At 38.2% G+C, this 144179-nt stretch overlaps 2 protein-coding genes across 10 annotated transcripts; one reads left to right on the forward strand and one right to left on the reverse strand.

Moving 5' to 3' along the window:
* The first annotated feature begins 30579 nt into the window (after positions 1-30579).
* On the forward strand, positions 30580-100868 carry EPB41L2 (erythrocyte membrane protein band 4.1 like 2). 9 transcript variants are annotated; one of them, XM_075707805.1, is made up of 21 exons: positions 30580-31053; positions 32439-32651; positions 51796-51900; positions 59119-59161; positions 67052-67127; positions 68608-68826; positions 69279-69366; positions 70974-71126; positions 72306-72403; positions 76551-76723; positions 80140-80321; positions 84816-84878; positions 87707-87853; positions 89247-89351; positions 92173-92319; positions 93402-93455; positions 93664-94224; positions 96104-96226; positions 96751-96849; positions 97906-97986; positions 100761-100868. In XM_075707805.1, the coding sequence occupies exons 1-21, from the start codon at positions 30583-30585 to the stop codon at positions 100866-100868; spliced, it is 3309 nt and encodes a 1102-aa protein (XP_075563920.1). In that variant the 5' UTR covers positions 30580-30582. The 9 variants fall into 9 exon arrangements, with proteins under 9 accessions (XP_075563920.1, XP_075563917.1, XP_075563918.1 ...); XM_075707802.1 differs by lacking the exons at positions 89247-89351; positions 92173-92319; positions 93402-93455 and having other exon boundaries at positions 30583-31053; XM_075707803.1 differs by lacking the exons at positions 87707-87853; positions 89247-89351; positions 92173-92319; positions 93402-93455 and having other exon boundaries at positions 30583-31053.
* Positions 100869-106146: 5278 nt separating this feature from the next.
* Positions 106147-114739, reverse strand: SMLR1 (small leucine rich protein 1). Its single transcript, XM_075707710.1, has 3 exons — positions 114607-114739; positions 110954-111014; positions 106147-106207 (listed from the first exon to the last, which is right to left on the reverse strand). Exons 1-3 carry the CDS (start codon positions 114737-114739, stop codon positions 106147-106149), a joined length of 255 nt encoding a protein of 84 aa, XP_075563825.1.
* Between the last annotated feature and the right edge of the window lie 29440 nt (positions 114740-144179).

A 144179-nucleotide genomic window follows, 5' to 3' on the forward strand; every position in this document is an offset into this window, starting at 1 on the left:
TGGAACCAATGGTCTCCAATATAATTGTATCTGGAAGATCTATAAACCGTTGTTTGAGTGCACCAGCCCCCAGAATTACAAATGGCATTGCCTACACAGGCGTTCGAGAAACATTATACACAGTCTTTTCTTGCTTATCAAATGCAAAGCTGATCATTATTTCCAATTTGTAAGTATATGGCTAAATCTTTTTCTCTGGGGCCAGACAGTGTTGTGTACTTCAGTCCTCAGTCAGTGGTCAGATCTGTATTGATAACTGTGCCATTTGACATGACAGTGGTGTTTAGTACTTTTTAATGCATTTTTTTCTACAAACTCCAAATTGTTAATAGAAATAGGTTTAATAAGGCTTAATAAGTAGCTACAGTGTTATGTTAACACAATTTGAGTATTTTATGTAAACTACTACTTCTAAATAATTTGAATAGAAAACAGTTCTGAAATTTTATGGGAACATTCCATGTACAAATACATTTTATCATCATTCTGTGGAATGAATATGAAGAGTACCAAATTGTGGAATTGCATATGTCTTTCCAACTTACGTCTTCAAGCACATTTTATTGTATTTAAAACTTGCTTTAAAATGTGTAAAGCTTGCATCTTTAACATTGAAGGGAATATACTAGATCTTAAGTTAATTCTTTGGAGACAAATGTGTAAGGAATATTTTGAATAACTTGTTTGACTGTAAACTGCTTTTATGGAGCAGTTAAGTACATATTCTGGTTTTGGTTAAAATGTGGTGATTTTTTTTGTGTGCGTGTTTTTAAGAAAGATATATTTTTTTAAAGCCAGTCAGTTTTCTCAAATACTAAGGAGGTATTTAGGTTTTGAATATCATCTTAACATAAAATGGAAACTTATCTACTGACATTCTTTTTAACTTCATGTAAGCTGTGTATTGTGGTATATTTTTGTGGCATGTAAATTCCTTATCTATATATTTAGTTGTGTGAAATGTCTGACAATAACAAATTGTTGGTGCTCTTAGCTCAATTTTATCACATCTCTGTTAGTCTGTGGTTTGATCTCAAATGTAGCTTTTTAAGTCTGCAACAAGAAAAGCTGAAGCTACAAAGAGAAAAAACTTTGGTTACTGCGCATATAGAAGCTACTCTCGGTAATTCAAAAGAACTGGATTAACACAACAATGTATTTGTCTTTCTTCAAGGGAGCATTGAAGCGCTGCCAATGAAAAAAGACTGCTGAAATGACTGTAGAGTCTTCCATAGCTTCAGTTACATCTACCGCATGCAAAGTGTTTCGTATCTTATTAGAATCAAGGTATTGAACATGACTTAGTCATGAAGATAGAGGGTTGGGTTTTTATCTAGTGTGAAGCCTGAAAATTGAATTCATAACATCACTAATATATGCTGCTTCCTGATGATATTCATGACTAGATTTCTCTGTGCAGAGATTCTAAAAGTGGATTCCCAAAGCCAGTACCACAGCTTGTAAAGCTTGATCTTTACCTCTAGATATCTCTCTTAAGTCAAGGATCCTGAATCTCACTTCTGAGGACTTGGTATTTCATAAGAGATTGTAGCCATAGACAAGACAAAAAAATAGACTACTATTAATACTTGCCTTAACAATATCATATAGTTAATTCATTAAGTTGGTATTAATTAGCAGAAAAGAGTTATTGTTTTTATGGTCTTAAGACAATAGAGACTTAATCTGCAAAATCAACAGACAGAAAGGTTTGATTACTTGTTATAATTCCTTTGGCAGCAGTTTTCATTTAGGAAACTGCTGCCACTGTACACACTTGCCCTGTATCCCCCCTTTCCCTTACCATATAAGAGACTGCTCCTTCAATTTTCTCCATGTGTCCTATGAAGACAGAGATATTGTCCCTTGTTTATTTTAGTTAGCTGTTTAGGTGGCTTCTCCCTAAACCAGGTATGTGAAATAATTCATTTTAGACATCAGCTGGGGAGATGCACCTTAAACCAAAATCATAACGAGTAATTGTAGCCTTATTAGATGGTACCTAATGTCCTTCCAGGTATGGAGCTGGTGTTCATTCAATTTGTCAAAATAAACTTGGTTAGGAATGGGCACACTTGATGTGCACTGTAATGAAAAGTTGAATGAAAGAGCATTGTAATTTTTTTTTGGGGGGGGGATATCAGATGGTGTAAGTTTTAACTGGATGGATACCATTGTTTAAAAAATGTTGCTACCTTTACCTACCAGTGCAATCATACACCTGTTTGGTGTTCTTGAATGAAAGTAACAATGCTTCTTACTTTAATAAGACACAAAAATAACTCTTTGAAATTACTACTGAAAATACTTTATGCCTATGGCAGAATTCTGACTAAACTGCAAAGCTTTTAATGACTGACAGATTGTGGAGAATAGTTTTTAAGCACTTAAGAATGAGCCTATGGCTGAGAAGTCCTGGCAAGTTACAGGTACTGCAAATACCAAGAGCAATATTGAAGGGAAAATGCAGATGTCATACAATAGTTCTTAAAATTTATATAGCTGAGTCTGTGCAAAATGCAGGTAGCTGATGGCAGCAGTTCAGTTAAGTGTAGCTGTAAACAGAGGGACAGCTGTAAAGGGATGAAGAATTTATAGTATAGCTTTGTAGAGTAATTGCAAGCTTAATGCAGAAGAATGTCTCCTGAGGCACTTCAGGAGGTTCCAGTGAAATAACTCACTGTAATAATTTAGCTGTAGCTGGAAACAAACTCATTTATTTTTGTTTTGTCTCAGTAGTAGTGTTAGCCTGATTTCCTCCTCTACCCACCCTCACCCCCTGAAAAATGAAGTTCAACTGAAATTCTTGGTTTAAATTAAACCCCTGTGAGAGCTGATAGGAATGATTACACAACAATTTGTCAAACAGCTGCTTTTTTTAACAAAAGTTAATGTTGGGGGCAAAGTAATAGTTTTAATGTTTTTGGAAGGAGAACGTATAGACCAAGGTTGCCTTTGTTACATGCTTTGCTTAGCTGTCTTTTGTCACGGAATTGATATGTAGGGTGGGGGGCTGATAAAGGCAGCAAAACCTTAGCCTGAAACATAAGAATGACATTCTCTGGGTGGGAGGCTCTGTGCTTTGCATGCTTTGGCACAAGATCTACTTGAATGGCTCAGGGTGCTGACACTCAGCAAGGTCTGCAGCCCACTCCTCTACCAGTGCATCTTCCCCCATTCTGTACTGCCACTTCCTAGCTCTGTTGTGAGAGGCAGAGGCAAGCAAGAGTGAAGCTTGATTCGTGCAGTATCCTTACCTCTGTTTCTGTTCTCCTGGGTGAAACTGGGCAGAGTTCTGGGAAGCTGTCAAAGGTTGGAAATTTGGACCGAGAGGAACCAGGAGCATGGTATGAGGGCAGTGGGACTGGAGTCACTGTGCAGCGAGGCTGGGGAGGTCATTTGGGCTCCTAAACTATGAGAGGAAGGATGGAAGTGGAGCTAGTGCTGCTGCTGCAGCCAAAATTAATTGGACTGGAAAAAGTTAGTCTTGTCCATACTGCTAAGAAGCCTTGAATTTGTGCTGCTCTGTCCCTAAACTTTCAAATGGATTAAATGGTTAATGGGCTTACTCAGTTACATGACTGGTACCTTTTAAAATAATAGACAAATCTTGAAAAACTAAATATCAGCTACGTTTAAAATTCTTTGATTTGCTTTTGAAAATGCATTCACAATAAGTGATATCGTGCATCTTGTCTCATAGCTCACTTTTCCTTAAAATGTTTCCCTTTAATTCTTTGGCATATCAAGATGCTAGAAATAGGAGAAAAGGTTGAAGGAATCTTGAAAAGCTTTAGTGTTTCAATAATGTTTAGAAAACTTAAAGCTAAGGTAATTTGAGAAATGTGGTGCTTGACCTATGATACTGCTCTAGCTTGCTGTTGGAATCGGATGAACTAGCCAAACCAGTAAATCCACTGTGTAGAAAACAGTATTCTGGAAAAAGACCTCCTTCAACAAATACTTTATAAATCAAATAAATATGTTAACTAGCATGAAAGTCTTTCGTTTCTTGAAAAAGTCAATGCAGAATAACTACTTTAATACTGGAGTAAAGATGTTTGTGTCATGACAATAGAAAACTTTTTGCTACTAAAAATTCCACTAGTCAAATTTGCTTCTTCCTAATATTTCTGTAGGTACTGAATGTTCACCTTTAAAACAGTTTTCTACTTTTTCTATAGTACAACCATTTGAAGAGAATTTATCATTAGTATTTATTGTGCCTGTTGTATAGGCCTGTGTGTATAGGCCAATTGCATGAGGCTTGCTGAGGCCAGTTGCATGAGGTTCAACAAGGCCAAGTGCCAGGTCCCGCGCTTGGGTCACAACAATCCCGTGCAATGCTAGAGCCCTGGGGAAGAGTGGCTGGAAAGCTGCCTGGCAGAAAAGGACCTGGGGGTGTTGGTCAACAGCTGGCTGAACATGAGCCAGCAGTGTGCCCAGGTGGCCAAGGCAGCCAACAGCATCCTGGCTTGTATCAGGAATAGTGTGGCCAGCAGGAGCAGGGAAGTGATTGTCCCCCTGTACTTGGCACTGGTGAGGCTGCACCTTGAATACTGGTCTTTTTGGACCTAAATGATTCTGTGATTACTTGGATGTCAGTCTTGGGGTTGCCCTGACAATGAGTTCCGAAATTGCATCCACTGCAACTTTTAATGTATGTAGCACCTTGGAAAGATATTTCTCAGTGTCAGCAATAGAGTATACCTCAAACTGGAACTGATTATATACTTATACCCTATTCCAAAGGCAGCCTCAGGTTAGAGATATTGAAAAGTCAGTCACTGCAAAGTAAGGTGTTACATGTTCCAGGATAAAATAGGTTTTCCTTGAAAATTTTATTTCTGTTGAATAATTTTCTCATTGTCCTGTGGAGTCTGATGCAAACAGTTGCATTGTGTCACTCTATTAGAATTTTGAAAAGTAGATAAGGAGAATCTATCTTATTTTCAACATGGGTCTAGTCACTTCCTTATTTAATTTCCTTATAGTAAGTATTCCTTTAATTATTTTGAAAATTTCAGAACTACCCATCATTTTAAATAGACATTGAAACAGATCTGGTTTAACAGTCAGTAGGAACCAGAATTGTTCATAGTTGTCTAGGGCCATCCTAAAGTAGCACTGCTGTTGAAGTGACAGTAAACTTCTGTGCCCTGTGAGTTCACACAAAAATTTTTGTGTGACTTAGAATCCAGGAGTTGCACATTCCTTCTCAGAAGGAGAGGGAAGCATCAGCAGTAGCTGCTGGGGGGGAGTACTGAGTGCAGTGAATCCCCATGGACCCGCTGTGCCATTACTGAGTCTCAGGATGATGCTGTGATGTTCCTGTGACTAGTGGGGATTCAGGTGACCATGTTTGCCCCTGTGATAGCCTGATATTGATAATTAACTCAGAAGGGGAGCCACTTCTGGCTGCCAGAAGGTACATTTGCTGTAGTTGCAGACTGGCTGGGACCACATTGTTGCTCAAGGGGTAAAGTGGAGTTCATTAGTCAGGCTTTTATAAGTCTTATATAAACATGTCTTATGGTTAAGTCCACAGAGACATTTCTGAAAAACAACATTACATTTCAGATTTAATTCTGAAACTAAAGACTTCTGCAGAAGTGACAACTGGCACTTCCTGGGAGTTTATAGATAATCTATATTAAATATCTGTATAAGGTGTATATAGTGAGGGACACAGTCTGGCTGCCATCAGTGCTTTCTGATAGGAAACAACCTGTAGGTCAGAGATGTAGCAGGGGTGCAAAGTTAAAAAGTAAACAACCAAACAAACAAACCCTACCTTTTTTGAAGAGAAGCCTGATAGCCTGATTTTGTGGATGAGATTGCTGGCATGGATTTTTGTGTTGCTTTGTCTTGTTCAGAATTTACATCTATTAATTGTGAAGTGTCAGAATCACATTTTTCAATGCATAAGTCCCAAACATGAGTGTTTCTGAATTAGAGATTCTAACCATGGCAAAGACTTGGTGTATTTGCTAGTGTTTGCTTATTGAGGCGCTAGAGTCTCACCTAATTGGGTAGTAAATTCCAGCTTTTGTTCTCGGCCTTTTCTGAGTGCTCGGCAGACTTTAAAACTGAACGCTGTGTGAAAAATTGCTTCTCATTGACTGCTTTGGAAAACGCAACAATAGTACCCTTTGGAGCCTGAAAAGGTTTCCTGTAAAGTATTGCCTTAAATTAAAGTTACTTCAGTTCCTTCAGGTAATTGTGGTGCTGCTCTATTACTTTACAGTTTTGACACCTAAAAGTTGAATGGTATAGTGATTTGTAGTTTAGTGAGAAAGTAAGCAGGAGTTTTGCTATATTGGTATTTTTTTTGCTTATAAAGAAATAACTCAAAGTATATAATTTTCAGTCAACTGGAAAAAGTCATATTTCAGGGTATCAAACACTTCTGGAGGTTAAATCTCTTTAAATGGGGTAATAGGCATGATGCTCTTGATACCAGTTTTGATGTGTATGTATACTTTCTTAGACATCACTGATACACTGTGGATTTCTTATGGAAGTCACTAACTTTCATTGTGAAAGTAGTTGCATTCAAAGCAGGTTTTTTCCTAGCAGTCAAAAATTCACTTGAAGACAAGAAATACCTAAGCATCTGCCCGAGTACGTTGGCTCTATTAATTAACTGGGGTACATTGTATTAAGTGATTGAGTGTCTGTGTGGAAGATTAATTATACTCTGACTCACAGTCAAATCTTATTGCAATAACCAAGAAACTTCCTCTGATTTGTCTGGGAATCTTTTCTGGCAAAGTTAGAGAAATACCTAATCTCTGTACATTGTGAGAATTGCATTGCTGTTTTGGTCAGGTACATTGCGGAACGCAGCATAATGCAAACCAGAGAGTGTTCCAAATTGTCAGCTTCTGCAGTTCTTCTGCAGTTTTTCTCCAGACAAAGATGTGGGGTTTTGGCAGGATGTACAGTGATGTCTGCCATGTCTCCCACGTAGGTTACCCTGTAGCATCATACTGCTGCCAAAAGGATGGGTGGATGAGGCTTCTGTAGTTTGCCAAGGACCTTCAATGGCTGAGTGCTCACAGTGATGCTTCTTTAGTTGGGTTTCTTTTTAAACTTAGTGGTAGACCACTTCTAGATTTATCTGTATATCCTGACTGAAAATGTTAACACTGAAAATTTGGGCTTTTTTTTACCACTATGTTTTTAATTATATCCTCTTTTTAAAATGGAGGAGATGAGAGAACTTTAAGGAGCAGGGTATTGCACAGGTGTTCTGCATATGGCACAAAAAAAGGCAGGATTCAATGAGTTACTCTATATGAATTTTTTTTTCAACCATTCAATTTCAACAATTTACCAGTTGAAAATTCTTACAAAGCTTTAGGTTTTATAATAATCTGGATTATCTTCTGACCAATCTTTGTTAAAATAGAAATTTATATGACGTTTCACATAGGAGGATATTTCCTGAGGAATCCTTGGCTGGTTGAGAGAGATAAGACTATAGTATACATATATGTGTGTGCAAACACTTAAAAAAAAAAAAAAAGCGTGTATGCATGTATTTCTTGTGTGTGTGTAGCTTCTGTGGAACTCGCTCTGTTAGTAACTACTAATACATAATGGTGATTCCTGGATTAGCAGTGCCTGGATCTCTTAGTGCTATCCCATAGCTATTACTGATATTACTTGCATGACTTCATGAACCTGACTGTGTGAGTAGGGCTTGTTAAACGTATCCAGGTGTATCAGTCTGACTGCTATTTTGCAACTCCTGGTTGTTGCCCAGCCTGATAGCTCCCAAGCCTTAGTGTACCCTCTGCAGCTCCAAACAACTCCCACACTTCCAATGGCAGCTATGCTTTTGGTCTCGGCATGAACAGCTATGCTGCTTATATTAGAGGGCCTGTCAGCTGCTGTGATGATATCAAGATGACATTTTCTTCCATGAGCACCTAATTTGAATGTGATACTATTACTGTAATTCAATATTAAAATTTGAAGTTGTAATTAGCCCACTGTCTGTGTGAGCATGTGTTGAAGTAAACACTAGAACTATCGCTTGAAGGCTTTCCTTTGTTTCTCCTGTGAAAATAGTATACAGGCTGTGAGGTTTCTAGATTTAGCCTATGGATCATCAGAGGAAAGCAACTTGTTCAGAAACTTTCCAGCAGCTCTGTAATGGTTCTCTCGTGGCTAATACATGTGACTATGTTGCTCGTAAATTGACCATGCCTGAGTGCACTGATGATAAAATAAACGAGTGGATTATTTTTCACAATAGGCTGTTATGACTGACAGTGATTAAATTATGAGAGATTGTAGAACACATTCTTTGAGTTGGCTACAAAGAGAGTTGTCTGTTCAAAGCAGCAGAGAAAGTACACTGCATTTCTGTGTTTCTGTTCTGAAAGAGGAAAATGGTGCATAAAGGAGATGCTGAGCACTGTGACAGCAATGTAAGTCGACAAAGTCCTAGTTTCAGTTTCGGTGAGTGTTAGGATGTTTGAATTGTTAGCTATTAAAGACTTGGAATAGGTCCACTGGGTTATCAAGAATTGAAAGTAAACACATCACCTGTCTGCAAGTGCCATTGAAAGGTTGGTTTGGTTTGTTCATCTTACTACTTTTTAGGGAAAGTGGCCCCAAAATCTATTCCTCTGTTGTATGCAAAACCACTTATTTTTAACATAGTGAGTGAGAAATTTATACCCATTCATTTTTTATCAGAATTTCTCATTTGAGTTGTTTAAAATTTCTTTCCATTGTACTGTTACTGTATAGTTCAGGTTTCCTCATCTAATGATAGGGGAACTCTGAAAGCTGTTGTAGCTTTTGCATTACAACAAACAAATGAATGTAGTGTGTGTGTGTGTGTTTATAACACGATTTTTGTTCATGGTAATGTCACTTTTATTCAGAAGTAATGTGAAACAGAATATTCTGTAAGTCAAACATATTTAGAGACTTCATTAAGAATTAACATTAATCACCTTAAATGTCTATATTGATTTTTTTTCTTTTCTTTGCACAGACAGAATTTGTATTTTATTTTGGGTACTACAATATATGATCCGCTAATTAATATTGATTGTTGTTGTGGTGACTAGTGGAAAAATAACACGACAGTTACCACTCATCCTTTATTTATAGGCTTTTATTCTCTTTTCCCATGAAACTTAGGGAAATGGGGCAAATGGAGTTCTGCACAAAGAGGGAAAATATTGTAGTCTGTTAGTACAGAGTATTGCATGAGCTAGGGAGTAGACATCCAAGTTGGTTGATATGGTTTACCTAGAGTAATATTACTGGCCCAAATGTGACTTAGTTGTCTGCTCAGTGAGCATTTGTAAATAATTTTCTCCTACTACCATGTCTATTTTTTTTTAACCTGGAAGATGGGGAGAAACAGAACAGTGCTTTCATGCATTTCTATGCAAAAATGATGCAGGTATCGACTAAAACATGAAAAGGACTCTTTTCATGGGGAATCACTCTTCCAGTGTATTTTCTATCAGAATGAACTAGCATGTGTTATGTACAACTTGCTTTCTAACAGGTCTTTATCTGCTGTTTTGTAGATGCTGTTTAAGTGTCAGGCTTAATGTGTTTAGTGAACTTCCTATATTACTTTTTTCCTGTCCTGGATCTTGTGCAGACTGACGCAAGATGTCCCTCCTAAAATGACTTTTCCAATTTACGGGTGTGTATATTCAGTTCAGACTTCACCAAATGATGTGCGTCATAAAGTACACAATACAAAACCACAGTGCTGGGTGCTGCTTGGGGTGAGCCAGCTAGCACAGCTTGGGGTGGCACAGCACTCCACACGCTGCCTTGTGCTGTGTGTCAGCCTCTGTCCCCTCCTGACACCTGACTTGTCAGCTCCTGCAGCAAAAATGAAGCAAGAGGTGGGCGATGCTGTCCAGCTCCTTGCCTTTCCTCTTTCTCATGTGCCTTAGAATGAGAGTGTGTGTGTGTGTGGCACTCCAGCGAAGTGCTGGAGCAGAGCTGTGTTGTGTGGAGAGGGGCTGCCAGCCTTGTGAAGGGTTGTGGCTCAGGGTGCTGAGGTGGCGTGAATGAAGGAAGGGAGTAGAGCAAGGAGAAAGGAACGCTCACCTTTTTTTGTCTAAAAAGTTTAATGTTATTGATAGATCTGGTGGTTTTGAAATATATTTTGATACGACTGTTGGGAAGGATGTAAATTGTATTGCACGTTGCTACTAAACAGAGACTAATCTGAGCCCTAGAACAGCTAGGCTGTTGAATCTTTCAGCTGTAACTATTTAATCTGCAAAAAAACCCAAGAAGTCTTAACGGTAGTGAGAGGTTGAGAAAATACCAGCTTAAAATAAAGGGTTGTTGGTGTTCAGTCTAAGTTCACCCTATAGTTACACAGTTCCAATACAAAGGGAGTCACTCGTTTGTGAAGTCTTCTGGTAAGATGGAACTGCCATATGCGCTTGCTTGTGGACAGAATTGTTCCTGTTTTACTCCTGTGCCATTCAGCTGCAGAATTTGTATGAAAAGTTTCCTGGGAGGTTTCATGATCCTGATGTAGCAAAACACACTGGATTTTCATGTGGGATTTGCATGAAGGGCACAACCTGGGAAATGAGTTAAAAGTTCTATTGAAACTCTACCCTGCTCACTGAGACACTTTCAGAATGGAGAATCTGGTTCAGTAATGGTCTGGTTGTTATTTTTCCTTTCACATTTCACCCACTAAGAGTATATGCATGATTTACAGTATGAAAAGAAGTCCCTGTATTTATGGAAAAATCTGCATTGCTGCTCAATTTATTAAACTTATCTAAGATCTGAATAGGATAATGCATATTAGAGCTATGTTCTGTTAAAGTTTGGGTTAGAAAAATATGGAGACTTGATGTGTCCTGTAGGGATCAGAACTCACTGTATCTTTTTTAGCATACGAAATTTCCTACTGGTGATATCTAGGTTAAAGCTAGGGAGGGTGTGTTATCCATATAGCAGTCATGCTTCTTGTTCATGCTTTTTGTTCATACTGGAAGCAGATCTGTTGGCTCACTAAGGGCATCCGTTGCTCAAGATTTGAGTCAAAATACTCTTATTTCTGTCTAGAGTTAGTCTCATTGCCTGTCTGCTGATTACATATCTGTAATTTCACAATGTTAAGGAATATAGTTGTGTAAGGGGAAAGAAGTTTGACAGAGTTTCTTTCCAGTGGCCATGTCTACGCTATTTTTGGATGTTTTTAGAATGTGTTTATTCTACAGTCAAAAATGTGACTGCAGCTGCTATTGATGTAGCTAGGTAAATTGGCTGAAATACCAAAAATGCTGCAATTTGGGCTACTGGACCCAAAATGTAACAGTTGTATCTGAGTTTTACAGTTCTTCCTTTATAACCATTGTTAGTTTCTGAAGTAGTTTGGGTTTATACAGGCACGTACTTGCTTCTTTGAGACACTATGAGAACATATATTTTCTAGAGATACATGATTTTAAAAAGGGAAATTTTGGATAGGAAGATCCTTGGGTTTAATTTATTTTCAGCAGTACCATTTTTTTGAGATACGGTTAGGTCAACAAAGAAGTATGTAAAGTATTGGTGCTGTTCATTAGGTGCTAATCTAAATACATGTGCTGATGTATATGTTTAGAATTGTGATACAGCATCTTCTGTCTAAACTATATACAGCTTCAGTTGGGGAACTAAATGCTTGTTAAGGTTTGAAATGAATATAGATACTTGGGCGCAAAACTTAAATTCAGAAGAGGAATAGCTCAAACTCCTATTGAATACATCTGTACTAATAAACCAACCCATGTCAAGCCTCTACCAAGCCTCGTAGAATCTATCATACCCCATCTTCTTACCCTTCAAAATAGGGTGACAGGTTGTTAGTGCAGTGCCAGAACTGTAAAGGACCAATGGAATTATCTGATAAGTGTGCAGGAGACTAGGGAGTAGGAGTGGGGGAAAGACCTTGCTGCTTTGTATACTGTAAGTGACCCTATAGTAAAACACAATTAGCACTTTCAGTGTTGACAACTTTTAAAAGCATGCTGAAAAGTGGAGAGAAGCAAACTGATTTTAAAGCTCTTACATAATAGTTTTTAAGGATTTGACCTGTGAGTTTGTCAAAACTAGTTTGCCAACAAGAGATTGAGGTGAGATGATTAATATAGAAGTATGTTAACAAGGGAAAAATAGTGAGGGTCTATGAGCTGCCTATTTCCTGAAAGGGAACATTGTCTTCAGAGTTGTGTTAGAAGCTGGGCCTGACACACTTAAAATAGTGACTGGCTTTTTAATTTTTAGCAAGCATGATTAGTTTTGAAATCGGATTTGAGGATAGTGATGCATTTGTATGCACCAAATCTCTTATCAGACTAGGTATCTCTGCAAAATTTTATCTCACTGATGTAGTTTTAGTGTTCTATGCTGTGTTTTGAAAACAAATTTCAACTTCATTCTAAATAGTATGATGCATTAATCACAAATAAAAAAATGATGACATCATAAAGTGAAGTTAAGAATACAAAAAGTGTATACTAAGTTAAATAACTTGAATGCATGGGTACTTGTTTGCTTATCACAACAGCAATGCCAAATGTAATATTAGGCTTGTATTCTGCTGAAATAAATCAATTTTAACAACTACTGAACAAAGAGATGGATGTTTCTTGAGGAAAAAAAAACATGAAAACATCTATGTGCATACACACATAGTTTGATAGAGCATTACTGCCAACCAGCTGAAATCAGGGGATGTATTTTTTTAAGATAGTTTTTTCTTCAAATTAGTACAACCTGTGTGTTTAGTTGATCCTGAGAAATAATGCCCTTTCACAAGCTGTGCTGACCTTAGAGGTAACAAGTTTTTCACCCCCTTATTGATGGACTTGATCAATGAATACTGGCTACAGAGCAGTTGGTTTAAAAGCAGGATGTATAATATATTGGGATACTTATTCTAGTTGTTTAAGAAATAACTACAATAAATTCTGTTTTAGTCCATAAAGTAGTCAGCTGTAGCTCTATTTAGAATGTAAATTAAAGTTCGCATCTAACCTTGAGGTTTTTGTTGCTTCACCATACGTAGAACTTCATGGTGCCTGGTTATCCTTTTCAGAAAAAAAAAACCAAAAACATTTTATTCCTGAAAGATTGGATTGAATACTTTAGAAGGGCTTCACAGATGTCTCAAATAATAACTCTGAACACTTTTAGAAAGTGTCTTTAGGGAATCTTATGGTCACTTCCTTAATGAACTTGGAGATTTTAATGTTTTAAAACCAGCTGTCAGATTTGTTTGAGCACCTGTGACTAAAACAACCTAAAAGAATTTTTAAAACAGTGATACAAACAGAGCTATTTCTTTACAAAATTACCTATTTTTTCCTAGACAGCTTTTATAAATATTAGCTTTTTTCCCATTAACTTAATTTTTAGATGTTAAGGGCTTTTCTTGGATCACTCTCAACAAAGTGCTGAGAACTAGAAGAAGAAAAACTTGCTCCAGTACAGCTTCTTAAAATTTGTTTGCATTCCTCTTATTCTTGCTGTGTTTCCTGAAGGGATTAAACACTAAGAAGAAATACTGCACAGCTTCCAAGAGACTTGAGTATTCTTTCTTTTTCTGCAGGCCCGTAATGCTAGGAATTAGTGAAGACAAATGGCATCTCTCCATCTTACAGTTTTTTCTTTCGATAATTGATTTCTTTTGTTCCTGCTGGGTTTATTTTCATTTACTAAAGGATATACTAAGGATTAGTTAGAGCCAATTCTTAAGATAGTGTCATGGTCAAAATTGAGAATAAAAAGAATGTGATATTTCTACCACCTCTGCATGAGGTCTGCAAACAGTAAAACCTGCTCTGAATTGAGTAATGCAGAATATATATTTTTCCGGAAACTTTTTCTATTAATTCTTCAAATTGGAAAATTTACTCCTTAAATAAATGCAGTCCTTGATTAGAGCGAAGATGAGGGATATTCTTTGTCTGCTGGGCATGCGCAGATTGCAGCTCTCCATGTATCTTAACTTGTAGAGAGATTAACGTAGCCGGTGCAGCACAGCATGCTGCTTAAACCCGGCTCAGATTGAGCAGTCATAAAATGGATTGGTGACTTAGGCTATTCATCCTAGCCATGACAGTTTAAAGGAGGTCACTGACAACGTCAACAGAGCGTACAATCCTTTTCTTCTAGATAGGCTTTACCTTGGGTTTTTTGTCAGGCAGATTCTTTCAGAAGTATTAAGGCCTTCCACTTTCATCTCCATTAATCAGGGGCTGTTCTGGAAGAGATTCCCTATGAAAGGAGCTCTGGTGTTGGTTTTCGATGCCTGCGTAATATCTTCAGTTAGGGAAGGTGGAGGTCTTCATAGACTATGGTTCAAGAACATAATCAATCCACATTTTTCAGAACAAGATACTTTGGGAGATTAGAGCAGAGCAGAAAAATCTAGTGATCTATACCACTCTCAGATTTGATTATCTCTCGTGTTTTAAGAGGATTTCTGTCATCTCCCCAATTATTGCAGATGTTGAGAACGCTAACTGGAACATATGTTATGATGCACAGAAAAGGAAAAACTGAATTCCCTTTGTTTCAGCCTCCCAGTACATCTTTGTGATATATTGGCTATACTGGTTTCCAGCTGCTTTGGGCAGAAATAAATCCCCAATTCTAGGTAGTAGTATAGTTCTGATTAAAAAATTAGCTGCAGAAATGCATTCTCTATTTCTGAAGCTGTTTCTTTCATACTAAATACTTGTCTGTGGCATAATTTGTTATTAGTGGAACAGCTTTTAAGTACTACATTTGAATTTTTGTTTGGTTTTGATCAGATAGCAAATAAAGTCTTTCATATAATTTTGCGAGCAGCTTATTTTGCTTGTTCTTGTGTGGATGTGATTTGAAAGAAAAATCCAGCTTGCATATTGAGTTGCTTATGTTCTTTTTGTTCAGGTGAGGTGCTAAACTGTCTGGATGTAAGCCAGGCTTTTGACATAGTTTGGCACCCTGGCTTTCTAGCAATGGTGACGGAATTAAGAGTGGAAGGCATAGGACTTAATTGGTAATCGGGAAGATTCTAAAAAAAGTAAATAAGATTAAGTGAAGGTACAAGGGGGGAGGGAGAAGAAAAGAGGATGAAAGAGATGTTTATACATGAAACTAGTATGAAGCAAGAAGGGTGTCTGTATGTTGTAAATAGTGAAGCCCACACATCACAGCTTAAAACAGCCTCGTTGCTGTGTCTTGGGAATTTTAGGGAATCTGTTTCCCATTACAGGATTATGGAACATTGTGCTCAACCTTAATTCTTTTTTCCCTATTTCCATCTAAATGTCTCTTCATTGTATGGTGCTGTATATAGATACATATTTAAAAGGCTTATCTATGCATCTTAACATGGGCTAACACAAACTGGTAATGCGTTTTCAGAATGAGAATTATATAAATAACTTTTCAACACTTTTGAAATCTTTTTGGATAGCTTAGCATGCTTTACATATCATGTGAAGTACGGTATGATATTTTGGTTCATATAACCTTTGTGGGATGAAAAATTATTTTGTCTTTTCAACAATTTGAAACTCTTATTTGGAAGTCATACCAAGCATGCTATATTACTTATCTGTATATCTCAAAAGGAATGCCTTAAGCTACATTTCTCTGTTACTCTTTTTCAGTAAGCTTACCAAAATCTCTACAATTTTTATCTCAAGTGTTGAAGTATATTTTGTAGATATGTACAGTCTAAAATCCATTCTCCTTTGTTAAAGATGACCATGCAACATTGTTTTAATTGGCATAAGAAATGTATGAGAAATGCCCCAATTTTTCTTTGTGGAAAAAAAGACTGCATATTTATTTTGCTTGAAGTATTGAATTGTTTCTGTGTAAATGTGGTCATGGTGATTACTGAAGTTGCAGGAAATCACTTGATGAGAGCAATACCTCATAAAAGGAATCTGCCAACACAAAACTACTTCTTCACCTGATGTGGATGAGAATTTTGTGTTCATTTGTGTATAACTGTGGTGAATTCTAATTCTGTTGAATTGGAATGTATAGTTAGTGGTGTCTGTGTTCTCCGGACTCAGATCTGACCTTGGATTTTTTAGTGATGTCATACAAGCATGAATTAGCTTGGAATGTTCAACAGGAAAAAGTTACATCGCTTAACAAGAACAAACTTTTAGCTGTGTAATAGTTATTTCAGTGGAAATTGAGCTGGGAATACTTCTGTTCCAGGTTATAAATTTAAAAGCAAAAAAGCTAATTTCATAACTTTTTGTAGTTTTTGTAACTCCCACGTAACCCAGTATTGACACTGTAATACAATTTGTCTTCATGCCTAGAGGATCTAATAATGTAAACTGATTGAAAAGACTTGTCTCCACTTTTTCTTTTCTATATGAAGTTTGGAAGTATTGCTGTTGTCTAAGCAAAACTAAACTTCTCTTGTCAACTGTCACCCTTATATTTTTGGAGAGAAGTGAACTCTGGGTTTCAACTGAAAATAAAGGAAAGACTATGATGTTGTGTCCTTACATGGAACATCTAGAAGTACTTGATGTCTGTAATAGAGGAGGCCTTGAGCTATTTCTGGTTTGGTTCTACTGCTGTCCTAGTGAGCATGTCTTGTGTGCCACTTTCTTCTCATAGTGCCCAAGTTTCTCTATCTGTAAAATTATTTTCTGCCAAAATCGGAAATCTTTTTATAGATTAGCTAATTTTTTAACTACCACAAAACATGTAGCTCATGTCTTCAGATAGGTATTTTAGATAGGTGTTTGATCTTTGAGCTCTTCAACAAAAAGTAAATGGGATACAATTCATGATGTGTTTTAAAACCAGAAAGAAGCTTATTATGTAGGAACTGGTGAGCCAAAGTTGTAGTTAAATTGTTAAAATATTGTGCCTCAAATCTTGGTATTGAATGGGACAGAAACACTTATGGATGTGTAGATACGCCTGAAAAACAGAAGCGAACTAATGAGAATTCTGGCACTTTAGGGAATTGGGTATACAGTAACTGAGTTTTTCCAGGAAGTCCAACTTTTCACTTAATCCATTAGACAATCCAAAGCAAGCATTCACTGCTTAAAAATAAATACATAAATAATTACAAGTGCAAAGGAAGGAGCACTCTGTTCCTCTATTGTAAGACTTAAACAGGTCTTGAAGCTTGTCATGAAATTAGTGTACAAAAATGAAGCAGCTACTGGAAAAATCTTAGAAGTATTGCCTCCTGTGAGGCATTTGCTTGCATAGGAAAGATTTTAGGCTCTTGAAAAGAAATTCTTCTGCAGAAACAGCATGTCATAAGGGCAGTGGGTTTAAGGGTTTTGCTTTTCACGTTCCTATAGGTGTGCATTTGCCCTTTCTTGCACAATTCTTTCGTGGTTAAATGACTTTACTGGGCAGGATTTTATATGTGAGGGTGAAACAATAGTTGCTGGATCTCCTGTGGCCTAGCACTTCAAGGACCAAGGCTTGGAGATCTTATGTTCTGTCCGGTAGCCTCTACAAGTTAACTTAGCCCATACCGGCATTCTGGTGTCTTCCCACCCTGCCCCCCTCTCTGGCCTCACTGCAGTTTTTTGGCTATTACACAAATCATGACCTTTTTTCCTGTTTTGTCTTCAATGTCTGTTTCCTCCTTCCCTCCCCCATCCCGTTTTTTACTCCTGACTTTCTCTTCAGTGGTGTCCTTACTTTCTGTCACTTCTAGCTTGTATTTCCCAAATATTTTGTTCAGTCCTTCCCTTCTACTGTGTTTCTGTATCCACACTTTGAATTTATTGAACATTAATTTGCATGTTGTCCATACTGTTTCCCAAAACTCAAGTCTATCATATGGATGCGTTTCTCCCATCCTAACAGAGACACAGATGTATGTATTTTTTAAGTGCTAGAAGTTTGCAGTCTTTTATTTGTTGGGGATCACATGTTTAGGCAGACTTTTTAGAGCAGCACAGCCCAGACTTTAGCTGGGCCAGAGCTCCATTTCTTGGTCTCTGACATCTCACTTTGGGAACTATTGTTCAAGTGATCTTGATTTCTGAGAGAACATGATGTAATTTTAAACAAGAGTCTGAGTCTCTTTCTGTTAGTCTATGCTTCCTGTGACTTCCACACAGGAATATGCTCTTGCAAAAAAAGAACAGTTGTTAAGCAGTATACTATGGTCAAGAAAAATCTGAAATGAGTGTGGTCTGTTTATATTTTTATACCAATTTTCCCTTTCTCGTTGCTTTATATTTCAAAGCACTTCAGAGGTGAATCCAGAGTTAAGAAAAACCTAGGATGGGGGAAATACATGACTGTGAGCTCAAACATGGTCTGGGATCTAAGTTTAAATGCAAGAGAAGCATACCTATAGAGAACAGCAGTACACTTGAGGGTAAATATGCTTTCAAGCATTTGTTCAGTCAGTACCTAAACTGATGAGCCCCAAAAGAGGCAAAGAAACCCCAAAACCCATGCAGGTTGGATGTTTCATTCAAACAAGTAAGTCTTTTTGGCACGGAGTTAATAATGTTGTACTATATGTGTTTGTGTAATAAAACTGTTGGATGATAAATTGCTGTCAACTTGGATTTGCGTTTGCCTAGGACTGTTTCAAAGCTTTGAAACCTCTCTGGATATGAGAGCTGAAAATGTGGCCCAAGAAGGCAGAATAAAGCCTCTACTTAATTTGGCCTGAAAGCTCACTGTATAATAACACGCCATCCCTATTTGGACGTGGTCATTGAAAGGTTTTTCTGCAATGGGTGAGGCTGCTTTGGTAAACTGCAGTTTGTGATGTATATTTATATGGGAATGTCATTGCAGTCGTGGTTTGGCAAGTCACCGTCTGTTTTTCCTTGTCTACTGGACAGTTCTAAATACTCCTCCCCACCCGGTTCTTGGTGTTCACAAACAAATTATTCTTTTAAATCTTTCTTATCTGTCGTCTTTCCCTAACTGTCCAAAGAAAACTTTGTTTAAATAGTTACTCCCTTGGGACTTTCATGCATATCCTGTTATCTGTTTTATATTACAATCTTTCATGCTGGGAATGTCCTTCCAAAAAGCACAAAATAGCTAAAGCACTTAGATGACTAACAAACATGTTAAGTGCTGAAGTCCAGGCACAAACCCAGCATCATTACCATAAAATTCTCTTTTGCCTGCCGTGTGCCCGCCCCGCCCGCCCCCCCCCCAGATTATTAGACTTGTTTCTGACCTCTAGGGCATCATTTTGCTTTGTCTAGCCCAGAGATGTTGCAGTGGTCCAAATGCTGTTAGTGGTGAAACCATTGCCATGAAAAACAGGAAACTTTTAGGAAGCTGCTGCTATTCTCACTCTTCTAATCAAATACCAGCATTCAGAAGAGCCTATGGGAGCCATGAAGTTTTGGTTGGCAATTTTATTTGCTCAGCTAAGAGGCATCTCTCCTTCACTGCTTTTTGTTGCTTGGGATTGGCAATGTTATGCTCCCACAGGAGCAGTAGATGCATACTTTCCTGAAGAGCAGTATTATCTGTAGTTTCAATACTTTGTTATGTATTTGAGTAAACATAACTATGTAGGAAAATGTTTGCAGTGTCCTGCTTTATGTATATCATTTTAGGTGCATCATAAGTATTTGGGGCAGGGGGGGAACACTGAGCAAATTGCTTCTGCTCTTTCAAGGGAATACTTCTGTTCCAGTAGCACATGAAAGACTCAGCTAGCTTGTGCTAGCTGTGAACATTAAAATGCCAAGACAAGACATCTCGAGTGGCTAACCTCTGAGGTTTCGGGAATGTGGGATAGCTGGCAGGGAATATGGGACAGCATTTATTCATTGCAGCAGCAGTTGAGAATTATAACGTTTTTAACTATTCTATTTTTCATTTGTTTGTTTTTCATAAACTATACTATACAATTAATAGTCTGGATTGTTTTTACTTGCATGTGTGTCAAGATTTTTGCAGGTACTTCAACATTGATTTGCATACTTGTAGCAACATACCTGGCAAAGAGACAGCTGCAACTTACCTGCAGAAATCCAGAACTACTTCACTGTATAGCTGGAAATTTTGCACTTATTTGGAATTTGGATTAAGCTTGTTTAAGATTAATTGCCAGGGATGCCATTTAACCAAGTGTTTGAAACTGACTTCATTATCAGTAGGAAGCAGTGGCAGTATCAATTTTTGTGTTTTAACTTGCATCCTGATTCAGGAAAATTGATGTTAAAAAAAAAAAAGTAGTAAGGGAAGATTCTATACCTGTCACCTGTATAAAATAATTTATAATTTTAATGTCACTTTTTCCAAGTTTTTGTTTCCCTCAGTATTGTGCAAACATCAACCAGTATTGTTAAACTGGCTTGCCAAAGAGAACTGTTCTCTCTATAGTTCTTGTATTTAATAGCAAAAATGCTCAAGTGCACTTTAAAGTTGAAATACAGAACTGATGTTGCTGCCAAAAAAGGTACTTCTGTGGCTATGTTTACACCCTGAAGCTTTGTAAACAACGTTTGTCTATTGAACTCTATTGTTGTACATGACAGAGCAAACTGTCTTAATGTGTTTGTCAGTTGGTTTCTGGCCATTGTTCCTAAGCTGGATTAGCTGAAATAAAAAGCTAACAGGCATTTTGAGTGTGATCTCAGTAGTGTCTGCATCTGTGTGGCATTCAGCCTCAACATACTGGTGAAACAAAGTTAATGGTTATATCTGCTTATGAAAATTACTTGCAAATGTGTTCTGCTCGTTAGGGGTCTGTGACTAGTGTTCTACCAAAAGCACAGATTAGTTGCTTCTCATTTCTTTTTCCTGACCTTGAATCCTGGTATTGCAGTTATTTCCCTCTTTTGCATGCTGTTGTACATTTCCTAAACATGTGAGATGGTAATAATTCTTTATATGACTTCCACTGAAGAGGAAATGGATACTTGTCAAAACAATGATGTGCGTCTGGGATTCCAGCATCCAGCAGCTTTATTACATTGAGGCCTCTCAATTTGTAGGAAAAAAAATTCTTAGGTACTAGTGCATTATTTTTCAACCTGAGTTGGAAAGTGCTTTGATTAACCATGTTATTGTAAGTGCCTTGGAAGCATACTTTATGCAAGAGTAAACTTAATATTGTAAGTATAAAAAGAAACTGGTTTTAATCTTGCTAATACATTATAAACAGAAAGAGTAAAAGTTGGAAATGAAAGATTTGTTGTGGCATCTAGAAATCATTCACCTCCAAATCGGAACAAGCTAAATAATTTACAGAACCCAAACAGATACCCCATTCAACCCCCTTCCCCGCCCCCCCCCCCCCCCCCCCCCAACTTCTTTAATAAGAGTTTGGAAAAAATGAAATGTTTGCCTGTGCTTCAGTGGAATTGTGGCACTGTTATAGAAACAGCCATTTGGTGAGGTGGGATGGGGTGGAAGGAAGGGAATGGAGATTGGAGGGACAACATTGCTCAGAACAAATGATTGCTCACTGCTGTTTTTAATCTCTACAATTGTGGTTATCATGAGGGTTTAATGTGAACAGTCAAAACCCACTGTAAACTTGCAATGTTGATTTTAAAGATAGGGCAGAGATTTTTCTCAAACTGTGTTGTTCTTAGTTTGTTGGACAGATAACAGGAAAACAGAGCTGTCTCTTGACCCATGTTCATTTTCTGGCTGCTGGAATGAATTTGGAACTAAATCTCTGTTTTCCACTGAGCATGCCCTTCTCTAGCAGTGTCAGGGCTTGGGTGGGGTCACACTTGTTCAATACAGCTTTTCAAAAAGACTGTTGGATCCTCATCAGCTTACAACATTTTTTCAGTGCTGGGGAACAGCACAAGTAGCTTGATAAACCGATTATATGTGTGCATGTGTACTCTGGCAAAGAGAGATTTCTTGACTTGAATTAAATTGCTCTTTGAGATTTTTTTTTTTCCCCCTTGATGTATCAGAGTATTTGTAGATTGACTATACAGAAGGAACAGATTGCTGTTATCTCTGGATATGGTATAGATACCACTGAGAGAGCTGCAGGATGCGTATTTGTTTAAATGTAATCTCAAATTTTGATGCGGGCACTGCAACTTGGCTACACGTAGCACTTGAAAGGTATTTATGTTCTGATTTTGTTGAAAGTTTTGGGGGTTTTTTGGTGATGAGCTTTACATGTTGTATGGGTGTTGTTATACAAACAATGCAGTTCTCTATGCATTTCACTTAATTTGAGAAACAGCATTTTCTAACATTTTCTATGTTTTATTATACATTTTTAGGCTGCTACTTAGTGTCAGGAGACAAATTTTCACAAAATAGTGTTTAAAAAGAATTCTCACTTGTTTTCATGTCTAGTAGTATTATCTTTCCTTTCTGGGGAGTTGTACCCCTGCAACTGAATTATCCTTTAAAACTAACCCTTTTAGGTTGTATATGGATTGCAGTAACTAATTTATTCACCAGACAAAATAGAGATGACCTGCAGCAGGTGTTTTATGAAAAGTTCGGAGCCTTTGAGTGATAGAGAATAGATATGTGTTGTTGTGCTGCTTTAATGGGAAGAAGATTTCAAGAAATAGTCATGTTCCTGGATTCTATTTTGACTTTACAAAGAGTTGAGGTAATTTCCCTAGAGTTACTTTACAGAAATTTGTCAGCATAATAGACTATTTTCACAATAAAACTATATAGACTGCAGATACTCACTTTGCAATTTTAGACAGAAATCACTTTCTCTGTCTCATTTGCTGTCTATGTCCTTGATTTCTTTTTTGTCTTCACAGCGATCTTCAGAATTATTCTAATACTTGTCTTATATTAGTGTTTCAGAAGTATCTTTTAAGTTCACACCATCCTATGTAGGGACTTACCAGTGTTTTTCTGGTGAGTCCTGTGTATTCTGTGTATTGCAAGGAATAATGACACATTTGCAGTAATTTCCTAGCACTACAAAAACTAGTTCTAGTGACTTGCTGATACTTCAAATTTATATAAGGACAAAAATGTTTTCCTAGTAATGCAGGTAGACTACTGTATTTGAGAGGGAAACATTGTATGCTTGCAAATATTCAGCTGTATGATGGCATGGATGTGAACATGAAGGCTAAAAAAAAACCCCAAACCTGTTATTTTGAAAAGTGACTTCACTATATAGGTAAAAGGATGCTTGTGAGTATAGTTGCCAATAACTCTGGGGCTGCTAGCCACCATGATGTGCCTGGAATTCTCTGGAAACTGGATTTGATACACAGGATCATTTTTGGAAGACACCGCTTTTTGCTATTTCTGCTCTTGGAGGTAAGCTTAGAGTGTGTATGTATATACTATATAGACATATATATATCATGTCTATATACTTAGACACACAGATGTTCATGTGCACATGTAAATTTTATTTTTATTGTCATGGAGCAGTAATTCACTGTCTGACTCTGAAGTTATTTTTATTAAAACATATTAATACTTCTATGAAAACATTCAATTACTTGTTGTAACTTGGGAACTACACTTGGAATTGGAATAGTGTTGCCGTTTAAAGTTTGACCTTTGAAATGTGCTACTGATTTTTAGAACTATTATGGCACCATCTGCTGACCAATGTACAGACTGGCAATGATAGTTTGCTCACCTGGTTCCCTCCTTGCAAATAAACTTTCGGTTTAGGAGGCAGCTGGGACAGAATCATAAGGAGAAAGGGTGGGTTTTAGTTGGCTTATGTTTGGGATAAATATTTTAAGCATGAGATATTATTACAATGGCAAACATCCGAATCGTAACACAGCTTTAGTTGTCTAGTCACCTAGATTATTGCATAAGGCTCTTCCATGAACTGTGAAGCTTTAAAAGAAATAGTTTTGGGGGGTGTTTGGCTATATGTGGCATAGGATTGTGCTGGGTATTTTGTTTATCAATGTGTTACCTTTGAAGCCTACAAAGAAGAGCCATGACAGCATGAGATCGGTTCAGGCCCCAGCTCCAGTGGTCTTGTCACAGCGTAGGGAACCGATGGACTCTGACAGGCTTCTGCCCTGTGGCTACTGTTGAGGCTCACAAAAAAGCAGAGTTTGCAGTCTGTCTCTTCAGCCTCTGCGGTTAACCTTGATTTTTGTGCACAGTGATCATCAGGGAAGGAGCAAACCAAAACGGTCCTCCTTGTCCCATTCAGTGTGTAAATACTTATGTTCGGGTTCAATTGCTAGAGATCATCTTAACAATTTGAAAATAGGTGATTAGATTTCGTACATACAAAACATGTTTTCCTGTGGGTCTTCTGTTGTAACTTTTAAAAACATTCTGTAGTTTGCTAAACTGTTGATCTTTGACTTTAGTCTCATTTTTATTTTTCAGGAATGTGCTTAAAAATTAACTTAATCCAAATTACTAGATTCAATAGTCAAAGTATGTCTGTTTGTATGTATATACAGTACTGTGTATGTATAAATACAGAGAAGGATGTAACTTCCTATGGGAGAACTGGGGCTTTTTTGAGCTGATGTCTGACTGCAGATCAGTATTTTCTTGGAAGCCATACAATGTAAATGTTGCAGATTGATGTAACTAAGCCCACTTTAGGGATGTTTATGCTTCCTTAAGGATCTCAAAGTTGAAAACTGTATTCTTCAGTTGTTAATTTATTCCTTTGTGTTCAGAGAGCTCCCTGTCTTTGCAACTATAGTAATCCACCTAAATAATGACTAAAAGGAGAAATCGGATTTACTTTTTGCTTTGTGTTCTAATAGAATGTGTACAGGTTATATTGGCACCTTCAGCAAAATGATGCAGCACAGTGGTGTGCTGCACAGAACCATGCAATGCCATGAGTCATCTTGTTTACATACTGATGATAAAATACAAGTTTGAAAATTTTACAGAAATGTAAAAGACAGGTTTTTTGTCAGTACATTCAGCCTCATTTGGAGTATAAATTATTGTACTGCATAAATAGGTTATTTTCTATGCTTTTGAAAAATCTTCTGGGGGTAGTACCATGTTCCTTAGGTATTACCTTTTGGTTAAACTAGACTCTCTGTAACATTTGAATGACTGTGCCAGCTAGGATTTTACTGCTTCATGGCTTTTATGTCAACAAACTTTATGTATTGAAACCAGCAAGCATATTGTTTAAATGACCTGTCCTAACCAACTGTGAAATGCAGAGCAGTCTTCTGTGCTTCAAATCAATAATATGACAAGAAATAAAACACTTTATTTGGCAGGGGGTTTTTTTGTTTTAAAGTAGTTGAAGTACACATGACCTTGTTTCAGGTTTTCATGTATATTTTTCAGATGTTCTTTGCTCTCTTTTTTGTTCTTTTATGTCTATCCCATGTGAGCTGTAATATTGGAAGTGCAAGTGTGCAATTAGTTAACTTTTATGAAGATAATGATTTTTAAAATTAATAATATGGTGATCCAGAAAACTGCACAACTTGCGCAGACACTCACGTTGGCTTTTTTTAGCGCACTGAGTTGTAATTTATTTCAGTAGAAGTTAGATTAATTTTTTTTTTTGCTTCTACGACATGATGGTGTCTTCGCGAATCCTGGTAGACTGGTGGAAATATAACTATCAAAGCAATTTTGATTTCTTGAGTGTGCTATGAATTTCAGTGACAAACTGAAAAAGAAAAAAACAAGTTTAGGACTGTCTTTTCCTACTATGTAGTCAGAAAATGAGCAAAATAAGATCCAGAAATATATAGAAAAGGTTTTGGATTTGTTCATCTGTGCTGATGAATAAGAAATACTGTAATGGAAACAGTGACTTAAGATGCAGATTATCAACTGCAGTGAAAAGAAGCTTTCTATGGTTTTAGTTCAATGTTGTCTGTAACTTTTCAGGATACTCAGCTGTGATCTTTGAGCCATTCTTGGTTTTTTTGTGGGTTGTGGGGTTTTCTGGGATTTTTGGTGTCTTTTTTTTTTTTTTTTAAATAAACTTCATGTTATACTCTCTGGTTTATCTACGGTGGCAGGAATCCCTCTGGTCAGACAACCACATTTCAAGAATTTTTACTAGGAATGGGAAGAAAGGTATCAACCAGCTGACAAATCTGTACATTTGAGAGGAGAGTGGTAAGGAAAGAACATAGTGTTCTGCCCTGCTTTCCGGTGTGAACTCTGGCCAGCATTAGTTTCGCCTCAGCAGAATAACAAGGGAGAGGAAGGGATGAGTGAAGAGGGGAGAGAATAGCTGTTGTCTTCAGTTGCTTCCTGGCCAGCACCATTGCTTAGGGAAGTTGGTAGAGTTGTGATTAGGGCAGGACATCTGCTCCCCATAAAAGTGGGACCTGTTCTAACAAAGCTAATTCTTCTTCAGAAGTTGTGAGGTTGTTTCCAGTACTTTTTGCCCTACCACTCCCACCTTGGTCCTTCTAGTTTGGGTAGACATTCAATCTCCATGAGCCAAGTTTTCAGGAGGATTACAAAAGATACAGATGTTATCACTAGTAGTTTAATGTGCGTGGGTTTAATGCCAGTTGCAAAATCTGCGAAGATTTTTTTTTTCCCATCTTTGCTCAGACCTTTATAATCCTTCCATTTGAGCATCTCCCTATGGTTCCTTCTCTGTTGTCCACTCTTGCTGCAAGATTCTTGCTCTCATTTTCCTTTCAAAATGAAATATGGATTTAATGTTACCTTTCAATACGAAAGAGGCGAGGTAAGGAGAACCCAATCCTATCCTGCTGCAGTTGTTACAGAGCTTAAAAAAAATTAAAGGGGCAAAAATACTTAGTGTGCTTATGCTATGTAGCAAGAACAAGTGAGCATTCACAATGCTTCCTTGGAGACAGGAGGGGAAGAAAATATACAGCTGAAGTTTAGAACTGTAAATTTTCAGCCTAACATGGTTCAGATCTTCCCAGTCTCGCTTCTGAGACAAATGTTGTCTGCTGCTTCTTTCTATTTTCTTTCTGACACATTGTTGGCTGTTAAGACACAGGGCTGGATGGGATCTTGCAAGGTCTTCCCTCTTGCATCAAGAAAGTCATTTCTGGATAACCTTGTTACTTGATTTGCTTGACTGTAGTGAAGGTAACATCGGAGACCTTACAACCTGTACCAGTAGGCTCCGATTGCAGAACTCCGATGTTTTGTCCCCCACTACCTCTGTTTTTCCTACAAAATTGGAGGATTTGACACAGTATTGAAATAGTGAGTACAAGGGAAAGGAGTGCAGGGAAGGGCAGGTAGATCTGATTTTCTGTTTCTCAAGGGATGCCCAATTCTTGTGCTAAAACGAAATTCTAGAAAAACAAAATATCAAGCTCGTGTGCTAGAGAAGATAGGTATTTTGGGGAAGACTATCCATTACACTCTTGGTCAGTGCCCTTGTTCAGTAAATTCATCCATTTCTAACAACTCATTCAGTGACTGATGGGAGTATAAAGAAATCTACAGGATTAGTGAAGAGGTGTGGTTTGTTTTGTAGGTTTTTCCTCTCTTCCCCCCCAGAAAAGCACTGAAGTTACAAGCTTATAGGAAATTGAGCTCATGAAAGAAATCACCTCCTGCTGTGGGCATCAAATGAAGGCATTAAATGAATGTGGACAGATCTATTCAGACAGGGGCTGTAGCAAGTTTCCTTTGCTTCTGCAGTATAAAGCCAAGTTCTCCTTTTAAATATAACCAGTTATGAAAAAGCTGGACACTTGGAGACGCAGAACCTTTCTTGTTTCACACTGAGTGAGTTTGTACCACCCACTGCTATCCTGTCTAAATTTAATCAGTTAATATGTGTAACTTGGTATCCTCAGTTCATTTTATTGTTAGAGCAGTATCATCAGAACATGTTTCTGATCATCAGGGTGATTTATTTTGCTCAGTTCTGAGGAATTTTCTGGAGGTGCCTCCTGTTTGACTGTATAAGCAAACTATGATTTTTAATTTTGAGAATGATAGAGAATTAATTTTTATTGGTGTGTACATGTATTACATGCATTTCTCATATTTTGAAAAGTAAAAAAAATGCATGCAGGAAATATAGTGATTTTCCTTTTCCTGTAGCTTCTTTGAAGATTTGGTTAGCAAGTTCTCTAGAATTTTGTTAGCTACTTCCTGAGAAGAAATTGGTTCGTTCTTAGAGATGCATGAGAAAAAAAATCAGCACCATGTCTGCTTAATACAGTCAAAAGGGAGGTTTCACTATTAAGCAGAGTGGATTGCTGTTCTCTGATCAGCAGAAGTTTGTGGATTTTTCTTTTGGAGAAAGTTGATTTTGGTTTTCTATATAATATGATCATTTTGGTAATAAACTTTTACATTATTATTACTAAGATTGATACCTGCCATTAGAAAAGAACAGCAGCAATTCTGTGTAAGATATGAAGGTGATAGCAAAACGTAATTTTGACTAGTAGCAGCTTTAAAACTAGCATACTAATATGTGACTTAAAATAGCAAATTCTTTAATCTCAACAGCTAGTCGAATGGAAACCTTTCAGAGGCCTGTTGCCTCTGAGATAGAGTATTAATATTTACATAAGTACTATTTATCTCAACAAACTTTAACAGTATTAAAACCTGAAAGGTTTTTTAAAAAGCGAAGGAAATGGCTACATAACTGTAATATTTAGGCTTGAAATGTATTCAGAAGTCTCTAGTACAGCAAAGATACTAACTTTTCTAATTTGCCCATTGGTGAATGTTTTGGTTTAGAGAGTGAAGTTTAGAGTAACAAACAAAGAAACACCCACAACATGTAGTTACTTTTGGTCTCAAGATGCTTGCTTAATACGAATTTGCTTAATATGAATATGATAGTTCAAGGCTCCTATGTCTAAGCTTCTTCTAAGATAACTGTCAGATTTGTTTCCTTTGGCTCAATATTGTCCATCTCTTCTGCCAGAAGGGCTTCTCTTGTATATTTGGGCCTTTATTAGTCCCTTCCTTCTCTTTCTCCTTGGGAATGGCTTAGTTTAACTTTTTCTGGCTACTTAAGAATGTGCTTTGGAAACCAAGAGGCAAAGTGTTGCTGCTGCCTTGTGATCTTAAACTAGTTTCCAACTGGCTTCAAGTGCAGTTTGAAGTGTTGTGCCAGTTAACTGCATCAAGCCTGAACTAGGTTACCTTCTCCTTGACTCTTTTTTGGGCAGTGATGGGAGCAGCAGGACTCCTGAACTAATAGCCTCCTGACTTTAATGGCAGGCATTGATGGCAATCAATTTTAATGGAGAAGGCACAATGTTTTAAAGTTATAAATGTGATTGTAACTAACCTGCTAATCTTCAGGCCAGACAGACTATCAGTTTAAAACTAATTGTTTGAAGAAGGTTGTAAATAAATATCAGTTACTTCGAATGGGATCTAACCATTTTAAACTTTGTTGGAACCTGGTGTGCTTGTTTTTGTTGGCTCATGTCAATAAATTGGCAAAAAAAATTATATTACATTTTCAAAGTAATGCAGCCAAATCCAGTGCCACACAGCTAACAATTTGTTTATTCTAGTTAATGTTTTTCCAAGAAATACCAATAAAGTTAAGATTAAAGACTATTACTGCATATCCTGTTATAGTATTATGATTTCTCTTTAATTTCAATGAAGGAAGAGCAGGCAGAAGTGAGAGTATAAGATATGTATGTTTTTATGTTGGTTGGTATGAACTCGTGATTAAGAACCCAATATTTAAAAAAAAAAAAGCTTCCTAGTGTTATTAGTAATTTCAACAGTATCACTGACTTACAATTTCTGATTTTTTTTAATACTCAGTATCGTGCTCACCATCCTTTCTTCCTATTCTTTGGCAAATGTGCTCTTTCACTTTTTCACTTTCTTCCATCCCCACCACTGTCTCACTGTGGACTGAGATAAGAGAATTGTGAAAATACACCCTTAACTTCAAATCTGTTGCATTTAACTATAAACTAAAACTTAAATACTAAAGTTGTGACTTCCTATCTAAAATCAATGTCTGCTTCTGGTACTGTCAACTGTGAGCCTACTGGTTGTTTCTTTGCTGAAAAGGTATGGATGATAAGGAGGATGGAAGAGTTATATAAGGTCTAAGAGTATAGATATTTTAATTGAGCCTTTTTTAAGGCAAGGATGGCTTTTCTTAATGTAAAAAGGAACAGCTAGAAGCATGCACTCTTTCTTCATTCAGAAAGGCTTTCTGTATAAAACTTGTGTTATATTGGTAAGTGTCACTGAATAGTAAGGGGGTTGTATCTACCAGTTTAACTAGAGAAGGCAGATGCTCTTCTGAAATTTGAGCTTCTGTGTCAACCAAGGAGTCCAGTAGAAGGAGAACTGACATTACTCATGAAATAATCTTGGCTGATAACATTAGGAGTAGCTTGTAATAAAACAAATGCATTTCAGTGAGCACGCTAAGTTTTTATCAAGGAGAAAGAACCTATTGGTAGATCTATCTTGCTAGAGTAGTATTTTTTTAAAATCTTTATCTGCAGAGCACTAAGTTTTAGCCTACTGGTTTTACTTGTGAGCTGAGAATTTGAAAAGAAGTATTTCTTCAACCCTGATAAGTTTAACTTAGAAACTCTTGTAGATTATTACTACAAATTACATAAATAATGTGAAAGTCAATAAAAGTAGTGATGCTATGTAACAAAACTATTTTTATTGTTGCTTCTTTTAGTGTGAGTTGTGACAATGACAACTGAAGTTGGCTCAGAGACTGAGGTAAAGAAAGATTCTGAGCAGCTGGGACCAGACAAAGCCAAGGACAAGCCTGAAGAAGCATCAGAGACTCCAGATAATCAAAAGTCCAGGGAAACATCCTCTGAAGAAGCTCAAGATCCTTCCTCTGTTCCAGCACCAACTAGCCAAAGTAGTCCGAGTAGCCAGAAGAAGGAAAAAGCTTCACCTGAAAGCAAGGGTATTTCTCGTTTCCTTCCCCCCTGGCTTAAGAAACAAAAATCTTACACCTTGGCAGAGCCCAAAGATGAGACCAAGAAAAGGACCACAGGGGAAGAACAAGTAGTTGAAGAAAGTGAAAGCCAGACAGCAGAGGGGGTGGCTCATCCAAAAAAGAGCATAGAAGAAGCAGCGGCTGAAAATCAGCATAATGCTAAAGCAGACAACAAAGAAGAAAAACACTCTGTTAGTAGTGCTGAAACACAGGTACATGTGGGAAGGCTAATGGATGATATGGAGTAATTTTAATGAGACCTGATTCATGATTTGTGTAATTCATGTAATGCTTTGTTAGGATCATATCGGGGAAAAAAATGACAGCTACTATCTGGCCTTTTGTGCTGTTGGGTTGTTACAGTTATGAGTAGTATAGCTGGTTTTAAAGGATCCTGCTCTGTGGTAGATACTTTTTTTACTCCAGTCATTCTAGATGTCCAATATTAGTGTAACTTCACACTTCAGCATAGTTCAAAGGAACATTTGAACTGTATCATTGTAGTAGAAATGAGCAAGGATAAGAGAAGCTTCTTAAGTCAGCTTTGTCTCTGAAGCCATATTCTCTGCATGAATACCTCCTTAGTGAGTTAACCACAACAAATAACAAATGGATTATCTGAGTCCTTATGATCTCAGGTTTTGTTGTTCTTTACCTAGTGGCCATGAGCATGGTTTCTGTCCTTTACTGATTCATTCTGGGAGGCTGGTGCTGAGTTCCAAGCCAAACACCACCTTCTGCAGTGCTCCAGAGTCTTGCTTTTTGAAAAGTTGCATGTCAGTTCTTAACACTGTAACCTCACATTCTAGGGTGGCAAAGATGATTAAGGGTGTAGAGAATCTTTTGTATGAGGAGGGGCTGAGAGAGCTGGTATTGTTCAGCATGGAGAAGAGAAGGGTCAAGGGGAATCTTATAAATGTGTATAAATACCTGAAGGGAGGGAATGAAAATGAGCCAGTCTTCTCAGTGGTATGCAGTTAAATGACAAAAGGCAATAGGCTCAAATTAAGAACATGAAATTCCATCTGAAATCACAAAAAAAAAAAAGAAAAAAGAAAAAAAATCTTTTTTTACTGTGCTGGTGGGTCAAACACTGGAACAGGTTGCCCAGAGAGGTTGTGGAGTCTTCATCTGTGAAGATATTCAAAACCCAACTGCGATACGGTCCTGGGCAAACTGCTGTAGGTGGCCCTAGTGGCTTAGACTAGATGATCTCAAGAGGTCCTTTCCAACCTCAACCATTCTGTGGTTCTGTGTAACTTGACTTTCATAAACACTGTTTTTCAGTTTTGTATAAATCCCAGAGCTTCTTGTTAATTTTTTTTTAATGTTTTATTGGCTTTTTTCCTAACAGAAAAGAAATTTATCTCATTTCAAGGAAAGTAAAAAAAAAAAAAAAAGTATCTTCTGTGGTCTGAGAGCAAGAATATCTGCTCCCCAAACACCGACCTTAATGCTTACACTGGTTACTGTGCTTCTAGTATGTGCATAACTTTAATGAAAGCTTAATGTCTTATTAGTAGCTTGTAAAATAAATGAACAAGTTAAATATCCACCTTCCTGAGTTTCAGTCATTGTTTAACTGTATTTTATATAGCCTGCCAAAGAAGATGGTAAAGAGACAGAAGTAGAGAAAGTTGCAGAGGAAAAGGAAGAAAAACAAGAAGAAAAAGAAAAAAGGGAGACAAAAGAAGTGCAGACAGCTGAAATCAAAACAGAAAACATTCCTCGGAAGTCTCCCAAGAAAATTAAAACTGTGCAGTGTAAAGTGATGCTTCTGGATGGCACGGAATACAGCTGTGAATTAGAGGTAAGGCATCAAGTTTCTGTATAAAGAGCTCTTTTTCTATAGAGAAAAAGAAAATTTTCTTTCATTGCACTGAGAGTTTAACAAATACATTTTTGTATATTTAATGAGCTCCTTACAATGTTACATTCACATTGCTATCATTAGGGGCCAGTTAACATTTCATTTTAAAATTCCATCTTTAAGACCTTATCAGTTTATCCTTAAAAATGCACTCTGAGGTACACTAGGAAACAAGATAAAATGCAATATACAAACTTCCAATGGTGATCGTTTGACAGCTCAAATGGAATTTTTTTTTTTCAGAATAAGGTTTTCCTGAAGGTCGTGTCACATGTACTAATGAAGTTGTCTTGAATGCTTTTTCTTTTTGTTAAAGTTATCTCAGCTGGAGAACTAAAGTTTAAAAAAGTTTGCTTCAAAGAAAAACTCTGTTACAGGTATAAAATACATATTTGTATTTAAAGTTATGTTCTAATTCCAAATTTTCATGGCTGCATGGATTCCTTGTTTACAACTGTAAATCGCTGGGTTAGATACTGTGTATATTTGTCTCTTAAATCTGACATAAGCTCACTAACAGAAAGAGGGATTGTGAGTTAAAAGGAAAATAGCTTCTTGGGTTTTATGGCTTTAAATATCCTTTGAACATATATATACACACACTCTCTTTCAGTCTGACCATAATGTCCAAGTTCTAAATCAAATAGTAGTTGTTTAATATTTTAGATCAAGATTAAATTATGAAACATGTAATTGCATGAAAGGAGGAAAAAAGTTGCATTCCAAATCTTATTTCAGTGAAATAACCTTTGGTTTGATTTATTATGACAATTTCTATATGAGTAAGGTAGTAAGTAGGTCTTATCAGCAGATTACTTCAGGCTAGTACTGTCTCCTAAAAGATGCCAGTCACTTCAGTACAAAGGTGTGAGAGGCTGTTCTCTATTAGAAAGTTCAATTGTGATCACCTTTGTCAGCAGAAAATGCAACACCTACTATTATAAACTGCATGACTTCTTCAGGCATACTTTCTGAAGGGTTGGGAATTGTTTTAACTAGAAACTCTGTATTTCATGATGAATAGCCCAGAAATAAGCTCATTTATTTAATACTAGGTTATGGTCCTCCCTTGGGAAGAAGACAGTGTTCCTTGTAGGACAGTTTATATTTGGAAACCATACTTCCAGCCAGTCAGTTGTAAGACACATTAAAATTTGCTTAGTTCTGTTTTTTAATTCCAATAAGTGTTCATAGTACCTGAAGACTTTAGCTTTGTATCTCAAAGGTTGTGTCAGTGATGTTTTAGAAAGTTCTTCCAGCTAGTAGCACTAAAGGCAGGTTCTAATAATGAGGCTTAGTTCCCTTGCACAGCTGTATTCCAATCCTAAAAAACTCTCTGCTCTTCAGCAGTTGCTTTTGTAGGACAGAAGCTCTAAGCTGTTCTTGGGTTCAATTATTTGTAAACTTCTGGGAAAAAGAGGAATCCGGTGAATCAAACAGCTGGTGAAGTCTGGGTTTTCTGATGCTTCACTTCTACTTGTTGCTTCCAGTCATAGCCATTTCTCTTTTTGTGAAATTTGTCTCATTGCAGTTTGTTCTAGTCATATGAGATGGGTGTAAGGTTATGAGAAGTTTCTATGGCCATATAAGCTGCTAGTTTAGAATATCGTACTTTTCATTTATGGGTGGTTCAGTAAGCTAAAGATGTGACCAAGCAACGTGATATGATTCAGTGTATTCTGCAAAATGGTACCTAATATGACACCCACAGCAAGTAGACTTTTAAGTGTTAGAACCACAATGCGTTGGTAGTTATGTGGAGAGTTAATATTTGTTACAGAAGGTGGTAGGTATCCTCACTAAAGTCAACTCTTCCTTTACATTTCTGTCTTAATGCTTTGCACTAGAATATCCATTTGTTTGGAATGGGGGAAAAAAACCGTGTTCTGGACTACGCTTGTGAACATAGCTGTTACATTTTTGCATGATGTTGTAACTGATTAGCTGTGATGACTAGACTGAGTATCAGAGTTATGAAGAGTGGTTAAAACTTGTGCCTTTTCTAAAACCAGACCTCTAGATATATCTTTCAGATTGATCTAAGGACAGAACAGTGGCGATGTCATGGCATTTCCTAGACCCAGCTGATTCTTTGGAAATATTCCCCTTTTTGTCTGATGAAAATTGTTCAATTTTTGGCGTAGTACACACAAGTCATGCAGTAGAGCAGGCGTCTGCTTGAAGCCTTTTGTCTTCTCTTGTGCCGCTTCATTTTCCAGTGTCTGTCAGTCAGTCCCTACACTGTTTGCTTGTGGATTTCATTAGGCTTACTAGTAGTTTAATTGCTTATTGTGTACAAGTCCTTTTGTGCACTGTAATATAATACTGGATGGATACTGCTCATCTGTCCTTTGAGATCTTGCGAAACTAATACATAGAGAAGACTAAAAAAAGCTACCTGTTTTTAAGACTTCCAGAAGCTTCATCAGAACTTAAGTCTTATTTCATGCATTAGACCAGCTTTCTTCAAACCTGTTCTCTAATAAAACTCTACCTATCAGCTAAGAAATTCTTAATGGTTGTTTATTAATATGAAATACTCCTTGGGAATGTTTTGCTGTGGTTTGCTGGAATTTTTAGTGTTTGTGTTTTATGGTTTTTAGTAATAGAAGCTTTCTGAAGCCTCTATTTACTAAATAATTCAAATTCTTGATGTTAAAACCAAACAACTTCAGTCTATGTTTCTTAATGTACAATATTTTAGCCCGACAGGGATCTCTCCCTGATAGTGTCAAATGGAGACCACTGTAAATTAAGTCAACTGTAAAAAAAACAATAGTGAAGGCTTTGTTAACATTAGTTAAGTCTACTTATTTTTATGCTGTGTTTACAGAAGAAAAAACTTATCAGAAATTATCAGAATAAACAAAACATGACCATGAAAAATGTGCTACAGAATAATTGCTCTCCAGAACACATTGTGTAGGGCTGTGCATGCTTATGGTGTAAAGGTGTAGGAATTTTCTAACCTAAAAGTTCTTGAAAAGTATTTTTATTTATTTATGTTTTATTTATATGTTCTTATTAATATATATGGAGAAAGATCTATAGAAATTATATATAAAACAAAAATTGACATAGATGATGTAGTAACCGTCCATTGTCTTCCCAGGCTTTTTCCCCATCCAGAAATGAGACTTAAATGAAGTTGTGGCTTACCACAGATTTTAAAAGATAACCACTTTACATTTACAACAAAAATTCTGTTCTGCAGTATTTTAAGTCTATTGTGATTCAGTTAAGCTAGTTGGCAAGAAATATGTTTTCTGATTTATTACAAATGTTTGCTGTAAGAACAGAAGCAAAAATTAATTAAGGAGGGGGACAAAGTGGAATAGAAACAATCTGTTTTTATATGTTCATTTGAATCATTTATAGGACATGAGCAGTGCTGACTATAATTTTATAAATGAATTCATGTTCTTAAATACATGTAGAACTTTTAATGCTCTACTACTGTACCAAAATGTTAAAAGTCTCAGAAAGCTGCTTCAACTAACAACTGAAACTTCAGTTTGTGCTCTCTGCAGTGGATCCTAGTAGATCAATTTCTGATACTGATCTTTTCTTTAGTCTTCCTTTAATATTTAGTGTTTCAGTAAATGTTGGTTTATTTCTGCTTTACAAAGTAACAGAAATGATACAAGATTTAAAAAGCAAATTAGCAGAAACTCTGCAGTCTAAGCACAAAGCGCAAAGCCCAGTTTACTTTGGCTGTCTTTCTAGTAAATCACATTTTAGTTTGGAGCAATTTCCATGGTTGAGACATTCCCTATGCCTCTTCCAGTTTTTACTATGCACCGTAGACCAACTGGAAAGCAGTTTTGCAGAGAAAGAACTGGGGGGTGGGAGGATGGGGTGTGTGGGGTGGGTGTCCTAATAGACAAGGTGATCATGGGCCAGCAATGGGCCCTTGCAGCAAAGGCGGCCAACAGCTTCCTGGCCTGCAGCAGGAAGAATGTTGGCAGCAGGTTGAGGGAGATGGTCCTTCCCCTCTGCTCAATACCTGCAGTGCTGGGTCCAGTTATCGGCTGCCCAGTACAAGAGAGACTTGGACATACTGGAGAGAGTCCAGCAAAGGACTGCAACGCTGATTAAAGGCTTTAAGCATCTGATGTATGAGGAGGGACTGACAGAGGTGGAACTGTTCAGCCTGGAGAGGAGGAGGCTCAGGGAGGTTTTAGCACTGTGTACAAATACCTGACTGGGGGATGAGTAAAGATGGAGCCAGGCTCTTCTCAGTGGTGCCCAATGATAGAATGAGAAGAAATGAACACAAACTGAAATACAGGGAATTCCACTGAAACATGAATGTGAAGGTGTATCAGTTGAGGGTGATCAAACACCATAAGAGATTGCCTAGATAGGCTGTGGAGACACCACCCTTTGAAACAGTGAAAATCTGACTAGACAAGGCCTTGACCTGTTGTGAACAGGGGTGTTAGACTAGATAGCCTCCAGAGGTCCCTTCAAACCTCAACTAATGTACATAATTATAGCTAAATTTCACCATTGTAGGAGTATAATTCAGGAATGACTCTAAACATGTTAGCTGTGTTAATAATTTAATTTAGACTATATAGTGCACATTACACACATACTTTGTCAGTTAAAAACTGATGATAGCATGAATGGTATTAACACACAATTATTATTAAAGAAATAAAACCAATGGCGTAGCTGTAAATCCGTGGAGTTGACTAATAATGTAACAATTGCAGTGCTTATATGCAAACTGCCCCAAAAACCATTGCACTGGATGTGTGGTTGACACTGCAAGGAGCTATCTAATGTGCTAGCCCAGTAACCCTTCCACCCATACCTAGTCTTGGTGAATTGAAGCTCTGTTATGTTGGAGGGTTAGCACCTACTACCTGTTGTGGTGTGGCATATCATTGAGGTGAAACGACGATTGTGACTTAGGCACTTTGAAATATGAATCCTCATGTGAGCAATAACTAACCGTGCTCTACAATTTTCACTTTAAAAAGATACCATTGAAATAATTTGGAGTTTACTGAAAAGGTGGTGTTGCTGAAAAAGTGCAAATGGAGAAACAACATAATTTAGTGTAAAACATTTTTTCATATCTTTAAGTTTGACTATGAAGGGAAACTCCTTTTTTTTTTCTTTTTTATGTTTTAGGTTCTCAAAAATTAAGTTTTGTATGTGGTCAGCAAGATGGTCACTTCTCACTTTTTTTTCACTTGCAGGAAAAAGCAGTTCCATAAAATCTCATCTGTTTATCACTGTTGTCCAAATGCCTGTTCTTCCGTAGCTTTTTTGAAGAAAGGCAATAAATCGCTAAATAATGAAGAACTTCCCTAGGCTTGTTCCACACTTGTACTATTGGAAGACTGCACTTTGAGACTCTATACTGTCTGGGAGTACAGATGAGTTCAGACATATTATCCCTAGTAGTCCCTGTTAAACAGCTTGTAAAGTAGCAGCTCTCTTCTGTTACTGCTCATTGAATTCCATGATCTAGGCCAGTTGTTTAGTCTGACACCTATCTTTTTTTATTTCCCTCTATTTTCCTTTATTTTAAAAAGTAATCTTAGTATAGATTTGGGTGCTAGATATCTTCCTGTGTCTTAGTTCTGACAGGTTTTTTTACTCTAACTTCCATTCTTTTTTCTGTCCATCTTGTTTTTCTTTTTTCCTGAAAGAACAGAATATCCACTGACAATAGTCTGTGGGCTTAGGAAGAAATGCAATTTCAGTAGACCAGAAACTGTTCTCTAGGCTGCTATCCACATGGTACTAAAATTTCTATCCTGCTTATATTCCCTTTTGCTTTGTGAGCTTAATTTAGTTTAGACATATTTGTGGCTACATTTCTTCAGCTCCAGTGCTTTAAAACACTTCGACGTACTTAGTTTTTTATAACACGAATTTTGAGGTTTGGATATTGAAATAATTAAACCTTGTTTCATATAATATCTTATACAAAAAATACCACACCACGCCCCCCTGCCCTTGAAGCTGGTTTTGTTCTTTATTTTGCAAAGTGACGTGTTTGGTGCAAAATAAATTAGATTAATTTCTCAAACAAAGTTGACCTGGATATAAAAGTTTTTTTTCAAACTTAAAAAAAAAATTGATTTTTCAATTCAATAAGATGCTAGTGAGCTTTCGTAGAATAGATAAAAGAATTGGATTGGAAAAGGGGTTACAGTTTTTGGTTAAGGTTGGTGTTTAACAAAAGAAGTTCGTCTGGAATTAGGTTTTAAAAGTGTAGTATTATCTCTGAGATTTAGGCTCAGCAGCAAAAGCTCTACAGAGGTTGGTCTGGACCAGGCTCTCCATGCTTCACTAAACATTTTTAGAAATTCATTATTTATCAAGTGGCAATTGGGTACCCTAACTTGCTGAAAATTGAATTCAGCTATATTCTTAAATGCTTGAATTCTGCAATGCAAAGCTGAGATAGGTAGAGGGATTAATTTAAGTGAATAGGTGAAGTCCTGTAATTGTGACATGACTGAAGTGAATTTGTGTATGTTGAGAGATCTGTTTTCTGTCCTGGTTACCACAGATTGTTTTTTGTAATAATAATCCAGATATTGCTGCTCTTGTCTTGGCAGTTGAGAGCTGTGTAATGACATGTGTGGCAGTGCTTTTGTTTTTAACTGAGAGAGTGAGGGAAGAGAATTTTCAAGGCAAGATTGAGAAAATTATAATCTTTAGCAAATGTTTGTTGGTTACATGAAGCAGGCTTTTGAGTGAAAGGTACTCATATCTAATCCTTGATGTTTTCATGACTGAACTCAAATGTTACCATTTTATCTTTCAGTGCCTCTTAGTCTATTAAGTGTTCTGTAGCACCTGTGTTCAAAAATATCAAAAATGGTATTTAAGTATGTGTTCTATCAACATACTTCAGCTCAAAGAGGGCAGAGTTAAGTGGCTTCACAAATAGCCTTCCCTTAACACAGTTTTTACTGTTTGCCAGAAGTTGCAGTGTAACTAAATGTTGTGCTCTTGAGTGGACACAAGTTGCTGCAAGGTCCACTCACGTCATGTTCTTGGTCTGTTTAATTAAGATTTGCCTTTCAGAATAATTATTTATCTTTTGAAGTACCAAATTTGATCACTCAAACTCCCACAGTTTCTTTGTCATTCCTTAGTGCAGCCAGTGACTACTTAATCCAGCTGAAACGGTTTTGCTCTCCTTTCTTGATTTTTCTTTCTTACAAAAGGTGTCAACATGAGAGTCCTTGGAGAAAAAAGAATCAGGACCAATATAAGTTTGTATTGCATTCAGAGTTAAGGATTTTTTTTTTAAAGCCTTACCATCCCACTGAATAGGTTGTCTGTTCATGTATTTTTCTGGTGTATTTGAACAGGCGATATCATAGGTTTTTTTCACAAGTGCTTAATTTATTTTGGAACAATGAGAAGAATGAAAAATATGAGTTGTTCCCAAAGACTGTCTGAGGAGAAGCTATGTTCTCAGCTTAATGATGGGCATTGCTTGTCCTGTGTCATCCTCTGGCAGGGGTGGGGGGGAAGTTGTATTTTAGATTTAGATTCTTTCAGATTCTTTGCAGGGGGGAAAAAAAAAAAAGTCCAAACCTTACATTATTTTTCTTTTTTTCCTTTGAGACAAGCAGTAGTGATCATTCATATTGTTTGAGGAAATACACTTCTCGGATCAAAGTTTATGCATTTCACCAGGTCTATGGCTTTATCTGATTTCTACACAGCCTTCTTCGGTTATTTTGTACATGTACCCAAGTTCCTTCCTTCTCTGTGCACCTGGTACGTCTGGAAGAGGAAGTAATGGGACTCTGAAGAGTGCACATAATAGATGTGATAAGTGGGGGAGGATGGAAAATAAATTTCCTGCCAACTCCAGGTCCAGTTTACGCACAAAACTACTCCAAGCCTCTTTTTGGTGGTACCAGAGACTTGGAAGTTGTCTGAATACATTCCGCATCATTTTTTAAGATTTCTGTTACGGAGTTTCCTGATACCATCACTTGGTGAGAGTAATGAAGAAGCCCAGGAACTCTTTGGAAGTTCTGTCTTCAGCCTTGCATCTTGGAGGGCTCTGTCATGATCAGCTGTGTTGCATGCTATGTGAGCCTTCCTTATGCCTCTGGTAACACACTTCTTGGTGGCTGGTGTTACTTATTCCAATTTTCTGGATTATTACCTATAAATAATGGTGAATTCCAAAAGTTCTCCTTCAGAGATGATGTTTGATATTGAAGTGTTTGACATTTTGAGTGGTTGAGACTGACATGTGTCTAAGTTATTTTTCTTTGAGTACTTCTTAACTTGCTTTATGCACACAATATTGAATTATATGCAGCAGAAATGGTATTTCCATTGCCACTGTTTGCATGTGGCATCATAGGTAATCGTTTCTGAAAAGCTGACAGTTCTTCACTGAGGAAAATTCTGGCTGCTGGTCTATCCACAGATTAAGAAAGTTGACTTTTTTGAATGGCCTGATTTAGCTGCTTTAGGGTAAGAGTTCTGCACTTTAATATTAAAAGACAAAACCATGTTTTAACACACAGTAGTGTTAAATTTGGGGAGAAAAATAGAGGTTTATCTGCAGATGATTCACATGAATCTTTTTTTCCCAAGCATCTTCCTCCCCCACACCAGCACAATCAGTCAAGGGCTGGAATAAGAGGCATACAGTTTGCTGAGGTGAAAATGCAGTATATCTGTGACAGTAACCAGCAGACAGGGACAGTAAGTAGACTGTGCTGTCTTGCTAGCTCTTCTGTTCTTTGACTGGGGCTTTTTGTTGTTGTTTTCGTAGCTGAGCAACAACTGCGAAGATGTTCTGGGATTTGGTTTGATCATGGAGTTTCACAGGTGCATTGTGAAATACCAATGTAAAACTTGCTCCTGTTTATACAGGAAAAATGGGAGTACTCTAGGGCTTCATTGCTATCCCCTGTAAGCAAGGGTTAATGCTACATTATCGTCAACTGAAAAGGGCAGGGGTAGAAGCAGGTTTTGCATAAGCGAATGGCATATCATGTAACTCTACTGCCTCTGCCTTGCAATCTTCAGAAAGGAGTTGAATTTTGGGAGCAAATATTTATGAGGAACTCTTAATCTACGTACTATCTTAAAAAAAAAAAAAAAAAGAAAAGGTAAACCAGCACAAATTGCAATGCAATTATAAACTTGGTTATATCAGTACAAAACTTGTGTGGATGTGCACTTTGTTCTAACTGGAATTATTTTAGTTTATTTCGAATGGATTAGGCACATGTGCAAACTTAGTCTGTATTATATGAATAAACTGGGATTTATTACAATTTAAAGTCTAGTTAAAATTAAATTGATGTAACTTTTGCATAACGACATTTTCTCGGAATCTATATTGAGTCAAAGCACTCTTTAGAGAGAAAAAAAAAAGTATATTTATTTGTGACATGCAGCATGCATTGAGAGATATTTTGGAGTTAAAAATTTTCTCTGACAAAATGTTTCTGAAAGCTAATTCTGTGTGTGTCTTCTCTCTGTCATGTGTGTCATTTGTTGGTGAGTGCCACAGAATAGAAACTGGAGATGCTCAGTTAGAAAAAAATAGCTTTAACATGTTGAGATACAAGGTTATATATGAAATTGTTTGTGGGGGGAAAAGAACGGTTCATTCATGGCAAATCAGCATGTTTTTACTGTGATATAGAGACATCTTTGCAAATGACTATAATTTGATGCTGTTCTTTTGTAGTTCAGAATTTATTGTCAAATGTTGCTGTAGGGTACGTGCAGGTACACTTGTACCCTTCTTCTTTGTTTGCCACTTATATGTTTTGTATATTGATAATTACGTTGAGTTCTTTTTTGCAGCCACCTAGTGTTGTTTGACAATGGAATTATTTCTTCTGGCTTGTTTTTGCATGTCTTTCCTGTTGCCCAGGGCATGCCTGACATGGTTGATGTTTGGCTTTGAACATAAAGCACATCTCAGATACTTCTCTTTTTTGTGGGTTACTTCATAAATTAATTTATCTCCTCTGAGAGTGAACTGTTTGTTCTTTTGCCCTTAAAATTCTTTATTTTGCCTTAATAGGTCTTCTGACTGGTGTCAACTTGCCAGTTTGAACTTTTAAGTCAATAATTGTTTTCCTACAGAACTGTTTAAACAGTTATTTCAGCTGCTTTTGTGGTGCTTTCCTTCATTTTTTTTCTCATCTATCTTTGTACTTCTATTACTTTTGCTTCTGTGGATGCAAATTTGAAGGACCTGGTTTATAGTCTTTTTCTTGAGTACAGCTTCTCCAGATATGCTTGTCTGAATGCTAGTGTAGATACAACATTTAAGGTGCTCCACCATTGCCCAGAAAAGTCCATTACCTGTCAGCATAATGAAGCTAAGCCTTGTACCAGGTGAAACCTATTGCTCAGTTCATTGTAATTTGCAATTCTTACTGCAGTGTTTTGTAGTTTTTGATTACACACACACACCCCCATGATGAACTGTAGCCAATTCTACCACCAGCATGTCTGCATTAGTATCTTGGATAGTTGATAAAATATGTCTCTCTGGTCTGTAAATGATTACTCTGTATCTTGGCTAATTGCTCTGAGGAATTCAAAACTTTAAGTGGGAGTAGTGTTATAAATTTGGATACCAGCCACTCTTCAAACTTGCTTTATTTTGGGTTTGGGGAACCTAGAAAGTTTCACAAGGAAGCAAAATAACCTCCATTGAAATGTTGTATTTAAGCCCTTTAACTTTTAGTCGAAAAGGTATAAAGTTTAAGTCCACAGGTTCCATATTAACAAAATAGATTGATTTTCTGTGTTCTGTAGCTTTAAAGTAAAAATGTCCAAAGCTCTTTATCTCTAGGAAACTCCTGAAATATATCATGAAATAATATTGTATGAAAGTGTTATACTAAGGAAGATGAGTTTTGTGTACATAATATGTGCATACATAGAGCATGAGCAATTAATTTATTTTAACCTTAAAACTATTGTAACTCTTAGAGATAATGTCCACATAGGCTCAGACTCTTTAGAGTAATGTGTGAATGCCTGGAGAGGAGGAAAGAGGAAGAAACTATTGTTTGAATAGTTCTGAAGGAGCATGACTTAACAGTTCACAGCCTGGGAAAGTTAGGAACTTTCAGTTACCTTTTATTGCTTTCTTTGTAAAGAATTTAGTTCACTTACAGGGATAACATGTAAGTGTATCAGACAGACTTGTCAACGTATGTGAGGATGAAAGATGTTGAGTGGTATTTGCCAAAAATTGTAAACGGCTGAATCTCTGTGCTTACTTGAAATGACAGAGCCATGTTAAAGGATAAAATAACTTAGGTCAATGGCTCAATAGTGTAATATTTGTGAGATGTAATGGCAGGTGAATTCTAATACCTTGAGTGAGAAGACTGTTGGAATGTTTGAGATGTAATTTCTAGAAGCAATTTTTCATTTTTTTTAGCACAATGCGAATGACATAATTGTGACCTATCCCTTTCCTGATAATTGACATCTGTGGGAACAGGTGTAAGTTATTAATCTTTTAGGGTGACCTATGTGTGCCTCTTGCTTTCATGGGCAGGGATATCAACTTGCCTTTTTTTCCCCTCTTGTTCTGTGGTTTCTTAGGTAGTTGAGAGGAAATTTCATCATTAAATTTGGGATCTGTGACAAAGACTTGTTCAGACTTTCTGCTTTAAATATAATCTGGGTTTTAGTAGAGGATAACACAATTTAAACAATCAAAAAGTGCTAACTGCATAATGATTATTAGTTAGAAACAAATGAAGATCCTATGGGGTTTGTTTACTGCATTCAGTCAGTGGTCTAATTATTTCTAACAAAAGGCATTTAAAGGATGCCAGCATTGACCGTATTTTATGCACGTATGAACAAGTGGACTATATTGGAGCTGACATAGGTTCTTTGGTTACTTACAGTTTTCTAATACAAAGTAAAAATATATTTGCTTAATGTACAATTAAGATCAGTTTTTAACCCTGAGTTAAGAAAAGTCTGAATGAAATTGATATGGAACAGGTATTTAATTGTAGTTGAGTTTTGATTTGCAAATCTTTATTTCCTGACTGCTCAGATGTGTAGACTAGTGTTTAAACAGACCACTTATGTCATACTTTGAATAAATCTCTTTTATTTAGAAAAAGAAAAATAGGAATGACATGAAATTTGATGCATTTTTAAAATACTGGTCCAGATTCAACAGACACCACTGAAAGTAATATTTGTGTGAAGTCATCTCAAAGCCAAAAGACGCTGTCTACATCTCTGCAAAGTTCATGCAGAGGGAACCAAAACCCTTTCTTTCACCTCTGGCATCACCACAACCAAATGAATGTAGATGGTATAAATGGCCTTATTTACATAGTCTGAATGTGCATACCAATTTTGGCACCAACATACAAAATTACAAGAATAGTACCTTCCTTGCTCTTTTAGTACTCAAAATACTAAATCATGAAGGAAAGAGAGATTTGCCTGGGGTTTTAGATAAGATCTGAACATCTTACCACAAATTTAAGTAGGCAAATAACTCTCAGAAAGGTTAAAGTCACAAGTGAGTTCTGAAAGTTTTACCCCGTGTGTGATGCGAGTTTTGTATCCCGTATAAACGTAGTCAACTACACAGCTTGGTTTCAGTAGGAAAAGGGGATGTCACAGCGGTAGCAGCACTGGGCTGTTTTTCCAGTTTGGAAGAGTCATCGTTTGCTTTGCTGTGCTAGGTGTGAAAATGACCAACCTCATACTAGTGTAACTTCTGCTTACTTGTTTTTTAAAGCCTGTGTTAATTTCCATGGTGGTCTGTTGGCACTGTCCATCCCAAGCTATGGCTCTGGTTACACTTTGGCTCTCCTCCAGGCTGCCAAAATCACCCCACTTACACCCCCGGAAAAGGGTTTGTGTCTAGCCAGATCAAGTCCCTGGTCCTTCTCACTGGGTGGCAGTGATGGAGGTAAGCTCTGCCTCAGAGAGGGGACAGCTAATAAGGGCAGTCTCTGGGCTGCAGGGTTGGTTTCTGCCACGGCCTGAGAGAAGAGCAACAGGATGAGGCTTGTCCTTGGGAGCTGAGTGGCAGAGGATGCATTGGGGATGCCTGGCAGCTGTGCCCAGTGCATGGCCACCAAGACCAGGGATAGCCTCCAGGGCACAGGGACTGCCTTGGAGTTAGCACCCCAAAGGCCTTCCTCCAAAGGATGCAGGGGTGGTGGGGGGGGCTGTGGGGGGCCCTGTCATCCCTATGTCACAGTGCCACCACCCAGCAAAGCAGCAGTCACAGTGCCCTGGGGCAGGAAAAAGGGGTCATCCTCCTATGTCCCGCTGCCAGCCTGCCTGGCTTTGCTGTTGGGACAGAGCTTGGCCCAGGGGCAGCCCAAAGACATCCAAGAGGAAGTCCTTGAGGAACTGCTGGAATTACTTGGAGGAGGGGGCTAAGGGAGGAAGACTGGAGGCTGGACAAGGCTGCTGGAGTTTCTTTGCTGCAAGGCCAGCTCCCTGCAGGGCCATGTTCAAAGCTCATCTGATGGACTGAAATCCTGCCTCAGCCTTTGGGTAACAGACACCAGCTCCTCAGGAGATGAGAAGAACCGGCAACACCTAGAAGTGCCTGAGGTGATCAGGCCTTTTCAGCTGGATAGCAGTAGCAAGACCAAGGGAATGCCTTCTTGAGGAGCACTGCAGAGCCAGGGGCAGCAGCCATAAGAAATGGGATGCGGAGATGTTGCAAGGGGTCCCAGTGCTTTGGAGCACCCGCTGGTGTCCTGCCAGGCATGGGAAGGATTCTTGCCCCCAAGGTCAATCAGGCTGGGGGCATTTTGCCGCTCTTGAAAGCCCCTGAAATGGCTCCAGGTTGAGGGAGAACAGGGATTGAGTATCTCCTGGGAGGCATGACTAGCCTGTGGGATGAGGAGGCAGGTCTTGCTCATGTGCTCAGGGAATAGCTGATCACCAGTGCTGGAGTCAGGAAGGAATTTTCCCTGAGGGCAGACTGTCGCTGGTCCCTGGGGGATTTTTGCCTTCCTCTGCAGCATTAAGCAAGACCACTTGTCAGGGCTCCTCTGGTCCATTTTAGCTAGGTTACTGCCTACTTTTCAAGCACCACAAAGATGGCCTCTTGTGCCCTACAGCTGAGGGGAGCAAGGCTTTTTTCCCCCCTTAGGGTGGGCAATGGTACTTGGGTTTTTTTTGCCTTCCTCTGCAGGATTGAGCACAGCCCCTTGCCAGGGCTACTTTGGGCCATTTTGGCTAGGTTCTTGCCTGCTGCTCTTGCACCTCCAAGTTGCCATTTGTGCCCTAGCTCTCTCTGGCTCTCTTTGCCATTGCAAGTTTGTAGTGGGAGTGAGCTCTGGTATTCCCTTGGTTCCATTTCCCCAGGTGTTCTTGCTCATGCAAAACAGTCTGTGTGTGGAAGGGCTCCAGTCTTGCTGCACCATCAGGAGCTGCCATGTTTCAGCTCTCCCTGCATACAATACAAGCGTGGGGCAGGCATGAGAGTGCTTTTCATGTATCACTAGCCAAGAAGCACAGCAGAGCAATTTTTTGCAGCCAAAAACTATGCTTGTCATCCATATGTGTCATACTTTTGAAAATAGCCCAGGGTACCACACACCTCTTATTCTTTTGTGTGCGATCAGTACCGATTCTCATTCTTCAGGTTCTTGTTCCTCAGGAAACAGGGACTGCTTGGCATTTACTCCTGCTTCTATATTCTGTGACTTGCCTTTGCCAGACTGCAAGGGATGGTTTTTTTCAAGCTAAACAAAAAGGCATCAGCCTGCAGAAAAATAAAATCCTGTTTCCACTTGTAACCTTTGTGGGATGTGTCCTTGAAAGTGTTTTTGGAGCTGGCGCTTCAGGCAAATAAGTCTCCTTGTTGTTCAACTCATGGTGAGCACAGGGAATAGAATAGTTATGCTGTGTTATGCATATAGTCATACACGACAAGCTGTGACCTATGTCTGAGGGGTCCACCCAGGAAAGCAGCTCTCTGCAGCGTAGGTCCCAGGCCCATCTAGGAGGCAGGGTCAGAGACAGGCACATCTACACCATCACTCAAGCAGGGACTGTAGGCCTAGGGGAGGCCACTCCCAGCCATTGAGGCCTATGAGCACCCTCAGGACCCTGGCAGAAGTAGACTTGCACTGCTCGTGTGCTCTCCCTTAGACATTTACGGTTGGCCGCTTTGGTGACCAAGTATTGGGCTAGATGGACCTTTGCTCTGATGGAGTTCTGTTGTTCTCAGGCTCTTTTGTTTTATGTTTTTCCAAGGGACTTGTGTCGGGTATTTCTAAAAATGACTACAAGGAGGACAAAAAAAAAATTCATGGGGAGATAACAGGTATTGCTTACCTCAAAAAGGCTTGCAGCCATTTAGTTCAGGAGCATGTCCTGCTTCAGAGGGCTTGATCTTTGAGCCTTGCTAGTGTCAGATGTGTGAGTTTTTGCCATCCTGTGGGAAACCCAGCTAAACTGGATGAACACAGAAGACTTTCAAAAACCGTATTTCACACATGCTTTTTTCAAATTTGTGCAGATTGTGAAAGGATTTCAAGAAGATCCATGGTTCTCACCCCCATCACAAGGTACATGCCTCCTTTCCACAAAGGGACAGAGCCAATGCCTAGGTTGGGACATGATTACCCATTCAATCCCTTCTGCTAGTGCAGGGCTGGGAAGAAATGTCATCAGAGACTTCCTCAGCATGTACTGCTAGGGAAAGGAGGAGGTAGGAAGAAGAATAGAATATTTTTCAATTGGAAGAGACCTACAATGGTCATCTAGTCCAACTGCCTGACCAATTCAGGGCTGACCAAAAGTTAAAACATAGTATTAAGGGCATTGTCCAAATGCATAACTTGGGAGCAATACAGAATACTGCTGTTCTGAGTACTGTCATGTTTTAAACTACTGGCTCTGTGAGCCTGTCCGCGCTTCTCAGCCTCTTTGTATAGCTAGGCTGAATATGCCTCCCTTCTTGTGGGGGCTGAGTATGGGCTTAGGCTTTTACTGCCATTTCGGCATTAGAATCTGGAACATGGAGATTTCCTTGTTTTTAGTGCTAATGTTTGCTGTGCTATATACACACACATATGTGTGTATATACCTATGCATAAATGCATACCTATATATACATATATAAGTTTAGTGATTATCATTTTACACATTGGTTGTGACTGTCACTTGACACCTCAACCAACTGATACAAAAAGAAATAGAATCCAGTTTAAGGAGTAACATTAAACTGTGCAAACCACAATGCTGCCTTCTTGGAGTCCCCTGCTCTTCTGTTAAACAGTTTCTAACTTCTGAAATGACTGGATCACAACAGTTGTCTTCTCTGTGTAACTTCAGCTCTTGTTTAGAGACACTCTCCTCGGAGCATAGGGTTTTTCAGAAAAATTATATGTTATTGTATAATTTAAACTGTGTGGTAATGCCTGTCCCCAAAGGGATTACAAAGAAATTGCACTTGAAAAGTTTGGTTTTGCAAATTAAATGCTTTTGCAGATTTTTAAAACTATACCACAATATTAAATATAATATTAAAATTATATCACAATATTAAAAAAAAAAAGAACTAGGAGTCTTTTAATTTTACAAGTAGGATTTTATAATGAGAACCGGTGCTGATACTGAGAGGCTTCTTATACTTTTGGATCCACAACAGAGGTCTATAAATGTCAATTTCTGATGCTATAACTTTTTTGTATTGTGCTGCTGCCTAGAATGTAGATTAACATAACTTGGCCTTCATGGCATGGTGGTGTTTCTCCTTATGTGGAAGAGCTATAAACTTACAAAAAGATTGTATCCAAGTTCTGTGTTGACTGTGTTTTCCTAAGAAGAAACTGTGCAATATTTTACTGTTAACACTTGCAATGTATTTCCTGTAAATTTGCTGCTTTATGTTTCTATATGTCAAAGACTTGATAGTAACTGTGGTTTTTAGTTTATGAACTTTAATAAAGCTACATAATCAGCAACTGAATCCAGATGTAGGCTTAATGATAGCATGTATTATTTCTGCGCTAATCTGTAGCTTTCCTTTACTGAAATACATACATATAGCTGGAACTTGCCTTTGCAAGGTGTGATTGCTGATGTGCATGATGATTTAGGAAGAAAAATTCTCACATGCATCTAAGCAGGCTAAGATTCTTCAAACCCTCTCTTGCTTATACTTTTCCTGCTTTCCATTTACTCTTCTCTATATTGCTGATTTGTTTATTAAGCTGAAGGTGAAGCTGTCAAGAAAACTAAGTGGTTACTTCAGACTCTTAGGGAAAATAGTTATCTGTCTTTCTGAAGAGTAAAATTTTTGAAAGTACCAAAAAGACTTCAGATTCCCAGCTCCCCATTTCAAAAGTGACTAACTTCTAAGTTCCACTGCATCTCTGTGGTGCTTGTGCTACTAACTGTGCTCATTTTAGAAGTTGTTTGTTTGCAAATTTTCTGATCTTCGGGACTGTACTGTCTGCTGAACACTGTGATCTTGAATAAATAAAGCTTTGGATTCTTGGAGAATAAAACAACAATGCCTTCACTATTTGCTCAGTGCATACCTTCTTTTCTCCCCCCGCCCTCCCCTCCCAGCCTCAGCGTTTTGTGCGGTGGAGCTGAGCTGCAGGCGCGCGCCGAGCTGGGGCACAGTGCGAGCGCTCGGCCACTCTCTGCGGGGGACAATGGCTGCAGTGTCGCCAGGGCCTACACGGGGGCTGTGGATGGCGTTTCTGTGGAATTGCAGTGGTGCATGGCATCTACTGAAATCTGTAGGATAAGCAAATGCAAAAAATTCCTTTAAGCTGCCAGGCCTCTGTAAATGCCATGTTGTGGCCTCATTGATAAATGCCACAAATAGCAGAACAGTCATGAAGGAGTTGGTTCAAACCGGGAGACTGCATGCCATTCATGTTCAAATTTTAACTGTGGAAAGAAGTTCTCATCTTCCCCGCCCCCGAGTATGTGTTGTGAGCCGTCTGCTCTAAAACTTTGTCTCCTATCAGCCGCCATCTCCAGCACAACAAATCTTTTCCCTAAAACCTGGCACACAGAAGTAGGGCCTGGGCCTGCTCTTCGTTACCAGCACTAGGGAGATATGGGATGCCCTTGTTCATGTTCTCAGTTGCAGGTACAAGAAGAACAGATTAAACTTCAGGACTAATTGCCATTTGCTTAAGCTGTAGTAATACTGAGCTATAGCAAGCAGCCTTTTTAAGAGTGTGCTAAAATGATGATCAGTCTTTGATTACTATTATAAAGTAGCAGACTACAATATTGAAACTAACCTCAAAAATTTGATCTTAATTTTTTTTTCTTTGTTGCTGACTTCCACAAATATTATTTTTAGGAAGAATAAACTTCTTTAAGACTGGTATCTAATGGATTTATTGGGTACTGAGAGAGTTCATAAATCTACAGATAGAAGGCAGCCCTATTTTCTTGTTTTCTGCCCCTCAAAACCTCTGCAGTATAGACAGCAAGACACATTGCCTATGTTCTGCTTACACTTGTATGCTACTTCTGCTGGTCTGATCACCAGCTTTTAGTGGTCTGCTTGTTCTTTTTGTCTCTTGAAGACGATAACGGGCTTTATTTTTCTTGGAGTTCATATCACGTGATTCATGAAAGTCATTGAGATGCATGCCCAAATGCTACAAATGCAGAAGTTAACAGAAATTAACACTGTAAGAAGTAGATTAATTTTTAGAAGATAATAATATAGAAAAAGTTGGCTCACATGAAGAAGTCTTCTGTTATTTTAAAAATAAAGATCCAGGAAAACTAAGAACTATTTAGTGACGCTTAATGGAGCAAAATCTTTAAATCAGTTTAGGTACTGAATTTTCCATGTGCATTCAAGTCAATTTTTTCGATGAATTGAAAAAAATTGAAATGTCTTTATTTTTGTCAGTGATATGCATAGCTTACAAAATATGGTGAACAGCGTATTATAAGAAAGCTACAGCTTTGTAACCTATTTTATTGATATTTTAAATTTTCCTGACTGATACCATTGAATAACAGTACCTGTAATTAAGAATTTTACTACTGATAGTATTTTTCTTATTTTTTCTTATTTTTTTCTTTTGGTTTCTTTTTTCAGAAAAGAGCAAAAGGCCAAGTGCTGTTTGACAAAGTGTGTGAACATCTCAAATTACTGGAAAAGGACTATTTTGGGCTGTTGTTTTATGAGAATTCAGAACAGAAGGTAAGCCTATATAAGGGGTTTGTTTATTTGTTGTTCTACATTGCTACTGACTTCAATAGTTTCATGAGGTATATTGTATTCAATGCATACCACTACAAACATTTGAGTAAACTGTTGCAAAATGTCAGTTCTAGTCTGCTGTAAACATAAAACATGTGCAAGATACTGATGTGTATGTTGATACCTAACAAGGTGCCTATTTATTATTTAGAGTGGGGGAAATATTTAAATTATCTGCATTTTTGAGAAAACTAATTGAGTAATTGCTAGGCTTTATAGTAAAACAGTATGCTATCCTGCAAGTGAAGATAGGAAATTTTAACTAATAACTTTGCCTTAACAGTCTGACAACTCCCCAAATTTCTGAAAACTTTAATTATTTGCTTTTTTTTTTTTAAAAACAAGCAAAGAAAACTTTGGATGATAAAAAATAATAATAAAAAAATAATCTGCTATGTGACTTTCCAATAATTTAGCTGCCTTTTCTCATGTGTTTTTAATAGTGCTTTGAACAGGAACATGAAAGAAATCTTGCACCTAAGTCTGTAACTATTAGGCCTTTGAATTCCTTTTTTATTAATTTTAAGCTTAAAGAAAATATTGGCATTTGTAAAGATGAGACTGGAGCTAGTCTATCACCAGTATTGGATGCTAATTTTACAAATTAATGGTGTTTTGATATGACTACATTCAAAAGGATTTCTTAGATACCATTTGGTAACTTATTTTCAGTCATCTTTTGCATTTGCTTACATGATGGATGGTCGAGCGCATCTAGATTGCTGAGCCGAAAAAAATCTTAAATCAGTCGGTGGCATGCATTCCACTGATTACCGAAAGCCAATTTAGCTTTTCCCAGGCATCTGATCATTTACAGTTAGTTATGGGCCAGCTGTTGCTCCGTCCATGAACTAAAGATATACCTGCAGTCGCCTTTTCCCTCTTAAAGAAAGAGACTAATAATTACAAATTGAAGTGGAAGAAATTTTATTTTTTTTAATCTCTGTATTTGTAGCGGGAAACGTCATTATATGGGTACTATACTTAGTCTAGAAGCTTTTGCTTATTTGCTTTGCTGTCATCTTTCTCATTCCGCTATTGTGTTTGAAATGAAGTCTAATTTAGTGGTCTGAATAAATCTGAATTTCTGACAACTTCCATTCAAATACAGTTGTTTTCTAGAGTTATTTGCTTTGCTGCAAGGCTTTCTGTGCAGCATTGAGCAAAATATTAAATCCCTTTGTATTAAAGATCCCCATATATAAACTGGTCTTGATGTATTTTTACTTGGATACTTTATTTTTATTCTTGATTTGTAGACCATTTATAGAAATGATAACTTCTTTGGTGTAACAATGTAGAGCATCTTAGTTGATCCTCTTGAGTAATATCATAATCTTAATTATTATTTGTTAGTATCACATGTTGTCCCTTTATTTGTGCTACTCACTATTGAAAATCTATACTGTACACACACAGCACGATAACATAAAACAACAGTCTGATCTCTGGCAAGAGAGGAAAGGTCTAATAGCAGACCTGAGATCCTTGAACTATACCAGGAAATAGCCCACTTGAGTAGATCCTAGGAGGTGGAATAGGGCACCTTTGGCTTTTGAAAGTAGAGCAGGAACATCTGGATTGGTGTAGAGTTATGTCTTTTTTTTTTTGCCTTGGGGTTTTTTTTTTTTTTAATGTGCTTCTAGTTGGACTAAGAGATTTCTTGGTATTGCTCCATCATGTGAATGGAGGAAGAGTACCGCACCTTAAAAGGAGCACATCTGGTTTTCCATATGTCTTTATCCTTGGAGATACTAAAAACTTGACTGGATATGAGCCTGGGCAACCTGATCTAATTCCAAGCTGGCTGTGCTCTGAATCACAGTTGGACCAGTTATCTCCAGAGGTCCCTTTCAGCTTGAATGAGTCCTTGAGCTCCCTATCCATTGACTATGGAAGTGCTACTGTAGCAACAACACCCATAAATGAGGTATTTACATAAATATATAAATGAGAAACATATGGGGTCCCTGTGGTTCTATTATTTATATGCCCAGGCTAAGTCTAGCACTCTATTCAAAAGAAGAGTAGACTACTTGTCACACAAATTATGGACAGCAGCAGGCTTTTATTTAAAAACTTCTGGAGAAATCTGGTCCAATTTGTTACGAAGACTAAAGAAACACAATTGTTGGATTTTGTCTTCTTCATACAAGTAAGGTTGTAGTGTTATTTGGAGAAACTTAAAAAGGAGTCTTTCCTAGCAGATCTGCATTTCCTACCTCCTACTTTCTATTGCAGGATTAAGCTTAATTTATCGTGAACTGCAGGAACTACAAGATTTTGAATGCCAGTGAGTAACAGTGAAGGAGGGGTTTATTTTAGGTATTTCCTGGTTGGATAGCCCATATGCTTTAGATTGTATCCAAAGTGCCATTATATGGATGGTACTATGCCTCTGGTGCAGCCCTAAGTTGCGATTACCAGGTGAGTGGGAATACCCAGGTTTTCAAAGAAGAATTTGAAAACATGGGCTTTGGCATGAACTAGTCACTTGGCTAAGTGCTTGCAGTCTTTTGTGGGTTGGACAGTCTGTACTATAACATGCACATTTATATAGGCTTGCTTATTTTTACTGCTATTGTCACTCAAAGTTACCTAATTCAAAAGCTACTGCTTTTATACAACACTGTTTGGAAGTTCTTACACCACGTATGGTATAAGCATAGCATGATAACGTGAAGGGTAGCTACTGCAGTGTCTTAATATGGCAAAACTACTGGTTGTGTGCTAAGAAAGTTCTCTCTCCCCAGCTGCCATTTCTTTCGTGCTGGTAAGTTTGAAATTGTATAGCTACACAGAATATGCTCAGTAAGACTGTAGCACTCACTTTTGTTATTAAAGGGATCTTTTTTAATACATGGGTGAAGACTGTTTAAATTGTTTTCAGTATGTTAAATATTTGTGGTATGTTTTTAATGAATGCTTCTGTCTTAGGACTTTTAAGTGTCTCAGCTCTTTTTTCATTCTTTTTAAAAAAGAAAAAAACATTTAATATTTTATGTTTTGATTTAATTAATAGGTGGAGTGGGGGGGGTTGATTAGTTGTGTTCAGCAATAGCTGCCAAAGAAAGTTTGGGGACTTGGAACTTTTACTGGTTTTAGGGCATTCTTTTTTGTTCACCTCTGTAGTAAGTTTGAATTCTTTTTTCATCTCAGTACCAGTTCTTTCTGATGCATTTTTTTCTCCTGTTATGACTGTTGCCTCTTCAGATTAAAATGCCACAAATCTCTGACCTCCAGGCCAGTCAGTACTAAATGCTGAATGATGTGTTTTTCTCATTCTTGTGCACTCATCACAGCCACCCATTTATGAGCCAGCTGTTGAACTCGACGGCAGCTGTGGGGTGTGGAAACTGAATGCCAGGCACTCTTTTCAATTAGAGCTGCTCCCTAATGCACCATTGGGGTACCATTGGAGGAGGAGTCCCATTAACTTTTCTCTATGGGTGTTCTGTGCAGCTGGGAGAGATGTTATGTCTTCAAATCAGACTGATTTTTGTTAGCTTTAATACACATTTTAAAACTATTTAGGTCAAATTACTCATTAATGATTCCTTTCATTGTTTTGCAAATGTTAAATTTATTGGTCTAAAGTTTAGTTAGTGATTTCATTGCATTACACGCTCAAAAGTTCATGAATGCTCCATTCACACTGTAATTAGTCTGCAGAAGCATTAGAAAAGCTTCTGCTCTTATGTTCTGGGCACCAGCTGGAAATGCTGCTTTTCTGGATTTGTACAAAATACTTTTGTACTGGTAGAGAACATTTTGTTGTTCTTTGACAATTCATTACTTTGTCTTATCTATAACCTTAACATTCACAAATTAAACAAATAGATTTCTGCCTACTGGAGCACAGTAGTGTGTATACACTTTGTCTTTTGTTTTGGAAGACAGACCTGTCTATTCTGCATTAAGAGGTCTATTTCAGGGTAGATTCTTTCAATAGTGTTTGTTTTGTCCATAACAAAAGGCACAGATGCAAAAAACCCCACCCCTGTAATTATGCATATAAATGGAATATAAGCATCTGATTTTATTTGACAGAACAGTAGGATCATAGATGCACAGAATCGTTTAGGTTGGAAAAGACCTACCATTAACCTAACACTACCAAGTCCACCACTGAACCAATTAAGGGTAAAGTAGTAACTAATTTCATGTTTCCTGGCTTGGTGGCTGGATTATTTTTCAATGAAAGTAAAACTAGAATAGAATAATGAACATTGGAAAGGACCTTTAAGATCAGCAGTCCAACCGTCAACCCAACACCACCATGCCCACTAAACCATGTCCCGAAGTGCCACGTCTACACATTTTTTGAACACCTCCAGGGATGGTGACTCCACCACCTCTCTGGGCAGCCTGTTCCAATGCTTGACCACTCTTTCAGAAAATAAATTTCTCCTAATATCCAATCTAAACCTCCTCTGACACAACTTGAGGCCATTTCCTCTTGTCTTATCGCTAGTTACTTGGGAGAAGAGACCAACACTCACCTCACTACAGCCTCCTCTCAGGTAGTTGTAGAGAGCGATAAGGTCACCCCTCAGCCTCCTCTTCTCCAGGCTAAACAACCCCAGTTCCCTCAGCTGCTCCTCATAAGGCCTGTGCTCCAGACCCTTCACCAGCCTTGTTGCCCTTCTCTGGACACGCTCCAGCACCTCAATGTCTTTCTTGTACTGAGGGGTCCAAAACTGGACGCAGGGGGACAATCACTTCCCTGCTCCTGCTGGCCACGCTATTCCTGACACAAGCCAGGATGCTGCTGGCCTTCCTGGCCACCTGGGCACACTGCTGGCTCATGTTCAGCCGGCTGTCGACCAACACCCCCAGGTCCTTTTCCACTGGGCAGCTTTCCAGCCACTCTTCCCCAAGTAATGAAAGTTGGTGGCAAAGTCTGCTTCCAGTAAGCTTACTCCAGGTTTGGAAAATCAGAAAATGAACTGCATAACTTCTGTAAAGACAGAATTATTATTCTCATTTTGCAGCATATTCTGTATTGTATGTTCTTTTCTCCTACTTTATAGCGATAAAAGATAAAGCACTGAAAGTAAAGTATACTCAGGAATCCTTGTTTTCTGCTGTAGTTATGCCATCCTATATTCTATACTTACTTACTTTATTTATACTATACTTTATCTAAAATTTAAGCATTTAAGCTACTTAAGTTTATCTTTGGAATTGGAAGAATATGGCTGTGTATCATTTCAGAATGGAATTTGTGCCAAAACTGAAAACCTAGGGTGATAACAGTAGCTGAAGTGAGTCTCAGCTAAAATTATTCGAAGAATTCTGTTGTCTTCCAAGGCCTTTCCATGTCAAGGGTCTTCCAACAGGTAGCAGTTCTTCTGACTTAAGCAGAATATACGCTATGCAGACTTTTTGGAGGAGTGTTTTATATCTCTTCTTTTGTAACAATGTGCATCCCTGGAAGAATTATAGTAGCTATGAAATGTAGAGGTTGCAGACTTAAAGCAAGGAGTGTGAATTTTTTTTTTTTAAATTACATCTGTAAAAATTATAAAAAGGGTTTTTTGCATTTAATTTGTAAACAGTATTTGTCTAATATATACATTCTGCATTTGTGATGAAATCAACTTGGACCAAGGTCATTTACAACAGGGAACTTAGTATTTTGGGTCATATTCATAGAAGCCACGTCCTTTATCAGCAGAGGTGATCTACATTAAGGATTTGCACTAGTGCAAAAACATGTAGTTCCACATTCTCCTAATCCATACAGACCCATAAAATTGTAGCCTAGCATGTTTTGTATCCTTGAAATAAGTTTGACTTCAGGTGGAAAAGCCTGTAATAAAGGCTGAGGGATACAGTCTTGGAAAACAACTGTTGCATCTGGAGTTTGGTACCATAGACTGAAAGGTGAGTCACGTTATACCCAGTATCCACTGCTCGGCTAGGTTAGGCAAGAAACATTGGTAGAGAGATGCCTTTAGCAACACTTGTGCTGTCACTGAGGTCCCCTCTGACTTTAAAGCTGCTAATATGTGTAGTGGTTTGTGGAAATGCAGATGTTGTCCTTGACCTTACAAGTCATTTGCTGCTTCTTCCCTACTCTGCTCATCTCTGTCTTTGAAATGTGCTAAGTCCTGCTGGCAGGCTGGTTGTGTGCATGTGTGTTTGTTCCATGTGTATGCTTTTGTGTATGTGTGTCTGGCCATGAAATAAATGTTCAAACGCTGAATAAAGTAAATTCTCAGTAACTACAATTAAAAGGCTTATGTTTCTAGTCTGTCACTCAATCTATTTTCTAACATCTATGGGTAACATTAGTAAACAGGATTGTCTGAGTTACTGATGAATATACGTTACTGATTTCTTAGTCTCACTTCGCAAAGTTAGATTTTTGGATGATCGGTCACAAAAAAGTCTCTTTGCACATATCAGTAGTAACTGAAATGCTGTGAGCTGTTTAATGGGCTGCACGGATGATATAAAAATATTTGGATAGAACACATATAATAGTGAGGCATCTAAATATGAAAAACTTTATTTGCATTGCCTAAAATAGAGCTGAGTGTCTAGATTTGAACCTTGCCAGTGTATCAGTGTTAACATAAGACATGTTCATAGAGAACTTTGTCTTGGGGGAGGTCAGAAAAAAAGCATGAAATTTGATTAGTTTTTTCCAAGCACCTTTGAATGTTATCAGAACAAAAAAGTACACGCCTTAAGACAAACAGTGGGAATAATAAGCCTCTGGAGTTCAAGAGAAATATCGTCTTAAGTAACTCTGTATGGGTGTGTAAGCACGGACGTGTAGAGATTACATAGGCATTCCTGAAAAGTCTGCTTATGTCAATAGAAGGAGTATGAGAGAAAATTGCTATTTGTCAAATGTAATTTGCTAGATCACCTCCACTGTAAGACTACCCACTTTTTAACATTACAGGGCATAAACGCTCTAAAGCAGTAAGACAACCATGAGGGGAGTGGCGTTACAAAGTTTCATTTATGTGCATGGGTGGGGAGACTTGCTCGCAAATCACAAGTTCAAGCTTAGAATTCTCTGGGTTATTTTAAAATAGAACAGGTGTCTGAACAACAAAAAAATTAACTGTACTGTATGAAATTAGCTCACCATCTTCAGTATGAAGTGATTTTAAATGCTGGTTGTGTGTTTTTTTTCAGAACTGGCTAGATTCTTCGAAGGAAATTAAGAGACAAATTCGAAGTAAGTACTTCTGTATTCAGATGTTATGCTCCTTTTATTTCCTCACAGAAATATTCTTCATAAACTTCGTAGCCTGGATGTTGGCTAAATTGTATACTTCCAGCATTAAAATAATTTACATCTGGTAATGACATATTCAGCCTTAGAACAGAAAGAAAAACTTCTATTTCTGTGCACTGTCCAAGAAGGAGAGAAAGAATCACTCGGCTTTGTGCTGTAGAAGTTAATCGTTATACTGGCTGCTGCCCCAAAATTTTCCTGTATTGTATGTGACTAGTACTTGATCTTTTTTGCATCCTGAAACAGTAATGTTTTTCAACCTTGTGCTGGTATTTGGGTTATGGGATGGAGAATGTCACCTTGCAAAGATGGTCATGGTTGTTGCTCTACAGACTTTCTAACTTCAAAGACTCACCAGAATAATATGAAACTATAAAAAGAGAATCAATATGTCTTACAGAAAATGTATATTCTTCAATACTGATCAGTTCAGCATTGCCTTTTTTGATGTATCCATCATTTCCAGAATGGAAATGGGATAGAGAGCATAACCTTGGAACGTCTTGCTACAATGCTTTTCAGACTGAATTAGTGTGAAAAGTCTTTCTATTTCCTATCCTCAATACACAATGAGTAATTTATTTTACTCTGCATAAAACTCTGTCAAAACTCTTCACTAGCTAGGTAGCTTTTGTAGTAGATAGGGGAGTGAATGGAGAGTAAATTTAGGAGATACTCTTCCTGAGTCTATGTGTCACAAAATAAGTAGCCACTAAGAAGTGCTAGACAGCCCTTGCCCTTACTGAAATTCTTCTCATTGCTTTACTCATTTGTAGCTGATGCAAGTTTTTTTGTTGTTGTGTTGTGTTTGATGGAAACCTTCTTGGGGTAGTGCCTGATAAGAAATATAAGTGGGGAGGAGATGAAGATGATGATAATAAGATTGAGATATCTATACTTCCAACACAACTGACTTCAAACTTTTTTGGGGAATGTGATCCAGTGGGAGCACTTGTAATTAAGAACGGAGTGTGTTATTTACAATGATAAACAGGTGGTTTCTTTAATATTGTTAACTTCCTGCTTTAACACAACAGTCACATTTTTCCAGAAATCATAGTGGTGTTAATTCTGTTTTCTTTAGACCTGTCCTAGTTGATGAAATCCCTTACTAGGAAGGTGTGGTTTGTATTTTCAGTAAAGAAATGAAAGTTACAGAAGCTTCCTTGGAAACTGTTTTTTTGATCTAACATGCTCATGTGTAAGCAAACTAGACCTATTCAAGTGGTGAATGTACTAATATACTCATGCAAGTAGAGGCCATCCTTTTAATTAAGGAAGAGTTACTGGTCTTGTAACTTCTTATTCTGCAGGTCTTCAGTAAAAACCTATTAGTTGTTCAAATACTTGTGCTAAAGGCTAATTTGTTTGCTTTTAATATTTGACAGAAGATTGAGGATGTTGATACTTTTTGTTACTGTCTTGTGTAGTGATCTGTATGCTATATAGCCTACAAGTAAGTATCTTGAATCTGAGGTGTAAGAACCAACCTGAAAAATTTTTGGATGCACTACACAACATTTTTTTAATACTGTATAGTATGTACTACAAAATTATTTTAAGGGAATGTGATTTTTCATACAGCATGAAGACCTACATTTTATATTGGAGATCAAGTCCAGTTTCTTGAATTAGGCATCATGACTAGAATTTTTTCTCTGGTCTGTAGCACTTCAGAGTTGATAGGCATAGTGTATAAGGCAAACAACCAAATAAGAACACCATTTTAAGGATTTTAAAATGAAACTTGCTTACACCGATTTGCAAATAATTAGTATACTGTCAGTTGTGTTCCTCAGAACCAGTGTATTAAAGTTTCCAGATACTGGAATGTACTGCAAAGACAAATTTTATCCCCCAGCTACATGAGTATCAAGTAATGAGGCTTTTCTTTGTTTCAGGCTTAGTTCTAAATATACTTGTCTTTGAATCAAAAATGGAAATCTTATGTACAAAAATACTCAATTATAATAAGTTTAAGGTACCTGTAAAACCTACTAGTCCATTTGAACATTTGAAATTAAGAAACTAATTTATTTTTCTCTTGTACAGCACAAACTGAAGCACTAGCATGCTAAATAAGCGTATCTGGACAAATACATTGATCTGAACACACAAAGGTGACAAATTTGGAAGTGGAGTTCAGCACATCAGTTTGCAACTTCATGTTTATAACAATCTCTGTCTCTCTCTTACATGTGAGCAATACCAATACTCTTCACGTTGGGCATGTATGTACCACCTGTGACTGGGGAAGACTAAATAAGAATCCTGTAGTCTCCCCCAAGTCGTGTTCTGCATCAGGCTGCCTCTTGCCAAGTCACGGTCCTCAGGCCTTGTATGTGATCTCTTACTTGTTCAGGTTGGCCTTTGGCTGGGCAATTATGTTGGATCTCAGCAATTACTGATGTTACTTCGGCTAATGAACGTGATCCACAAATTACTGGCTCTCCTCAGGGCTACAAAGGTGGCAAAAAGCTTGTTCACTTTCAGCCAGTGTGATCTCTTCAGGAAATTTAATTCTCTACTTTTTTTAATGCATGTAATTGGATATCCACTGGCATGTGTTAAAACCTCTAATTAATTCAATCAGGGACAGGTGGGTAATTACATTTCTGTCACCACATTCTTGAAAATTGCTGCATCTAAAGTGGATTCAGGCTTTTGCAAAATTAAGAACTTCAGCTTGAATATTGTGATGATACAAGCAGTAGCAGCTGACCTTGGCATAGTCAAATCCCAGACTTCACAGAGGGTGTGGTGGTTCACTCTTATATAAAATTTAATTTGAGAATTTATCTGTGTGAGATGTTGTACATGCAGTCAGTACAGAACACATGATATTCAACTCAATTTTGTCTATAGGCATTTGCATAACTCTCCTTCTCAGTGTAACAATGAAATCAGTAAACTACATAAACCTGGTTTCATCATAGTGTATTGCAATTGAAGATCAATCTTTTGTCTGCAATGTAAATGTTTACAGTTATGGGTAAAGATTAGAGATGTGAATGTATAAATCATCTGTTTTGGGAAGCCTAATTATTTCCTTTATTGTTTGTGTAATTGAAGTATATGAAAATGGGTTATTGACCTGATTATCTTTCTCTTCACACAAATTTTGAAACTATTTTTGGGATATATCCTGGTTTTAGTGTGGATGTAATTCACTCTCTTCCACATGGAAATTGGATTTGTATGCTGTGCGGAATAGTTTTAATCTAAGTTAATGTTATGTCAATTAAATCTCTTTCTAGTCTGCAGCACGATTAGTATTTTTAATTGCAAAAAAATACTTCCATATTGCATATCTTGTGTTGTGTATCTTACAAGAAATGGAGAGGATTTGGATATTCTGAAGGCAGAATAGACTGGGGGGGGGGGGGGTGCATTCTCACCTGATAAAGGATACATTTAACTGGTTTTGCTCTTGAAGTTAACTGTAAAATTGTCTTACTGTCTTTTGTCAAGAGAATACTTATTTAGCCAGAAAGATTCTAGAAACTCATCACTCTACCCAGGATATGACTAATCTGATCTAATTTAGGTTAACTGTATCCACTAAGGTAAATGCACTTGGTTTTTGGAGGAACAAGTGCACACTCACTTTCAGGAGGTGAGTGAGTGCATTCTGAAATAGGTGTCTGAGAGGGAAACCAAACCAAATGCCCCTTTTCTTCCATTGGCTATGAAGGGAGTCAGTGGTGTCTTATGTATATAATTACATCTCAGCAGTCTAGGGTTGAAAGAAACTGTGTCCACTAGCATCAAAAGAGATAATGGATACGGTGATAGAAAAGTTGTTTTCTTTTTATTTCAGTGATTAACTGAAGGACTGAAGGCAGAAAACTTGCATGTTAATTCAGTTTAATTATTGAGGGGGGTGGGGGAATCCTCTGTAATTCTATGGAAGTGGATTAGAACAGATGAAATAGTACAATAGGTAAGGCAGCTGGTGACAAATCTGTGGCTATAAGTTTAAACCTTTCTCTTTAATCATGCTGAAGACTGTTCTTAACATCCTTTTGTTAATGGGCGTGACTCATTCAGATTGGGGAACTTAAAATCAGCCAAATGCAATACTGGCCTAGTCTTTGAGACATACTTAGCCAACAGTTAAGGTAGTTCTGGGAATCTCATGAAGTTGAAGTGGATTTTTTTACATTCTTGGTTCTATGGTATATTCTGCAACACAGCCTGAACAACTGCTCAGGAAAGAGGATGATACAGAAGACTAATGATAGAGTTAAATGGCTATATTTTCAAATTACACAGTAGACCAAATGGTGATAAATTCATAAATACAATTCTGTGAGAAAAATATAACACGAATTTACGATTTTTCAGCACAGTGTTCTAAAATATTTAAGAAATCTAAAGTTTGTATTTGAAGTGCTAAGGGAAGTTAGAATTAATTAAGGAAAAGGCTTGCATTTTAAATGTACAGCTCTGGCTGTCTGATTTTGATGCTAACAAAATGTATGGTTATGCTTAGGCATCAAAATATGGGGGTCACTTTATGCAGGGTCACTTTATTTTATATCCATCTATTTTATGTAAATAACCATATATTTGTAAAAGTTGTAGCTAATTTTGATCTAAGAAGAACTAAGTACCTGTGCCAAGGGAAGAGCTGTCCTGCAGAAGTGCTTCTGTATGCCTACTAATTATAAAGAATGATTTTGCAGTTTGGAGATGTCTCAGTTTGTGAGCTGAATCTTGTCAGTCCAACCAGGTCTGTCTGTTCTCTGCTTTTTATGCATTTTTGAAAATGTGGACTGGATATAGATCTTCCTTATTTCTTTGATTTTCTTGACGGCAATTTCAGAAAAATTATAGAAGTAATTTTCTTAATTTTATGGGGCATTTTTACATCTGTCTGTGAGTAGTGTATCTGTCCTACTTACACAGTACCCTAAAAATCTTAGCTGAGACACAACAGATACCATGCGTAAAGGCCAGAAAAAGCCTTTACTGGAAAAAAACCCTCACTGATTTCCCAGTTTAAATGGGATGAATCATGTTAATTGTATGCTGCTAGCTGGTTGGTTATATTGCATTCTTTTTCTCTAAGAATGTGCCTAAAGTTGCCACAGAAGCATTTTTGAGGTAACAAGCTGGCTAGAAAAGTTTTTGACATTTCTATAGCCTATATTATTACACATCAAAACAGAGAGCCTTATCAGGGACAGAATGCTAAATATCATTTTAAATATCAGATTTATTTATTTTTTTGTCTTGGCCACCAATTCAAAGTGCCAATAATAGTGTGCATTATTGTGTGAAGACAATTATGTTTGTATGCCTTGGTTATGCAGCTATAAACAGTATGCTGTAGTGAGGAGTATAAATATAGACTGTGCACATTGTAATATACTTGCTAGTCTATATTCAGGGGATAAATGTGCTTTCAGTAATCAGGCAAAATATAAGGTCACCAACTGTATTTAGTACAAAGTCAACTACAACATTTTTTCAACGGATTAGCTATGGAATTAGTATGAGTAGACATCTGAAATTTTTCACATAGTCTATACATTCAGAGGATTTACGCTCTTTTTAGCTTTTTGTGGAGAATATAGATTTTTTTTTTAAAATTATTTTTTTCTTCTTCAAATGGTGTCTAGGTCTCCTGGCTACGGTGCTTTCTGAAAGCTAACTCTAGAAATGCTGACAAGGAAGAGAAATATATTAGGCAGGAATTCATCTGCGACTAGTTTAACTGCAATTTTAGACCAGGAAACATTTCTTCATTCCAGGAAAACCCGAAGACTGGTTTTGTACCTGTGTGGAAGGACACATCCTTCGTCCATCTCTCCCCATCCCACAGACCTGTTAACATGACAACTCTCCCTGAAAACTTTTTGCATAGATATTTTGGCCCAATTGCTTCTCCTCATCCGTTTGGCTTACTCAGTATCAGCACCTTTTCATTAAATGATGCTAATTCCCTGGGATATAAATGATGGAATTGGGCTAATCTATTCCAGCTTTAATTCTGTTTGTCATACTATATGTATTAATTAGTGTTAGTCAATTTTTTAAAGGTATTTTTGTCTTAAGTCTGTCTTGCACTGGATTGCAGTAGATGATGCAATGAGGCGTATTTTACCCAATTCAGTACTATATGCACATCTGATAAATTAGGCTTTCTCATTTAAGGAGTCCTGCCTTATTTTGTAAGCAAAGTTATCATTGTTCTAACAAATAATTGATAACTTGGAATATTAAGATATGCTAAAACTCTGAGCTCCCAAAAGGAAATAGTGACTTAGCAGCCAGGTGGAGAATAAGGTTCACACTTAAGCAGAAATTGAAGTGCTCCAATGAATAGTCATGTCTGAAAAACTGAAATAATTTTTGAAATGTTGAAAGACATTAGAAATTTTGACACAAAGCACCTCTTCAACTTTAACAGCTGTGAAATTTTAAACCAAGATTTTTTAAAGAACCTTAAACAAAAATGTCAGCACTCTTTTCTAGCACTATGTTGGAAATGCCATTTCAGCCTTTTTTTTGTTGTTGTTAAAATACACATTTTTCAAAGCATGATTATCTGTGTAGGACAGATTTTTAAAATTGTTTACTGTCCAAAATTCATCATTAACAAGCTTTATGAAATGGTTACGATTTTTTACCAAAGACTATTTTTGCTAGGTCTTTCACCAAAATATTATTTGCCTCAGGAGAAAAGGGGTGAGAGAAAGACAAAAATGGCTACTTAATTGTTTCAATAATATTTTGATTTCTTTTCTTATCTTTCTTCATAATTTTTAGCAGGTCTACATTGTTGTGTTATTTTCTTTGTTTGGCAAGTTACGATAAAGCTCAACTGCATTTGCTTGCAAGCAGCATGCAAAAACAAACTATTAAATTCTTTTCCTAGACTCCTATTTTGGGATTTTCTATTACATATGAATGTCTGCATTGTAATTAATAAAATGTGTTTGAATTAGGAAAGTTCTACATTTTGTCAAGTTATTAGTACTTTCCAATGAACCTATTCCTCTTGCACATAGTGTTACAATACTGGTAGAGTAACATTCTGAGAATGTATTTTAATTATTGATGAGTGACTTCAGCTTTCAAATCTTAAAAATTTATTTAAAGCTAGAGCTATGACTAAAGGCAACATTTTATGCTTTGTCAAATTATTAAACTGGTTTTAAGCACGCTTCTGCTTTAAAAATGTATGTGGTGTTAACAATTCTAACACATGAGAATTTAAACTTAAAATATCATTGCTATTATAGTTTCTAAAGGTATTGTTTCTCAAAAAATATTTTAAAGGGGGAATGGCTAATACTTTTTATCTTCAATGCATTCCATATGAATACAAATAATTTACTTACAATCTTTCTGTTGTATACAACGCAGACCTCATTTTGACATCTGATGTTCATATTTATTGTAGTATCTCAAACCAACAGTCAGTTTAAACAGGAGGAGACTGTTAGCCTTGGAGGAGTTGGGAATAAACAGAAATTCAGTGCAAATGTCTCTGAACACAGGATATCTTAAAAGTGTTAATATATTATGGTAGTCTTCAAATTAAAAACATCTTCTGATATTTACGTAACTTACTGTAAAACATTCTTTAAAAATAATTTTGAACATGCTAATCTTTCACTGTATGTGTATATGAGTTACTACCTGATAATGAAAATAATATATGCTTCTTACTAATACACTGTAAAAAGAGGGAAAAAACTTTATTCAAGATTTCAGTGATCTAAGATTTATATGACTGCCTAGCATTTTTCAGTAAGGTTCTTTCTTTGCTTGCTTCAACTTGTTTGAGAGTAACAATCAGACATTTCCCATGTTTAGGTTTACCTTGGATATTCACCTTTAATGTGAAGTTTTATCCCCCTGATCCTTCACAGTTGACTGAAGACATCACTAGGTATGCATAGTTCCTAATGTTAAACTTAAAAATTACTGTTAGTCTAATTTGAAGGCCATATAGAATTTCTTCTTCAGTTTCTGGATGCTGTAACAGGTTTGGCTATTACTGTGCAACACTATAGATGTTCTTACACCAATTGCTTTTTGGAACAAGGTTGAAAAGGCAAAGTGAAAACTTCAGCAAGAAACTTGAGAAAGAATAATTTAACAATAAGTGGGGATATGATTTGGGCAGGAGGTAAGTTGTGAATGATCATATCTGAAAGAAGCCAGTGGTTGTCAGGCTGCTGCTTTATTATATAGCAAATGAGGGTGTGGGGGTATTGATATTAAGAGCAAAGCTCAGGGGATCCAACGTACTTCAGTAATAATCTAGGCTAGGTTGGTGAAAACATAGTTTTATACATATGCATTAAACAAAACCATAAAACATAATAAAACCTGAAAATAATTCTCTTCCAAAGTGTTTAGATAAAAAAATACTTAGAATGCAGTGGATACTAGGCACCTAAAAAGTAGCATTGCAAGACTAACATAACCAGTGGGTCGAGTGCAGGGTTTGGAGTTAGCTGACTCTGCTGAGGCATGGTATATGTTACCACACATCTCATTGGATCAGTCTTCTGCACAAAATAAGATAGCCATGCAAGTGTGTAGCTGATGTATTACTACAAATAGTCGAAGACATTTAGTACACAGTGTATTTAAAAGAAGCCGTCTGTGTTTTCTTTGAAAATTTTCAGTGAGTTGGTTGGCTTCTCAATTGCAACTGATAAAAGCATTTTTATGGTTATAGCTTAAAGCTAAATTCCTTACAATTTAAGCTTCACTTGTAAAACTTGTTTTTAATTTAGATTAAAAATCTGTGCTAGGGTAGGATGTCTACTGATTATTAACTTGTTAAATTTGGTAGAAGACTGTATTCAGTACCTGAAATATTAAATTCTAATACATACATGGTTTAAGGAAGGCAATTATGGGTTCAGTACTAAATCGGATTTCTTTTGTGTATTATATGACTTCATTAGCTCATGAACTTCAAGGGATATAAAAGTTAAGAGTTTTAAAGCCAAAGGAAAATGTCAAAGGAAATGCATGGGTGTTTATTTGTAAACCTTAGATACCTGCAGGCTACAATGTGAAATGAAGGAGTTCCTAAGTCAGCTTTTGTTACAAACTAGATACAGTTTTTCATTGATTTATATTGGAAGTCAGAATTTTTCCTGCTCTTCACATTATTTATGAAAATAATATTGACTCTTAAAAATGGAAGTGAAATTTACTGTTTGGCAATAATGCTCAAATAATGTAAGGTGTAACAAATTATTAATGCATTGACTGGTTTTAAAATACGCTTATATGATTAAATGAATCCCGATAAATTCGGCCATATCGCTCATAAACTTGCCATTCATAACACTTTGCCTGTTGTTGTTTTATTTGTTTGTTTGTTTTTTCCTCTTTCCTTTGTCTTGCAGATATTTCTTGTGCCTACAGCTTCGTCAGGATATTGCTTCTGGTCGACTGCCATGTTCTTTTGTGACACACGCCCTCCTTGGTTCATATACACTGCAGGCTGAGCTGGGTGATCATGACCCAGAGGAGCACCGCAGTGACTATATCAGTGAATTCCAATTTGCACCCAATCAAACTCAAGAAATGGAAGAGAAGGTAGCTGAGCTACACAAAACACACAGGTGTGTCAGATACAGTGGGATTAAATGAAATCATCATGCTTTGTCATGTTTATGTCAAGTCTTTTAAGAGTATATGCAAAACTGCTACGCTGAAGTTATGGTTACTTTGGAAATCTTTTGCTGTGTAACTAGAACATCTTTCATGTGTTTAAAAATTTCAGTTTGAAAATAGTAGCTTCACTAAGATCTCAGAAGAGAACTTTTGGAGAAAATATTTTTATCTGAGCATATGAATTAGTTTAAGCAACATAGAGCTAGAATCTTTTGAAATAGTGGAAATCTCTACTAAAGGACTATAATATGCTCTGAAAGAACACTTTCCCTTTAGGGCAAAAATGCTATTGATGCCTTACAAACTGAGGTTCTTCCATGTGTCTGAATTCCAGGTTTCCACTCAGTTTTGGTTCTCAGTTCTTTTGTCAATAAACTCAAGGCTTATTCAATGGTTTCAGGGGCTTGACTCCAGCTCAGGCGGATTCCCAGTTCCTAGAAAATGCTAAGAGACTCTCCATGTATGGAGTGGATTTACATCATGCCAAGGTATTGGGGATTGGGTTGGTTTTGTTTTCTTTTGGGATACACATGCTTAATATTAAAGGACATAATATATATAGATTATTTTAAAAAATTTCATACCCTCAGTTCTTAGGTATAAGCCTCTAACCTCTTGGTCACAATAATTACTCAGTTTACAGCTCTAACATCCTTAGAATTTATTTTAAATCTAAGTTTATTTAATGCATAGATGTATGTGCAGCTTGGAAATAATATTTTATTCATAAGAGCAGCTAAATACATTTTAAATGTCAGATTTTTGATGCCAAGGAGGCATGGGGCCATAAAGTAAAGCCTAAAAGAACACGTAATTGTTTTTGTAATACCATGCGAGTTAAAAACAGTGGGGGGAGGTCTTGGGGGAGGGTGGTTTTTGGTGCTTTTTCCACTCCTCTGGATAGGTCAAATCAAATTTGCATTTCTAGAGGGATTTTTTTACTTAAAAAACTAACAAACCAACTAAACAACTCCGTCCCGCTGCCTCGCACAAATCCAGAGTCTCAAGTCATCAGGGAATTGAATGCATTGTAAAGTATATCAGTCCTATATTTAAAAAAGAAAACCAAGACTTATAAGTACTGGAGAAACAGTGTTTAATTCTGTTTTATATGGAAATAATGTGCACTTGTTTTTGCAATTTTCCATAGACTTTTTCATGTGTTCTGTTAGAAGCACTTGAAAGAAATACACTTAAATTTTTATTCACATACATTAACTATGTCTGCAACATTTATTCATTTTTAATAAAAGTGCAGCATGGCAGTTCACTTGGTCTGTAGTGTTTTAAGGAACTTAGCTTTTTAGGGTTTTATTGGAGTTTTCTTTTGCTGTAGTGAAGTAACTGCATTAGAACTGCTGTTGGCAAGGATCCACTTGCAGCTGTTAGTCATGCCAGTGAAGCAACTTTTTAATGACAGTGTTGGCATTTGATGTAGTTGATTTGTTGTTGGGGACAACATGAGATTCTGCTGTATTGTGTACTGGTACAGTTCATTGAAGCCTTATCAGTAAGTGATCAGTTTTGTAGCCTGTAAAACTTGCATCAGACACTGTCAGTGGAACAGAATGCTCAGAAACCCAGCCCACCAGCACTTTGAAATCATTGTGTTGACATTTTCGGCTATCAGCTATGCATTACTTTCTACATCTCTGCAGGAATAGTAAGTGACTGTAAAAGATCACCATGATCACCAACTTGTTCAGACTTCCACTGGCTGTTTTAAGTTAGAAAGGCCTGTTTTTAATTTTTCTTCTTTTAATATTTGTTGAAATTATGGATAGCACACCCACCATACCTTTCCTTGCATGTAAGTTGTTTACTTAGTCCCTATTGCCAGAATATTGTAGAATTTCCCAGAACTGTGGCATATGCAATGGCATGAGTGCCAAAGCCATTACATAGAGTCCAAAGATTTTCCTATAAAATTAATATACTTGGCTATTTCTGCTTTAAAAATCTCATTGTCAGGGTCTTTCAGATTTGAATATGAAACAAGTCCCAGTTGCATTATTCTCTCAAGGTATGCCAGCGATAATTAGTTGTTTGGAGTGTTATTAAACTGATTTTTATGGAATTGTTTCATACGTCATAGGATTCTGAAGGTGTGGATATCATGCTGGGTGTATGTGCTAATGGACTGCTCATTTACAAAGATAGACTCCGGATCAACCGCTTTGCTTGGCCAAAAATTCTGAAGATTTCCTATAAGCGAAGTAATTTCTACATCAAAGTCAGGCCAGCAGAAGTAAGTAGTACCTTTCTGTCTTGTTTCTTTTGTGAGATCATTTCTATCCAGCAACAAGGTAACATCCTCATTTTTTCTCCCATAAGCCTCACAGGCTTATGTTGGATTTGAGCAGAACTTAACAGGGTTTTGTTTTTCTCTTCAAACTATACCAATTGTATTAAACACTTGCCTTGATTAGTAAATGCAAACCAAGAAGAAAATCTGTTTTCTTTTCCTGATAGATGCCATCCTGTAACTTTTTTTTACAAGGAAAGCCAGTTACACTGGCCATGTTCTTACTGTCTATACAAACTTGCAGTCCTGGGGGAGAGCCAGCCTCTCTTCTTCTTTGGGTATAATTGTTGACTAAATGTCAGTGCGTCTAGTTGTATGGGTGTAACCAAAGGCTTGAGTTGTCCCGTAGGACGTTATAAATCTTTCTGTTAGCTGCTGTGGAAATAGAGAATTCAACTTTCTTTTCAGATACCATTATAAGTTTGTGGGAGTTCCTGAAGGAGGGTGAGGTTATGTTTTGAACACATTGTAACTGGAGATTTTGCAAAAAACCAAAATCTTGAACACTGTAATACTTTTTTAAATTATACTCTAAAATGTTTAAGGTAGCTTTTACTGTGTGAATAAATAAAACAAAAGAGAAGTCTGAATACCAACAGTAGAATACGAACACTGTAGTTTTGTAAATTTTGGAACACAGATGTATTGTTCTTGCACTCACTGATGGTGCATAGATGTAATACTTTTGCTAAGAAACTATTATATAGTGAAACAGATCAGGTAAGCTTAACACTGCAGTATGGATTTCAGACTTTTATTAAATCCAAGAAAAGTGTGCAGCACAACCCGCAGTACAATTACTTCATGCAGTTTAAAAATAAATACATTGGGCAGCTAGTCAGAAAATGAGCAAGGAATGCTAAAGTATTATTGGATTTCTCAAAAGACTCATTAGTACAACTAGGAAGTGATAATATCATTATTACCCATCATGACTAGCCTGCCAAATATAATTTTATTAAAAGGCTGGAAATTCTGATTTTTTTTTTTTTTTAAAAATCTTATGAAGTCTTATGAGAGCAGAATTACAGCTTGTTACAGTAATAGAACTATCTGAACTCTGCCTGCTAGTTAATAGCCAGCTTAAGGAAATGGGTTAATTTATTTGTGGGTTCTTTCCAGCTGGAACAGTTTGAGAGCACTATTGGGTTCAAACTGCCAAACCATCGGGCTGCTAAAAGGTTATGGAAGGTTTGTGTGGAGCACCATACTTTCTTCAGGTAAATGGTAATTCTCTGCTTCCCCCGCTTTTCCAGGTATGCTCATACCTTTCTTTGAAAGGATATGAGGAAAATAGAGATTTCCCCCCTTTTTGCCCCTCTAATTTCTCAGTCCAGTAACACCTCTTAGACAGAAGACACCCTACCAGTAATTGACCCCAAATTACCAATTCTGAAAGTCTCAAATACAATTAACTGTTTTATTTAAACTTTGAGTGCTAACAGTATGGAACTAAACTAGTGGTCATATGTAAGACTTGCTGAGAGATAACTCTTCAGAGCGACCATCTAGAAAGCCACTATACTATACTATATATAAACTATAAACTATATAGTTTCTATGATTCTATACCCCTTCACAAGAAGCTCTCAGGGCTTGATAGTAATCTTCATTCAATTCACTTTTTAGAATATTCTGCTGAGTGTAAATGCTTACAGCTGAATTTTTGCTTATTTGTAAACTGGGCTGAGTTCACAGTCATTCTTTAAAGAACAGAGAATCACTTGAAAAACAGACTACTATTTGTTTATATAATAATCCATAACTTTCTTTGCATTTTTTCCCTAGTAACTGATAAACATAAAATTCTGAATTGGTCATTGAAACTGTGGTCTATTTGTAAATGAGTACTTTAACAATAGGCCACAGAGTTGTTTCTCTTTCTGCTTCCTTCATTGAAAAGGAATTTGAAAAATCTTCATTTGACTTTTGTAATAGCACAAACTCCATGAGGGATTGCATGTACCCCATGCAGCCTAGGAGTCACAGATTTATGTTCAATCTGTTATGCATTGAATAGGCATTGAATCTGAGTTTCTTGCTTCAAATGAGCACAGTAACTATGGTGTGTGAAAGGTAAGCTTTCTTCTTCAGCAGTCTGGTTTTTTTATTTTAAAAAAGCAATTGTGTTTTAAGGTAGATGCAATCCTGTCTCTGCATACTGGTATAAGCTGAATATACTTGCTAGACTGAGACCTTCAAAGAAGTTGGGGAACATGAGACCTAAGCAGTTCATTACTAGAACTCTCACTGGGTGTTCTTCAGTATTCAGATTTTCAGTGAATGTAGAATATTCTTGAATGCAATATTAGAATTTGTTTTGAGATTGGCAGTCAGTCTCAAAATGCTTAATTTAGAAGCACTTCTTTTTGAAATCCTGATTAAAGATTTTTTTTCATGTTTGATATAATTCATTGGTTAGGTTTATTAAGATACATAGTCTGCCATTCTGTTCTTTACAATCTGAAGTCTGCTTTGGCTGGTGATGCCTGTTACCACAGATAGCATGCAGTTCTGTCTGTAATGAAAAGTTTATCAACACTCTTCAAAGAACTCATGCAGTGGTTTGCTTTGCTGGGAAGCTGTGTTTCCTAATTTTATAGTAATAAAATGGACCTGAATGGGGAAAAAACAAATCTTATGGAAGTCAAAAATCCTAAACTGAGAACTACCATTTGCAAATATAAGTTTCAAGGAGTGTTAATACATGTTAGACAATCTTGCTGCAGAAATTCTGACATAATAAAAATAATTGCATTTTATTCCAGTCAGAAGTGTCTTTTCCTAACCAGGAATGACATTATACTGAGAATTATGTAACAATACTTGAACCATTCTGTAAAATCCATATATTGCACTGACGTCATCAGACCTCTCATCCTTATTTAAAACCAGGAAAATAAATCCAGCTCTATTCTTCTCCAAAGATAAAAAGCAGAAAGCAATTGATAGAGTCCGAGAGACTGTAGCTCTTTCAGAGCACGTGTAAAGCTTGTGTATGATACCACAGAAAACTGTATTCAATCTAGATGTACGTTTTTTGCTTCTGGCTCTCTTAGCATGCTCTATATAACATTGTAAGATTCCTTGTGTTGTCATTTGCAATATTTCAGTTTTTCTCAAATAATTACATTAAGAACCATCTTCTTATAATGTATGGGAAATTCAGACAGCATATAAAGCTATTTATAAAAATCTGTAATGAACTATATTGAAAATGACAACCAAATTGGATTCACGTGTATCAGTTCAACCTTATAGGATTCCAGTAATGCTCTCAAAGAGCAACAATCTGATTTAAGAAATACAGTCAGACTATGTATCTACATTAATCTTTTGAGGTAAGCTTAGTCTGCAACTCTGGATCTTAACCAATGGCTGCAGAAACCTGCTTATAATTCTGATTTATGGTGGGTTTTTTGAAATTTTCGTGTTTGTTTCAGTGTCTCCCCAGAATGTCTTAAAATGGTAAAAGCATAGTCTTCAGTTATTTTATGTAATTAAGCTTGTAATACAAAAAAATCCATTCAAATGCCCTTAATCAGGAAGTAATTAGTTCTCTTGTTTTTTCCACATTAAAAGATTAAAAGTTTATCTCAGCAGGGTGGAAGATAAAAATGGCAGTTAGTTCTGTAGGCTTGCCAAGACTGGAAAAGAACAGAAGGAACCTTGGAAAAACCCTTTTAGCCTTCCTCCTCTTAATGCATAATGCAGTCTCTCTTGGAAATAATGTAGAGAAATAAATTGTCACAAGGATTGCATAAAGCTGTTTTATAGAAGCAATGAAAGTGAAGCTCCAGATACTTGCGATTTTATTATAAAAGTGGCCTTAGTGCAGAAGGGTGGATTAGTCTGTCTTGAATTCTGTTTGTTTTTTTTTTTAAATGTGTTGGAACAGATTAGGATTCAGGTGCGTGCATATGCATCTTAGGCATGCAGGATTGGATCCTTCTGGCTAGCACTCTGACAAAGCCATAAACATCCTCTCTTAGAGAAAATGGTAATTTTCTACCTAGCTCACCATTCTTTTTGCTAAGTATCTGAAAATTCTTCAGTTTTGCTGAAATATCTTTAGAATGACTGTCAGTTTTCAGAACCCACCACTGGATACTGTCTTAACATATGCTGGATCCTATTCCACTGACACAGATATTCCCAATGGAAATGCTTCAAAAGAGTAGAACAAAGTCAGCATACTTTCAAGTCTCGCTTGCCCATCTGTGCCATCCAAAGTACAAAGGGTACAGTAGTTGCTGGTTCTGCTTGAAAGGAGCTGATGTTCAGTGAGCTTCTCATTCTTTGCAGATCCTCAAATCACAGAGCTCTATCTGTAATAGTCTGATGCTTTTATACAGAGGGAGAATAGGCCATGGAGACTGCCGTGCTGGGTGAACATGTATCTGCAGCACTATGTTGATCCAAGGAGCAACATCAAAGACCTTTCTAAGGAAGCTGAGACTGGGAAGAGTTCCTGCAGTGATGACTGTTTATCCTATCAGCAAGGATGGCACTGGAACAAACAGTACCCTCAGTGTTGAAGCTGATGGCTTAGATTTCAAAAACAAAGTACAAGCAATGAGGGTTAGATGAATAAGCACTTGAAGTCCTCATACTGAAAGAAATTCAGGGAGGTATAGAGGACCTGTCTTTTCAAACTGACATGGTGTCAAAAACTGGTGGAACAAAGCAGAATCCCTCATAGCAAATTCTGGCGTGTTGTTACTTAGACTTTCTGACATTAACGCTTAGGTACAAACATACATACCCTGCATTAATAGTGTTTGAAACTGAATCTCTTTTTCACCCTTTTTACAATATGCTTTTTTCCCCCCGCATCAGCTTATCCAAATCTATAAATGACATTGTGAATCTCAATCTTCTTTTCACTTGATATAGCCTTCCATACAGCTTTGAGATGCCATTCCCTAACATTGAGGAATAGCAGCTGCCATATTGGTACCTCAGAATATAGGAAAGACAGTGGAAGTGGGATTTATAGTTCCTACTATACGTAATATTCTAAGAAGAGAGATCTGCGAGGTATTCTACATGGACCTATAATGGCCTCAGCTTTCTAGAAAAAATAACATTTAACCAAGGTAGCACAAAAAATAAGGATCCCAAATGCTTAGTCATACTGTGGAAAATGTGATGGTTATTGGCACCACTTCAATTCTAACTGCAAATAATAAATAACAGGCATTGTTTCAGAAGGTCTTGTCAGAGCTTGTGGTAGAATCCTTTGTTGGAGTGTACAAATCATGCATGGTGAACTAAAGTTGAAACCTAGTAAGTAGCTTTAAAGTACCTCATTAAATGCATAAAATAAAGCCTTTTTAACTGACTTTCTTCATACTTACTTTTTAGACTTCTATCACCAGAACAGCCTCCAAAAGCAAAGTTTCTAACCTTGGGTTCCAAGTTCCGCTACAGTGGACGTACACAAGCGCAGACACGACAGGCTAGCAGTCTCATAGACAGACCGGCTCCGTACTTTGAACGCACTTCAAGCAAACGTGTTTCCAGGAGCCTTGATGGAGGTATGAAATTTGACTTATTTCTTCAGTGTAATGATTACATTATGTGTTGTCACTCTGATCTGACCAGTGTTCAAAAATGGCGACATTCTGGATGGCCAGAATGTCTACTGACAAATTCATGAATTTCAGTTTCTGATGGGTGATGTGAAGAGTAGCCACTTTGGTTACTTTTCAATTTTAGGTGACCTAAACAGTAAATTAAGTCACTGTCTAAATTGTATGGCAGTGCTGTGAATATATGGAGGATTCTATATTGGACATACAGCATCTGTGTTCACTACTCATATTTCTTTTATGGGATAAGCATGCACTATATGCTGTTGATTAGAATTGTTTGGTCAGCAGCATCTTTTGGGCTCTGGGTTGGCCAGAACACCTCTCTACACCTAACAGTAAAGGCAGAACAAGTTTTTTTCTTCTAGTTTTGTATCATTTTCTTCAGTATATTGTTATCCTAGTATATTTATTAGTTAGTTCTGTGTTTAGTTAACAAGTTTTATGTTGAGGCTGTTTGAATAGCTAAAATTTTTGTGTCATCACTGGTATTTGGTCTCTTTGAGTTAGAAATACCTTCTGGTTTCCTTTATTGGGAACAGGCATGCTTTCCAAAGGCAGGTATAGCAGCAGTATGTGTGAGAGATGTAGAAACACATGCTTTACTCTAAATCACTTCTGAAACAAATATAAAGTAGAAAAATTCTTCAGAAAAATGATGTGCAGCTTGACTTTTATTCTAGTGAAGTTGTGTATGCCTGAATCCAAGTGAACTGTGACAATGGTATGACTTTAGCTACAATTCCGCTGTTAACTTTACCTTTTTGCTCCAAAAATCTTTTACTTAGACTTTTTCTTCTGCAAATATACATTCTTCTATTCTGGGACAAATGAGCAATCTGTGACACTTGCTTGGGACACCTATGAAGTCTTACCTTCTGAGAACCTAAGCAAAAATAAGAGGCAAAAGTGCTTGTGCTGGTAGTGTGTGATGAGTCCTTGTGGCAACCAAAAGACTCATCACCACATCAGAGTTACTCTCTGAGTTGGTTTTAGTTCCTGTGCTTCTTTTGGTTAGGTTTCTAACAAAAGAATTTGATTTCTGCCCAACTCTCGGAAATTGTATCAGCAAGCCTTTCTGAGATCCCTTGTGCATCATCTGAACACAGACGTGTATGCATGTGCGTTCAGGCCCAAATTTTCACTCTTACGGAGCCATCACAGTCAAAATTTTGAGCATGATGAAACATTGCTCTTGGTTTTCCTTTTTTTCCCCTTAATCATCTTTGGTTTCATCTCAAATGAAGCCAGCTATTCCTGGCAGCATTTATGGCATCTTGCTGGTGTTGCCATCTGCAGGCTGTAATAGTTTTAAACTGTTCATTCAAAGTCAAACTTAAATATTGTTCTTTCTTCAGGCAGTAGTCCAGAGGTAGGTTCATACTCTTGAGTGTGCACTTGAAATGAGAAATCCTGTAGAGGGTGTGCTTGCACTCTGCCTCTCCTTTGTGAGCAGCATGTCTAGGGCCATTGTTCATCCCAAAATGCCTAGAGTTGCATACTCATCCTTGTAAGTGTTACTCTTGCTCTACTCCCACCTTGCCCTCACTAGAGGGACTGCAGCATGCTGGAGGAATGGGCTGAAAGGAACCTTATGAAAGTCAACAAAAATAAATGCAAAGTCCTGCATCTGAGGAGTAGTAACACCATACACCACTACATGCTGGGGGACCAACTGCACTGAAAGCAGCTTTGCAGAAAAGGATCTGGGGACTCCTGCTGGACAAGCTGAACATGAGTCAACAGTGTGCCTTTACAGCGAGGAAGGCCAGCTGTATCCTGGCCTGTATTAACAAGAGCATAGCCAGCATATTAGAAAATAATTTCCTCTTTATTCAGTACGTTTTGAAGACCATATCATGAGTACTGTGTCCATCTTTGGGCTCCCCAGTATTAGATGGGCATTGACATACTGCAATGAGCCCAGTAAGGGCTGCCAAGCTGGCCAGAGTGCTGGTGTCCATAATATATGAGGAGAGGACTGTGGTCCTTCACCTTTAAGAAGAAAAGGCTGTAGTGAGATACTGCTGTCTACAGCTACCTACAGGGAAGGTATAGAAAAGATGGAGCCACACTTTTCTCGGAGGTGCCCAGTGATAAGGCAGTGGGGAGTGCCTGCAAGTTGAGACACAGCAATTTTCAGTTAGAAATAAGAATTTTTTTGTTTGTTTAAAAAGACCTTGGATATGCTCAAAACTCAACTGGACAAGTCCCTGAACAACTTGGTCTAATTGCACCTGCTCTGAGCAGGGGGTTGGATTATCTGACCTCCAAATGTTCCTTCCAACCTAAATTATTCTGTGATTTATCAAAAGTTACTTGTGGGAACTGGAGGTACTTATACCCAATAAATGCTCTATTTGCCACCCAAGAAGGGATCAGAAGCTTAAATTGGAGAACTTGCTGCTTAGAGGGGCCTGAAAGCCTAACATCCCAAATCCCACATTTGCCATTAACTGCCCTTGGCTTCTCAGCAGCTTAAGGGAGTCTCTGATGTGGAGCTGAGACTGTTTTCAAAAGAGGACATTCCCCAAAGGTACTCCAAGAAACGCCTCTTCCTCTCAACTTTCTGCACCTTGGCTTTGTAAAGTCAAGGCATATGGAGGTATTACAGAAGATTACTAAATGAATTAAGTTTATATCGAAGCTGCTTAATTTAATGAATTCTCCTGTATTTCATTGCTACTATTTTGGCTGAGCCAGTCATCCTGATTTTTTTTTAAAAAGCCATCCTGCTCATTAATCCTATTATGCTAAATCAAATAAGAGAAAAAAACTAATTCAAGGCCTTTCACTCTCTTGTGCTTTGACTATATTCAAGTATACATATTCAGTATTTCCCTCTTCCATTTTTCACGAGCATATAGGGAGGAAAAGTCTTACTTTCACTGAGCTGTTTCTGCAGTTTTGCTAAGGTTCCACAATAAAAATGCTGTGACAGTTGTATGCATAGCTATTTCTATATTGCATTAAAACAGTCCTCTCAAAATAGTGAATTTCCACAAAACAGTTGCCTGTTTCTCTCTTTTGTTATGGTGATTTACAGAGTCACAAGAACAGTACCTGCAATTTGTCTTCCAAGACTAATCAGAAAGTTGATAGTTAAATACCTACCTGTTATTGTGAGGTTTTTTCCCCTTCCATAGTAAGTGCACATTATATGACAAGGTACGTTGCTGTTCACATCAGTGCAATGAGAACCATAGACTTTTTGCAAAGCCAAGAAGCTGAAAAATATTGTATAGCTCAGTAACTAGCCTGTATTGCTCACTGCTGGCATCACCATAAAATCATTTTGTTAGGAAGTCTTAAAAACGTTCCAACTTACCCCAATTAACCAAAATTATTTTATTCTCTAATAGCTCCCATGGGTATCTCAGATCAAAATCTGCTAAAAGACTTCCCTGCTGCTGGAGGGCAGGCAGCTGGGGATAAAATCATTGACATTGAAGCTGCTGGTCAGGCCAAGTTAAAAGAAGGCGGCAGAGAAGAAGATGAAAGCCCCATCAAAACTCCGCAATTAGAATTGACTCAGGATGGAAAGGTATGGCTGACTTTCACACCAAAATTATTTGTTCATGTGGTATGTGTCCATGTGTGATTATTTAGTGCCTATCACTTCTGAGCATCGTATAGAACACCAATTTAAAATATTAAAGGAAAATTGTCAAGTGCTTTCTGTAGGTTTCACTTAATGTCTGTAAGCAAAAGAGAATACAAACTTCTGAATGGCATTGTCCTAGGGTTTATTTTATTGCTATAACTTTAATTTGAATTATCAATAAGCTTGCATGAGTTCTTGGAAAAAAATGTTTCAAAGGGTAAATAATGTTTTATTCATTTCCTTAGTTTGTTCAGACTTTAAAAAAAAATTGTCACTACATCCACAATTGTGTACATTCTACAAAGTTGGGTATATTATGACTGTGTTTAACTACCATAGGTAACAGTATTGTTTTAGTAGCTATTGCAGAATTATTTCATCCTTTAAAAACTTGTATGTTGACTGAGGCGTAGATTTCTGTGAAAAGTTGAGTACTTTGGCCTGTTCCTGTTGCAAACAACCATTTATTTGTCTTGTTTGTTTGAGCTACTGGGGGAATAGGTCAAAAAATTAAATTTAGATCTTGTATGATGTGATGTAAAAATTTCCTTCCAAAGTGTCAGCTAAAATCTGCTGCTCTTCTCTCTTGGAGATCATTTCTTTTTCTGGCAATTCTCCAGAATTTTCGTATTTAAAGAGTAATTTTGTTTTCAAACATTTTTGCAAGTTAGCTACCTGTTTGAGTCCTAGGGGGACTACTGAGTTTATCTGTGTGGTTCACATGTTCCCACTGCATTCAAATGTAGGAAGGGAACAAATACCAACAGTTGCATTTTTTTTGTTTGCTGGCAAGGTGAAAAATTTTGAATTAGCCTAGAAAAAGGCATACACAGAGTTTCTTTATGGGACAAAAATGGTAAAAAAAAATCACTATGTCTTGACTTTGGGCTTGGTAAAGTGGTGATACTCCCTTGTCTTCAAAGTGGCAGTATCTTTCAGTATTTTAACCAAAAGAAGAAAAAAAAAAAAAAAAACCCACTACAGTATTTTGGGAAGTTGTTCCAGGAAGCTGTTCAGTAAGGTTTTGTTACACATGCCAATTCTGTGAACAGCTTGCTTTCCCCCCTAGCGCAGGCACTTCTCTTCCGTTCTGGCTCTCTTTAAGTCTTAGAGGAAATAGTTATAAACCCAAGAATCAAAGTGCCAGCTTGTCTTTCGTGTACTGCACTGTCCCCTGACCTTTCTGCCAAAGCTTTGAATGTCTGTCCGCTTCCATCTGTTGTGAGTATTACAGTTCAAAAGTGCACAGTTCTTTACAGCCTGAGAACAAAACATTCGTAATGGGTTCCCTTCATAATCCACAGAAGTAAACAAGTTGGCTGCTTGTAAAACACAAGGGGATTTCTATTTTTATTTGGCATTTCTATTGCATTAGTAGAGCTATCCCTGCTTCCAAGTAAAAATTTTCACTAACTAATAATTTCTTCTTTTTCCCTCTTCTTGTGCCTTCAAACTTGCATTTTGTTGTGCTTTCATTTTCCACTGTGCACAGAATTTTTTTCTTCAGCTCACTCACGTACACCCATCATCACTACCCATCCATTCTGTGTCATCCCGTCTCACAAACCTGTCACCTGTCCCTGATATGGACATGCTTTCAGATATTTCAGAGGAAGATCCCTTTGGGGAGGCCCTCCTTACCATCCCAGACATCTCAGAGTGCAATTCCATAAAAGAAACACCAGATCATAATAAAAACAAAATAGCTTCACCGAATAATATCTTTGAACCTATGAGACCTCTAGTTAGTCGAGGCTCCCCTGCTGTGGAGGGAAAAATCCATACAAATGACTACAAAAGCACAGAGTTGTGCGTCTCATTCAGCTTTATCAGATGCTTTTCTTTTTATTTCCGTTCGCTTCTTGATGAGGATGGCTATATTACTTTTCCTAGCCTTCCTGATGTTTGCATCTCTTTCCTCCCACCTGGCCTTCAGCACTGTATTCCTATTACCTCTCCTTCCTTCATCCCCTCTTTTCTCCTTATTTTTGTGCTGCTTCTGTCTGCTTTCCAGTCTATTCCTTTTTCACTCACATTTTCCCTTCCTCTCGCTCTGTCCCTCTGCTACCTGGAGCCTAAGGTGACTACCTTTAGTGCCTCTAATGACAATGACCTGAATGACAAAGCAGAGGAAGAGGAGGTGTGTAATTTTGTTGCTTAAATATTGACACTTGCACATAGCTTTTATGCTTGTTCTCCCAGAGGCTTGCTCAGTTTTGCACACTTCCTAGCACAGGGATATGTCTATGTACATGCCTGCATATATAATACACATACAAACACACACACACATAGAGACATGTATATCTGTATCTTTCTAACTTTTCTCATTTGTGAAAAATTGCCATTGCGGGATTTTTAGTCAATAGATAGCTGGTGGGTTTTCTGCCCGAATTCCTACAGCATGCCTAATTTAATTAGATTCTACAGAGCTGCAGGTAGAATTGCTTTGTACTTCAAAATGTTTATGAGCACATAAACCTGAATAATGAAAGTGCTGTGTAATAATAGATGTAGTATTACTTGATACTATTTGCAAGTTGTGCTACTTGCACTATCAGTTTGTGTTAAAATGCATGTCTCCTGTGTGCATTGACTGGAATGCACCTCTCCAAAGTTCTATTTAGATCTGAAAAGTGAAATTCCTAAAAGCTGAATTCAGGAAACTGTGAATGCTTTAAAATGAGCTTTTTTGTTATTCCAGATTTCAGATGTTTCTGGTCTACAAGGGTGTGTGCAAAGTTGAGTCTGTCAAAGGCACTTTTGGGGTTTTTTTTAAGTGCTTTGATTAATTGCTAGCAGCAGTTAAGGTGGAGACTGATTTCATTCATTAGCTGGGATTGCAGTTTGTATCAGACTTTAGTCGCTGGAGTCTGAACATTCTTTGAAATACACTGTTAAAATTGCTGTACAGAAGCCTCGGTCACAGTAATATGTTGCTCTGATCATCTGCGGTGGTTGACACCTCCTTTTCTTATGTCTGCTGTGCATGTTACAGCAATACCACTAGAAAAAGATGGTTTATTTTGATCTTGAAAGGAAATATGAAACCAAATATTATAGAATCAAAAAAGGGGAGGGCCTGTTCAAGGTTATATTTAACAAAGTTTGTTAAACTGATTAAATCGATACAATGTAGATATTAAAAGCATGCTAAATATGACATGATGCCATTAAAAACACCAATCTAAGTTTAAAATAATGAAAAACATGACTTCAAAGACTTTCTCAATTTTTCTGTAGCCTAATTCAATCCACCATTTGTAACATAAAGTTGCATAAAATAGAACCCCAGATAAGCGAGAAATTAATAAAAATGTGATACATACCACATTATGTGTGCAATCACACAGAATCCAAAATGCAACAGTATGTCAATAAGTAAACCCCTCTTCAAATTTATGTACTGACACAGTGTTGACTTCTAAATGCATCTTTTCGTAAGGTTAGCAGTTGATATTAGTACCTGTGGAAAGACTGGGAAGTAGTTTGCTTTTTAAAGAATGCTGTTCCTTAAGGCATTCGGAATACTTGTAGGTAAGATAGGAAGATTTGCTATCATTTCCAACAGAGCGCATTGCAGTTTAAGGAAGAACATATTCATCTAAAAAGGGGGGGTGGGGGGCAAATGACTTATCCCAAGACAGCAACATTCTTAAAATAATTAAGACAGTTTGTAAATACAGTATTTAGGTGTTTGACTTGAATCCTAGACTCTCTTACCAAAAGACCTCATGCATTAGATTCCATTTTCCCATCAACTGGTTGCAGAGTTTAAGGCGCTTACCATAGAAATTACGCATATAATTTTTTTTTTTTGCTTTACTTATTCTTAAATTACCATCTGGGAAACACTGAAAAGTACAGCAAGAAAGGGACATAGGGTGAAACTTCCATTTTTTCATGCCGCTTATGCCAAATATTACTTCAGCCATTCAACAACAATGTAGGTGAAGGAAGACCAAAGTCGCTTAATAATTTCAACAACATCTGGATCCAAACAATAAAGGTCTGTAAATATAGCACGCTTTGCAGCATTTACAAAGAGATGAAGCCTCTGTGTTAGTCTGTAAGCGTATGTTAAGGGTTGCTTTCCTTGATCATTTGCCACGTGCTCACACAGGTGGAATGTGAAGAGGAGGAAGCACAGCAGAAGGTGCATGGGTTTTTGGGGGGTTTGTGTTTTGGGGTTTGTTTTGGTTTGGTTTTGTTTTACAATTAAATCTGGCTGTAGCTGCCTGCCTTGTTAGCACCCTAAACTCTTTGTGGATTTAGTCTGAATAGTGCCTTTTCACCTTACCATTTTGTTTCCTTTATTTAACTGTCTGATTCTAAGAGTCTTTTTTTTATTTACTTGCTGGTACATTTTATGTTTATTTTGGTTTTTTTTTTCTTTTTTTTTTTTTTTTTTGTGTGTGTGGCTTAATTTCACAGAGCAATTCCTTGAGAGTAGACGGGGAAAATATTTATGTCAGACATAGCAATTTAATGTTGGAGGTTTGTATATAAGATAAGAAACACTTTCCCTTTTCACGGGCTGCCAGGCTGCATGGGATGGGAGGTCAATGCAGGCTGTTATGGACACAGTGCATGAAGTGCATGGGGAAAAACCAGCTTGGAAATGTTGCATGTTATCATTCTAGTTTCTGAGTTTAAATTATTTAAAAAAAAAAAAATCCAAACAAACAAAAAAAGCCCTCAGCTTGAATGTTGAATGTACAATTTGTGTATTTTTGCCAGATGCTTTCAAGGTGGCAACTGGGAATAATAGCCCTATTTAGATAAAATGAACACATGGGTCCAATTCATAATCCTAAACAGGATTTTTGTACATTGCTCCTCAATGTGTGCATCTTCTGTTGAGCGGGGTTTCTAGTTTTCACCAGTTTAATCAACCTTTATCAAATACATTATCTGAATAAATGGAGTTAGTAAGGCACAAGCAGTGATAGAAGTATGGAAAACCTAATTCTGGTTCTGACGCTTATTGACTTTTAGGAGCTTTGAGAAATGTATGTGATGATCAGATTTTTAAAGGGAATGTTTAGATGGTTCTGAAATCTTTGCCTTATTTTTTCACTTTTGAAATGGAAGTAATTCTTGCTTCCTAAAGGTTGGTTTTCATTGAAGATGAGCAACAACAAAGAGCTTTGAGCAGTATGTTAATGTGTAGTGCTTAGTCACTGAAGTAGAGATTTTTATTATAAGAATTTCCATATAGTCTGTTAATCTGAATTATTTTATCAAAGACTGTCTGTAGTTATAATCAATGTCATTTTACTTGTGGTTAATAACATAAACTAGTAACTGAAGAAATTTTAGAAAATCCTACTGCTGTCTTTATTTTATTCATCCAGATGGGGCTATAAATAATTCCCTTTGTCACAAAAACTGTCTTTTTAAAAATCATTGGTTTTGTTCAGTAATAAGGCGATGTATGGATTGCAGTAACCCAACTAATACATTTTTTGGCTTTTTGCAGCTTTTGATCACTATTGAAACTTTGCTTGTGTATAACTTACTAAAGCACTGAAAGTGTGCATTGCGTAACTGTGCTTTGATCAAGTCCAAGAAACGTGCCTTGTGTCAGGCCAAGACAGGTTTTAAAATTATGACATGATTGTTAACGAGCTTCAGTTGGGTAATAGAATGCCTTTGGCATAAGGTTTTACTTCACTCAGAAAATACGTACTTTAGGGGGGACATATTTCATGTCTCATTTGTTAGTTCTAGATTAAAAGTGAAGCATTGGTCCTGTGACAGTAGGAGCCTACTGAGTTGCCAGAAGGGGAGAGGTTCTTAGTGTTCAAAGTGCATGTGTTAATACTCACAGAATTAGGAAATAGATATGTAGCACCAAACTGTTACTGATGCTGAGCATGCAAGTGAAAAGAAATTAGAAACTGATGAGTTTGTATTGGGTTTGGATTTTTCATGACTGAAGACGGGGTGTCTTCGCATTGTGAGCACTGACTATAAAAATCCTAACCAAAATGTTAAAGTAAAATTTCAAAATGTTCTGTTACAAAGTATATAAAATCTTTGTGCAAAACCCAGATGTTTTACCTAAATTATTATATCTGATTACATTCTTTTGATAAAATGTTTTAAGAATTATGTCTACATTGATATTATTCCATTTTAATCTTCAGTCTTTTAATTCTGTACTAAAAAAGGATCTGAGGCTTAAAATTGAATTTCACCACAGAATACTGAAAAAATATTCTTGTGTTAAGAGTGTGCATAACCAACACAGGCTTCTCTCAAGACCTGGCATGCTGGAAGGAGGACAGATTGTAAAAGCAGAATGAAATCTGCTCTTCCCACCAAAGCCCAGCATTGTATTTAAAGGATAATAAATTTCCAGAAGAGCTAAGCAGTTAGATTTTTGCCTACTTACCAGAACAGTTATGTTTCTGCATAGCTCCTGATCCTTATGTCCACTCCTGTATCTGGTATAAAGTGCAAGACTAGCTGGTAGTTATGTGATCCAAGGTGCTGCAGCTTAGCCTCACTGGCTTATTACAAAACCTAATGCGATATTCACGCTGTGGTGTCCCCTTTGGCGCTTGCCTACGTAGGTGCAATTTAAAGACAACCTCTCTTTGGTATTGGTGTGCACAAAAACTATCCCTACTTGAGTGCTGTGTCTGCTGTCAGGTTCTTAAATGTGGAATTGGCAGGTATCAGGCTTTTAAGTCTTTAAATCTGATTCTTCCAGTAAGTTTAAGCCTATGTGACAGGCACAATGAGTAGTCCCTCTGAAGTTAAGCAGGTGTTAGTTGCTTGCATATTTGGCCCTGTAGTATTGTCTTCACAGAAGCAAGTATTTTTCATGGAGCTTGTAATATCAAGAAAGATGCATTTTTATAATGCTTCTTGGGTTAGACTATTCCTTCTTACAGCTGCCTTCAGTAATGTTAGCTGTGCAATATCCCAAAATGCTTGCTTCTGTGCTTACAAATTTTAGATGAAAGCAAGCAACTACTGGAAATTATTATTGTTTCATAGGGCTAGTAGTTGCATGTTTTGGATGAAAATAGCCCTCTGTTAAATAACCATACACAGCCTTATTTTTCCTTTGCCTCAAAATATGGAAGAAACAGTGTATAAGTGGCCCTTCATTTCAAAAACGAAACCAAAAAAATATTAGTTGCCTTATAGCCTTAAACTTTTTTAAGGCACTCCAAAGAACAATAGCTCTTCCGACACAAGGCACTTTCCTTGGTTTGGTTTCTTTTTTTCTTTTTTTCTCTCCCCCCCCCCTTAAGTTTGCTTTTGTTGTCGTGTTTTGTCCTACTTTGTTTTACATCGCGGGTTGCTAGGACCTGGATAAGACCCAGGACGACTTACTGAAACACCAGGCTAGCATTAGTGAGCTCAAGCGCAATTTCATGGAATCAACACCTGAACCACGCCCAAATGAGTGGGAAAAGCGGCGTATCACACCTCTGTCCCTACAGACACAAGGGGTATGTCACTGCAGACGCTTGTCCGCATGCGTTTCCATACAACCCTGTATGTAATGTAGTAAATGCAGTTTTTCCTTTACATTAACACTTTCTTTGGCTAATGTAATATTTGTTTATACTAAGTATACATTAACTTTTTACCAATTACCATTGGACCTGACTTTAAATAATGTGTGGAATTTCATTCTTCTACAAGAACAACTGAATTAGAATCACTAGAAAAAAATGGAGCCGATGGCAGTATTTTCTTGTGTGTTAAGGACAGCTTAAATTTCACTCTGATTTACACAGATTTATGGAGATGACTGTTCAGTTAGAGTAGAACTTTTCCCTCCTTTTCCCTCTCTTTAACTTCTTGTAGACAGCTTGTGCATAAACACACACAGAGCCTGTGTGTTGTTTCAGAAGGACCTTACATGATCAGTTAATTTACAGTGTTGACTTCTTCAGGACATATTTAACGTAGTTGTTAAAATTTACTGACCTTAATCTCCAAAAGTCTGTCAAACTAATTTACCTACTTTTTCTCTATACCTCCTTCCTGAACCTTAAAACAGCAGTTTGGAAAATGATTTTCTACAAGTATCATCCTGAATGCCTGTGGCAAGAAAACTACCCAAATAAATTTCTCTTGCTGTTGTGAAACTTTTAGTTTTATGAGGAGTTATTTGCCACTTCTTTCATAGAGTAGAAGAGCAAATCAGTCTTCGAAAGCAATCAATTTATCTTCTGTTGTTATCCTTTTCTTCCACCACTGTTCCTACCCTTCCCTCCTAAATGTGGTGGTGTCCTATCCCATTAAATTCTTAAGTATTCTCTTCAGTCCCCAGAGGGGTGAACTTTCAATTAAGCTTGCTTGATGCTACCAAATAAATTTTGTTAATAAGATATTATTTCAATAAGATACTTAAGCAATCTGAACTGTGAGTATCTGCATACAGATAATATGGTCACTAGCTGTATGGATCACTTCTTTAATGACTATTTTGTTAATTTATGGTTAATGCCAAGAAATTATTCCTCAGATTTCTGAGTAATACCTGAATATTTCTATGCATAGTGGTATATGCATAGGTACAAATGCTGGTCAAATTTTCAAATGTCCATTACGTTCATTCATTTAATAGCTATAAATATCTTTTTGGTTAAAATAGACATTTATGTAAAAGTGTAACTTAATTCTTGTTATGTGGTTGTGTGCATTTTCTGTGTTGATTTCTTTGTATTGAAGTTGAGGCCCCTCCAAGTTCTTTTATCTCTGGGGCTTTTTTTTTTCTCCTCATCTAGTATGTTCTGTCACTTTCAGATAGTTTGGTTTTATGTTTATGTATAGTGTGTGACTGTCTCATTGCTTGTTGATTTATACTGGTCTTATAAAATGAAAACCAAATAGAAAAAAAGAGACCACATTTTCCAAGTGAAAACGCTGCCTGGGAAGGAGAAGCAATGGACCGCAATGCCATGGATTGCTGGAGCAAAACCAGAGGAAACTGATAAGGTGGCTGCCCTGAAACCTACTGCCTTTTTGCTGTATCTGCTGTGGGCTAGCTTGGGCACTTCTCTCTTTTTCTTTTTTTTCCCTGGTGGCAAAAACTTTTTTAAGCCATTACTGAAGGGAGAAGGTTGAGTTGTAAATTGGGATCTCTGTGTGTGTATGTGTATATATATACACGTATATGAATGCCAGCATCATTCTCTTTAAACTGTGAAGTTCCGAATGGTTACTATTTGAAAAGAAAGCCAGTTTTTCACCAGAAAATTACTGTATTTTATGTGACTAGGATGACAGCAAAACATGTATTTTCATTCTGTATGGAAGTTCTCTGCAGTTATTTGACACTTCACACAAGAACTTTTGCTTTACATGTTCACTATGTAATCATTATTCAAGTCAATAATGCTGTAGAAGCACCTTCATTTCAAAGGCAGCCCAGTTTTGAGTTCCTTCACACTTCCATACCTCTCTTTTCATCTAGGAAAAGAGAGAGGTTTTCTCCCCCGTAAGCTGGTTTAACATCTATGCAGTGAAAAACACTATATAGCCAGTGGACTACTAGCAGTGTGATAGTGATGATGGGTAGCAATTGCGATGTTGCTTTTTTACATCACTGTTGGACTATTTTCCATCACCTAGAAATTGGGACAAAAGTAGGTTAATGTAAAGCTGTCAGTCCTATTTCAGAAACATATATAGACACGAAGTTTGGGAAACAGCGTATTTCCATTCTGAATTATTTGTTGATGAATGTAGAGAAGTTTGTGTTCAAGTGTTTTGTTACCCCCAATTTATAAACTTGCTGGTATTAGTGGACTACTACATTGCTCAGTCCTATTCCTGGGCTGTATGTTTCCTTGCCTGTCTTTTAGGATAGTTGGACAATAGATGAGAATTAAGCAGGGATACCACCACTAATATTCTTTCTTTTCTTCCTTCTTTTGCTCCAGTGAGAATACTTGCAAATAAGTAATTTTCTGTGTATGAGAATTGTTATTTTGGGTATATCTCATTTGTGCCACTATACTTCTGTATCAGCGTACTCCCACAAATGCACAGCATCTGTGACTTAAATGGTGACACATTGATATGTATGTCACAAATAAATACATGAAATGTTGTTTATGTCATGGATACCCACACTATTTTACTTTTTTTAATCCACACACCCCCCCAGCTGCCTGTAAACCGTATTTCATGTTAGTCTATATGACTGTGTACCAGAAGGAATTTGCCAGGTATTTAAACATCTTCATGAGTTGATACATTATTGTAACTACAGTAATTTGATGAAAAATGCCAATTCTATCTATACATTTAATCATTTTTACTAAATGCCTCCTCAGGGAACAGGGGTTACATTATCAGACAAATTGTGTAATTGGGGTTTTCCTTGTAAAAGATTAGAAGACCTAAAAATTTGAAGGTGGTAAAATGCAAAAAGATGGGTGGTTTGTGCCTGTCTTTAATTACATATATATACGGGGGGGGGGGGATGCGATGCGATGCGATGCGATGCACACAGTCTGACCACATACCACATAAAGCTTTTTTTCCCCCTGCCTTGTTTTTTACTGCTTTGAATAGTTGGAAAACATGTGGTACCAGAGTACGATAGAAGGAGCATCATGAACATATTTACTTTTTGATGTACTGTATTAATATGTGAACATTTAGTGGGAGTGGTAACCTAGGGAAAGAAACTGGGGGTGAGGAACACATTGCCCTGATGGATATTGAACGTTGCATCGAGGGCAGATTTAGTAACTTGCATTCACATTACATTTTCTTACCCACCTTTGAAATAAACTGTAAATTTTATCATAGGGAAAAAAATGTAGGGGTTCTTTTTCTTTTCCTTCTCTGTTCTTCTGCATGCCGTATGTGTTGTAGTGTACGCACAGTAGCATGGTGTAACTTAACATCAGTCCAGATTCTACACTGCTACTCACACGGTGAGTCCACACGGATGGCAGTCGTCTGCGTGGCTCCTTGGCTTTTCCTCTGGCGTGTGCTTCTGCCGTGATTCTCTGTAGTACTGTTTTCTAAGCCAGAAATGTGTCTTATTGAATGTTGTCAAAATGTGTGTTACGTCCATGTTAGGTATTTGTTACATTATTGGCTTTCTAGTTTAACTGGTTTTACTTCTAACTTAATACAAGAGCTCGTGGAAGGAAAACTGGAATAAAGAATTTTAGCCTTTTCAGAGGCTTGTACCCACGTAATTTTAAAAGTTTGCTTTACCATACAGATTTATAGTACTAGAGAAAATAGACCAGGCTATGAACATAATTTACACTTTAAAGCAACGCACCCTTTAAGTATGCTTGAATAAAGCAAGTTTTCCCAGTAAAATGGGAAAGGCTTTTTTAAAACAGATTCTTTAATAGCAACGAATTTGCTTAGGTTATTCCGGCATTTGAAAAACCTATCTGTAACACGTATTATAAAGAAAACCTCGTTTAGGCGTCGTGGGTATGTATCGTTCAAAGCAAATGTATTTGACGACCTGAGCCAATCAGGCATAAGGCGGCGTTAAAAATGGATTTTTAGAAGGGAGAAATCCCAATGGTAAATGCGGGGTTACTGCCCGAGTGAACTGTTCTGCCTGGAAAACCCGTGGAGATGTGGAGGTGTTCAGCTTTCGTAGCGCGACACGCGTGGCGAGGGGCGCTCCCCGCCCGCGCCCCGCGGGCAGCCGCTCCTGCCGGCCGAGCCCTTGCCCTCGTCGCGTGTCCCTCTTGCCAAACCTTTGCTTTGTAGGTCGCTGCCGCTCCCTCCGCCACCGTTTAATTCTTTCCTTTCCCTTTTCTGACTCGTCTAGAGCCTAGAAGAGGAGATAACGTCCCTGTTGTTTAGTAAGGAGGCCTTCCGCGCTGGCACGGGAGGGCCCTCCGCCGCCGCCAGCGTGGGGCCAGCAGAGGGCGCTGCGGGGGACGAGACCGCCGCCTCGGCCGCGCCGCGCCCCCAGGTGCTCCCCCCCCCGCACCGCCGCCTTCGGAAGGGTAGGGGCCCAGCAGGTGAGCCGGCCGCGGGGTGCGGCTCCCGTCCCCGCTAGGGACTAACCACCGACCCCCAACGCCTTCAAAATGCCCGAAGGGGGGGGCCTGCAGCTTACCTCCCGCCTACCGGAGCCGGTAAGCTGGTCGCTTGTGCTAGAGGGGAGAGAGCGCCGGCCCGAGAGCGTGACGCTGGCTTTGCAGCGCTGCAGAAGTGGTGCTTGCTTACGCTTCACCGGCAGTGCTGGCTGACAGTCCGCAGGCGAACAGCAGTAAAAGCTAGGATTAAGGCACAGGTGATGTGTTGGTCTCCGTATTCTCACCGTCTGAACTCAAATTTTGCTGCAAACCGTTCACTTGAAGTCCATTAGATCAAAAAAAACCCTAGCTAACGCAAAATTTACGGTGGGCTTTCTGGGATATCCATCACAGACCATTTTGTTATGGAACCAATACTAACATACCTGCTTTAATCTCATCATTTCGGCTCCGAACTGAATCCTGATGGGATCATCTTGGTAATCACGCATTCCTATTCTGACAACATGCCACCCTAAACGGTCTCCCTCTTGTTATCTACTGAGTCTCATAAAGTAACAGACCAAAGATGAGCAACTAACAAAATCTTACAGTAGTCTCTTTTTTTATTGGTATGATGATGAACTGATAGTAGAATGCTAAATAGGTTTTGTCTGGTGTTGTTTTGGGTTTTTTTTTTACTTTCCCTTAATATTATTTATTCTTAATTCCTGATTTAACTGAAATAACTGCCTCAGTAGCATCACTGACCAGTGCATTCACGCTTTTATTTTCAGTCTTTCATAATTAAATTCTTATCCCAGTTAATAATGCCCATAATTCATACCTACTTTTGAATGGAATATTTCAATGAAGTGGAAGGAAAGAAGCTTAGCTCTGTCTGAGTCTTGCAGTGAATACGCAGTATCTGTCTAGTATCGTGTATGTACATTCTTAAAGCTTGCTTGGAGGATGTTACACTGTTGAAAAGGGTTATGCATTGATTTTTGTCCTCTGATTGCTTTTTGTTTCACAGAGACATGCTTCCAGAGCAGGAGGGCCTTGTACTGGAGTCAGCGATGCTGATAAGGTTCTACTGATTTTTTCCATAGTTAAATTTGGCTCTAACTCTTCCAATCCATTGTCATTCTTTCTTTCCTTCCTTTTTCAGTTAACCATCACAACCATCTTTTGTCTTCTACATGACATGAACCAGCCATCAGCTAATTTTGTTTCCATCATTTTAATTTATTCATATACTCTACTTTTGTTTTCCCTCATCCATGTTTTTTGTGCAGAGTTCACATGAGACTCTGGACATAGTGGAGGAGAAGAAGCAGGCAGAGGTTGGGATAGAAGAAACACTAGTCGTAGACGAAACCAACAGAGGGAAAATGCAAGTTGCCACTGATGCTGGGGAAACATGTAAGGTGGAGCATCTGTCAAAAAAGGACTCTTCATCATTGCCATCAGATAGTAGCAGCAGCAGCAGTAGTAGTGAGAGTGAGGATGAAGAGGTGGGAGAATACCAGCCACGTCATAGGGCAATTGAGGAAGTCATCAGGGAAGAACAGGAAGAAGAGGAAGACGTGAAAAGGAAAGAACATGAAGAAAAAATACAGCATGTGGAAGCCACGCCAGAAGGCAGTAAACCAAATGTACCAGTTGAGCACACACAAGTTACAGCTGAAGATTTGGTCCAGGAAAATGCAGTTACCATAGCTACAGAAGAGCAGAATTTGTCAGAGGAAATTAAGCAAGATTTAGGTGAAGAAAAAGAGGAAGAACAGCTCAAACTCAATGGAGATGTGTCTCATGTTGACATTGATGTTGCACCACAAATAATTTGTTGTTCTGAGGTAAATGGTAGAACAGTTTGACAACTAGACTAAGCAGAGGTGTTTCTTGGGGTGAAAACATACCTGCCTTTCTTCTTCTCCTATTCCTTCAGCTCTTCAGTCATCCAACAAGATTCAGATAATTTGGAAGGGGAAACCATTGATGAGCAGTGAAATTCTGTCTCCTTCAGTTATGGTTTCTGACTTTTTGCTAGAGCTGAGTGAGAATCACCAGTAAGGCAAACCTTCCGAAGACTGCCATCTTCTTTTATCTCCCCCTTATTTTATATGCACATACATAATGTATATTTATTATTTATGTGTTTCCGGTGTTTTAAGTCTTGTCTTGTCTATTTGTCAATTGTTTTTGACACGTCCATGACATGTAGTTGTGTTTGGAAAACTATTGGCAAGTGAAATTAGGAAACACCTGTCACACATTTTTTTTCCCCTCATAACTCACTGAGGTTTTTGCCTTTTTCCTTTTATAAATTTTATGCATTTATAGACTAGGATAAGTATAGCTAGAAATTGCATAGGTGAGAGGACTGCACTGTAAAGGGATGAGGTATATATCACGATCTTACTATGAAGCCTTCTGGTGCAGTAGATATTTAGGAAAGCATGCATGGGTTCCAGTCACAATCAGTTGTTTTAAGCCAAACGAGATTGAAGGGTTCATCACTGGGCAAATTTTATTAAGAAGCAGAAAGGGGAAAAAATGAAGTGCAGGGATGCATCTCTTTGTGAAGTTGGCATGTTCTTCTGCTGAGTTTTTCAACAATTGGACGGGTTTTTTCCTAGTTGTCTACCTGCTTGTTCTCATAATGATGGCAATTTTTTTTTTCTTTGCACTTAAATCCAAACAACTTACCTTCTTTCTTTTGTTGTCTTTTGCATATACAGGTGTTCTGATTAACAATGTGAAAGAATTAGTATATAAGACCTTTAGAAGTTGCAGGCACCCACACTTCCTAAAAATATAGCTAGTTTCGAGCACGAAAGGCTGCTGTGTGTGCAGGAAAGAAAGGATTTTTTTTTTTTTTTTTTTTTTTTTTTTCCTGGGATTCCCCCCTCCATGTGCATCCAAAATCAATGGGAGTTAGCAACTGGTGCATCTAGAAAAAAATCAAAAGGCTTTACTTTTTTTTTTAAGTTCTTAAATATATTGAAAATCAGCTCCAATAAGTCACGAGTTCACTGGTTTACAGACCCTGGTTAATTGCTTTCTTTGTGATATTGCAGAGAACACCAATAGCTAACTCTAAATTGTTAAAATGGCTTTTTAGGATTGTTATCAAAAGAAGCCATTTATTTCCGGAATTATTACATTGAATGTAGAAAGCTTAAAATCCAGTTGTTAAAGTTGTTATTCTGTTCCAGAAGTAGTACATATTAAAAAGTGAAACTTTTACGTAATTTTCTTGGAATTTCTAATCCTTATTTGCAGTTTGATTGAGCAATGATAGATACTTTCCCAGATTAATTCTGATATGAAGCTTATCCATCTGAGCTAGCTATCAGCTTCTTTATGCAAACTAAGGTTTTTTTCTTTTTTTTTTTTTTTTCCTGGTGATGCTCTTTTACACATTTTCAATGCCTGTGTTGCAACTTGGTTTTAGCAGTTGCCTTCTGTGATATGTACTGTTGGCTGAAACACACAACTTTGGCAAGGTTATTAGGAGATTAAATTTTCTTACCATGTTATGCAGATACTAGAGGGCTGGTGTATTAGTCTTCATTTCACTTTGCTTATTTATATGGCATGCTTTTTGTTTGGGAAGACAGTCAAATACCTATCTTAATGTTATGCTTTTCTTTAGTTTTTGGTTTAGTTCTTGGTCCACTTTACAAACCTTCTTCTGTCTTTTGAATTGATTGGTTATTTCTTGCACCACAGCCTCCTGTAGTGAAAACAGAGATGGTAACCATTTCAGATGCCACACAAAGAACTGAAATATCCACTAAAGAAGTTCCAATTGTTCAAACAGAAACTAAAACTATCACATATGAATCTCCACAGGTATGGTGGCTGGGTTATTATAGTGTTTTTAAGCCAGTTTTTATTCCAGTTACTTGTAGATCAAAATAGATAATGTCCAAAAAATGCTTTTTAAAAACCTATACCTTTTTCTAGCAGCTAAGATTATACTTTGGCTATGAATTAGGAAGGCAAATGTGTGTAGACAAAGCAGTGTTACTCCTAAAGTTCTAAGTGGTTTGGTTTCGGTTTGGGGTTGGGTTTTTTTTTTTTTTTCGTAACGGCTTAGTTGCTGTCTGCAAATGTACAACTCATTTTTAGTTTTGTAAACTTGATTAAAATATCTCATTGCTCCTGAAAGGAATGTTTAGCTTTGATTGTAAATTTCCCACAAGAATGAACTATTACAATAGTCTTACATGACTTGGTAAACTTGGATGGCTTCTGTTTAGATTTCAGTTCTGACTGAACTAAAGAATGTGTTTAGTAAGAAAACCATCCTTTTCTCCTGTGAAAACAAAGCTTTTAAATGCCAAAATACAAAAATACCTTTTTTTTCCTTACAGTTTGATGGCAGTGCTGCTGGCAATGCTGGTGTGCTGCTGAGTGCACAGACAATTACATCAGAGTCAATTTCTACTACCACAACTACACACATCACAAAGGTAAAATATAATAGTATCTCTCCGAACTAAAAAAAAAAAAAAAAAAGAAAAAGAAAAAACCCCATACCCTCAAAATAAAGTCTTACATGAAGTTTCTCATATGTCTGCTAATTTACTGAAGCAAGCTGACTTGAAATGGGTTGGATTCATTCCAGGCGTGTGTGAGGGTTGATCTTTCTGTACACAGATTTTGCATGGAGAAGCCCTAATGCATAAGCAGGAATATCTGGGAACAGGACAGGGGAAGGGAGAAAAATAAGATTAAGGTTTTTTAGTACTCCATATAGGTCTTATTTCTGTGTTTGACAAATGAGTATATACCTGAATTTTTACAGTTTCAGTCCTGTCATCACTCCCTGATATCTTACAGAATCTTTGTTAATGTAACTGATTTGTCTGAGGTCTGCAGGAGCTCTGCTAATGGCATCTGTTATAAGGATGAACTGAAGCAATGTTTTCTCAGCCTTAGAGTTGATGATCCTTGTGCTGCTAGGTTTAGAGCGTATTTAAAAACAGACCATACCACTAGATTACTTTGCAAGCATATTTTGGTGCCGAATTATGTGCTCTGCATTCCATGCTTGAAAAGGAAAAGAAGACTCAACAGGACATCACAACTGTTTCAGTCTCATGTAATGTTTCATGCCAGAGTATGTTAGAACTACCAAAGTGTGGTGGTGGTAGTGGTGGTGATGATGATTATTGTTGTTGTTGTTGTTGTTCATTTATGTAAGTATTTATCAAATTCTAGGCATGTCCCAACAAAACAGTTTTGAGCTGTTGTCATCAAACTTTTAACATACTTTTCCAAGAAAATTACAGCAAGCGTTGTTTAGGGTGAACTAAAAGGGAAGAAGAAAACGTAAGGTGTGAGTTTCAGATTTTTTCCCCACTGAGACAAGAAGGCAAGGATGATTTAGCATTGCGAATATTTACTACTAATTGCAACTCAGTCACAGAAATTTATTTGCTTCAGTGCAACAGAAAGGAGTGCTTTGTGGCAATATGGAATAATTACAAGGATGGTTTTTTTTTCTTTTTTTGTGCCATCTGTAGATGGTAAAAGGTGGGGTATCAGAAACAAGAATTGAGAAGCGCATTGTCATTACTGGAGATGCAGATATTGACCATGATGAGGTGAGTATGTAAGCTGTTAATGCTTACAGTGTGCTTTTTGTAGTCCAGTGAGATCGAGGTGATATTTCAGAAACCTGAAATAAGAGAAAGGTAGAGAAGTTGAATAAGAGGACATGGAAAGACCCTGAGACTGTTAATTGTGGCAAAGTTGTTAAGTGATCATGTTTTGTGAATAAGGAGCCTTTAGAATATAACTGAAAGGAAAACAGCATTTGTAACATTGCATCATAGATCATGTGAATGGATTTCATACTATTTTTAAAGGGATTGCTTTTTTTGGAAGAGACCCAATTTGTTTAGTGCTGCTTTTGCCATTTGGGAGGAAAAGCATTACTAAAATAATCTTATTTTGATGCCTTAATCTGGATAGATGGGAGTCCCTACTGCATTGTGTCAGCAACATCTGAATGCTGCACTCCTTTTTACTGAAAGCTTTGAAATACATTAAAGCATAAAGTGCTCAAATTTAAAAAATAATTTTTGACCTGTATTTATAGAATTCTTTATAACAAAAATAATTGTTGATCTGCTGGAATCTTACAAGTACCTTTCATCTCTATCAGTACCAAAGCAGTATTTTACAGTGTCTTAGAAACTTAAAGTTAAAATCACTTCTACGTACCCAGTTAAGAAGGCTGAATTTAAGCAGTACACAGAAAAATAATTGAGAAAGTGCAATTATCTATTCTTTGTAGTGATGTTTACACAATTTCTTTTGTTTTTCATCTGAGAAGCTATAGTAACAAAGCCAGTCAACAGTCACTGGATAATACAAATGGAAAAGCCTACCTTCTACATAAAGTTGCAGTGAATCCAATTCTAACTTTATGAAAGCTACACAAATCACCATAACAGGATTTAATTTAAAGAGCTCTTGGGGAATTTAATTTCACATTTTGATCTGCCTCCAGAAAGTGGCTTTTGACAGGTTGAATCTCTTCTTGAAACTTGTAATTAAATGACAGGGCTGTTCAGTATCAGGCATGGCTCTTGTTTGCCTTGACCACACGTTCAGTTCACTTCAGATGTCTGGAAAGGTCACACAATACCTTTAGCATACCAGACAATGCTTTAGTAAAACCATTCTCTAAGCCATTCTTTGTTTTGAGATAAGTGGGTAATGAAGTAAAAGTGAAATTATAAAAAAGGAAGTACAAAATATGTTTTTAATCACTGAAGTTTAAAGCAGCAGTGAGCAGCTTTTAACAGATTTAAGAAATCTCTACCACTTTTTCTTCAGTAGATATGGAGCTCTTTAGATGCACAAACTACATGCTGGATGTTTATTCTTTTGTCTTTTAGCTCCCTACATCACTAAAACAGTTTTCAGTAGGAAAATAATATTTTAATTTGGAGTTTCAGAATACAAATGCTTGTATTACTTGTAATTTAACAGAGTCTTAAGGTTTTTTCATTGCTTATGGTTTGATTATAAACACTGATTCTTAAATCTCAATAGCCACTTTCTTTTAAATCCTCATTTGTACTGTAGAGATTACACTTATGAAAGACAAACTAATAAAAAATTGTTAGGATTGATACATCAGCAAACATCAGTATTGTACCAATGCACACTGTGTTTTTCTGTACATATTTCCTTAACAGGACTTCAAATTCATTATCATATAATAGTTAAGGTGGCTAATGTTGGTGTTTCCAATCTCTCTTCAGAGTTAGTTATGTCTTCTCCCACTTACCACCTATGGCTCAGGAGAATGTCACTTTTCTAAATTAAGATAAACCTTTTTGTTGCATTATATTTTTTTTTTTGCTCCTTCTAGTGTATTTGGGTTTTTTTAGTTGTGGTTGATACTAAGGTGAACAGTGAGCTTACTGTTGCCTCAGAATGCCTTCCAGTTTCTTCTTTTTTTTCTTGTGTTGGGTTCCAACAGTAATACAGCTCACTGAAATAAGATTCAGCTGAGGGGAAGGAATAGAAGGTCCCAGGTGCTCTTTTGCCCCTTCTGCCTCAGAGAGTGCTCTTATGTGGGTGACTGCAAAGCCTTGTGTAGAATAGAATAGAATAGAAATTTCAGTCAGAAGGGACCTACAATAATGATCTAGTCCAACTGCCAGCTGTGTGTATATCTCTTAAGAAGATAAGATTTCTTAAATTGTGGAGGAGGGATTATAAGCAACTGAGTAATACTTACATTTACGCTTCCCCGAGTTAAACTAGAGAAAAGTTCTCTTAAACTAGTAAAAGGAGAAAAAGGAGATTCTCCTTTCTGAGAAAGAAATTTCTGTTATGATCTTCTTCCAGAGTTTCAGTACCATACTTAGTACACATTCCAAAGTATCTTTCCATTTTGTTCAGGAAACTGAAGGGAACTCTTACTTTTCTGTACTGTGTACATTTTGTTAAGTCTTTATTTGCTAGATCTGTTGCAGAAGTTCGAAAACTTCTGGGGTATAAGAATACTTTTTGTCTCCTGGAATGAGCTAGAAATGTTACAGGATAACTTTATGGTTATTTGTTACTTCCTGGAAATTTTGATAAATTTTTAGCATAGTGGGGTTTGGGGGTTTTTTTTGTTTGGGTTTTGCTTTTTGGGGGTTGGTTGGTGTCGTGGTTTAGCCAGGACAGTTGGTTTTGGGTTTTGGTTGGGTTTTTGTTTTTTTTTTTTTTTTTTACCCCTGAGCCCTCTCAAGTTCAGGAATTTAGAGTTCTGAACAATTATAACCAAAATTTCCGATGCTACTCTCCCATTCTCTGGCCCCACATGAATGTCCTTTTGCTGTTGTTGCGTTACATGTTTTGAATACATTTGCAGGCCCTGGCACAGGCAATCAGAGAAGCCAAAGAACAGCACCCTGACATGTCTGTCACAAGAGTGGTAGTGCACAAAGAAACTGAACTTGCTGAGGAAGATGAAGAGTAAAATAAAAAATGCCCTCAAGCAAATACTTCAGGTAAGCTTATGTATATAATTAACATAGTAAAATGTAGCATCAGTTTTCTGTTGCGTTCTGTAAGAAAAGGCTTGAAAAATATGGGACATCTTTGATATGTGCTATCACAAAATGGTGAGTTGAAACAGGTGCTAATAGTAGACTGTTAGGGTAAGAATTTTTATCCTGAGTCCAACCTGACATTAATTGCAAATTTTCCTGTGTATGTCTCCCTGTTTTGTCACAGTACTCTCATGGCATTTCCTACGATGTTTGGTCAAGTTGTTATAGTTCATATTGAAGTGAGTTTGGGCTATTTCTGTAGAATGTGAAGGATGTGTCACATTGTTCTGTTTACCTGTACAATTACAGTCCTTGCCTTACATCTTGCTTGTTTAGTGGAAAGGCTATGCGCAGTTCCCAGTAGTGAAAGGGCACACTCGGGACATTTTAATTTAGTCAGCTAATTCTTAATCCTAAGCACACTGAAATAAATATTTGACCTTTTATCATTTCCTCAGGCAAGGAGGTAAAATGCATTGCAAAGTCAAGTTTTAAAGCCTCTTATCAGTCAAAAGAGGTATTTGAAGGAATGTCAGTTTATTAGGCCCTCATTTCTAGGAATAAAAAAAAGAAAACCAAAAAAATCCCTGCTCCACTTGATGTATTCAATAGAAAGATCAGAATGAACACTGAATAAATCTGCTGTTGCACTGGTTATAGGCAACTCCAGAAGGGCTTGGAAAAATCCACATCATTTTTGAATGAGCTATTAGTTTGTAGCAAGGAGAGAATGCCTGTGGTTTAGGTAATTTCACTTGTCCCTTGGTACACAGCAACATTAAACATGCATGCTCAAAGCATCCTTCTCGTATTTTCAGCATTTACATAGCAGCGTCTAAGGTAGAAATATACACTGAGACCGCAAAACAGATCTGATTTGCAAGGATTTGCTATTATATTATGTGCTACCATCACATTTCTCATTTTTTATTAATCAGTGTGAATTTAAAGGTCTTGGGAGCAGGGATTGCCTCTTCTGTTACATTTGAGCAGAATGTGCCAGTTTCTTCATGCTACCTTAATCCAAACAAGTATCTTTCAAAGCAGTGCTCAACATAATCTATCCCATATAAGTAATTACAACATCTTTCTTGAAGGGACTGTGTCATGGGAGGAAGAAGCAATCTTGGCAGGTTTGCACCACATTTCTACATCGGTGACTAACTGCAAAGTTGATTCCGTTCCTTCATCAAATATTTAACTACTTTGTAAAAATTTTATTCAGGAAAAAATATTCAAAGAATTCCTTCCATCTGCTGAGGGTATTTTTTTGCTTTTTTGAGAAATACTTACACTGCAAACACCATTCCACAATGTATCAGAGAGTGTCGGATGTTCTTGTCTGAGTTTGCCAGTTGCTTTACAGCTCTTGGTCTGAAATGCTTGTGAGAGAGTAAAAGAGGACTAATATGAAGACATTTCACCATGCTGCTCTTGTATTTGAGACCTGGTGAATTGTTTGACTGATGATGCCTTTCAGTTAAACATTAAGGAAAACATTTAGTTGTCTAAACACAGGCCACCTGAAGTGCCTTGAATATCTATCTGTCTGCAGCTTGGATCGTCAAGAGACCTATGCCCTCCTGTAGCAGCAACTGAAGGGCAGGTGGGACTGCAGAAACGGCTCTAGACAATTGTATTTAGGCAATGGGGTCATGCCACGAATCTTACTTAGTTGTTCCTAAGGTGATGAAAGCTCTGCCCCAATGACTATGACGGTATTGTTTGTGTAGACCTGTTTAATAAAAGTGAAAGATATTACACACTGATTCCAAGGGATTTATTAATTGAACAAATATCTTCATTTTTTATTTATGCACTAGATTGTGGATTAAAATTTTCAGTAAATTGTGCAAGAGATGACTATTAAAACACCATGAGAATTTTGGGGAGGAAAAAATACACTAAAGCAAGAAAAACATTGATAGAAACTGAATTACTGTTTACCTCATGATTGAAGGGGGCTTTAGTTAATGCAACATTTTTTAATGAAATAACCTTCCCCCAAAATAACCTATATCGGAAAAATGATGATGACTGTGATGATGTGACATTCACATAGTATCCGTTATGAATGCTTATGTCTTCCCCCTCCTTTTTCTTTCAGAAGTACAAATGATACTGACCGTGATCATCACCATGAAGAAGCGTAATCATTCCAAGTCATCTCTACTCCACCAAATTCACCAAGCCTAGTAATGATGACCAGATGTTCAAGACTTAAATGTCAATACCAAACTCCGTTTTAACATCTTTGGTCTATATTCCCTTACAATCTTTCTTGTTTATTTTTTATAACCACTTCTTAACAATCTTAGATTTTTTTAAACAAAGTTTTAGAGGGTATGATCTTCTTTTGCACAAATACTTGTATTTTTGAAGGTGATTCTTAATTACATGAAAGTGGACAAAAAAGAAGTCTGGAAAGCATTGTTCACTGGAGCAGGTGGTAGTTGTGCAAGAAGGGGGATCTTAACTAATTTAGATATAGCTTTTTCCAAATATTTCAAATGAAATCTCCTACTGGAGTAATTTACAGATTTTTTTTTTTTTTTGCAGATTATTCAGGTAAATATATGGTATCACATTAACAAAGATTTTTATAAAAATACAGCATTTCCTAAAATTTGAAAAAATATATTTCTTTGGATAAATTTTATACTGATATCTCTGTAACTCTTTCTGTTCTAAGGTTCTCCTCTCTGTGGAGCAGAGATGGTATGGCAGTCTGTAGAGGAGAAGGAGTTGCAAACACATTTCTTCTGACTGAGCACTGTGTTCTTTTTGCACTTTGGTGCCAATGCTCAACTTTTTGCAGGCGTTTTGCTGTCTGCAGCATTCCAGATAAGGAAAGAAGGAAGAACTAAGTATCTTTCTCTTCTTCCAACAAGAGATGATCTAGGCAGCTTAAAACCTTAGTGCTTTTTTTCTTACTGTGTCCAAACTTCAACACTTCCATTATTTGAATACATGTGTAGAATGCTTGCTTTCTATTAAACCTTACTGTCTCCATGTTACAACTGACATTTTTGTTATTGAGAAGGTATACCTTTCAGATGCTTCATCTAACAGCTAATGCAGGTTTTTAGGATACTGAGTAAAAGTGTACGATGGACTTCATTCATTAAGTAATAAGACAGTACCATCATTTGAGACTGCCATTGAGAAAGCCTGTTAATTATTTTGGATTTTATTTTTATTTTGTTCTTGCAGGGGGGTTGGTTGTTTGGGGTTTTTTTTTTGGCTGTTCACTCTGTGTATAGTTAAAATGCCAAATTAGATTTATAGCAGCTTGAAGTTGTATTAAGTGATATTTTGCTTTCTGTAATTCTGTTATAAAATAAAGTTGTTTATTCTCTGTATGACTTTTGGCACTCAGATATAAACTTGGAAGTGAGCAAGTCAGTTATGAGAACTGCAGTACTAGAGGCCACAGAACCTGGAAAAGCAGGCATTAGTACAAGTGGTCTCCAGGGTTACCAGAAGGATGGCATTGTCTGGCTCCTAATACTGATTCTAAAGTATCAGTGTTTTTTAGACATCTTCTAGTAAGCATCCTGGTTTCTGTGCTTCAGAGAAGTAATCTTCAGATGCCAACAAAGATGAGATTTGGACAGCACAGCACAAGTTAAAATGCCCCAGTCTGCAAGTGGTTCTACTGAGTTCATGGAGTTAGGATGTACTATGATCTTCAAGTAACAAAACAAATCGTAAAACTTCCCGGTATGTTCTTTTTCACTTCTGAGCAATGTATTTTTGGTGCTATTCTCAGTTTAGATTGCTGCCATCTGTCAGCATGCTTAGCAGAAATTCCTATTAGTTTTGGTTTCATACAATTTGGGTAACATAAGACAATAGTAACCAAGAGGTTGATTTATATATGCATATAGGCATTCTCAATTATATCCCGCATTACCCTGAAAAATAGCAGATAACATTCTGACCTGCTTTTCTTCAAAAGCAGAGACATTATGCCTTTCAAAAAGAGAAAGAGAACCCCACCCAGCCTAATAACGTAAGAACACTGCCACAACACTGTGCATGCATAGGGAGGTTATCAAGGAAGTGGCAAGTTTGCGATTTGTAAGTGGAGGTCAAAATGGAGATACATGCATTTAAGGGGATGTCTTAATGTATTTTTCTTACAAAAGTGTGTAAGAAAAAGCTTTATAAAATCTTTCAGGTATTTTTGATAAGGTGTAGTATTAGTTGCAGAATTCGTTTCGTGGGCGGAAAGCATATTACTTCAATTCCTTATTGATTTGGATCTTTCTGATTTATTAGACGCTAGATCAATATTGGGTTTTATTGCAATTGTATTTAATCCTTAAAACTGCAAATACAATATTCTTGAAAACTATTACTTTCACTGAGAGCTGTATTTCTTCAAATAGTAATTGGAACCTTTGTCAGGGAAAAATTAATAGTGCTTTCGGGTCAGCATAGCTTGTGCATAGCTATCGCTTCCATTGATTAAGCATCTACTAATTAAACAACCGTTGTCATGCAGAAAAACTTAAGCCATGAGTGTGATCAGTCCTAAAAATAGTCAAGTTTTACAGATTCTGGTTGTATGTAATTACTCAAATGTTCTGGAATATTATGCAAGTCTGATGAGTTTTCATTGTTACTTTTTTCATATAATATATCTGTAGCAAAAACTGCAACATGCAACAAAATAAATTGTTCTTGAGGCACTTCACAAACTGGCTTTATAATACATAGGCAATTTCAATTACAATTACAGGCCCATTTAATGAGAAGATATTTCAGTAATTAATTCTGCTTAAATACTGAGAAAAGTGAGTCATGTGGATCCTACACAAAAATACTTAATATGTCTTTTTAATCATGATCACCTAAGGGTTCATAATAAATGTTGGAATTGTTCTACAGATTGTTTCCTAGATTAAGGTTTCACAAAGGACAAGCAAGCAAGCAACTTTTTTTTTAAAAAAAAAAGATTTATTGCTCAAAGCCATGAGCAACTATGATACAAAGTGTTTCTTGAAGTATTCTTTTATTTGACAACTCAAGCTGAATGGCAACTTTTAGTTCGGCCACAGAAGAAATCAACTAGATGGAATAAAATAAATTAAATACTATGACAGAGGTCAGAGTTTGTGAGATTTGGTAGTGATGAGAATGACAACTAACTGTACCCTTGGCCAGGATGTGGTGGGAGCTTCTCAGCTTTTAGGCATGTTAACTGTGGAAGTGGGCTGCTTGGAGCTGCTGGTGCCCTGCACTGTTGACCTGACTACACCTCTGGAAGGTGTGAAACTGTTTTGATTTTCAGGCTACTCAGTTGTTTGGGTTTTTTATACTGTACTTGAAAAAAGATACTTGGATTAGTAATATTAGTACAAATTACAAGCATTAGAAATGCTGCTAATACTTGTACTGTTAAATTACTCTGTCTGGCGTGAAGCAGATCCTACAAGAGTTTTTGTATGAATGGCTGGACTGGGCCAGGCTAAACAACGAACACTCCCAGATTCCTCCCTGTGAGGCTACTGGTAGTTGCCTTAGGGGTGTGTGTAAGAATAAGTACTGTACTAGTAAGTAGTACATTCCCAAATACTCTTCCAGCTTTCAGCAATTTTCAAAGACTTACTGGTCTACCAGTCTTTCGTATTTATCTGCCTCTGTGGATTTTTGGCTAATTGCTTTTTAAAAAATTCCTCTGGCAGGCATTTTCACCATTCCATGTGGCTTAAGGAAAAAAACCACCTTTCGTTTCTTTTGAACCTGCCTCTGTTAGCTTCATTTGATAGCACCACTTGCAGATACTAGAAAAGACACCCGGAGTCATTCTCTCTTCAGTCAGTCCCCAGCCAAAAGCTATTCCACAATTCTTTATCATTCTTATCACCTTTCTCTGTGCCTTTCCTACTTAAAAGTTGAGACTTCAAATTCTGTTCTGGGAAGTGAATAGGAAGCAATCACAGATAGGCAGGAAGGTTTTAAACATGCCTACTGGCTGTAGATGGAGTGGAATCCTAGCTTCGCATTATTGCTAGTGAGAGGAAGGCAGAGGACTCCTCAGTGATAACAACTGAAGACAAATTATTTCCTTGCAATCACTGTTTTCATATATATTTAGAGAATGCTTTTATAATTTATCTAGACAAAGGCTTAGTTCTATGGTGTTATTTAAATACATATTTTTCTTTTTCAAAGGAAGTATGTAAGAGTATTATTATTATTTCATGCTGGTAGCATGAAAACAGATCTTTCTTGATACTAGTCAGTAATGGAACTGAAAATAGCAAGGCCTGAGGATTTTCATGACATGTTACTGAGTCTTGAATGTCAGATCCTCCTACATGTTAGCAATTACAGCTCAATAAGCAGTTGTGTCAAAGGCATCCAGTGTCTTTCTGTTATAATCCTTACCTAATATCTATATAGTATTCTTTTCAGTATCCATACCACTGTTTTACAGTAACATGCTGTTAAAGAGTGATCTCACTTTTCAATATGTTAAATCTCTCTATTCTCAGTCATTTTGTGAAATCAATAAAATCAGTGTAATTATGTTGTGGTAAGTCTTGCTAAACTTCAATTCTGTATCTTAACATTTGGTCCAGGCCAGTCTTTTCTCGAGTGGTGGGGGAATGGGTGTTTGGAATTAGAGGTGGGTGTGTGTGTTAGAATCCTTTAACCTCTAATCCAAGATCACTGCTTTTCTATCGGCAGCATCTTTCTTAAACATAAAAAGTCAATTCTTTGCAGCAGCTGTCTCAATTGCCCTGCAAAGGATTGTATAGATTCTAGTTAATAGAAGAAGAGGAAAGAATGTATTACAGAGAGCATTTAAAGGTTTTCTTGAAAGATATCAATATCACAGAAGTTTATGTACTCAGGTAAACAGTAGTTTCACTGGGGGCTGAAGAATGGACTCTTTCACTTCAAAGCTGCTGGTCTACTTAGAAAGCAAGAATGTGTTATCTAAGGATTATGTACAAAAACAGGAACCATTCCATAGAATGTCCTGCGTGTTGCAAGGACCTATACCAGCTGCTTCTGAGGAAATTGTTGGACAACTAAATACCAAATTATGAAATAACATACCTCTGGAGAGGTACAGAGCAGAGTCATGGCAGGAGGCCAGTAGGTCAGGCTCATTGATTAGGTACCAGGGTTTTTCCAGGTGAGACAGCTGTAAGCAGAGGTGGATCATTAGAATCAAACTTTCAGATCTCTCTCTTCTTCGACACCACGTTATACCTGGCTTTAACTTTTGGATCTCTGCTGGCTGCGGTGTGTTTGACCTTTAACGTTACAGCCTACAGGAGCATTGACACTGAAGAAACTATTACCTGTGTTACCAGGAGAACAGATCTTTTTATGTCTGTTAATAACATCTGTATGAGTTAAGACCACTTTTCTTAAGAATCTTTATGTATTACATCTCAGTCTCTAAATCTCTTTCACATAAATATTCGTAAGTACACTTCTGACACTGCGTAATAACTGTCTTGTTATTTTTTCAGTCAACCTTATATACTTTACATAATGACATAGATCTAAGCTTAGGAGCATTAAAAATGAAACAAAGCATCACATTCTTTTCCATCATCACTGCTTTCATGGGGTCATGATGGATCTTTCAATGAGAGCAGTGTTATTTTGTTTGCTTAGTGCCAGCACTTAAAGTACGAGAGTCGAGTTCACTAGAGGCACGAGTAGGCCAATATTAAGACCTTCTGAGACTCTCTGCCTGTACAGTCAAGTCTGGATGTAGCTGGTATAAATAAAGTGTGCACTGCTTTGGACGATGTGGTACTAGGCCTGCCAGGCCGTGTAGAAGTCCAGGTACGAGAGGAGGTCAGACAGCAGGTGCTCCCCAGTGTCCCAAGTAGCTATGAATGTCAGGTCCACTCAACAGCTGGATGATAGGGAGCTGTTTTGTTTTCCTACCTGAGAGCTGCCTTTGGAGTGCTTCTTTCCTTTTGCTCTCTGAAACACATCCTGTTTGTTGCTAGTCGAATGAAATTTCTGGTGTGAAGTTTAAGAACCGAAGGGCTGCATGCTTTGCTCTTACTGGGAAGAACAAGTTTATACAAAGAGTGAAATCAGAAGAAAAGTGTCTTCAGCCTTTTGATTGCAAAATATTGGGAAAACACTTATGGCACGATTGCACGTGGGGCATCTTGAAACACACAGAGAAGCTGTTAGCGGGCACCTGGAGCGAATTGTCAGCTGGAGGTGGGGAGCCCTGCAATTGAACTGCCGATTCCTCTGCCAGCTGACTGAGATAAACTTGGTTTTACTGTCTTTGCTCTTCCAGCTTTTGCTGTGGTTCTCTTACAGGGTTGCTTCCTTTGAAGTCAAAGTCTGTATGTCTATCTTGTATTTAACTTTTGCTGTTCATGTTAATGCTGTGACTTCTGAATAAATGCCTGCCTTTTTTCACTCAGCATCTTCTGCTGATTTCAAATAGAACTACAAAGTACTTCTCACTTTCAAACACAGGTAATTCTTTTGGGAGCCTAAATAGAGGCTACTAGAGGTAGTCTATTAGAGGTCTTGCATTTTAGCATCCTAACCTTTACTTTTACTGTACAAAATGTACAGGTAGCTCTTTCCAAGCAACAGACAATTGGCTCGTCACCTGTTCAATGCAATGTATTCTACGCTATTTGCATAGATGTAAACCAGTGTGATGAATTATAGCTTTTTAAAAATAGGATAGTATTAAAATGTGATAGAAGACTGTTATGTATAGTAAAGGTACTTGCTGTTTGACTCCTGTTTTCTTCTCACAGACTTTGATAAATTACAGTGTTTCTTAAAGCTGTGGTCATGGCCTCATTAGTGTTTTTATAAAATGATTCGAAGGAGTTCTTTAAAGTCCAAAATTGTGCAAAACCACACATAATCTCAGACAAGGCATTATCCACTCTGTTCTTGCAGGGTAGGTAATGACAAACAGCTGTAATGAAAGGTAATTGCAGACAGCAATTGCCAGCAGATAGGGACAGTAAATATAGGGACAGTAATGATAGTCACTTCTTGTTCTTCATCAGTTTGGGTTTAAACTGGAGAGGCAGAAACAGAGAAGCCAAAAGGCAATAGTACTTTCAGCCAGTTTGAGTTGTGTTTTTGTGGGCCATCTGCCACAGCCAAACTGAGATGCACTAAAAATTGTACATCTACATCTAACGGGGGCGGGGGGGGGGGGGGGGGGGAGATTTTTTTTATGTGTGACAAATGACACGCAAAAAAAGAAAACTCCATACTTATGGGGGGTTTATTTGAAAAAACATCCATTTGTCCTTAAACTAGAATAATAACTGGTTTACAGAATAGTGACTGAATTTTTTCATGGTTTCAAAATTTGGCATGGTCAGTCAGCACAGAGAAGTTCTTTTGTTTCCCATCACTGTTACATTTTGCTTCCAAATTGTATGGAAAGCATACTTTACAAAACCAACAACTTTTCCTGAAATGTACAAGCTAATAAAAAAAAGTCAGTTCCCCTTCACCACCCTTCTCAGTTTCCTAGATGTCAGTGCTTGATATGAACTTGATATTGATGCATCTTCAATTTAAAAAGACTGCCTTCCTTGTATATGCCAGCTCAGCTCTCTCAGGAGCTTGTTACATAGCTTTCTTCTCAGCAGCCTAGGGAAGGGCTAGTGAGCAAGGTGCTTTCCCTCCCCCTAAATCCTGTGTCATGTAAGGGAATGGATACGGTACGTTGCAGGAGGTCTCTGGTGTCCGATGAGCTGCGTAAAGTACTGCTTACGTGGCCTCATGTGAGAAAGCTAAACTGTTACAAGACCTTTTTGAATGGCAGCAGCTGTTTGCTTTGTACGGCACAGCACTAATTTCTTCTTGGTTTTGTTTTCCTCCTTGGTATTTATCTACAGCTGATTATTTTTAAACCTGCAGAGCTGAGTACTGGGTTTAAGCTTGCTTCCTGGGACATGAGACTCCCTTAAATGTCCTTTGGTTCTTCCATTTGTTCTCTTTTTGTCTGGATCTCCTGGGTTTCTGCCACTGGCCATGGTAATTCAGGAGGCCCTTTCTCGGGTCTTGTGCCATGGCCAGTTCCTCATTAACTGAAAAATAAATGAAACAACACAAAATTCATAGAATCATAGTTCATTTGCATGAGAATGTGCTAATTTCCTGTGGTGAATTTTTATAAAGAAAAGGAGATGGCATATATTAGTAAGAACTAATCTTACTAAGTCGAAGGTGCCCAAGTAGCATGTTAGTATCAGTTTGCCCGTGCTCCTAGAAGAAAGGCTTCCGAGTGTGAGATTGGGACTGTGCCTTTGCCCAGTGAAGCACTCACACAAACTCTATTGACATCGACAGAAATACTCTATTCTCATTTGCCTCCACCAGCTTTCAATCAGAATAAAATCCTTAAAGAACGGCAAGGAGGGCAGTTAGCTTGTGCTGGCAATTTGCATTCTACTTTACTGTGGCAGTGGCAGGACACCCTCAAATTGGCTTGATCCTCCCGATGCTGCCTGTGGTACAAACAGAACAGGAAAATTATCCCTGCCCCCATAATCTGGCATCTTCAGGACAAGATGGTGTCATCAGAGGCTTGGAGAATATTTGGAGAGGGATTGAGAAACAGAGAAAAGTGAAAAGAAAAAAAAAAAGAAAATTTAAAAAAAATTTTAAAAGCCCAGTTAGCATAAAACACTTTGTCACAGGATAGTAGCTTCCCTTGTCATTGCCAGTTGTTCAGGGGAAATGTGTGCTGGTTTGTTTGTTGGTTTTAATTTTATTTTTAAGGAATCTGGAAGGGATGATACTAAGCTGGGTTTTGATATATTTACATGGACCCTCTCTCGTGCTGCACAGAGAAAAATGAAATGCTTATTTGACAATGAAACAAGGCAGTCTTGCTTTTAGTAATGCAAATTTGATTTTTTTTTTTTTCTTTTAAAAAGATCTAAGGAAACAGGCAACTTAAAGCCTGATGAATTTCTGAGGTTTTGTCAGAGGAGGGTTGACATTTAAAGGAATCTGTTCTCAGGCTAATCTGTGGTTAGTCATTTCGCTCACCTGATGGTCTTAAGCTGAAGCTGGCTCCGCTTGCCTGTACAGGGAGGGTTACTCGGCATGATTTGTGTGAGTTGGCTGGAGGCCTAAGGGGTAGGTTGGACACTGGCAGTCCCAGAAAAGAGAAGCAAAAGGAGGGCTTGGAGGTAGAGCTGGGACTGTGATGCCCAAAGTATTAAATAGCCAGGAATTCATCTTGCATCCTCTTGAGAGTCCCAGCCAGAACACCTGTGATCTGCAAACTGAGAATCTCCTTCCCTGAGGCACTGAACAGCCAGATGATTCCCTTCAAGCATCCTTCTCAGTGATGAGAGAGAGAAGCTCAGAAGCAATATCCCTTTGGCAAATTATTCTGCCAACTACTTCATTCACCTCTCTCTCTCTCTTAAAGCCTTGATTGCTAATCTCAGAAAATTTAGGAAATCATTACTTAAACTCACTACAGATCCAAAGCTAAAAATTCTGCTTTAAGAGAAGCAGGATTTAACATCTGGTTCTGCAGATTATTTACAGACCTGCAGAAGGTGCAGCTAAGGAGGATGTGGGCACTGTGAAAGAGGGCACGCTAGTTTGTTTCAGCAGTTGATCATGCAGCATAAATGTGAACGTCTGTGGGGTTTTTTCAGATGGGCTCTTTTGGTTTAATGAAAGTATTGTCTGAGCCTCAGCAGAAAACCTGAACTGGTGGGATCTGTAACCCTCCTGCTTTTCCTGTTTTGCTTCATCCTAGCTGGAATAGAAAAGCAAGAGCATCACGAGGTAAGAATGAGTTCAGTAATATCTCAGTATTATTTCATAATAACTAATGTCTAACTATCACAGATGGGCACAGAGATGATTATTTGCCGAAAGGGAGAATACCTGCTTTTATACAAAGTCTAATGCAATAATTTCATTAACTTCCACTTCAACCTTTTTCAGGAAAGAGCTCTCAATACTTACCCTTCCTATTCCCCCACAGGTATTGAATTTTATGATGTTTTGGTACCACGCCATTTTTTGGTTGTGGTTTATTAGTGTGAAAAACTGTCAGCACCTTGCTCTAAGGATAATTTATAACCGAAAGCAGACCTGGGTTAGGCATGCGGAACAGGCTTCCCTTGCTGATTAATTCAGCATCTGAAAGCACATTTTGAACAGGAAATGTTTGAGTTTTAGCAGCCTGAAGGTAACTTGTGGTGTACGCTTGTATGTAAACAAACACCCTTCCTCTCTGTAAAAGCCTTGGGTCTACATGTCTGGAGATGTTATACAAAATAACAAGTGAGTTCATTCTACATTTCTGAGTATGTGTGGCCTTTCTTACTTCTAGAACTGTGTTAAATTGCCCAATTTTCAGGATTTCAGAAGACTGCAGGATAGACCAAACTTAATGAATGTACAAATTACGTGCTTGATCTGGCATCTGGGTAAGCGTTCTTCCCTAGCCTTGTGCTGGTGCGTAAATGTAGCCTTCTCCTGTTGGGCTGATGCGCCTCAGGCCAGCTCGGGGTGAATGTCTCAGCTTATCTGCAGACCCCTGTGGTCAGGATTGTCCTGCCTGCCCTAGCCAATTCTCTGCTTTTGACATCATGGGTGAGCTGCTAGAGCTGAAACCTGTAGTACGTGCATTGTGGACTGTTGTCCCAGGAAGGGTTCTCACCAAGCTGTACCATCTGAAGTTTCCAGAGGAAATCTAGGATATCATCTTAGCTCCCCTGACACTCCCTGTGGAGAAGAGGTACAAAAGGCAGCTAATTCAAGGAACAAGCTTAGCTCAGTGCCTGCAAGAGCATGTTTTAGAGAGGCTGAGGGAAAGAAAGGATGAGGACGCTGATCTGAACGTGTGCCAGGGCTGGCCTTGGCAGCTGGAAGCCTAAAACGAGAGCAGCACACATGTGACTCTGCTGCTGCGGCTGGGACCCAAACCTGGAAGGCATGAAGATCATCTCATTAAAATGGGTGGTGTGATGTACAGGGGTTTCCCTTCTAAAAGAAACTCCCTGCCTGCCACAGCTGTAGCCCAGTGTCTTTTCTGTGCAGGACCAGTCAGGCTCTGTGAGCAGCCTCGGTTTGCAGTACCCAGGTGCATTGTGCTGACTGTGCATTTACTTGGGTGGAGGTGTTTTCTTGTTTTGGTTGTACTCTGAAGGTAGATTTCTGAAGTGAGTACAAGCTGATTTTAAAATAGAAAAGGCAACGTGGCACATGTGCGTTTAGGTACAAAGAAAAAGCAAAAACACGTCTTTGAAAGAACACAGACACGTACTCAATAACCAGCCAGTTATAGGGTGTAACTGCTGTTAACTGTCTCACTGGAGACTTGCACAGTGAAAGCACAGAGGAAAATGATCCGTACTTTAGCCACCCTATACTTTTTCTCCATTTTGGTTGCCTCTTCTATAGTGTAGTATAGTAAAATCTTCTATAGTGTGGTATGTAAAACTGTGGAGTTTTAAGCAAAGGTTCAATCCAAGTTCTAAGCAAATTCTTGTAACATTTTTCAAATAGAAAATGCAGTACAACTTCAGAAAATTGTTTATGATCATACTTCTCTTCAGTTAAGTTAATGGTACAAGCTTAACAGTAGCCTGTTGTACGAGGAGTTTTGTCTGCCTGCCTACTCATTGCCCCCGAGCCCTGACTCACCTTCCAGTAGTTTGATCCTGAAGTAGACAATTAACAGCAGCAGGAGTAAAGTCACGGGCATAAAGATCCCACCAAAGAGAATGCAGCCGGGCAGCTCCCTCACAAACACCGAAAGCAGGTAACTCAGACTCATTTTCCTCTGCAGGAACTGTGCTGAGCAAGATCCTTCAGATCTCCAAGTGTGGGCCTTATTTATCCTGCTTTCTTCCTTTTTTCCCCTGCATCCACATTCTGCCCTTTGCTCACGATATTATCTCTTTTTGGACTTTGGTTTGTTTGTGTAGGCCTGTGATTCCTAGCAGGACTGGAGTTCACCTGCAAAATTACTCAACCACAAAGTTTAAAAGTGCATACTGAAGTAATGTAGGGCTTTGAAACTTTTGGATATGTTGGGCTGGGCAGAGCTCAATATGTAAGGCTGTTACCTTTCGAGCAATATGGGTTCTGTCACCTGCTAATGTTGTAGAGGCCATTCTAAATAATAAGCACCCTCTTTCTAGATATATTATTAATTTTACAATAGATCTCAAATGCCTACGCAGGGTGAAGACCCTGTTATACATATCACACAGGCATACACGTGGTCTCTGCTCTGAAGAGTTTTCAGACCGCGACCATTGAGGCAAGCAGCAAGTGACCGAGTGGGTGCTGGACCGACAGCATTTTTTCCAAAGAGCAGCTGCAGAACAGTGAAACTCAGGAAGATTTCTTTTTTAACAAAGTTGAAAATAGGCGATTTTGGGAGGCCAGATGTGCCAAAGAATTCAAGAACCTTTTAAATGTTCAAGTAACTGGGTTTGAGGTGTTAAGCATGTTCAGTTTTTCCCATCTGTTCACCAGCTTATGGCAGCACTGTCTGGGATGCATTGATTGGTTTAAGAAGATGATTAGTCATTTCACAGCCCTTCTCTACGCCATCAGCTTTCTCAAAATATCTGAGTATTGGACTTGACATCTTGGAAGTGCTATTGCACACAGGTTGCATTCAGTTCACTTGCGGGCAGTGCAGAATCTCGCTGTTTGACCTGCCCGTGTGCTTGAATTCCAGCAGAGCTGTGCTTCAGGTTGTTGGAGATCAGGTTAGTCTACCTGAACATTCAATCTTCAGCTTATCAAATCTGATGCCTAATGAAGGCATCAGGTAACATTAAGCATCGTGGGTTTGTGGCTTCAGCAGCTTGTTATGACACGGACAAAACATCCGGCTCATTTCACGTGCATTTGAGAGATGGTAGGGATTTTATTTGTTTAATACCTACCAAATCTGAGACTGGACCATGAGCTCAATGTGAAAACTACCATTTTGACAGCCGTTCTTTCTGGGCATCCAGAAAGGATGTGCTACAAGGTTTGTTTGACTAATTGGGTAGGCTGGAGCTAATGGGAAATGCAGTGTAGATTTTCAAGGGAAAGAGGTGTTTCTATGTTCACCTTGTTTTCTTCAGCTTCTGTGTTCAGAAGGTGAACAGCCTCACCTGATAGTTATTTTAAGTTTGTGATTTTATTTGAACTGTAACATATTTGGCATGAGATCCTCCCTTTGTGACAAGAAGTGATGGAAAATAGCATGTTTGCAGGCAAATTCCTGGTTTTGTTAATCACCTGCTGTTGTGACTGATAAAAGAACAAATGGAGTGTGCCTTATTTCTTGCTTGTATTTGTCTGGCTTTGGCTTCTAACAATTACGTCTCATTCTGCCTTTTCCCACTAGGTGTTTGACCTTGTTCATAAAGTGCTTTATGATCTACTGATGAAAAGCATGGATTAAAAACCAGGTGGTGAAGATATTAATATTATTATAGGCCCATCTGTTGCCAGATAATTCCTTCCTTGCATAGATACCTGTCAGCTGTGATCAGTAGGTTCCTTAAACTTTTTTTTTTTTGCACATAAAAAGTTAATTCAGATTTTTTTTTAGGCTATCATGAATGTTAGTGTTCCAGTCTGCAAAACAGTTGTAATATTCTGATTAACCCTCTTCTGGATACTTTTAAAAATTCCTTCCTAACTGGTGTTCTTAAAAAAAAATTTTAAAAAGATACCTTGAACAATCAGAGAGCTCAGTCTGTGAGAGTAAAGCCTGTAACTGAATTCCAAGTGCAGTGACATTATGAAATGAGCCAGTGGGGTATTTCTCTTTGATACATGTGCATGGCTCACAGTGACATTAATGGGAACTAAATACCTGCATACAAGGGCAAAACAGTCACTTGGATTTTTTTAATTGGTTTTCCCTGTGCACCTGAGATATTAGTTCTTTCTGTCAAATGTGAGTCAGGGGAGATGATGAAGTATGTAGCTGCCTTGCTTGTCACACCTGACTGTCGTGGGGCCAGACGGCTGATGAACGCAGAGCAGACAGCTTGAAAGCAGTTAGCTTCCACCCAGGAAGGGTAAGAAAATTCTCAACCCTCCACATTTGTACAACCTCTTTGTGAAATGGGAGGTGTCAGCTCCGATTACAGCAGGTACGTGAGGAACAAAATTTGGCTAATGGCTGTTCAGCGCAGCAGACACGTAAAGCAAGTCTCTGTATTGAAGCAGGACAAATGCAGGTGGAAACAAGGTTAAACATATTTTTACCATAAGGGCAGTTCATTTTCTACCTGGGTTGGCTGGGATGGCGGCGGGTGTGCATAAAGCCGAGGGGAACTCCGGTGCTGCACGGGCAGCGGCGTTTGGCAGAGCGGGGCTTCTGCACCCCGGCAAGCCCCAGCCTGCGGTGGCAATGCCTTGCGTGTCTCTGCTCTGCGATCACGTCTACCACAGTCAAAGGAAAACTGGGAAATGTGGGCCGGGCATGGATTAGTAACGCAGGAACATACGGCTTCCCGGATGATCTGTGAAGCTTGCGTGTATTTGGGAAAATAGATGGATTCACGAGCTTTGCAAAAATGTCACTGACTGCTCGCCAGTTGGAAAGAGGCAACCAATTGCTTGTCACCCGCCCGGTGCTGCCAGCCCCGCACAACAGGGTGGACCTGCCAAAAGCTCCCTTCCCGGTTCATGGGAAATTCGTCCGTTTCAAAATTTTTCTTTTGGCTTGAATCAGAAACTTAATTTCCTGTGAAATGGAATTTAAGGAACATTAATTTTAGAGCTACTAAAACTCTTATTTCAGCTGTATCATTTTGATTATTTACATAAAATATGAACACAAATGAATTCATTCAAACTTTAAATGACTTCTATTTCCAAAAACTGCCAGGTAATGTTAGAAATGTTGAACATCACGCCTACCTTGCTGGAAGGAATTACTTTAACTTCTCATCTTTGTGTGTGTTAAGCAACAAGTTCTTGCTGAGTATTTTTATTTAATTTACAGCTTCCGAAGGGAAACTTTCTGTTAAAATTTCTGGATGGCCTTACTAGGGAATATAAAAAGGCAAATACTACTGGAGCTGAGGGGAAGGAGTAAGATCTGCCTGTGAAGACTCAACCACAGTAAACAAAAAAAACCCCTAGTTATTGCAGGTGTTTGAGAGCCTTTTGGGCAGTGACGAAGATGTACACATTCCATAAAGGCAAATTGCCAATGTGCATGGCAGCTGAACCGACAGAGCTGAGGTTGCCTTTTCTCAGGGAAAACACTGAAAAGGTTGGGGCAAGACTGAAACATTTTTTTAAAAAATCAATATTTCTGTAATTAGGGTGGAAAGAGGAGGCGGTGGTTCGGTCCGGGCTCATTAAGGACAGAGCCTTCCAGCACAGACCAGCGGGTCAGGCACAGACTCCTGTTTCTCCGTCATCCAGGGTCCAAACTGCCCCACAGGGATGGATATTCCCACAGGTGTCCCCTGGGCCAGGAGGGGTGTTGGTAAGCTGGGTCCACTGCTCAGGAGACACATTTTGAATGGAAAAAGGGCTTTAGTTTCCTGGGCCATCAAGCTAAAAGGCTTCCTGAAAAGTATATTAATTTTATTAAATTTAAATGCTAAATGAGCATTTAAATCTCATCTTTCTCCTGGATGTTCTGCTAGAACACCGAAATCCTTTATTCTTCTGTTCAACTTAAATTCGATAAAGGCAATTAGATCAGGTAGTTTGATACCTTTATTATTACAGGCAATTTCATTTCCTTCCATGTCCTTTGTAGAATCCAATAAATTGATTGTTTAAGGCTTGTTTTGCCAAAAAGCATTTAGCCTTGGCTTGAAAACATGAGAAAATGGAGAATCACCTGTCCCTTTTCATGGCTTGTCCATGATGTAAAACACTCACCTCCTGTCTGGTTTAGAGCTTGCCACGCTTCTGCTTCTAGCCGCTCGTTCTGCTTGCCCCTTCCTCAGTGGGCCAGGAAGACTTTGAGGACCTGGTATTTTTAACCTGTGAAAGTATTTATGCCTTGAAATGTCACCTCTCAATCTCTTTCCTGTTAAACTACACACACTGGTCTTTTAATTTCTTATAGTAGGAATTTTTTTTGCCCATCCTTGAAACATCCTTGCAGGTTTTCTGTGTGTTTTCTAATTTTCGAACATACCTTTTGAAATGCAGGCATACCAAAGGCTGCAATCTCATAACAGGGTCACCTGTGATGCTCCTAAAGGTAAAATTGTGTCTTTATTCCCACTTGCTACACTGCTCTTCACTCATCAGAAGGGCTCATTAGACGTGACTGCTAGAGCATTCGGAGGCATTTGCTGCGTTGCACACCTGCTCTGGGTCTCAGTCCTCTTCAGGACTGTGGTTTCCCAGGACAATCTTTAGGATGACCTGTTAATCTTGTTTCTAGATGTAAAACTTTGCTTTGGAAATGTTGCGATGCTTTTTCTTGTAATAAACCCGGCCTCTCACAAATGATCCAGATCACTCAGCCTAACTGCTGTGTTCTCCTTATTAATTAGAATCAAGCCTTTGATCATCTGCACTTTTTAGGAGTGTTGATTTTATATCAATTTCTACTTTGGTTTTTTTTTCCTCTCCTACTTTGCCTATTTCTACTTTGTTGCTTTTCTAGTACAAGCATTTGTGTCTTCATGTGGTAATGGTTCAAGTTCTTGATCCAGCTGAAAAGCTATTTCTGGGCTTTGAGGGAAAGGTATTAATTAGATTATTTTTAAACTGGATCCATTTTCTGATCGAGTTTATTGTGTGGGCACCCACAAGGGGATGCTGGCACAGCCTGTAGGTGATGAAGCCTGTACAGAGGTGGTGATGAGTGGCCGTTTAGGAAGGAGCCCCTTCCCCAAAGCAAGGCAGCAGATGGAGATGGCTCTGCTGCCAAATGCCTATCGCCTCACCAGAAACACTGCCTGCAGCGACTCCCCCATGGATACGACTTTTGAGATCCCTGCAGCAATTCCTAATTCGTTACTCGTGCGATTTATTGATATAGAAAAGTGATTACTTTTTAATGAGCACATTGTGTGTTACTAATTCAAGTGCCTTAGGACATCTAAGTGTATTGAAGCTGTGGTTGCCTTTGTCAAACAAACTTGTAATCTCATTAACAAAGTAACACCTATTTTGCATAAACCATGCTAAGTAGCTTATTTATATTCCAATTCTCTATCTGTCTAAACAATCTTTGCATTCTTCCTGCCTTGCATTTATTTTTCCTACCTATAACTAGGCCAGATCATTTGAGCGTTGGCATGAAAATAATGGGTTTCTAGTCTCCTCAACATTATGCTTAAGATTTATGAAAAATTAGCATAAGTGAAATAAAAAACAGCTTGCCCAACTTCCAGCCCTCTTCCAGGCTTCTTGATTTTCAAAGTGATTCTGTTCAGTACAGGTTATTTAAATTTCAGCTTTGTTATTAATCATCTCTACAGGTGAATATTAATCTACCTGCACAGAAGCATCTGGCAGTGGAACCAGTGGATAAGCCTTCTTTTCAAGTACAAACCAATATATTTATTGAGCAGTAATACTTCCTATACATTATTGTTTAAACTATCTTGATATGGGCTGCTGTGAACATCTCTCTTGCTTCCAGTATAATTTTAAAAGAATGAAGAAAAAAATAAAAAACCCAATTGTTTCTATTTCTTTAACCACAGTATTTTCCGTGGTGAAGGGAGCTGATAGTGTCCGTTTTCTGTATTCATGGCTTCAGATGTGTTGATTGCGATCCTATTATTTATTTATTTATTTATTTGCCTTTTTCCCAAGAAAATAAGTTTATGGAATCACAATGTTTGTTCTCCCTAATAACTCTTAGCCAGCTTCAAAAAAAAGAGGCATAGAAAACTCAAAGCAAGTTACTTACCAGTACTGTGAAAATTAATGGCTCAGTAGAAGAAAGACTGCAGTTAGGGCCCAAACGGAGGGGAAGGAGAGGAGAGCTCAGCTCCCACGCGTTCAGTTTGGGAGCAGGACACCAGCCACTGCCTCCGTACCTGTCGGCCGCACCACACCAGCGTGTGTAGCCACTCACCCCATAACAGTATCGCGAGGGGCATGGTTCCAACAGTGGAGTTATTACAGTGACCAGGGGTCTAGCAGCAAAGGGTACAAGTACATAGAAAATTAGGCTTTGTTACTTCTGCTGCTTGTGGGGAAAAATTATTTCTAGCTGCTGCCTTTCCCATTTAAGCAATAGGGAATTTTATTCAAAGTCATGCTTGTCCTTGACTGGAAATATGACCCTACAGAGAGTCAGTAAATGTTTCTTTAAGAGTTCTTATTTGTATTTCTGTTAAATACAAATTTATTAAGTGTGTTGGATGGTTTATTAAATTAATAAATATTTATTCTTTTCCATCAAGCAATTTTGCTAAAAAATTTGGAAATAGGTTCACTTCTAATACCCATTTTAGTGTGTGTGCATGCGTAGTTTCTTGTTAGAGTTACCCACTGTTCACCTGTATCTAATAAGACTGGTTCCCAGTGAGTGCTCTGTAAACAGCTGCTCTTCACCAGCCACAGCACAGGGATTATTTCACCTGCACCTGGCATAACCCAGACCTACAGGGCCCCTCTCTACCGCTGAATCCCATTTCTGTTAGAAGACCATAGATCTTTAGATGCCATATGATGAATGCTCTCTGCATGAGACTCCAAGCAGCAGCGTATTAAATGGAAGGCTATCTTTATCTTTTTAAATAAACACTGCAAAACAAACAGCTGCCTCCTGGTGTGCTTTTCTCCTTGATCAGTAAAGAGGAAATCAATGTAACATTTAGACAGTGTAGATAAGCAAGTGGTGAAAAATTGTGCTGCTCTGATACCCCAGAAAGGCAGAGCAAGGTTGAACTGGGAATAGTTGTGTGGTGGTAGCACAGTGCTGTCTTTCTGTCTCACCCATAACTCACGGCCCTGGCTGTGATGGCAGCTTGCTGTATTAGTATTTGCTCACTGACAGGTCATTTTTCACCTAGCAACAAAGAAAACAAGATGTACTTCTAGATACTAGGACGGATTCAACATTCATCTGGTGTCCCAATTTGTAACTGATCCCGAAACCCCTATGTAAAGGTCCACAGAAGCGGTCAGAGCAATTGTAAAAACTAAGCTGTTTTTTTTTTTTTTTTTTTTTTTTAGCTGGCTCCATTTCAAATGTGTTATTCCATTTATTGCCTCTTGGTTAGCTGACAATTCTTGATAATACTTTGCAACATCACTGCTACCCTAGTGTTGCTACCCTACCATACTTCAGTTTTCAGTCACCATATAGCTGTAGCGCAATGCACATTTTCTCTTCCCACTCCCCCGCAGTAAAAGAGGATGGAGGGCAGGCTACGGGGGCAAGATTTATAGTTGTGCCCTGCTAGGTCAAAAGGCTGAACTGGATATGCCCCAGCCAGGAAGGTCTAATATGATGCCTGCGCCTCTCCTTGGGCAGCCTGACCCCAGCCCCGGCTAATCCAGCATGGGGCTGAGCTGCCACAGTGACACCTGGCTGGGGCAGCCACAGCATGGGTGGTGAGGAAGGCTGCCCAGGGCCACAGGTTGTTTTTAACCCCTGTGAACAAGCTACACTGGGTGGCACTAATGCAAAAGCTGCATTTTATTCAGTGGCTAAACGTCCACGGGTGTGTTGCTGTATTAGATCTGAGGCATGGCTCTGCAAAGTAACAAAAGTGGCATCTTCCAAATCAGAGTGTTTTTTAAGATATGTTAGCTTGTTTGTGCTTGCTTGTGTGCCATAGAAGTGACTGGAGCCATGATGCCTCGGCTGCTTTTCAGGGCAGCTGAGGATTTTGCAATATCTCAGTTTCAAGGTCCTTACTAGACATACTTGAAAAAAAGCCCAGGTTTTCATAGAACTGAGCGCGCTGTGGAAAGCTCAAGATCCACATTAAAAGAGTCTGTGTTGCTGCTGCCAGTAACCTAAGTCCTTTAAAGTTATTCATTAAAGGTCTGGCAGACATTTTCTGTAGGTTTTCCCTGTGAGATTCCCTCATAGCAACCCCCTCCCGTTGCACAGGCTGCCTCCCTGGAGAAAGAGGGCTCCTCTGTGCAGGCAAACCCCAGGGAGACAGGCTGCTGGTTTAACAGGGGTGAGCTAGTTTCATCAGAAACCTATTGGGCTAAGGCCTAATGTAACCTTGGGTGAAAATAATTTACAGTGAAATGAACAGTGTGGTAAGTTAGTAGTGCTGGAGAGGTGCACGTGTGTGCACAGCTACCTCCTCTGTCACAGTATCCGTAAGGAAATAAAACCCCTGTGTGAGACAAATTTTCAGCTTATCTGCTACTGCTAGCAAAAGCTATGGTTAGTTTAACGCATTTTGGCAGTTATCTAGTACTCGATTAATGTGACATGAAATAAAATGGCATGAGCACAAATCATTCTCTGTTATGTATTCCTGGTGAATGCTAATTAATTTGTCATTTCACTTTCCATGCTGTGCATTTACACAGTAATGAGTTGTAGCCATCTGCTGGCATGAAATGATCTTTTTTTTTTTTTCTCTCCCCAGAAAGGAGAAAGGCAGACGGCCGTTCATGTTTTTCCTTATACTGTAATATATCCACAAAACCTTATGCTTAACCCTGATGCTGGCATCAACAAATGCTAATTTACTCATGCAACTATGTAAGACCAAGGAAAGAGTTTTTAACCCTACATTGTTCAATGATTTAAAATAGTTACTGTGAATGTTTTGCCTTGGAGAGCTTCATGTAGTGTTTTAAGAGAGCAACGTCTGCATTTTTACCCTGAATGAGGAATGCACTCTAAGATCTTTTACTCATTAGAGAGATAAGGCAAATATACTCCAACCTCATTAGAAAACTGCCCTATAGGCAGCAGCTTCTCTAGCATGAATGTTTAAGCTCATAGAGCTGTGGCAGTAGGATAAAGGAGCTGTGAAATGGTAAAATAGAAAGAAGAGGAAATAACTGAGACAAATGTTTCCTGTTTGAAAAAGGTACGACTGCTTTGAGGATCTATTGCCCCAGTTTGCTGACTTTTCAGACTGTGGGCCCAATTTACATGGAAAATGCTGATAGGCCCTGTAAGACCTGATTAATATAATAGCAAATATTTCTGTAATGGGGAGCAAGACTGATTTGTACAGGTATTTCAAGACATTGTTTGAATAGTTGATCCTGAAGGATGAGAGTGAGGGGAAATGAGATCTCTTTGGCTTTAAATTGCAATAAAATGCTTAATGACTCAGGACTAGGGGATGGTGAGGACATAGTTTTCTTATCTTGTAAAATCTGAAGCTCATAAATGCTCTTTTTTCCTCTCTTTTTAATGTTAATTTTAGACTAGAACTAAGCAATAACCTAATGGTGATATGAATATTCCTTTGTGCGGTAAAATTGTGAGGCATTTTGGGTTGACCAGAAACTCAGACTATGGGGCTCCAGAACCTACTGTAAAAACCTTCTGTTGAATTGCAATTGGCTTTGGGAAATTGACATTTTCCATAAAGTAATGTTTTGACTAAAAAATTGCAGTCCACCCCTATTTTGCTCCTTCATTCCCTTCATGACCTCTTACTATTGCCAAGCCAGTTGCTCCGAGACACTGACTTGCAGGTCAAGCAGAAACCACAAAAACTCTTCTTATGATGTTTGTTTGGCCACTTCAGAAGTTTGTAAGAGAATATGTCCCTTTCCAGAAGCCATGCTGGCTCTTCCAAATCAGGTTGTATTTATCCAGGAATTGAGTAATCCCATCTTTTTATTCCTTCATTAGTGATTCAACTAATTTGCCTAATATAGACACCAGCCTTACCAGTTCTTTTACCCTGGCATTCCCAAGGTCTCTCTGGTTTCTTCCAGAGTGGGTACTTACAAAAGGAATTAATTTAGCTTCCCTGTAGTGGCTTGGCCAGGGGCTGCCCTCATAGAGATGTCTGATCTTTATTTGAAAAGTACCCGAAGTACCCTACTTCCACTCCTCGGAGGAATAGAAGTCACAAAGGTCAAGAAGATAAAACAGGATGGCCAGGAAGAGCTGCGGATATGTTTAATGTACTAAACGCACTGAGGACTCTAACTCACGCTGTGCTATCAAGGAAACTTTAGCTCATATGGATTCAAAAGGGTAAGAACGCAGAGTAGCACTCTGGCTACTCAGTGGCTATGTGCCCCCAGGCAGAATTTTATCTGCCCTGTCAACCTGTGGTGGCTAATCGGTCTCCTGGTGAGCATATGCCTGGGTAGTAATCAGAGAGTAGATGTGAATTCATAGCCTACTCTACCTGGTGACATATTTTTGTGTATGTGTTTATGCATTCATGGATCTGAAGACTATGATTTATCAGTCTTGAGTGTCTGGGCAGTTTTATTGTTTACAACAACAGAAACAACATGGCATCTGCAGAGCTACAATCATCTATAATTATTGTTGCAGCATGCTTCTTCTCTGGTAGATTGAAAGGCTAGAGAGAAATTAGCAAAAAATACACATTTTTAAGTTTTCTGATTCATTTTCTTCCCCCATCACCTATACAGATCTCTCTCCCACACACTGTTTCTTCCATTTGTGCTGTTTTTATCTTGGTAGCATTATCTGTTTTCACTTATAGTTAGTCGTGTGACAGCAACCTGCTGATTTTTCAATGGCTTCCAACAGCATTTATTATCTAGCACTCTTCTTCAATCAGTGGATCGCAGAAGCACTGTGCACTCAGGGATACTCAGATAATGGGTTACAATCAACGACATTAGAGAGATGTGTTCTCCTATCTTTCTGTAGTGCTTATTTGTGCATTTGGCAGAGAGTCATAATACCAACATTTGAAGTTGTAATAGGGCTTTCTGTCTAAGGGTCCCCAAGCACTATGCAAAGCCCTGATAGATTCACACTTTTAGATGTGCTGGGGAACTTCAGCACCTCCTGGGAACGCTGGAATTAGCGATTCCTATTTTACAGCCACAAAACTAGGATTTTACCTTGTCTTAACAAATTCATAGTAAGAAAACAGCTTTTTTATCTTCTAAACATTTCCTAAGGTTCCCTTGCTGGAGGATGCACAGGCCGCCTGTAGCTGACAGATTTCCCTGGATCTGGTTGGAGGCAGAGATAAATCTCATTTAATCGGAGTGGCAGAGTAACTTAGTGTATCTTTAGTTGGTCATACACAAAGAACTAAGAAACGTCTACCATGTCACAAATTGGTGTGGAAAAGGTGGGATGGCACATTGACAGAAGACAACAGGGGCTTCCTCTGGGCTCCGAACACAAAGGCAGGCAATGGCTGTAGTTTAATGGGCCTGTCTGCCTGGGTGAGGAAGAAGCAAAAGCAGAAGATGGAAGACAATCCAGAGAGATCAGTAGAAGTCTTGGTGGCTCAGGCTTGAGAGAAATTGTGTTAATGGCAGTTTTGGCTACTGAGAAGTTGGAGAAGCAAAGAAATGTCCTCCTATTTTTTGATTACTCAACAGTCATGTTTCTCAGAAATAGACACTTCTCTCCCTAATTCACTTCTGTAAATAATAATGTAGGTTGGACGTGTTTGTTACCAGCTGAAGTGGAAAGGGGGCAAAAGAATGGCTCCTATAACCTACTGTGTGTAGGTGAGAAGCACATATGCTGCTTCCATTAAGCTAACTCTCTGCTTGCTGGGAGTGAGAAAACTAAGTTTGAACACTAGTAGCCAAGATTACAAGGATTTAATTGTGAAAGCAAATCTTAACTGCTCAGCTTACTGCTCTAGACGTAATTTGACATTACTGGGAGAAGTACTATTAAAAATAACGTGGGTGGACTACTCTGTCTCAGATATTAACAGTATTCCAGTACAATTTAAGGAAATTTATCTAAATACCAAGTCTTCTGTCACTGTTGATAGTGTTTAACAGAACCAAGTTAGCATCATCAGGTTAAAAAAAGACTTAATTGAAGTAATTTGCTATACCTTTATAAAAGTTCACAGTGTATTGAGAAGCCTTCAGGCTGGAAGTGTACCTTATAGGAAAATTTTACTCAGAAAAGTTAGGCTTATTTTAAAACACTCTTAAAAGCTGATACTATGACCTTCTTGCTGGCTTGTTGTCTTAGTGAATATGAAATACTCTTTTCTGTTTATATCATTTGTGCTTAAGTGAAGAGGAAGGTCTCCTTCCCCTATTGCATAGACCATTTTATGCAGGTAACTGCTGAAGGAAGGCTGGGATGGACATCCAGTTTCTCTGGTTACCATTTGGAGGTCTGCTGTTTTTACTTGGTGAATTATTACTTTTCTCTGCCTAAAAGCGTTTCTTCCTTTAACTGCTCCTCTCCCTGCCCCCAAGGCCTTATGGCCTTTGTCACTCACTGTCACTGTGCTTTGATGACCACTTAGGTACAATCTCTGGACAGCTATAATTCTCACCCTAAGTATTGTTGCCAGTGTTTGAGTGTTATATTAAGAAATCAAAGAAACGGCACTGGAAAAGTTTTCAGGAAGCTATCTAACCAATACCCCTCTTCTGAGACAGGGTCAGGATCACCTGTGTTTCTTGAACACGTCAAAAAAACCTTCTGAGACTGAGGTTCCAGTAACCTCCTGAGGTATTGCTTCCATGGGGTACCATGTAATGAGTGGTATGCTAAGACTTCCCTAATATCTAGCCTAGGTGTCCCTTACTGTAAATTAAGTGAATTCTTCTTCTATCTTTCAACAACAGTCAATCGCCATCTTTTTTTGACACACTCCATAACTCTGCAGTCTGCTTTATGCATCCTTTCATTCCAGTTTTAGAAAAAGCCAAGGGTTTTTTTTTTGTTGTTGTTGTTCTATTTGTATACCTCATTTTTGGAAACTATGATTTTGACTATTCTTCTCTGAATTATGCCCAGCCTTTCTATACCTTTCTGAGAATGAGCCGCTCAAACTCCAACTGGAGGCCTCAAGTACTCTCCAGAGTATAATAATTTTCTCTGTCTGGCAATTGTTTTTGCTCATATAGGCCTCAGCCTGGCCAGACCTGTTCATTTAGGTGTGCCTGCCATGTCTGGTAAGTGTTGGCCATTGAAAAGAATTAGCCTGGTAATAAAAAACTGGCTAAGGGGGAGAATATGTAGGTTGATCCTATAAGGGGGTTCAAGAGGGACCCTACAAGAGGGAAGTGGCCTGGATACTAAGGAACTGCTAGAGGGCCTTAAACTGCCCGGGGAGTAAGTCACGGGGCAACAAAAGAGGGTGGCTCTGTCTTCAGAAAAAGAGATCTTGAAGGCTCAAAAAGGGCAAATATCTTGGTAACTGGGATCATCCCATGCAAAATGGAAAGACAGCATCTTCAAGAAGAGGTCAAGTAGCAAACAGCCTAAGGAAGTGGTGGGAGTTTTACAGAAAGCCAGACTTGTACAAATTCCTGGGAGGAGTCTTGCTGGGATTGGTAGGTCTGGGTTTCCCTACAATCCTTGGAGAAGGAGCTTCTCTAGAAGAGTTCCTATGGAAAGGAACAATTGGAGAATTGTTGCCTGGGGGAAAACTCATAGAGTTGTATCTACAGAGAACAATTGGAGAATTGTTGCCTGGGGGAAAACTCATAGAGTTGTATCTACAGAATGGGTTGGAGAGGAAATAATAGGTGAGAAAGGGTGGAAAAAGAGCCAAGCACATTGTCACTACCCACATAACTGAGGGAAGGAAAGGTGGTGCTGGTGACTTTCAGTAGATCCTTTTTTTTTGCAACAGTATCTCTTCACTTTCAGTTTTTGAGCCACAAAACCCCCAATGCTGGAACATGTCTTGACAATTCCCCATTTTGAATGTGTGCCTTTCAGTTTTGCTTCTAGCATAGTCCTTTGTACTTTGAATTTTATAATTTTCAGATTATTCCTCCAATTGTTCAAATTCATTTTAAATGCTAATCTTCTCATCCTGGCATGACCTACATTCTAACCCATCACCCAAGTCATTGATAAAGTTTGAAACAGATTAGCCTTGAGACAGACTGTGTGACCTGACTTGAATGACCTCATTTGAAGCAGGTAGGCTAACATATTAATGTGCATCTACCTTATAGGCTTCCTTTCAAGCTCTTTTCTGAGAACAGAAATGGGACTGTATCAAAGGCTTACTAACATCAAGACGTGTTGCATCAGTAGTTTCTTCCCCTACATGATACTAGTCATCTTTTCAGAGGAAGAGATGAAAAGGTTTCTTACAGCTCTTTCCTGACAAATACAGTGTTGTTGAGGAAAGACTTGCTTTTCAGGGTTGGAAACTGCAATGACATCAGTCAAAATGGTGGAGCATCAGCTTTGTTGATAAAAAGTTAGTAGCTTTTTTCCACTCATATCTTTGGTTTTGACATCCTCTTTCAGCTTAATTTCTTGTCAAACATGTATACTAGCTGAACTACAACCACTTTCTGAATATGTTAGCTAGCCCACTGACATTAATAGGGGATTTTCTATTGCCTTAATTGGCCAGGGCCCTAACTGACTGCAGCCAAAAGCCGCTGAAAGCATGTTTCCATGCCAGCAGGAAAGAATAATTATGCTCAGCAAATATTACATCCTGGCAGTTGCAGCTGACAATCTCTGAACCCTGTAGCTCAAGTCTATTCTAACCTGTATTGATTCAGTTAACGGTTATTTTATGTTACAGTAACTAAGGTGGTTATAAAACTATTTTGTCCTTGATATCAAACTGCATAAATAATACAAATTAGCCAAAAATATATTTTTTTGTTATAGGTATTCTAGCAATAAAACCGGGAAAGGAATTAAAGCATCTTTACATGCCTTTCCTGTTTTCCATTAGCACATACACACAACAGCACTCACTGTCCAGTTTGCATGGCAAGACATAACATTAAAGCTCAGGCAGTTTTAAATAATTCCCAGCATGTTTCCTTTCTCATTTCTTTTCCATTCACCTTTTTTTTTGTTTTTTTGGGGGGGGTTTGGGTTTTTTTTTGTTGTTGTTGTTTCACTTCCCTTCTGCTACTTTCTCATCCTCTTGTTTTTCAGTTAAATAGTTTGGCTGTGGTCCGTTCCCAGTCTGACACAGTGGAAGGAAGGAAGTACCAGGAGCTGGAGGAATAGCTCGCTAGACAGCAAGGCAGCAGGTTTTGCACTACACCAAGTCGGGTATGGAAGAACCCAAATGCTCTTTTACGTGCTGCTGGGGTACGGACTGCTCTGAAGAAGCTGGTGACTGCCTGGTGCAACTTTTTCTGCCTGTTCCTGGCACAGGGGCTGGCTCCTAGCAGGGGCTTTCTCATTGCTGATGGATGTGGGAGCCAGCTGGGCAGGGATCTGTGTTGCAAGGGTGAGTGAGTGGACTGGAAGTATCTGACACAAGTTGTTTTGCACTAAAAGTCAATCGTACTTCTATCCAACCTCATTCTGAGGTAAAATATAAAGCCCACAGCACGTTTGTGTGCTTTGGAGGGCAACAATGTGTATTTCCAAGATAAGTCTAAGGGATAAGGCTTGGATAGCTTGTGAATTTTCCTATGCAAGGCTGAAAGGTAGGTATTTTCCAGAGCAAGCCTATATTCTTGCCAATTAGCCCACTGCTGCTTAGAGTAGCTTTATTATTACTAGGTCTCTCCTTTCCCAATGGGCTGTGCTACTATCATGTTTTTCTGCATAATATTTACCCTTTGTCTGTAATCACATCTGTTAGAAGGGATGTTACCCAGCCAGCAATACTTTTGATGGCATATGGTGCTCTCTAATTAAATGTAAGTATTTGCAAAAGCATAGTGTGTGCTCTAATTTTTAGGCCTTCAGCTATCCCCCATGGCTCCTTTTATTCATTTAAATGCATCATCAGAAAGTTGGAAGGCTTTTTTCCTAATACACTAGGTATAAAAAATGGAACCTGAAAGTGTAATAATGGAACTACATGGTGTAGCTTGCAAAGTTCCGTGAATTTGAATCTTGTAGTGGAAACCTGCTTTCCCTTATAAATAAAAAAAAAAATCAATTAGGTACTTCCATATAGACAGATGGTCATCTTGTGCTAAAAACCAAGTATGAGACAGTTGTAAGCTGAATCATGGCCATGATAGCCAACATCTGGTAAAATTGTGAGCAGTAATGTAGTAATTTTTTATTGTTTAATTTTCTTTATTGGGTTGTTTTCTGTGCATGGAGTGATTCCCTTCTCAATTCTTATTTTCATCCCTTCTTGAAATACCTGCTGTGGAAAATGGAGTGTTTTAGTTTTGTTATCTAGTATTGCAAAGAGAAGTATTACCAAAAAATAGCAAAGCTTTATGTTTTTAAAACTTCATAGGTGGGTCGTGCTGCTTTTTTACACCAACACCTATAACACAGCATGCATTGTTAGTTGAAAACATTTTGCTGTGTTGCATTAATCTACTGCCCATCATGGAGTATACATACATTGTTCTGGAAGCTTTGAATAGAGCTAAATAAAAAAGCCTGTTTCAGAGACTGTATAACCCAAGTACACAGTGAGACAACCAACAGTTAGGTGTAGACAAAGAAACAAAAGACCACATTAGTCAATGTAATAAGCAACAGGCTTAGCACAGTAACCATGACTTTTGGTAGTCATCACAGCAAGGAAAGTTTTAAGAAATAATCTGCATGCAGTTACTGAGGCGATTTATAAGGTGCTGTCTTCTGGGTCACCTTCCATATGTAAAAGTGTAGTAACTTGAAACTTCATGGGTAAGTGATGCAAACTGGCACCATGAGCCTATCAGTCTCTTGGTATTGTTCAGAAAAATAGGCCAATGAGATGGGACAGAATATGGGATACCTTGAAAGAGAAAAGAAGTAGCCAAGACTGGATGCTCTATAGCATATGGAAGAAGCAGTATGGATAGATTGCAAGATTACATACCCAATCGATGGTCTAGAAAAGCATTCTTTGCAGGTGTGCTCTGAACGGATGAGAGCAGATGGGGGAGAGGGCACAGTTGTGCCTGTCTGAGCCAGGGAGGGGGAGGCTGCAGAAACAGATGCATGGAGATGAAAGCCTCTCACTCCAATCCTGCACACACACTCACAACTGCCTTGTTAGATTTTCATGGCTTAAAGTGCAGACTTCAGCTGTTTCAATAATATTTCATGGATTAAACCACTGTCACCAGAGAGACCATTAAGGCCAAGATGAGCTCACAATGTTAGGTTTACATTTTGCTGTTAAATCATAAACAGGTTGAGATTTCATAGTGGGATATTTTAGACTTTACCCTTTATCCTAAGGGTTTCACAGAGAAAATACCTCTTGAAAAATGTAAATTATGTGCAATATGTAAATTGTTCTGCAGAGCAAACTGCAAAGTTTGCACTAGCTTCCTGTGTTACAGACTTAGTTTTCCCCAGAAAGAAAGTTTTCTGGATGAAGTCAGTGACAAGATGGGTTTTGGGTCCCCCTGGAATGAGAGGGGTTAATTCGTCATTGCACTTGTCCCATGAAAATTCATCACCTACTGTGCTGTACTGTATGGAGCACTCCCTCTCTATCTACTCATTGAAGCTGCCAGTCTATGAGAACAAAACCTCTCTTTAAAATGCTTTAGGAATGAACACCCGAGAATTGAAGGAAATTTGATGTTAAATAGAACTTCCATTTAAATTCTTGCTTTCTTGTTTTTATTTGGGTAATTTTGGCAGCTCCCACATGATGTGCATATTGCTTTCAACCACCAGCAGAGCTTTCCAATTGCCGTGCAAAGAAGCTGGCAGTAAATTATAGATCTCTGACAATGTGCTTTTTTTCTTTATCCCAGTGGCATCAACCTACTTTACTACCTCTAAGTGGAAAATGCACCACAGTTAATACAGAAATCCATATTGATGCATGTAATTGGTAACAGGAACTGCTCCCCCCCAATATTTTGGGGTTTTAAGGTCTTGGCTTTAAAACAATCACCTCTCTGAAGATCTGCATTGACTTAATTTTTCCAGCTATGCATTTTTGAATGGGTACATATCCTGTCTCAGATTATGGACCTGGATACAGTATAAAACAGGTGTTAGGAGCTGAAATTCATGCCTTTACTTCATGGTATCCCTACACCAAAATCTTGAATACATGTATTGGAACTGCAACTACTCCCATCATTGTCACATCAGTCTTAAAGGACTTAATATCAGTCTCTCCTCTAATGAGTATTGTAACATCTGTCAAATCAAGAGGCAGTGTGAAAACTTGCTGTTAAGCTCCATTTAGCTTAAACTGCTAGTTACTTTGCATTGGCTTCCAAAGCACTTAAAATGTTTAGAACAAAAAATTTTCAGTAAACCTTGGTAAGAATTCAATGAGAGAAGGAAATTCAGCACACATCTCTTCTAACCGATGTTCTCACAGGTCAGGCATTCAGGCCAATCTTTGGACTTCTCTAAATTTTTGGCATCCACCATTTTGATTGAGACAGAGCTTGCATATATGAAACGATCAGATGAATTGAAAAGGTATTACACAATCTAGTACCACTTTCCTTAGCATATTTGATGTTTTCCTTTGCAAAACATCAGTGCTTGACATTGTCAACAATTTCATTCCACCAAAGCTTTCTAATTAAATACATCTTTCTAAAGTCTCTACTGAATCACTTTATTAAGTACAGTTTGTCACTTAAAAGCATTTTGTAAACAAACTTGGGCAGGAAATGAAGGAAATTCCCAAGGAAGGGAATGGGTTTGCAATATCCCACACTACTAACTAATTATGTTTTTAATGTTACGACAATGTCTTGGGGTCCAACAGGGTTAGGGAATTCTCCATATCAAGCAATTAACTGCTGTCCCTATTCTGGCTGCATTAAGAACAGACAGCAGAGACCAATATTTGAAGGAAAAGGAAGTATTGCTATCTCCATTTTACATGCAGTGGACTGGTGGAGGGAGGCTAAACGATTGGCCAAAGGTCAGATGGATGCACTTTGTTAGAGTCAGAAATAGAAACACGATGGCTGGAGCACTTAGTCCCAAGACCAGCCCTTCTCTCTTACATCCCTGACTGCCGCTAAGATGCTTGTTTATAACATGAAAAACCTCAGAAAGTTTGGTTCAGATAAGCATTCATTCTTCTGAGTGCTTATCTCAGCCTAACTCAAACTCTCTGACTCCTCTGAGCCTGCAAAATGGATGTCTTACAAGAACTTTTAAAAAATATGTTTCTTTATTTTAAATTCCAGTTGGAAGCAAGCACTAAAAGGGATGAAAAATGAAAGATAACATGAATCGAATAAATTAACTTGCAAATCCCAATGTGATTTGATCTGGCTGGTTTTGGTGAAAGTCACTCTGGTTCCTCTTTTTCACTCCCCCTTGCACTGGAAAAAAACTAAAATTGAGTTACTTCCATGTGCAGTAGAATTGAAACAATCAGAACGGAGATGTTTTGTATGGACTGTGTGCCTAAAAAACTGCTGGCAAAGAGCACCAGTCCCCGTAATCTCTGAAGTGACTAAAGTGCTTGTTTGTGAATGTGTTATAAAAACATCTAAAATGGTATGATAATAGATATAGTAAATCATGTGTAATGTTTAATAAGTAGTGAGGTTGGGTTTGGCAATAGAAAAGACACAGCACTTTCGTTAGCAGCACAGAGGCTTTCTTCAGTCTGATTTGGCTCTGGCTTCTGGGAAGATTTATTTTATACTGGATATGCTTAGAGGTTCAGCGCAGGTATTTGCAATCTGTCTCTGTGATAAGTTGTAACACGCTGGCGCTACTCTTCAATGCTAACATCACTGAGAACTTCCCATTACACAGACCCTGTTTTCACTTGCTTAAACCTCGCAAATATAAAATGGTTTGGGCCGTAGATGTCAGTCTCAAATAGAATAGGATATGGAGAGAATAAAAATCTTCAAGAAGCCTGGAGAGGCCCAGGGAGCAAGAATTGGGCTTCTGAAGAATGAGTGGAAGAATCTCTGCCCACCTGAGCTGTCCTCTCCCACAGCTGGGATAAAACCTGAGATTCCCAGTCTGCAGCCATCTGAGCCATGACCTGGCTTAGTATCCCTCTGAGAGGCTAACCCTCTAGTCTCATTAGACTCTCCAGTAGTTCAAATAGCAGAAAGAGTTCTGCATTTGGTGACCTGTCCATATGATGACCACTTGGAAGTTAGGTTGCAGCTCCACAATTCAGTCAAATTTTTAAAATTGGGGATAATATTTAGCTGCCCCATATGAATGTACAACCCGTACATAGAATGTAAAAGTTGCAGAATCCAATGTGCAAGAATTAAGATGTCATCCCTGTGTGTCCATTACAATAATCTTCAATTACTGAAATTCTAAATCTTTCTGAGCCTAGTAAAAACAGTGCAAAAGTACTTCTTGATCTTAGAATTTCTCTTGGGGCAAACATGTTGTGCTTGAGAGCTTCAAACCAAAAGCAATAGACACACTTGGGTTTTTTTTAAATGTAGGTTCATGTGCCAAGCCTATACATATAATATGTTAATGCAAATTGCATCATCACTGAGGGTAAGGACACCTATATGAAACCTATGTGGAAAAAAAATGAAAAACAATAAAGTTTGAGATAAAATGTTAATTACTGGTAAATTAGACCATACAGCAGACCAATCTACTTTCTGAACCAAATGGACTTTAGCAGGGAATTAGCCAGGCTTTTAAGGTGCTTTCAAGGCTTCTGGCATCTTTCTACTACCATGAACCAGTTCAGGCATTCTTTCCACATTAATAATAATAGTTTTACTCTGTCCAAGCATGTTACAAAATTATTCTTTTGTAGTGCATATGGTATTTAAATGCACCTTAATAGTTTAACTGAGGAAGCTGTCAGACTTTCAAGCAGTATTTTTACTGATACAAACAGTTTTGCAACTGCATTGTTTTAAAATTTTGCCAAATATTTTATTGTCAAACCAAGATTTAGGGAATTATATTCACAATGGCTCTTGCCAGTACTTTCTTACTAAAGCTGCAAATAATCCACTATTCAGACCATGCCAAGAGTTTCATCCTCAATGCTTTTAATTTATAGTTGCCTGCTTCTGTTTCCTCTCTGCATTCCCTCCTCCAAAAATTGTTTGTTATACTGCTCTCATTAACCAAACCCCCTATCTCCTGCAACAAAAATAGAGTTTAAGCATTTTTCTTCCCCTGGAAAGTTAATACAGATAAAATAATTTCAGCCATTTGGGTCTTGAATTAAGTTCATGGGAATGCAAAGTAGTCCCATTTATTTAGGTGGAGTAAATCTGGATTTATTCAAGTGCAATTCTGAGCAGAACATAAATCCATCATTTCAGCAGATCCAGATTCTCTCTTCAGTTTTGACAACCTCTCAGTTTCATGTGTGCGTCTGTGTATTATGTGTGTATGTATAGGACTGTTGTTGGGTACCGACATGTGGTGTGGTCCAACTTAAATATGTGTTACTTTGATCCTAGTTATAGCTTCATTACTACTTGCAACAATCTCTTGTTGGAAGTCTGTAAGTGCAATTCCCTTGCACTTATAAATGTGACTAAAAATTTAAGGAAAATTACCATTATACTTATCTAAGGCAGTGAATTGGTCAGTCTGCCTCTATAAAAAAAGGTGTTGAGATTATTTGTCAAATGGCATTAAATGTTTATTGTAATTATTACATACTGTAAGGAAATACTGTTGCTGGGGGGTCTTGGATGCTTCCATGTGGTTAGGGATTGCTGATTTCTAAATGGTGACAAACATTTGTCCACAACTTAGATTTATGAATTCAGTGCCAGAGAGCAATATCAGAGACCTTGTGAAAGGGGGGGGAGAAATTTGTGGAAGCTCTGCAGAAAATCTGCTCTATGTTGTAATCTTTAGGGGTTTTTTAATATTTTTCAGATTTTTGAAAGGACTAAAATGTTAGATATCTCTGGGTTTCTGTGCTACCAACTCGCCCCTTTCTTGGCCTTGGCCTCCAAGGGCTGGAGCTAAGGCAACATAAGAAGAATGAGTGAGAGCCTCAGTGAGATTTAATTAGGCTTTCTTCTTCAGAAGTTAGAGCAGCTAGAAGCTTTTAAATGGTTCTGGACCTTTGACATGAAACAGTTTGGATAACTCCAAAAGCTGTTGGGCCTTCAAAGGATACATCTTCACATAACACACAGAAAAGGAATGCATATATTAGAGGAAGATCTTATGTCAGTTCAAGTTCATCTGGAAAATATCTTTTGTGCTACAGAGGCTGATGCACTAGCAAATTTGCCCTGGTGCCAGACAAATCCTTTAAGTAAGCCTGAATTTCTGTGTTTTATGGCACGTGTGCTCAGGTTCTCATGTACCCACAAAGCAGTGGCAAAGCAGAAGAAAAGGACTCTGCACAGAGAATTTGAGACTCTGCTCTGCGTCTTGAAACCCTTTCAGTCCTCAAGTATGGTCAAATGGTGGGCTGTGTAACTCTCATCCAAACATTTTCCCTAAAGGAGATGACATCCCAGCCAAAATCTTGAAGACTTCCCCTGGCCCAGAACCTCTTTGGTGAGCTGTTGCCCTCCTTGGCTTGTAAAGAAGTACTCACTGCTGTTGTCAAAGATGTCCTGATGGTTTGAGGGAGGTGAGGTTATTTCACCCCAATAAAGTCTCAGTTTCAGGCCAGCATGATCTAGTAATCAGATCCCGGTGCAGGGAGCAGCAACCAGAGACCATTATTTGCTGAACCTGTTTTGTGTTGTTCTAGGACAAAGCAAAAACTCCTAGCTCACTGGCAGGTTTCGGCTCAGCTTTCCTACCTTGTCTCAAAACACACTCACCCCTCTTGTTAGGCATCAGAAATGCCATAGCAAGTTCTGGAACGTAATTCCAAGGCAGACTGCTTTTCCAGCAGGACGAGATAAAGGGGAAAAAGCCAACTATGAGAGATATGTACAGATGAGTTGGTATGTTCGAGAGCAGCATCTGCTGTGAAAGGCTACTGCCCAATATTAGCCATTCATTTGCCATTCTTGTTGATCCTTTTCAGGTAGAGCTGTTCCTGGCAGGACTTCCCTAAGGGATGGAGCATGACAGCATTGCATTCCTTCTCTCAGACAAACTTCAAGAAGAACTAGATATCACTCTTTGATTTTGGGGTAACATTAGCCCTGAAACTTTCCTGTCTTCTTCTGGGTTTTGTCCAGCTTTTATAGATCTATTCCTCTTTAACAGCTCTTTGCCTTTTGCATCATATTATGTGATAGCTAGTGGAAAGCTGTGTGGTTTCCTGGGTAGGGATGAGACTCAGAAGTTTTTTTTGTCTGCAGGCCTATCTAAGGGAAAGTGCCTTGGTTAGGTATGGTTTCTGTATGTGCAGAACAAGAACCTTCCTCCACAAAGCCTTTGAGGATCTAGAATTGAGATGTGCTCTAATGGTTGCTTTGTCTTTACAATCAATGCTGGGCATTGGCCTTAACACTAACACCAAGACTTGCACAAAAAGTGTCTCATACCTTTGTCCTTATCATGCTTTTCTACAGCTTCCTTACCTTTTCTGTCCTTTGAATGCCAAGATCTCCTTTCATGGTCTCTGAAATATCTTATTTACTTCACAGCTGTATTTCTGGGTGCAGATTTGGGTGTGAAATGCTCTTGGTCTGTGCTCCAGGCCCCATGGGTTACTGTAATACAACTACATCTAAATTAATGAAACCATAAATTCATGCCACTGACACTGAATAAATATTATTTATAGGTGACTGCTTAAAGGGAAATACAACCCTCTAGCAATAATGTAATTGCTGCAGAGCCTTTCTCACCTCTATCACCTTTTGGTTTTTACATGTAAAGAAAAAAAGATAGTATTTTCAGTGCTTAATTAATATTCTTTGTCTCAGACAGGTGTTAGCCATTACACTATTAGCATAACTCATTCTTCTGGTATATCTCTTGAAGAGCAAGCAAGGTTATTCACAGACAATTAAGTAGTCAAGGACTAGAGTTTGTCTTATAAAGGAGATTTATTTTGCTTAATAAGTTGCTATTAGACAGATGCTTCCTGAATCGGTGAATAATCCCTTTGATTTTTTCATGACTGCAGTGAAAGCTGAAGCTCATCAGTCCTAGATAAATCGTAGGCCTGCAGAGATCTGCTCTACTAAAAAGTCTGCAGTCAGAGTGCCAGCTTCCTAAGAGGAGCTCTGCCCACAGCTATGTGTCACCCTGTCCAAGAGGGAAGCTCCCTCCTCCATCCCCTGATCTAACAGTTGTCAGTTGAACTACTTGGAAAGTTAGTCGTTGAAATCACATGCCTTGGCAAGACTGTATCATAAAGCCCTTGAAACTGTATTTATTGCTAGTGAGTAGTTTATTATGTCTGTATCTGCAGCAATAAATTCTTATTAAAAGTTGCTCCACCTTCTATTTAATTTTTGGGGATTTGCATCAGTATTGGAAAAGCAGGCTGACAAGAAGGCAGGATAATTATGTGAAAGGCAATTCCAGCTTAATGAACCATTGAAATACTATCACAGAACAAGTTTCCTTAACAAGTTATAAGCTACAAATGCCGCACAGAATTTCATTTTTAGACCAGGGTAATGAAATATGTTTGTGTTATCCTTCAAATATGTTTCAGGTATCTATCAAAACTCAAAGTGATGTTAATTGTTCTTACTTAGCCAGCTAATTGTGAGAAATACGGGGCTGAAGCAAGGAGGGTTTTTTGCACAGGAAATATGATTTCCCTTGTGTTAATTCCACCTTTCTCAGTATCACCTAAGGCCTTGCTTGCTTTGTGTACCCTCTTTGTGTCCCTGCCCACCCAGTCTGCATCTTAATGTAGACAATGTGCAGGGGAAACATAGCATAGGGTCTGGGAAATCAGCCCTTGAGAGCTGCTGGGGAAAATATTTCCAGCTTGAGACGATAGTGCCTGGGAGCTGGATGCAAAGAGAGCTCTGGTCCTCCACTACCCACGCTTGACCCTGCTCTGAATCCATGGCTTTTATGGCCACGTTTCCCTCTCACCCTGCCCTAATTTCATACCTGTTCATCTCACAGGGAGATCCCTGAGACGGTGCTTTCCTCGGCTGTTTCCAGGCCCAAGGTGAAAACTGAAAGAAAAGTCAGCATATCCAACACACCACCATCCAAATGAGCCCGTCCTCTGCCACTTCAGTGGCAGCTGTGCTCCTGGAGATTCCCTCGCATCCCCTTCCTTGGCTCTCCTCCTCTTAGCACCTTAATTGTCCTGAGGAAAAGCTGCTCTTAATTTACCCATTTGTTTCACTTTAGTTCCCCCAGCAGCTCTCAGCTTTTAAGATATGTTTCTGTACAGCAGATAGTTGTGTTGTATGCGTGAGGGTAGGAGATCTCGACATATTTACTGCCACAAAAAATGGGCCAGCTTGTCTCTGTGATCTCTGTGGTCTCTTTATGAATCAGAGATGCTGCATGGCACGGGGTGTGTGTGTGGCAATATGTGAGCAATAACTCTGCTCTCTTTCAGAAGCTCTTGCTCAGAAAGATCAGACCCCAAGAGGAGTCCAAGTGACCTTACAAATCCATCAGGATATTGTCTTAGCGAAGAGATGAGTCTCATGCTGTGCTCTGAAGATTGAGGAAGGGGAATTTGTTCTGCTGCTGTCATAGTGAGTGCCAAAAATAGCAACAGACACTTGAACTGGTGAGAATAACTAACTTTTTTTCCACAGAGATTGTAAGGCCCTGTCTTTAAAAAGCTGCTGTGTATTTCCAATGTGTTTGTGCTCTGACTTGCCAAGTTCTGCCATGCGGAAGAGTGCATGTAATATGTCTTCCAGGCATGCTGTTGGGTATGGTGGCTTCACAGGGTTATGTGATTTGTCAACATTAAGGAGTATAGGAAATACTAAAAGGATTAAATAGTGTTATCGTTTCCTTGCAATAATCACATTGCAAATTTTATTTTAGTACTTCTGGGCAAACAGGTCATAATGTCTAGAGCAATTTAGAAAGCTTTAATAATTGCCCTTATGCTTTAAATTCTCAGAGTGGCATTAGCACATTGACATCTTAGTGCTGGGGTGAGCCGGGCAATTTGCCATGTGTATGTATGTGATCAAATGCAGTCCCAACGTAATGCAAAACCTGTTATTGGATCGAGATGACAGTACTGGTATCTGGAAGGGGGAATTTCCACAGAGGGCCTCTCTAGCTGGGTTTTCTATTACAAAAACAATTGTGATTCAGGCCTGTGTGAGTAGTCTTGTGTGCCGACTCAAAAAGAAGGACTGAAGGAACAGTTTGGATGTACATTTCCTAGCAATGGTCCCTAAATTTGGGTCAAGGCACAAGCATGTGCAGGGGTAGAGAAGCTCCTGTTGCCATTAAAGAGTCTAAGGGGTCTTCCCCCATTAGGCCAGTGCAGCACCCTTACTGTTGCTGTTCCTCTTAGCGGAACGACGTTAGGCATAGTCACGGTACAACTCTGCGTCTCAAACCACCTTCCTTCTTTTCCAGACTTATTTTCAAGATATCACATTGCAACCACAGCCACTCAACAAACCTAAGATGTCAACCTTCTAAAAAAGTTTTTTAAATTAATTATTAAATTAACATAAATCTCGGAGCTAAAAAAAGCTGTTCTAGGATTAAATACACACAGCTGTTTAGTCTGTGATCCAGTTTTCCCTGTGGTATCTGGCAGCATAAAAAGACATTCTTGAAATTAAATTATTTCTAGGACTCTTATATACAAAAGTATCTGGATACTTGGGCAAAAAAAAAGGGAAAATGAACATCGCTCAGACGTTGCAGTGCTTATTAAAAGATAAATGCTTTCCAAGGATGTATTTCTGGTTAATATAATCTTGAAAAATCTTCACAAGACAATAGATGTAGAGAATGAACACAGCATATGTGGCACAACATTTCCTTGCAATCCACCCTTGCTTGAAGCAAGAGTAATATTTAAGTTACTGATTCCAACTAGTTTTCTTGGAAGTCAGGGTTCAATTTACATTTATGACTGCCTGAAGCTATTTTGAGGAATGCAAATAAAAGAATAGCCAGCCTTCAAAGCTGTCTCAGAAATGACACAGAAAATATTAAGCATACCTGTGGCTTGCACTTGTGGTGTTTGTTATTATCAAACTTATATTGCCTGTGGTTTTGAAATCTCAGGGGAACATTTTCTCTGCAAAGTGGTGCCTTAAAATGTAAATGTGTTTTCTGAAATGTATTTTGTTATCATTTCTGAAATACTTTTGATCTTTTTTTTTATTTCTCCTTTGAAAAAACAAAAAACCCTGTGGAAAACAAACACGTTCATTGCCCTTAAAGCAACAGTTTAAGAAAGAAAGAAACAAACCAAGCAACCAGGAAACCTTTTCGTGACTGTGGAGTTGAAGTAATTGTCATCGTAGCTCTTCAGAAATGGAACATTCGGGGGGCCTTTAAGAGATATGGACTTATTTTTTTTTAAATTTGCTGTAAAACCGCAGCAGCTCCAATACTAAAATAAGGCCAGCTGACAGGGACTGGGTCTGTGGACCAGATTAACAACTATGCACTGACACTGCACCTCCTTTTCAGAAGCACACTAAGCACAAGTGGGTCTGGACCTCTGCAAGGCAGTACCCCCTGCCTAGTCTTTGCCATGCAGACCTGCTACTGGGGTACCAACCTGTGAAGCACCTGTAGCTGCCTGGAGCATCCACCCAGGGAGACTGGAGGCTGAGAGGATAACCAGCTTTGCCTTACTGAAGTACTTAAGTGAAAATACCTGCTGAGTGTCCTGAAGACAGCATTGAATATATATTGCTGGTATAATTCACTCAAAGGGGTTGAATTTTAGCAGCTCTGGGAGGGGTTGGCCAGTGCTTTTTACTGGAACTGCCTGCACCTCCCTGTTCTGTGAGCATCCCTAAAAGACCAAAAAGGTTTCAAGCTTTAACAAGCCAGGTGCTGTTAGAAAACCAGCCATGATCATTAACAATTTGTTTAGAGAAATCTCTGCGGCTAGGGAAGAGATAACAGAAATAAAAGGTTTGTAAGCCACTCTCTCCCTGCCCTCTGCAGGACTGAGGCTTTCTGCTCTTATTTCAGCTAGCTCAGTGGATTTCTGATTCTAGCAAACTCTGTACGGTCCTGTAAGGTGACATCTTATCTTTGTCCCTCTCAGCAACTTCCCTGCTAAACCCACGTCTCTCACTGCCTCACCGCTGCTTTCTCTATGGCAGTGTTAGGTCTTCCCCTGTGGGGCTTAGTCGCCTCTTGGAAGGTGATCAACCCCCTTCTCTCAGGGGATTTCACACAACCCTGTTCCTCTTCCTAAGGGAAGAGCTGGGAACACACAACCAAAATACACACCGTCTGCCACCAGCGCTTCATCTGCGTTTCATCAGAGCTCTGGGTGAACAGAAAGGTGCCACAGGCAGAGGGGGCCTGGCAGTCGGTGTCCTGGTCTTATCTCAGGCGATGTGACTAAAGTGTCCTGGAATGGCTATTAGCATGTGCCCTCATGTATTCCCATTTCCAGCCAGGAATGAAAAAGAAAGCTAGAGAGTGCTTCTGGTGGCTGACCTTCCCCCAGTCTCCAGCAGTTTCAGTGTACGTTTGAATTAGTTGGGAATAACCATTAACTCAGAGGAGTTACAGGGGATGAAATTTGGACTTTCTTTATTTCTTCAAGGTCCAAAAGATAAGAAACATCCTTGCTAGCAAATTCTCTTGTTTGAGATTTTTTTTAGCCTGGATAAATGCTATTTGTATCAGTCAAGAAAGGCACTGAATGCTCTGTAATCTCAAGAGATATTAATTTGCAATTTATGGGTTATCATACAGCTCTCTGTGCATTATCTTGGGCACAGAAACACAGTTAAGAAGTTTTCATCCTCAATCATTTATTCACAGTTTCCTCACTTGAGCTAATTCAGCTCTGCATGAGACTGAATTGCAAAAGTGGATTGCCAAGATCATCTGAGTTTAAATAAATCAAAACTGAGTTTTGTTTTGGTTTTCTGTGTGATGGATATGGAACACTCAGTGTTTAGCTGTGGGCAGCAAGGAGCAGAGGGGTGGCTGGAAGTTTTGCAGCCATAGAGAAGGCACATAAAAGTGCCTGAATTTAGAACTTCCCTGAACCTTTAAAGAGAGACACAAGGGTGGAGGGGAAGAGAGGCGTGCAACACAGCATAGGGCCGTGGTACTGATTCACACCTTTTAAGCTCATCTAGGGTCAGTATCTTGTCCCTGAGGGGTATCAAACTCAGAAGTCTCAAAAAGACTCTAATCACTAAGTGTATCTAGCTATACCTCTCCATGGTATTCCCAGACGACTGGACTAGGGCAGGGTATGCTTTCCACGTTAACCCATCAGCGGATTTTGAAA

This window comes from Pelecanus crispus, chromosome 3, assembly GCF_030463565.1.
Source record: "Pelecanus crispus isolate bPelCri1 chromosome 3, bPelCri1.pri, whole genome shotgun sequence".
In the NCBI taxonomy this organism is placed as follows: domain Eukaryota; kingdom Metazoa; phylum Chordata; class Aves; order Pelecaniformes; family Pelecanidae; genus Pelecanus; species Pelecanus crispus.

Bases quoted from the DNA above. Each gene is read 5' to 3' on its own strand.
- EPB41L2 (XM_075707805.1), top strand. From the start codon at position 30,583: ATGACAACTGAAGTTGGCTCAGAGACTGAGGTAAAGAAAGATTCTGAG. The intron at 59,162-67,051 runs GTAAGTACTTCT...TCCCATGTTTAG, and splicing joins AATTAAGAGACAAATTCGAA to GTTTACCTTGGATATTCACC. The intron at 89,352-92,172 runs GTGGCTGCCCTG...TGACTCGTCTAG, and splicing joins AACCAGAGGAAACTGATAAG to AGCCTAGAAGAGGAGATAAC.
- SMLR1 (XM_075707710.1), bottom strand. From the start codon at position 114,739: ATGAGTCTGAGTTACCTGCTTTCGGTGTTTGTGAGGGAGCTGCCCGGC. The intron at 111,015-114,606 runs GTGAGTCAGGGC...TTTATTTTTCAG, and splicing joins CAGGATCAAACTACTGGAAG to TTAATGAGGAACTGGCCATG. The intron at 106,208-110,953 runs GTGGCAGAAACC...CACCTTCCAGAG, and splicing joins CTCCTGAATTACCATGGCCA to GTGTAGTCAGGTCAACAGTG.